The sequence below is a fragment of the Mustelus asterias genome, chromosome 9 (genome assembly GCF_964213995.1).
Source record: "Mustelus asterias chromosome 9, sMusAst1.hap1.1, whole genome shotgun sequence".
NCBI classification, from domain to species: domain Eukaryota; kingdom Metazoa; phylum Chordata; class Chondrichthyes; order Carcharhiniformes; family Triakidae; genus Mustelus; species Mustelus asterias.
In genome coordinates, this window is record NC_135809.1 from 3115498 (window position 1) to 3259676 (window position 144179).

Consider the following 144179-nt stretch of genomic DNA (forward strand, 5'->3'; position numbering starts at 1 on the left):
GTTAGGGAACTTGGGGAAATAAATAGTTATGTCTTGAGAGTGTACATATTACAGAGAAGGAGGTGCTGGAAGTCTTGAAGCGCATCAAGGTAGATCAATCCCCGGGACCTGATGAAGTATATCCCAGGACGTTGTGGGAGGCTAGGGAGGAAATTGCGGTCCCCTAGCCGAGATATTTGAATCATCGATAGTCACGGGTGAGGTGCCTGAAGATTGGAGAGTGGCAAATGTTGTGCCTTTGTTTAAAAAGGGCTGCAGGGAAAAGCCTGGGAACTACAGGCCAGTGAGCCTCACATCTGTGGTGGGTAAATTGTTGGAAGGTATTTTGAGAGACAGGATCTACAGGCATTTAGAGATGCAAGGACTGATTAGGGACAGTCAGCTTGGCTTTGTGAGTGGAAAATCGTGTCTCACAAATTGATTGAGTTTTTTGAAGGGGTAAGCAAGAAGGTAGATGAGGGCAGTGCAGTTGATGTTGTCTACATGGACTTTAGCAAGGCCTTTGACAAGGTACTGCATGGTTGGTTGTTGCATAAGATTAAATCTCATGGGATCCAGGGTGAGGTATCTAATTGGATACAAAATTGGCTTCTTGACAGAAGCCAGAGGGTGGTTGTAGAGAGTTGTTTTTCAAACTGGAGGCCTGTGACCAGCGGTGTGCCTCAGGTATCAGTGCTGGGTCCACTGTTATTTGTCATTTATATTAATGATTTGGATGAGAATATAGGAGGAATATAGGAGAATATAGCATAGTTTGCATTTAAAAGTTGTAGAAAAATAAACATCCTTATGACATAATACTCCCATCTTAGAGAAGAATCATCACAAAAACATTATAAATGATGTATCTGTTTTTTTTCCTATAAAACTAGAGAGTGGAAAGACGGGACAAGCTCTGGAAGCTACACAGCTTTGTATTGGGTTGTTGGAGCCTAATAGGCGAGAGGAACTGCATAGATTGCTGTCCTTCATGGCTGTTGCAGCTGCCCCTGGTGCCTGCAATCTACAGAAACAGGTTACTAACATTTTAAAACTAATTGGAGAACTTTGATGAGAGAAATATGTTTTTAAAATATTTTTTGAATCCATTTCTCAACAAAAGACCAGGACAAGGAAACAATATTTTGACAACACCTTTTATTGATTGCTCATACTTAAGGATCAGGAAAGGAAATGTGCTATGTGATGAAATGTGCAGATACCATACATAAATGACTGTGTTTTCCGAAAACTGTGTGTTTCCTTGGTTCCTGGACCATTCTGTGTGAAAACAGCTTTGTGACAATTCCCAAAAATCGATTTCTAGAACTTGGGCTAAAAAGGAAGAATTTTTATTTAAACCGCGCCTTCCACGAGCCTGGGGCATCCAATACACTTGGAGCTAACAAATGACTATTGTAGGAAATGTGTCAGCCAATTCGTACACAGCAAAATTCCATAAACAATTGGATAAATAACTGGATAATCTGTTTTAGTGATGCTGGTTGAAAGATAAATGTTGATCAAGACACCAAGAACACTCCTCCTTTGTGAAATAATTCCTGCAGGATCTTTTACACCCATCTGATAGACACAAGTTTGTTGAATGTCTCCCCTGAAAGGTGACACCCTTGAAAATACAGCACTCATTGGGAGTGAGAGTCTGGCTTATGTACTGAAGCCCCTGGTTACCAAGAGGAGAGTTTGCATCAAGTTCTTGTGTGCGCACATGTATTTTATATGTATATATGCTTCACTTTGAAATCATAACCCAACCAATCTGCATCATAGTTGCAGTTTTAAATGTTGCAACTTAAAGCTAAAGTTTAATGGATAATGCATCCTAATTTTCAATATCATTTATTCATCAGCAACTGGTAGAGTGAACCAATGGCAGTTAGCCGTGCTATATAAAACTAATTATTTCTGAGTATGAGGTGACTATCAGCACTGCAATATTAAGATGTTGCTTTTATGTAGCAATCTTCAAGCACACAAGTACATTTGAAAGTGTTTTATAAGATGAGTAATTGGTGACATGGCATAGGGTGGATAACATACTTTGGGGGGGAAGGGTTGCCGGGGGGAACACTCATTTCCAAATCTCTTCACTCGGTTTTCCTCACCTTGTTTCTGGGTCTGTTGTAGACTCATTGATAGAGATTGATCACTACAATTGATCAATAACTCCATTATCATCGTGTGATGTGTCCACTCGGATAGTAGAAGGTGAACAAGTGAACCTTGGTTTCTTTTTGTCTCGCAATTCCTACGTTGCTGAGCAAGAAAGGAATATGGTGAAGGCTGAACATACAGAAAGGGGCAGGAGATGATGGTTACAGGGAGAGAAATTTGGGGCAGATGGGGCAGTGGTAGAATAAGCACAGACTGAAGGGGGGTTTTGATTTGAACCTGCAGGTGGAACATTCTTAATGTGGTTTCACGTACATGAGAAAATCTAATTTGTGAGAGATGTGTATAGATTACCACAATTCTAGACCCAAACTCACTGATCATCAATCATGTTTGGTTAGTGCGTTAAAACTGCCCCGTGCAGGTCACCTAAGAAACAAATGTCTTGTGTAGAGGTGCTGGAAAATGCAATCCAGATCCCTTGATTCCCTGTCAGACGGAGAGGGTCTGTTTCCAGCATTACAGAATGCAACCGAGATAAACTGTATAGAAGGGAATTGTACCAATATATTAGATTTTTAAAAAATATAGCGCCTGCTCACCACATACAAAGAACAGTACAGCACAGGAACAGGCCCTTCGGCCCACCAAGTCTGTGCCGACACAGATGCCTCTCTAATCTAATATTTTCTTACCTCTACGTGGTCCAACTCCCTCTATTCCTGCCTATTCATGTATCTATCCAGATGCCTCATGAACATTGTTATAGAATCTGCTTCCACCACCACCTCCGGCAGCACGTTCCAGGCATTCACCACCCTGTGTATGAAAAACTTGCCCCTTCCATCTCTTTTAAACTTTCCCCCTCTCACTTTCAACCTATGACCCAGAGTAATTGACCCTTCGGCCTTGGGAAAAGGACTCTGACTATCCACTCTATCCAAACCTGTCATAATCTTGTAAACCTCTACCCCCCACCCCCCCACCCCATCCTCTGACGCCCCAGTAAAAACAACCCAAGTTTGTTCAACCTTTATTCCTAGTCCATATCCTCCAAACCAGGCAACATCCTGGTTAATCTCTTCTGCACCCTTTCCAGTGCATCAACATGCTTACAGTAGTGTGGTGACCAGAATTGTACATAATATTCCAAATGCGGCCTGACCAAAGTCTTATACAGCTGCAACATTATTTTCTAATTCCTATATTTAATGCCCTCGCTGATGAAGGCCAGCATGCCATACGCCGCCTTGACCACCTTGTCCACTGGACTTGCCACCTTTAGGGAGCTGTGGATCTGCACGCTTAGATCCCTCTATGTTAATATTTCTAAGGGCTCTACTATTTACTGTATACTTGCCTTCTGCAGTAGACCTTCCAATTCGCATCACCTCACATTTGTCCGGGTTAAATTCCATCTGCCATCTTTCGGCCCAGGTCTCCAGCCGATTTATATCCTGCTGTATCCTCTGACAATCCTCCTCACTATCCGCTACTCACCCAATTTTTGTATCATGTGCAAATTTACGAATCAGACCACCTACATTTTCCTCCAAATCATATATACACAAACAATAGAGATCCCAGCACTGATCCTTTTGGAACACCACTTGTCACAGATCTCCAGTTAGAAAAGTACCCTTCCACTGCTGCTACTCTCCTCATTTATAAAAGATGCCATGGCATTATTCGAAGAACAGCAATGGTTCTCCCCACGTCCTGGCCATTATTTATCCCTTAAAAGATATCTCTTGGATAATCTAGCCACCAGCGGATTGCTGTTTTGTGGGAGTTTGCCTTGCCAAAATTGACTACTGGTGTTTTTACTCTGCAACAGTGACTACATTTCCAAAGCTTTTCACTGGATCGAAAGTGCTTTGGGATATCACGATCCTTGGTCTGTAGAAATTCAAGTTTGTTCTTTCTTTCAGTTGTGCATTGCTGCCAGTGCCTTGATGTTGCTGTCTTATGACCATCAGAATTGTACAAACTGTTGTGTGTGAGGCTGTACCAGTGTTCGTCCAGACTCATTGTTGCTGCCAGGCCTTGTGCTTTAACCCTTTGATTTTTGATTTTTTTTGTTGCAGAACACCAACAGGACTGTAATAAGGAGAACTTTCACCAAAGCTATCATACAAAATCAATCTATATCAAAAACGCAAGCCGAGGCACTGGTCATATTCCTAATGGATAACCACACTGATGTTTTCAAGGTACTGTATTGACGAGAAAGGTGGAGGGGTCCATTGAGGAAAGCATTTTATTAGATATTCTCGCTTTCTTTATCTGTTGGTAGTTGCTTGCTCCTTGAAACGTGTGGGACAGTTCTTGTGTGAACATGGCTTGTTGTTTGAAGCCCGGACCCTGCAGAGATTGAAGAAGTTTTTTATGTTGTGACTCCTGAGAATTTCTGTCTTTTCTGAAAGTGGAACGTTGTCAGATTTGCAATAGGGAAAGAGGCCATGTTGATAGCCTCTCCGCTCCAGCATCAGAATGATGCACTCTTCCTCCTGCTCATGTTCCTCAACATCCCTCCTATTTTCTGGTCCTGAATTCTGTATTTTGCAATGCTTTTTTGAACATGACTTAATATAGAACATAGAACATAGAACATTACAGCGCAGAACAGGCCCTTCGGCCCACGATGTTGCACCGACCAGTTAAAAAAAAAAACTGTGACCCTCCAACCTAAACCAATTTCTTTTCGTCCATGAACCTATCTACGGATCTCTTAAACGCCCCCAAACTAGGCGCATTTACTACTGATGCTGGCAGGGCATTCCAATCCCTCACCACCCTCTGGGTAAAGAACCTACCCCTGACATCGGTTCTATAACTACCCCCCCTCAATTTAAAGCCATGCCCCCTCGTGCTGGATTTCTCCATCAGAGGAAAAAGGCTATCACTATCCACCCTATCTAAACCTCTAATCATCTTATATGTTTCAATAAGATCCCCTCTTAGCCGCCGCCTTTCCAGCGAAAACAATCCCAAATCCCTCAGCCTCTCCTCATAGGATCTCCCCTCCATACCAGGCAACATCCTGGTAAACCTCCTCTGCACCCTCTCCAAAGCCTCCACATCCTTCCTGTAATGTGGGGACCAGAACTGCACACAGTACTCCAAGTGCGGCCGCACCAGAGTTGTGTACAGTTGCAACATAACGCTACGACTCCTAAATTCAATCCCCCTACCAATAAACGCCAAGACACCATATGCCTTCTTAACAACCTTATCTACTTGATTCCCAACTTTCAGGGATCTATGCACACATACACCTAGATCCCTCTGCTCCTCCACACTATTCAAAGTCCTCCCGTTAGCCCTATACTCAACACATCTGTTATTCCTACCAAAGTGAATTACCTCACACTTCTCCGCATTAAACTCCATCCGCCACCTCTCGGCCCAACTTTGCAACCTGTCTAAGTCTTCCTGCAAACTACGACACCCTTCCTCACTGTCTACCACACCACCGACTTTGGTGTCATCAGCAAATTTGCTAATCCACCCAACTATACCCTCATCCAGATCATTAATAAATATAAGCAACATTGTTTGACTTGGTTGACTGTTGTAGTCAGAATATCTCTAGCATTGTCTTCTCTCGCCATCTTTGCACTGTTGCCCATAGAATTCCCATAAGGATACAGCCAAATCTTCTTCTGGATAACGCCCCTCATCCACAGATGGATGGTTAGCTTCAACTTGTAGGCTGCTTGGCTCCCAGCTCTCTGTCCTCACCGCCTCCCAAACCCTCCACTGCCTTTTGCTTATTTGAACCTAGTCTTGGATGAAGCACGATTTTCTGTGGTTGATTGTTCTAAGGATGGAAGCTATTCAGCCAGATTTTCCGGGCAGTGGTAATGCTGTGTGCATCGCTGTTGACTACAAAGATGATTGCATCCTTACCTTTCTGCACACTTTCAGATCCCGGCTGGAACGATGTAGCAATCCGGGAGAAAACTGGTGAAGAGGAACACCACAGAGTGCATTCTTCCTTTTTTTTACCACATTGCTATTTTTTCAAGTTTTGTTTTTAAAGTTTCACGTCTTTCAGTGGGATTGGCAGATGGCTGGCTGTGCAAGATGGGAGTGGGTAGTCGGGTTGGTGGTATGGTTAGGGATGTGACAGGATGGGGGGGGGCGTGGGAAGTTGAGTTTGGGGAGTGTGAGGGGGTGGTAGGTGGCTAGGTTGGTCAAGGGGGTGGTTGAGTTGGTATGGATTACTCCTAACTGAGTTACACCAGAAATCCAACTCTGAAACAATTCCACCGTCAGTAACTGGGTAAGTACTATCAATCTAACCAGAATTTCTGACACAGATCAGTGTAAGAGACTCTCGTGGTGGGCTTGGGGTAGTTTAAATTTGCCTATCAGAAATTAAACTTCCCAGGCAATGACAGTGCATGTGTGAGCATCAGAACTTCGTCAGGGTCCCGAAGTGCATCACTGCTTCCAATCCTGCAGGATCTGCCCATTGTCTTCACAGGGCAGGAATGTGGGTTTGATGTAGAAGATCAGCCATAGTCCAGTGGATAAGGCTCGAGAGGCTGTCTGGCTTACTTCTCCTATTTCTTGCAGTGAAAACTGGTGCCCTAAGCACTGATTTCCTTCCCTTCCCAGCCACTGTCTCAGAGTGATACAAACTGTTTGAGGTCTTAATGTTCAATTTGACCCTGAGTTGAGCTTAGAACTGAGTCAGCAAGGCCAATAAACTTCCATCTTAGCCAACATCCTCCATCTCCACCCTGTCCTCAGTCCATTTGTTGCATTTTATCACTTCAAAGTGATTATTCTGAATTTTCTTCTGGGCTGCCCTCCCATCCTCCATCTTCCATCAGCTTTGACTCCAGCAAAACTGTGCTGTTTACCCATTGACCTTACTGACCTTGGCTGCTAGTCACCCAACAACACCAGATTAAAGTTCCAATCTTATTGTTAAAATCACTGTGTGACTTCACCCTTCCCTACCTCTGTAACTTCTTCACGCCCTTCATCTCCATTTGAGCTTTCTGTTTGCCTGACTGTAACTTCTGATGCATTCCCTCTCTCAATTTGCACCCACCCCCAGTTGTAGCTGCAGTCACATAGTTGCATGCAATGAAATTCTCTCCCTAAACTTTTCCCACCTCCCTCTCTCCCACTGCTTTCAGATTTCCTTCATGCTTATCCCACAACGTTTCCTCCTGTGGTTTGTTGGGTGTCCTTATTTCAATTTGTTATGAACCACTTGCAGATGTTTCTCTGTTAAAGGAGTGATGAAAACATGAGTTGTTTTTCTCCATATGAGCAGTAGCTCATTCCATGTGCATGTTCTGTTTTCCTGTATCCCTTTGTTCTGCAAATACTTGAAATTTGCAACATAATAGATTGTTCTAAAGTTGTTTTCTACTTGCAGTTTACAAACCTGGTATACCATAATAAATGAACTAGCTCCTTAAGCTCATATTTTCACATATTAGGGTAGGTATTGAGAATGAAGTGGTTTGTCAGCAGTTTTTAACAGGTTGAATTATATCTTCGCAAAGTACTTAAAACTACTTGTATTTTTGAAGTAGAGACAATGAACGATGAAATATCGATAAGGTTGAGCATGACAATTTAATATTTTGTTCCTCCCCTGTTGTTCAATGAAACAGATCCCTGGTTCTCTGCTTCATATGGTCAGGAAGAAGCTTCTCCTGCTTCAGGAAGAAGGGGACCCTGATGCTTCCACAGGTACTTTGGGCACATTGCTTATTGAAAGCATGCAAATTCTTTGATTCCCTTGGTTCTTTTAGCTACTTTACACTTCACATCTATCTGGAATTATTGTATTGCAGGGATATTTATTTGTTGAATAGATGATGATGAACGATCTAGTTGAAGTCCCAAGTTTAATTCTGTGCTGACAATGCAAAGTTCAAGTTAACACAACTGAGAAGCTTATCCTTGCTTTCTGGTTGTGAGCTGATCTCGTGGAGAGGATGACGAATAAAACCATCTGCAAGTGGAGTGCCTTATCAATATTATTGGATTTGAAAATCTTAGTTCTGTTAATTGTTTTACTCATGGTGCATTTGAGCCTGTTTTACTGGAAGATGCATTTATGTTGCACCTTTTACATCCTCTCGATTTTCCAAAGTGTTTCAAAATCAATTCATGGTTTTATTTTTGAGTGCAGTTGGTTTGTGAGGGACATTCATTTTCCCTGACTACTGCCATGGGATCTTTTACATCCACTGGAGCCAGCATATATGGCCGACTCTTTCATGCTTCATCTGAAAGATGGGACCTCTGGCTGATTGCAGCCTTTGATTGTATGCTGAGGTTGAGGAAAATCTGGTAAAGACAATGACCAATAACTTACAAGCACTGGGGCAGTGTATCTGGGGGAGTACTCCAAAGATGCGCTGGAGGGACCCCCCCCCCCCCTCACACACTGTCCGACAGATGTGCTGGTTAGGGTGCATTGGCCATGCTAAATTCTCCCTCCTGTGTACCTGAACAGGCGCCGGAGTGTGGTGACTGGGGGATTTTCACAGTAACTGCAATGCAGTGTTAATGTAAGCCCACTTATGACATTGGTAAATAAACTTAAAACTTAAACTTTCCCGGATGTTCTTGGGTACAGATTGCATGGCAATTGCCCAGGAAATTCAAGCTTCCTTTGGGAAATTCCCCTGCACTGGGAACCATCTGATGATGTGCTTTCAATCACAAATTTCAGATGATTTTAAGTGTCAAACAGCAATAGTTACCCAGAAAAGTTAGAGTTAAAACCACTTCTAGCTTGTGGGTAACCATGGCACTGACCCACACTAATATTTCCCCCTCCTCCACCAGGAGAGTCCCAACGCCATGACCTGGCACTCTCAACCATTACAGGTTGTTGTGATGTAGGTACATCCACTGTGCCATACGGGAGGGAGTTCCAGGTTTTTGACCCAGTGACAGTGAAGGAATGGCGATATATTTCCAAGTCAGGATGGTGAGTGATTCGGAGAGGAGCTTGCAAATGGTAGTGTTCCCAGGTTTCTGCTGCTCTTGTCCTTCTAGGTGGTAGTGGACATAGGTTTGGAAGGTGCTATGTAAGGAGCCTTGGTGAGTTCCTGCAGTGCATCTTGGAGATGGTACACATGGCTGCTACTGTGTCTTGATGGTGGAGGGAGTGAATGTTTGTGAATGGGGTACCAAAGCAGGCTACTTTGTCCTGGACAAAACTTCAAGTGTTGTTGGAGCTGCATCTATCCAGGCAAGTGGAGAGTATTCCATCACACTCCAGACTTGTGCCTTGTAGATGGTGAACATGCTTTGGAGAGTCAGGAGATGAGTTACTCTCCACAGGATTCCCAGTATCTTACCTTTGTGAGCCGCGGTATTTATATGGCTAGTCCAGTTAAGTTTCTAAACAATGGTAAACCCCAGTTTGCTGATGGTACAGTATAAAATGCTAAGAGTCACTTGAGATTTGTCTGTTTGAAGATCTGGTGGCTAAAGCTGCGAAACACACAGTGGATATGAAAATGAAAGGCTGCGATCACAGCTGGTGCCTTTGATATTTAAAAGGGCGCTGATTGTCTCCTTGATCTTCCAGATATTTTCAAAATTGGGGAAAGAGTACAAAAAAATACTGCAGCATTCCAAAAGAAATAAATGTCGCCAAGATTTGAAAGCAGTTTAAATCGGCACAAGTTCCCCGTGGAAGAAATGGTGCTACAGCAAAGTTCTTTATGGCTTTGAAAAGTGGATTTACTTTACATTTCTTGCCATCTTCTCCAAAAGTACCTGTTCAGTCAAACGAGGTCACCTGCTTGAGTTTTATAGCAAGCATCAGTAACCATCCTTTATATTTCTTTCAGCTATTCCCAGGTTAGGTGCTTTGAGACAATGTCCATATTGAGGTTCCAGACAAATACCAGTTGTGGATAATTGTGGGAATTGAGTAGATTCCAGCGAATTGTCTGCAGTGCCCCTCAGAGTCTTGGAGAAGCTACTGCAGCAAGAATGTTAATTGTCATTTGAACTGATCAGTGGCATGAATTAGTCCCACCAGCGATTACTGTTGAAACAGTTGATCAAAAAGCTTTTCTTTGAGCCTTTTCTTTGAGATAAGCACTAAATCCAGGCTGACACTCTGGTGCAGTATCAAGCATGTTAATGCACCATCTATTTAAAGTGATGTTAAATTCAGACATTGTCTGCTTGTTATGATAGCTCAAGTGGATGCGAAAACTCCCACTGCACAAATAGAACATGAGCAGGTCATTCAGCCACGCAAGACTGCTCTTCAATTAGATCATGGCTGATCTGCGCCTCAGTTCCGTTTACCTGCCTTTGTTCCATATCTCTCAATATTTTTTATCCAACATAAATCTAGTAATCCCAGCTTTGAAATGTTAAACTGACCACCAGCTTTTACAGACTTTTTCAGGCAGAAGGTTGTGTGAAGACATGCTGCCTGATAACATCCCACAACAGTCTGGCTCGAATTTTTCGGTAATGTCCCACCATATTCTGAACTCTTCACCAGAGGAAATAGTTCTCTCTATCAACCATATCAGCTCCAATACCTGTCAGCATGCCTCCCTCAACCATCATTACTAAAGAACAGTTAGAACAATTTCATAGATTAATGATCTCAATCTTGCTGTGTGCAAATTGGCTGTTACATTTGTTTACATAACAAAATGGTGACTTTAAAAAGTAAATCATTAGGTGAAAAATGGGGAGCAAGTATTTGGGATGTCACCAGATGCGATATGAATGAAGTTATCTTTTATGGACTATTCACTATGTAATACTTCCATCCCTGGTGAATATTTTAAATTTTGGCTGTAAATTTTGTGCCAGGTTTTGCATTCTGTCAGCAAATAACGCAAAAGGAGTTTGAAGAGCAGAAAATTAAGACCACCATGGAGCAACTTCAACGATTAGTCCAGGACATCAGTCAAAACGGCAACATTTCTGTAAAAGAGAAAAACAAACTGCTTCAGGAGTTCCAGAAACATCATCCTTCAGTCTTTCTTCAGCACTTCTCAAATATTATTTAGGAGGAGGATATCAGTAAGATTGTTCCTGCATTTCTTTGAAAAACTAACATTTTAAGTAATTTCAGCAATTTAGTGACACTGAACTTGATTGAAAAGAATGACAGCATGCTGCTGGCCATTTAGCACTTTTGACATTAATTGACTGGAATTGTTATAGCTCTAGCTCGTTAGAGGGGTCAGTTTTTGTTCAAAGCGTGCAGGAAGGTTTTTTGACTCAGTATGTAGACAGGCCAACTAGAGGTGAGGCTATATTGGATCTGGTGCTGGGAAATGAGCCAGACCAGGTGCTAGACTTGGAAGTTGGTGTGCATTTTGGTGATAGTGACCACAATTCGGTTACGTTCACCTTAGTGATGGAAAGGGATAGGCATGAACCTCGGGCCAGTGGTTTTAGCTGGGGGAAGGGTAATTATGAGGCTATTAGGAGAGAATTAGGAAACATAGGTTGGACTAGGAGATTACAGGGACTGGGAACGTCCGACATGTGGAGTTTTTTCAAGGAGCAGCTACTGCGAGTCTGTGATAGGTATGTCCCTGTCAGGCAAGGAGGAATTGGTAGGGCTAGGGAACCGTGGTGCACCAAAAAAGTTTCTTTGTTGGTTAAAAAGAAAAAGGAAGCTTATGTTCGGATGAGACGTGAGCACTCGGGTAGTGCACTAGAAAGCTTTAGATTGGCTAAGAGGGAGTTGAAGAGCGAGCTTAGAAGGGCTAAAAGGGGACATGAGAAGACTTTGGCGGATAGGGTTAAAGAGAATCCTAAGGCGTTCTATAGGTATGTCAAGAACAGAAGGTTGGTTAGGGCAAGTTTAGGGCCAGTTATAGATGGCAGAGGGAAGTTATGTGTGGAACCGGAGGAGATTGGTGAAGCATTGAACCAATATTTCTCTTCGGTGTTCACGCAAGGGGACATGAATATAGCTGAGGAGGACACTGGGTTGCAAGGGAGTAGAATAGACAGTATTACAGTTGATAAGGAGGATGTGCAGGATATTCTGGAGGGTCTGAAAATAGATAAATCCCCTGGTCCGGATGGGATTTATCCAAGGATTCTCTGGGAGGCAAGAGAAGTGATTGCAGAGCCTCTGGCTCTGATCTTCAGGTCGTCGTTGGCCTCTGGTATAGTACCAGAAGATTGGAGGTTAGCGAATGTTGTCCCATTGTTTAAGAAGGGGAACAGAGACTTCCCCGGGAATTATAGACCGGTGAGTCTCACTTCTGTTGTCGGCAAGATGTTGGAAAAAATTATAAGGGATAGGATTTATAGTTATTTGGAGAGTAATGAATTGATAGGTGATAGTCAGCATGGTTTTGTGGCAGGTAGGTCGTGCCTTACTAACCTTATTGAGTTTTTTGAGAAAGTGACCAAGGAGGTGGATGGGGGCAAGGCAGTGGACGTGGTATATATGGATTTTAGTAAGGCGTTTGATAAGGTTCACCATGGTAGGCTTCTGCAGAAAATGCAGATGTATGGGATTGGGGGTGATCTAGGAAATTGGATCAGGAATTGGCTAGCGGATAGGAAACAGAGGGTGGTGGTTGATAGTAAATATTCATCATGGAGTGCGGTTACAAGTGGTGTACCTCAGGGATCTGTTTTGGGGCCACTGCTGTTTGTAATATTTATTAATGATCTGGATGAGGGTATAGTTGGGTGGATTAGCAAATTTGCTGATGACACCAAAGTCGGTGGTGTGGTAGACAGTGAGGAAGGGTGTCGTAGTTTGCAGGAAGACTTAGACAGGTTGCAAAGTTGGGCCGAGAGGTGGCGGATGGAGTTTAATGCGGAGAAGTGTGAGGTAATTCACTTTGGTAGGAATAACAGATGTGTTGAGTATAGGGCTAACGGGAGGACTTTGAATAGTGTGGAGGAGCAGAGGGATCTAGGTGTAAGTGTGCATAGATCCCTGAAAGTTGGGAATCAAGTAGATAAGGTTGTTAAGAAGGCATATGGTGTCTTGGCGTTTATTGGTAGGGGGATTGAATTTAGGAGTCGTAGCGTTATGTTGCAACTGTACACAACTCTGGTGCGGCCGCACTTGGAGTACTGTGTGCAGTTCTGGTCCCCACATTACAGGAAGGATGTGGAGGCTTTGGAGAGGGTGCAGAGGAGGTTTACCAGGATGTTGCCTGGTATGGAGGGGAGATCCTATGAGGAGAGGCTGAGGGATTTGGGATTGTTTTCGCTGGAAAGGCGGCGGCTAAGAGGGGATCTTATTGAAACATATAAGATGATTAGAGGTTTAGATAGGGTGGATAGTGATAGCCTTTTTCCTCTGATGGAGAAATCCAGCACGAGGGGGCATGGCTTTAAATTGAGGGGGGGTAGTTATAGAACCGATGTCAGGGGTAGGTTCTTTACCCAGAGGGTGGTGAGGGATTGGAATGCCCTGCCAGCATCAGTAGTAAATGCGCCTAGTTTGGGGGCGTTTAAGAGATCCGTAGATAGGTTCATGGACGAAAAGAAATTGGTTTAGGTTGGAGGGTCACAGTTTTTTTTTAACTGGTCGGTGCAACATCGTGGGCCGAAGGGCCTGTTCTGCGCTGTAATGTTCTATGTTCTATGTAAATTTCTCAATCTTGGCTAATGGTTTTATCTATTTGATTATTATTTAATTTATTTTGCACTGAATGATAGTTATCATATTGTCTACATTGTAACGTTTCCTTTATACTACTGATTTATGTTGCATCCTCAGTATTTCAGTGGGAACAATTGTTTACCTTTTGTTTACTTGAATTGTCTATCAGCTAGCTCTGTTGAGTTGGCATTGCCACCGGGGAGCCTCATCTGGCTGCATTGATTACAGGTAGCATGATTTCTTGTTGGACACAATCAGCTGGTGAGACTCCAGGCCAGAATTGTGAACTCATTGCCCCTCCCACCTGTCAAATGACTCTCCTGTGATCACAGGAATATGAAAGGCATGAGACATTCCAGTGAAGTATGAAGTAGGTATTTATAATGATTGAATGGGCTCCGGTTGGAGCAGGGCCTCCGGGCTCTGCATTTTAGGCAATGTTTTAAACTCCACACCAGGAGACTCAAATGGGATGTGGTCTGTGGAGTGTGGGTCAAGGGCATGAATGCAAAGAGTAGAAATGTGCCTAATTCTTTGGAATTGATGGCCTTCTGGACAGCTCGCATATTATTTGGATTAAATAATTTTAAGTAATGTAACTGAAAAAATGCAAAATGATGCAATAAGGTTGTGGAAAAGGGGATTCCACAAATCCAGAAACTCAGCTACTGTTCTGGGGACCCAGGTTTGAATCCCACCACGGCAGATGGTGGAATTTGAATTTGATAAAAAATATCTGGGATTAAGAATCTACTGATGACCATGAAATCATTGTCGATTGTCGGAAAAACCCATTTGGTTCACTAATGTCCTTTCGGGAAGGAAATCTGCCATCCTTACCTGGTCTGGCTGATATGTGACTCCAGAGCCACAGCAATGTGGTTGACTCTCAACTGCCCTCTGAGGGCAACTAGAGATGGGCAATAAATGCTGGCCAGCCAGGGACGGTCATGTCCCACGAATGAATAAATAAAATAATATTCACACTGGAAAAGGCAGGTTATCTACCATGCAATAAATAAACATTCAGAAATGTGTATTTTTGGTCCAGCAATTATTTTTTTTGAATGATTTTAACTGTTTGGTTTCAGTTAGAGCTTTTTGTCCATTACGTATTGTTGCATTTTGCAGATTTTAAAAGGTGGAAAATTGTTTTGGCTTTAACTATTTTATGTTTGTGACTTGCATTTTTCTCTGCATCATCGTTTCCTTCACTGCCTTTTGCTTTCATTATTTTGATGCACTTTTCTTTTTGGTTCGGTTTTGTCCTTTACTCAGTTCCTGTCTTCCTTTCCTTCACTCCCTGTGTACATGAGGTGTGGTATTTTTGTATACAAAATGGCACATCAGGCTTTATGTACATGAAGATATACCAGAAACATGATTAGTTCAGCTTGATGTGTTTGGTGGTTTTGGGATTTCCATTTTCTTCTGATCCAATCATTTCCTCTGCAGCAGCACATGTAGGTTCCGGCAGAAATTGGCTGCTAGAAGCAAGTCTGAATAAAGGGTAAAAGCTGATTGAATACCTTGTGGCCTCGATTGCATCACCCTGCAGACCCCCTTGTTCTGCAGATCAAGGTTTTTGGAAAAAACTGTTCTACAGCAAGAATGCAAGTTTAACCCAATTTTTTCCAAACTTCATGTTGGTAGATTAATTGTCTGCAAATGAATAAATCCGAGAGCTCATAATTGTAGGTTGTCACTGGAGGACTGTATTTATTGCTGCCCTTTGAGAACTCAACTGTGTAAGTAAAAGATCTTGTGGTGTGCTTTGAAAGAGACAGGCATTGTGTGTCCTGGTCAACGTTCATCCCTCAACCCGAACCACCAAAACCAGATTAACAAACTATTCCTCTTGCTGCGCTTCACTGTGTGCCAAAATGATGGCGTGCTTTTGCTGTGCAGCCACAGTAATATGTGAAATTCACTTAATGCGTATGAGGCTTCGGGACATCCTGAGATGTAATCTGTACGGTGTCGTCCACAGGCCACCATCGAGCATGAAAGATGAAGAACAAATTTGCAAAAAAATTACAGAAGCGCAAGAATTATAGAGTTGCAGGAATGGAGGGCTTTTATTGCCCAAATACTGGCTGGGATAGTGGTCGTGTAAAGGGTGGTGACGAACAAGAGTTCCGAGATTGTGTTCAAGAAAAATTTCTGCAGCAATGTGTCAAGGCCAACAAGAGAAGAGGCAATGCTCAGCCTGATTCTTAGAAGTGAGGTGGGCCAAGTGGATCGAGTGTCAATGTGGGAACATTTCGGGGACAGTGATCATTGTACCAGAAGGTTTAGGCTGCCTGTGGAGAAGGGCAAAGAACGATCTGGAGTAAGAAAAATTAACAGGGTGAAAAACCAACTTCAGTGGGAATAAAAATGGATCTGGGCTGAATTAATTGAAGTCAAAGGTGGCAGGAAAACAGTAGCTGAAGAATGAGTAACCTTCAAAGAGATGAATCAGGCACAGGCAACGGTATATTCCTTTGTAGGGGAAAGGTAGGGCAAACAAATCCAGAGCTCCATCAGGAAAAAGAGGGAGAAATTAAGCTGAAGAAAAAATATTCTTCTGACAGATGTCAGGTACAAAATGCAATTGAGAGCCAGGGTCCAGAACGTTGAAGGGAGGTGAAAAAAATAAGAGAAGCAAAAATGGAGTATGAAAAGGGACTGGCGGGCAACATTAAAGGGAATGCCAAAGGGGCAACACTGTGATTAGCACCACTGCCGGAGGATTGCGGATGTGGTTCCTATTTTCAAGAAGGGGAATAGGGATCACCCAGGAAATTACCGACCGGTGAGTCTAACCTCAGTGGTTGGTAAGCTGTTGGAGAAGATCCTGAGGGTCAAGATTTATGAGCATTTAGAGGGGTTTAGTATGCTCAAGAATACTCAGCATGGCTTTGTCAAAGGCAGATCGTGCCTTACGAGCCTGGTGGAGTTCTTTGAAAATGTGACTAAACACATTGACGAAGGGAAAGCGGTAGATGTGGTTTATATGGATTTTAGCAAGGCGTTCGATAAGGTCCCCCATGCAAGGCTTCTAGAAAAAGTGAGAGGGCATGGGATCCAAGGGGCTGTTGCCCTGTGAATCCAGAACTGGCTTGCCCAAAGGAGGCAGAGAGTGGGTATAGATGGGTCTTTTTCTAAATGGAGGTCGGTCACCAGTGGTGTGCCCCTGTGATCTGTTCTGGGACCCTTGCTTTTTGTCATTTTCATAAATGACCTGGATGAGGAAGTGGAGGGATGGGTTGGTAAGTTTGCCGACGACACGAAGGTTGGTGGGGTTGTGGATAGTCTGGAGGGATGACAGAAGTTACAGAAGGACATAGATAGGATGCAAGATTGGGTGGAGAAGTGGCAGATGGACTTCAACCCAGATAAGTGTGCAGTGGTCCATTTTGGCAGGTCAAATGGGATAAAGGAGTACAATATAAAGGGAAAGACTCTTAGTACTGTAGAGGATCAGAAGGACCTTGGGGTCCGGGTCCATAGGACTCTAAAATCGGCCCCGCAGGTGGAGGAGGTAGTTAAGAAGGCGTATGGTGTGCTGGCCTTTATCAATCGAGGGATTAAGTTCAGGAGTCCGGGGATAATGATGCAGCTATATAAGACCCTCGTCAGACCCCATTTGGTGTACTGTGCTCAGTTCTGGTCGCCTCATTACAGGAAGGATGTGGAAAAGATTGAAAGGGTGCAGAGGAGATTTACAAGGATGTTGCCTGGATTGAGTGGCATGCCTTATGAGGATAGGATGAGGGAGCTCGGTCTTTTCTCCTTGGAGAGGCGTAGGATGAGAGGAGACCTAATCGAGGTGTATAAGATGTTGAGAGGCATAGATCGGGTGGACTCTCAGAGGCTTTTTCCCAGGGTGGAAATGTCTGCTACGAGAGGACACAGGTTTAAGGTGCTGGGGGGTAGGTACAGCGGAGATGTTAGGGGGAAGTTTTTCACACAGAGGGTGGTGGACGAGTGGAATCGGCTGCCGTCAGTGGTGGTGGAGGCAAACTCAATAGGGTCTTTTAAGAGAGTCCTGGATGAGTACATGGGACTTAATAGGATGGAGGGTTATAGGTAGGCCTAAAAGGTAGGGATATGTTCGGCACAACTTGTGGGGCTGAAGGGCCTGTTTTGTGCTGTAGTTTTTCTATGTTCTGCCTCACAGCGCCAGTACCCAGGTTCAATGCTGGCCTTGGGTCACTGTTAGGACATGGAGGTTGTCCCCTTTTTGAGGCGTAATGCTGAATCCCCTAAAGAGGAATACCTCGCCTTGTAATCTGTTACAAATGTGTGCGAAGGTGTGAACTGTTCTTCAGTAACGTTTAGTGGTTAACTCAGAAATACCTGACGCTCACTTTAAAATGAACACTTAACAGTTTACTTAACTAACGGAAGTGTAACTAAACAAGTAACAGACTGAAGATTCTACTGGACTGCTGTTCAAATAAATACAATATCCATTCATTAACAAAAATAATATAATAGATTTCAGTCTCTCAAAAAAATACAACCAAGTTTGTGGCTTTCGGAAACCTTTGGCGTTCTGTTGATTCCTCTGTAAGTTCTTGCTGATTTGTTACCTTTTGCTGGTAAGAAAGTGTTCTCTTAAGATGTATATAAAGCTGGCAGAGTTGAGAACTCTCTCCCTCTTGAGAGGTGGCATTGCTATCTGCTGTTTTTCCCCCTTGCACTGTCTTATACCTGTGATGACCTATCAATTTTCTTCGAATAGGATTAGAACAAAGAACAGACCCTTCGGCCCTCCAAGCCCGCGCTGCTCCCTGGTCCAAACTAGACCATTCTTTTGTCCCACTCCGTTCATGTGGCTATCTAGATGAGTCATAAACGTTCCCAGTGTGTCCGCCTCCACCACCTTGCCCGGCAGCGCATTCCAGGCCCGCACCACCCTCTGTGTAAAATACGTCCTTCTGATATCCATGTTAAACCCCCTCCCCCCACCTTGAACCTATGACCCCTCGTGAACGTCACCACCGACCTGGGAAAAAGCTTCCCACCATTCACCCTATCTATGCCTTTCATAATTTTATACACCTCTATTAGGTCACCCCTCATCCTCCGTCTTTCCAGTGAGAACAACCCCAGTTTACCCAATCTCTCCTCATAACTAAGCCCTTCCGTACCAGGCAGCATCCTGGTAAACCTCCTCTGCACTCTTTCGAAAGCCTCCACTTCTGGTAGTGTGGCGACCAGAACTGGGCGCAGTATTCCAAATGCGGCCGAACCAACGTTCTATACAGCTGCAACATCAGACCCCAACTTTTATACTCTCTGTCCCGTCCTATAAAGGTCTGATCTTGTCAACGCCATCAAATTCAAATGGGAGAGGTTCTTGGTATTGGAGTGTCTGCTTTAAATTGATGGGCTGAATTCAAAAACATTCAAATACCTGAAGCCTGCTGCCTGGCCTTTGATACAAATGTTTTAGTCTGGTCTCTCTTTTCCCCATGCATTTCAAAGCTCCAAACACTGAAACAGTATACTAGCTTTTAAAGGGAGCACATAATGTTTTGTTTCCCACCAGCATTTTTGCACTCTTTACATCTTTCCCAACATCAAGTTCTCAAACTCAACTTCGCAGCAGTTACTGTATGGTTGGAGTTTGCACATTCTCCCAATGTTTGTGTGGATTTCCTCCGGTTGCTCCGGTTTCCTTCCACAGTCCGAAAGACGTGTGGGTTAGGTGCATTGGCCACGCTAAATTCTCCCTCAGTGTACCCGACCAGGCACTGGAATGTGGCGACTAAGGGATTTTCACAGTGATTTCATTGCAGTGTTAACGTAAGCTGACTTGTAACACCAATAAATTAACTAAAAAGTCTTCTGTGGACTTGTAAACCGTACAAGGGTGGCCCTAATTTTTCGTTCTTCCTTCGACTCCAGGGTGGTGGCAGAGGACTGAAGAATTGCAAACATTCCACCGTCCCAGTCCGAAAAGACCAATTTCCTCATACTCTCAGGGCGGTGCAAGGGGGAGAGTGTGAACCCATGTCGAGCCCCCTGGAGCATAGGGTGGTACCTGGACCATTTATTGGTACCTGGACGATGGGGGGGCGGGGTCTCGACCTTCCTGTACCTGTAGCCCCGCCCCTTGAGGGCAGGTGTGAGCGGAAGCGGAAGTGAGGTAGTGGGGTGGGGGCTGGGCAGTGTGATGGCGGAGGGGCTGTGAGCTCGCCGGGGATTCAGTCTCTGACTCCGGCAGGGAGGGCCGCGCGGGCCCGGAATCTCAGCCGCTCACTGACAATCCAACCGCCCGGAGGGCTCAGGTAAGACCGCTTGACTGTCTAACCGGCGGCGGGGCTGGGCCGGGGCCTAGGCCCGAGGGGGAGGCCGGGCCCGGTTCGAGAGAGAGGGGCAGGCAGGCAGGCGGAGCCGGGAGCGGGGCTGTCAGGGGTAAGCAGGGTGGACACTGTGACAGAGACTGAGCCAGGGGCTGAGTCACAGGGAGCTGGCACTGTGAGTACTGAGACTGGGCTCTGAGAGAGACACATCCACTTGGATCTGGGAGCCAGCATTGACAATACAGACTGGGGGGAAGTCTGTGTGGAATAGGGTCTGTGGGGGACAGAATGAGAGCCCAGGGAGTGGGGCCAAAGACCTGGAACTGGGAGGTTATCAGCTGTGGCTCAGTGGACAGCACTCTCATCTCTTTTTTTCTAAACTCCTATGTGTACATTGGCCCTACTTGCTCAACCTTTCCTCACAAGACAATTCCCTTTGATTTGATTTATTATTGTCACACGTATTAGTGTACAGTGAAAAGTATTGTTTCTTGCATGCTATTGAGACAGAGCATATCGTTCATTGAGAAGGGAAGGAGAGAGTGCAGAATGTAGTGTTACAGTCATAGCTAGGGTGTAGAGAAAGATCAACTGAATGCAAGGTAGGTCCATTCAAAAGTGTCTTTATTATCTATGTGAGGTGGATGCCATAGCTTCAAGTCCCACTTCAGAATTTTGTACCTATTTTCCAAGCACACTTGGAATATGCTTGGTACTGCACCATCAAAGATACTGTCTTTCTGATGGTGTCACGAATTAAACAGGGGCCCTTGTTTCTACCCTCTTGGGTGGAAGTAAAAGAAACCATAGCACTATTTTGAAGAACTGAAGGGTGATTCTCCTTTCTGGGAATTTTATTTTTATCTCTCATCCAACATCATTGGGGCGGCGCAGTGGTTAGCACTGCTGCCTCACAGCACCAGGGACCCGGGTTCAATTCCGGCCTTGGGTCACTGTGCAGAGTTTGCACGTTCTTCCTGTGTCTGCGTGGGTTTCCTCCGGGTGCTCTGGTTTCCTCCCACAGTCCAAAGATGTGCAGGTTAGGTTGATTGGCCATGCTAAATTGACCCAAGTGTTCGGGGGATGAGCAGGGTAAATGTGTGGGGTTACAGGAATAGGGCCTGAGTGGGATTGTGGTCGGTGCAGACTCGATGGGCCGAATGGCTGCCTCCTACACTGTAGGGGATCTATGATGATCATTAAAGCAGATGACCTGTTTGCAGTTTCTGGGAGCTTGCTGTGTGCAAATTGGCTGCATTGTCACAGTGACTACATTTCAAAAGTACTTCATTGGCTGTAGAGTGTTTTGGGATGTTCAGAGGTGAAGGTATTATATAAAATGCAAGGTTTTTTTGTTGGGTTCTGAGATTTAGGATGAAGTTCAACATCTGACACTAATGTCCAGGGAAGGAGAAATCTATCACCTGAGCAGATATGTTTTCATTTGGCTGTAGCATCTGTGGCTAAATAAGGAAGTCAATGATAATAAATTGAGAGAAGCACCAACAAGCTGCAAAGATCAGGGGTAGGCCGTAGAATTGGACAGACTTTAAGAACTAGCAAAGAATCACTAAAAAGATAATAGAATCAAAAAACAGATTGCGAGAAAGATAGCTAATATAAAAACAGGTCGTGAGAGTTTCTCCAGGAAAAGAGTAATTAAAGCTGGCGTTGGTCCTCTGGAAAGTGATCCTGGAAATGGATGGAAAACGAAGAAAGGCACTCAATGTGTATTTTGTGTCTTTCGTCACAGTACAAGTCTTAGAAAACTTCCCAAAGATAATAAATCAAGAGGTGAACTCAAAACAATCACCATTTCCAGGGGAAAGATGGTAAGAAAAATATTAGACCTGAAGGCTGACAACTCCCCAGGGCCAGATGTCCTGCATCCTAAGATCTTGAAAGAAGTGGAAGCACAGATAGTCGATACATTGGTTATAATCTTCCAAAATTTCTTGCATTCTGGAAGAGTGCCAGTGGATTGAATGACAAATAGACAGTGGAGGCTGAGTCTTTAATTTTATTTATGGCTGAGTTAGATAGATTTTAGTTCAACAAGGGAATTAATGTTTGTGGGGCAGACAGGAATGTGGAACTGAACCAACATCCACATCAGCCATGATCTTATTGAAGGGCTGAATGGCCTACTCCTGCTCTTAAGTTCTATGTCCCAATGGGAGGTGGAGGACAGAGATACAGATTTGGTTTTCATTGTGAAGGCGCTATTTGCCTCATTTGTGATGCATTGCGGTATTTGATTTGCATCATGTTTTAGTTTGACATGACGGAAATAAAGACTGCTTCTTCAACAAGTGTTTTAACAACTCCAATTTTAAATTATTAAATGATAAAAGTTCTAAATTGGCAGTTGATTAAATTCTATATGCATCAGGCGCAAAAGGCTTGTTTCGTTAACCTGAATAATTTAAACATACATGGCTTAATAGTTTATCTCCAAAGAAACAGAGCTAACACCTCAGGTCAGGATAACATCAGAATGAAAGATCATTCAGATATTGATGGCTCCTTCTGTTTCTCTTCATGGATGCTGCCTGGCCTGCTCAGTATTTCCAGCATCTGTGGTATTTTGCTTCTGTTTCATTGTTTATTTGTTATTGTATCCCTCAAAATACATGTCACGTCAAAGGTAATGCAGCAGCAGGTTGGGATGTAAATTAAAGGGAAATCCTGCATAAAAACGACATGCATAGTTCTGTCAAGAAATGGCAATATACTGAATTTCACTCCCTTTTTGTGAATGAACACCACAGAATTGAATTATCGATTTATCAAATACTCAGGTCAGAGAATATTTTGGTCGGAGAATTGTTTATTTTGTTTTTAAAAGTTTCTGTCGAGCAGATTGAGACATCAGACTTTATCACAAATGCAAAATAACTAATTTTATGCTGCTTCCTGCAGCATAAAACTGACAAGGCACCTTCAATGGCAGTGCAACTCCCCAATTGAACAATTATTCTCCAACCTCAAACTATGATGAGTCAGTAATTACATTTTATGGCGTAAGACCTTCCAGAGGAACCTCCAACAAGGTCTTTGTTGCCAGAGAAAAAAATGTCGAGAACAACACCAGGAACTTTTCGTTATATTCACCCATCTGACCAAATAGATTCCAAGATGGCGCCGGAGCGAGGTGACTTCTTGCAAGCTGTGCCCAGCATACCTTCTAATTCTTTTACTCTCGTTCTATGCTTCGAACTACATTCTGCACTCTCTCCTTTCCTTCTCTATGAACGGTATGTTTTGTCTGTATAGCGCGCAAGAAACAATACTTTTCACTGTTAATACATGTGACAATAATAAATCAAATCAAATACTCAGTAAATTGTGAGGCTCTGTGAATTGTGCTCCAAGGATTTGGATGACCTTTGGTCACCTCGTTACAGGAAGGATGTAAATAAGGTTGAAAGAGTGCAGAGAAGGTTCACAAGGATGTTGCCGGGACTTGAGGAGCTGAGTTACAGAGAGAGATTGAATAGGTTGGGACTTTAAGAACAAAGAACAATACAGCACAGGAACAGGCCCTCCAAGCCCGCGCCGCTCCCTGGTCCAAACTAGACCATTCTTTTGTATCCCTCCATTCCCACTCCATTCATGTGGCTATCTAGATAAGTCTTAAACGTTCCCAGTGTGTCCGCCTCCACCACCTTGCCCGGCAGCGCATTCCAGGCCCCCACCACCCTCTGTGTAAAATACGTCCTTCTGATATCCGTGTTAAACCTCCCCCCCACTCACCTTGAACCTATGACCCCTCGTGAACGTCACCACCGACCTGGGAAAAAGCTTCTCACCGTTCACCCTATCTATGCCTTTCATAATTTTATACACCTCTATTAGGTCACCCCTCATCCTCCGTCTTTCCAGTGAGAACAACCCCAGTTTACCCAATCTCTCCTCATAACTAAGCCCTTCCATACCAGGCAACATCCTGGTAAACCTCCTCTGCACTCTCTCTAAAGCCTCCATGTCCTTCTGGTAGTGTGGCGACCAGAACTGGGCGCAGTATTCCAAATGCGGCCAAACCAACGTTCTATACAACTGCAACATCAGACCCCAACTTTTATACTCTATGCCCCGTCCTATAAAGGCAAGCATGCCATATGCCTTCTTCACCACCTTCTCCACCTGTGACGTCACCTTCAAGGATCTGTGGACTTGCACACCCAGGTCCCTCTGCGTATCTACACCCTTTATGGTTCTGCCATTTATCGTATAGCTCCCCCCTACGTTAGTTCTACCAAAATGCATCACTTCGCATTCATCTGGATTGAACTCCATCTGCCATTTCTTTGCCCAAATTTCCAGCCTATCTATATCCTTCTGTAGCCTCTGACAATGTTCCTCACTATCTGCAAGTCCAGCCATTTTCGTGTCGTCCGCAAACTTACTGATCACCCCAGTTACACCTTCTTCCAGATCGTTTATATAAATCACAAACAGCAGAGGTCCCAATACAGAGCCCTGCAGAACACCACTAGTCACAGGCATCCAGCCGGAAAAAGACCTTTCCACTACCACCCTCTGTCTTCTGTGACCAAGCCAGTTCTCCACCCATCTAGCCACCTCCCCCTTTATCCCATGAGATCCAACCTTTTGCACCAACCTACCATGAGGGACTTTGTCAACCGCTTTACTAAAGTCCATATAGACGACATCCACGGCCCTTCCCTCGTCAACCATCCTAGTCACTTCTTCAAAAAACTCCACCAGGTTAGTGAGGCATGACCTCCCTCTCACAAAACCATGCTGACGATCGTTAATGAGTTTATTCCTTTCTAAATGCGCATACATCCTATCTCTAAGAATCCTCTCCAACTACTTCCCTGGAAGCGTAGAAGATTGAGGGGAGATTTGATAGAGGTGTATAAGATTTTGATGCGTAAAGATAGAGTGAATGCAAGCAGGCTTTTTCCACTGAGGCTAGGGGAGAAAAAAACCAGAGGGCATGGGTTAAGGGTGAAAGGAGAAAAGTTTAAAGGGAATATTAGGGGGGGGCTTCTTCACGCAGAGAGTGGTGGGAGTGTGGAATGAGCTGGCGGATAAAGTGGTAAATGCTTTTAACATTTAAGAAAAACTTGGACAGGTTCATGGATGAGAGGGGTGTGGAGGGATATGGTCCAAGTGCAGGTCAGAGGGATTAGTTTGGCACAGACAAGAAGGGCCAAAAGGCCTGTTTCTGAGCTGTAATTTTCCATTGTTCTCAAACTACTTCACAATATGACCGAAACTATCTTGAGTGGAAGATCTGAAACATTGTCATCAAAATCTGCACCGAGGTCAAGTAAGGTTGTGTGAGAGTCCCCGTTCTATTTTATAATCTCCCTGACATCCAAGATCAACACCCTCTGGTGTCGATATATAATTAGTTATATATATAATAGTTTTCCCAGAATGCCTGGATCTACTGCAGTTCACGTACCACTGCAACAGGTCCACAGCTGACGCCATCTCCCTGGCCTTCCACTCAACCTTGGAACCCCTAGATAACAAAGACACCTTTGTCAGACTCCTCTTTATCGATTACAGCTCAACCTTCAACACCACTATTCTTACGAAACTCATCTCCAAACTCCATGACCTGGGGCTCGGCTCCTCCCTCTGCGACTGGATCCTCAATTTCCGAACCCACAGACCGCAATCAGTAAGGATAGGCAACAACACCTCCACGATCATTCTCAACACCGGTGCCCCACAAGGCTGTGTCCTCAGCACCCTATTATACTCCTTATACACCTATGACTGTGTGGCTAAATTCCACTCCAACTCGATTTTCAAGTTTGTTGATGACCCCACCATAGTGGGTTAGATTTCAAACAATGATGGGACGGAGTACAGGAAAGAGATTGAGGAACTGATGTAACGACAATCTCTCCCTCAATGTCAACAGAACGAAGGAGATAGTCATCCATTTCAGGAAGTGTCGAGGAGAACATGCTCCTGTCTATGGGGACAAAATAGAAATGGTCGAGAGCTTCAAGGTTTTAGGTGTCCAGATCACCAACAACCTGTCCTGGTATCCCATACTGACAACATAGTTGAGAAAGCCCACCAACGTCTCTAGGTTTTCATGAGAACAAGGACATTTGGCATGTCTGCTACTACTCTCCCCAACCTTTATAGATGCACCATAGAAAGCATTTTTTCTGGTTGTATCACAGTTTGGCATGGCTCCTGCTCTGCCCAAGACCGCACAAAACTACGAAGGGTCGTGAACGAAGCCCAATCCATCATTCAAACCAGCCTCCTGTCCATTGACACTGCCTACACTTCCCGCTGCCTCAGAAAAGCAGCCAGCATAATTAAGGACCCTACACACCCCGGTCATACTCTCTTCACCACCTTCCGTCGGGAAAAAGATACAAAAGTCTGAGGTCACGTGCCAACCGACTCAAGAACAGCTTCTTTCCTGCTGCTGTCAGACTTTTCATAGAAACCCTACAGTGCAGAAGGAGGCCATTCGGCCCATTGAGTCTGCACTGACCACAATCCCACCCAGGCCCTACCCCCACATATTTACCCGCTAATCCCTCTAATCTACGCATCTCAGGACTCTAAGGGGCAATTTTTAACCTGGCCAATCAACCTAATCCACACATCTTTGGACTGTGGGAGGACACTGGAGCACCCGGAGGGAACCCACGCAGACACGAGGAGAATGTGAAAACTCCACACAGACAGTGACCCAAGCCGGGAATCGAACCCAGGTCCCTGGAGCTGTGAAGCAGCAGTGCTAACCACTGTGCTACCGTGCCGCCATGGACCTACCTCGCCTTAAGTTGATCTTTCTTTCCACCCTTGCTATGGCCGTAACACTACGTTCTGCACTCTCTCCTTCTCTATGTATGGCATGCTTTGTCTGTATAGCGTGCAAGAAACAATGCTTTTCACTGTATACTAATACATGTGACAATAAATCAAATCAAACATTTATGGCTGGGATAGACAGATTTTTTGTCTCTGAATCAAGGGATATGAGGAAGCGGGATTGAAACCCAATATCAGCCATAATCACATTGAGAGGCTGAGCAGAATGGGAGAGCCATGTGGTCTGTTCCTGCTCCTATTTCTTGATCTCTTCAATCCTGCGTACAAGAAACTCAGCCTGTCCTTGAATGTTGCCAAAACAAATGTCACATCAGCCCACACCTAGACAGTCAAATATCCCATCTCTCATGTTGAAGAGAGACTCTAGATTACGTTGAGCGTTTCCCATACCTTTGTAACCACCTATCTCAAAAGGCTACTAATAATGAGCGGATCCAACACTGGATCAGCCGTGTCAGCTTAGCCTTCAGCAAGCTACAGCGACGAGTGTTTGTCCAAGTCGACCACAGCCCGAGTGTGCAGAGCAGTACAGAGTGTGTTGTCACTACACTCATATATTACAATGAAACCTGGGCCATGTATCAGTGGCACATAAGAGTGGAGAGAAATTCCATCAACAATGTTTCCACCACATTGTCTGGATTGACTGGTAGGACCATCAAACAAATGCTAGTCATTCTTGAAACCAATTCCACAAGCATTGGGGAAAACACCTGCACAATCAACTTGAATGGACTGTGTCCAAATGGCTGAAAGCATCTTCTCTGCTTGGAGCTGTTTTCTCAACTCTCAGATGGTCAACATTCCAGGGGAGGACCAAGAAAACATTTCAGAGAGGCATTCAAGCTCTCCTTCAAGCATGCCAATGGACGTTGACTGGAAAAGTGTGCTACCAATCGTTCAAATTGGCAACTTATCCATCAAGCCACATCACACTTGAGTACAAATTTCTTCACGATGAGGCAGTGTAACAGCAGAGAAGGAAAGTCAGGGAAGCCAGTCCTGTGTTCTGGGTGCCACGACATTGAGGGATATCCTGCCCCATGTGTCCCAAGATCTGTGGGTTGAGAATCAGGATGTTCAGCCACACGAAGACCCATGGCAGAAACTCATGACCCTGAGTCAATGTCGTCCTTGACTTGAGGGACAACCACTGATGATCAGAATGTGGAATCTGCTCCTTCAGAAAGTGGTTGGAGTTTGTAGCATTGATACATTTAAGGGGAAATTAGTTAAACACTTCCAAAGAAAGGAATAGAAGGATATGCTGGTATAGTGAGATGAAGAGAGATAGAGTGTGTGGAGTATCAACACCCAACATTGACCAGCTGAATTGAATGGCCTGTTTCTGTGCTGTAGACTGAATCTAACAGCTGAGGATGAAATAAATCTGTAATTGGGTTAGAACAGTACAGCACAGAACAGGCCCTTCGGCCCACGGTGTTGTGCCGAGCTTTATCTGAAACCAGTTGCTCACGTAGAAGTGGGCGGGAGAGCTTCTTAGAACAGCATGTTCTAGAGTCAACCAAGGGCAGGCTATACTGGACCTGCTACATGCAGCGAGATGGGATTATTTGATAACCTTCGAGTGAAGGCACTGCTCGGGAGAAGCCATCATACTATGATTGAATTTTACATGCTCTTCGAGGGAGAGAAAATTGCATCCAAAACTAGTATTTTAAACTTAAATAATGGTAATTACGAGTGCATGAAAGCAGACCTAGCTGGAGTGAACTGGCCAATATGCTTAAGGGATAGGTCAATAGATGTTCAGTGGCAGATATTTCAGAATATGTAGAATAGATACATTCCAATGAGAGAAAAATTTCAAGGGGAGGGCCTATCATCTGTGGTTAACTAAAAAAAAATCAAAGACACTGTTAAACTTAAAGAAAAAGCATCCATTTGCGTACCGACAAGTGGCAGCCCAGGAGATTGGGTGGAATAAATGAACATCCAAGAATAACAAAGATTGAGCAGGAGGGAAAAGCTAGAATCCAAGAGAAAACTAGCTAGAATATAAAGACTGATCGTAAGAGTTTTAAAAATTAATTCATGGGACATGGGCGTCGCTGGCTGGCCAGCATTCATTGCCCATCCCTAGTCCTCCTTGAGAAGGTGGTGGTGAGCTGCCTTCTTGAATTGTTGCAGTCCATCTTCTGTAGGTTGACCCACAATGTCGTTAGGGAGGAAATTCCAGGACTTGACCCAGTGCCAGTGAAGGAACAGCGATATATTTCCAAGCCAGGATGGTGAGTGACTTGGAGGGAAACTTGCAGGTGGTGGCGTTCCCATGTATCTGCTGCCTTTGTCCTTCTGGACTTCAGCTTCGGGTCTTGAAAGAAGTAGCTAATGTGATAGTTGATGCATTGGTTTTAATTTTTCAAACATTCATAGATTCGGGGAAGGTTCCATTAAATTGGAAGATGGCAAATATAACTCCTTTATTCAAAACATGAGGGAGACAGAAAGCAGAAACTACAGGCCAATGTTTAACTAATTTATTGGAGTTTGTTTGAAGGAGTCATGTGTGTGGTAAATGAAGGGGAACTGGTGGATGTCCTGTATGGATGTGCTGGGATTGAGGAGGGGAGGGGGTGGTTTACTTCCAAGGTTAGGTTGGAGCAGCTGCAGCTTTTCACCTTGGAGCTGGGGAAGTTTGATAGAGGTGTACAAGAATAGAGAAGGGGGACAAATAAAAGCTGTTTCTGTTAAGCGGTACAAGGGTGAGATGAACTTTTTACACAGCAGGATGACCTGGACCTTGGTGCCTGTGAGGGTGTTGGAGGCAGAGACAATGATTTTGAAAGGAAATTGGATGGATAATTTAAGGAAATAAACTTGCAGGGCTACGGGGACTGAGCAGGCGTGTGGGACTGACTGGACTACTCTGGAGAGCGAGCGTAGACTCGATTAGCCAAGTAGCAGCCTCCTTGCAGTAAATGACTCTGTGGCTCAGCAAACCTGCAGAGTAAAAGACAGAGATTTAGATAATCAAACACTTCCTCATACTGAATTGCTGCTGGAGTTAGAGATGTATCATTCATGCAGTGCAATCAGTTAGCAGCTGAGGCTAGCTTCTGACCTTTGGATTTTGATGGTATTCACGGGGAAAAGGAAATCACTCAAATCTTTTTGAACATCAAGTTCTTTGTGCCCAATTCTCTAAAGGGTTTTAAAAAGGTTGTGTGTTCTGCAGTCAGGTCTGTCCTTTTATCCCAGTCTTGCATTGTAGATTCTGCAGTGTCTTTTTAAAGAAATAATGGTATTTGCGACCAAATAAACCTGTTGGACTTTAACCTGGTGTTGTGAGACTTCTTACTGTTTTTAAAGAAAGGCAGAGCTTGTGTTAACATAGCATCCTTTTTGAGCTCGGGCCATCTGACAATCAATGCAGTATGATTGTGTTGTATAATTCACTGTTTTCATGAAGGAAAGCTCACCAATCAATCTGCACACAGCAAACTCCTATAAACTGCAACAGCATTGAAAAATATCAGCTTCGGTGAAGCTTGAGGAATGTATATTGGTCAGCAAACCAGCCAACCCTCTGGTTCAGTTCTGTGGGAGCTTTTCCATGTATCCGAGAAAGCAGAGCATAGAATGAGGCCATTTGGCCTGTTGTATCCATGCCTGTTCTCTGCAGTAGCAACTGTGTTAGTCCCACTTGCCTGCCTTTTCCCCATAATCCTGCTAATCCTTTTCCTCCAGGTGATTATCTAATTCACTTTTGAGTTTGATTGTATCTGCCTTCTCTCAGGCAATTCATTCCAGATCCTAATCAGTCACTGGGTGTAAAAGCTTTTTCTCATGTTCTGTTTGATTCTTGTACCAATCGCCTTTAATTGGCATCCTCTTGTTCTTGACCCCCTGCCAGTGGGAATAGTTTCTCTCTATCTACTCTGTCCAGACCCTCATAATTCTGAGCACCTCCATTAAATCTCATCTCAGCTTTCTGTTCTTGAAGGAAAACAACCCCAGCAACTTGTTCAGGAAGGGGAATCTGGCATTTCTGCCTCGTCTGACTAACACTGTACACCTGACCTAACAAGGTAGGTTTTTTTTAAACAGTACAGCATAGGAACAGGCCCTGTGGCCCATCAACCCTGTGCCGATCATGTTGTCCAATCTAGATCAACCGCCTGTGTCCCTCTATTCCCTGCCTGTTCATGTGGCTATCCAGATAAGTCTTAAATTCGCTAGATGCCAACCACCTCACTTGGCAGTGCATTCCTGGCCCACACCACACCCTGTGTAAAAAGAAACTTCCCCTGTGCATCTTCACTGAACCTTTCCCCCCTTACCTTGAACTTGTGCTCCCTTTGTAATTGTCATTTCTGCCCTGGGAAAATGCTTCCAACTGTTCACCCTATCCATACCCCTCATAATTTTATAAACTTCTATCAGGTCACCTTTCAGTCTCCGTCTTTCCAGGGAGAACAGTCCCAGGTTATTCAATCTCTCCTCGTAGTGAATAACCTCCATACCAGGCAACATCCTGGTAAACCTTTTCTGTACTTCTAAAAGCCTCCACATCCTTCTGGTAGTGTGGCGATCAGAATTGGACACCGTATTCCAAATGTTATACAACTGTAACATAATTTGCCAACTTTTGTACTCGATGTCCTGTCCGATGAAGGCAAGCGTGCCATATGCTTTCTTCACCATCTTTTCCACCTGTGCTGCCACTTTTAAGGATCTGTGGACCTGGACTCCCAGACCTGTGTGTCTGTGCTCCGGATTGTTATGTCATTTATTTTATAGCTCCTGCCTGATTGGACCTCCAAAATGCATCACCTCGCATTTGTCCGGATTAAATTCCATCTGCCATTTCTCTGCCAATTTTCCAGCCTATCCGTATCCTGCTGTATTCTCTGACAATCTTCATCACTATCCGCAACTCCAGCAATCTTAGTATCATCCGCAAACTTGCTAATCAGACCAGCTATGTTTTCTTCCAAGTCATTTATATATATTAAAAACAACTTGGTTGTAAAAGGAATTCCTAAATGAAGCTTACCAGACCCCTCTGAGTATCCAGGGATTGGTATTAAATGCAATGTTGCCAAAGGCATCTCCACAGCTAAGAAAATATATGGAGGTTTCTTTTTACTAATTTCCTCTTCATACCTTATTTCTGCAGGTCGGCTGTTCACCTGAAACCATGGAGTCCATGCTTAATAAGTTGAAGAGTACTGTTACTAAGGTAACAGCAGATGTTACCAGTGCAGTGATGGGAAACCCTGTTACAAGGGAGTTTGAAGTTGGGCGCCACATAGCTAGTGGTGGGCCAGCAATGGCCTGGAAGATCTTCCACGGTGTAAAGAAGTCAACCAAGCAGGTAATGTCTGTAATGTTTTCTCTAATGCGAATGTGAATTATTTTTCGAACAAAATGAGATAAAGCCAGACTGAATAATTTCTCCATTGAAAGGGGATTTCTATTTTGTTGTTGTACAAATGACCTTAGTTGCTTGGTAGTACAGAACTTGTCTTTTTTTCAGCAATACACATCTCAAAGCTTTTTGTCTTGCAGTCATCAGGACATTTGCAAGAATACCTAATGTGAAGGGAACAACAATGTATATTTCATGGGAAAAGAGTGTTGATTGGTTTGTAAGTGGACTCTGGTAGAGGCGTTGCAAAGGAGAATGTAGCAGTAACAATGGGGCGCAAGCCATTTGCTCATGGTGGAAGCTTAGTGCTTCACATCCATCCTGTGAGATAATGACTACCCTGATCAATTCATTGCTTGCGCTGTATCGCGCTTGCTCTGTATCGTGCAAACTCATGAATGGGTCCAAGGCCGCCGCCACTTTGGGTTCTGAAAAGTGCCCAGTCTACCTCCGATAACCCTGGAAAGGCCAGGTATCTCAAACAATTGAGCAACAGCTGAAGCTAGCTATTTCACATTGCGACTATGCAGTCACAACACAAGTGGTATTCTCCACTTACAGGATTCTGCTGTTAAGCCAAGATGACGTTCTGCATATCACACAAATGAGTAATGTGATATGTGAATTTCAGTGCCAGGGTGATGCTGGGTATGTAGGTCGTATATCACACAGACTGGTGAGGATCATGTATCCCTTCTGTTGTTCGCAACAGGCAGACTACTGACTATACCCAACCCAACCAGCATGTGTTTGCAAAACTCAAAACACAGTGTCCAGCATTAGATGTGATTTCATGATTGGACAACATTTGCTAAACAATCCTGAGTATGCTAAGAATTACACTGACAACCAATGTAGGATTATCAGTTGGATTTGCAGTGCGGTACATTTGCATGTGCTAGAAGCTACATATATACATAGAGCCCTGTTCTTTGGCAGAAAGAAACATGTATTGTGCCTGTTTCAGCTAAACAGAATAGCCGCTAGCCATTTTCTGGGTTATTACTCAGGGCAATGCCTTGACCAAAGTCAACCTGTCTGGTTTGAATTTGAAGCAAAACCTTGGGCAGTTAACTGTCATTTATAAGTTAACCGGTGCATTTGTCATGGCAATGCCTCTTGCAGAGTCCATTTGTCAACCAATCGGCACACTATTCTTATGAATTGTTCCGTTCATGTTTAAGTTTATTTATTAGTGCCACAAGTAGGCTTGCATGAACACTGCAATGAAGTTACTATGAAAATCCCCTAGTCGCCACACTCCAGCGCCTGTTTGGGTACACTGAGGGAGAATTTGGCATGGCCAATGCACCTAACCAGCATGTCTTTCGGACCGTGGGAGGAAACGGGAGCACCCGGAGAAAACCTATGCAGACACAGGGAGAATGTGCAGACTCCGCACAGACAGTGACTCAAGCTGGGAATCGATATTCTTGTGAATTGTCTTGATGAGTGCAAGATTTTCAGAGTCCACAGTATTTTGCTTTTGTCTGAAGTCAGTGTGGATTGGCTGAAGTGTCACTTAGTTAGGTGTTGACGTTGTATGCTTTGTAAAATGAGCATGTGTGGATTGCATGCTGCTTTAATCGGTAACTTCAAATAGGAATGAAAATGGGGAGAGGGGTAAAATGGACCGCTGTCGTCTGATCACCCATTCCACATAATCTCTCACAGTCTGGGTTTACCCAACCTGTCTGAAAATGATTTTAAATTTGTTTCTGAGCAGGTTGTTTTACACTCTGCACAGCATGGTAGTGAGTCTTAAAATAGAACATCGTGTTCAGCCACAGAACCTGGGTATGTTTCTGATGACGTGAAAAAGCTTCCTTTTACATTTTGCCAATATGTGAAGTTCTCCTTCGTCGATCACTCGCTAACGAGTATGATTGTCCACCGAAGAAACTCTGTGTTATTAGACATGGGTTCTGTGGGTCTCAAAGACATGCTGGTTGGGTACATTGGCTGTGCTAAATTCTCCCTCAGTGTACCTGAACAGGCGCTGGAGTGTGGTGACTAGGGGATTTTCACTAACTTCATTGTAGTGTTAATGTAGGCCTACTTGTGACACTCATAAATAAATGGGTCCTTGCATGGCTGATGAGCTACATCTTCGACCGCACACATGGCAGGTGTTTCCGGGAGGTGGGTTTGATCCTTGGACTCTGGATCACTGGGATTCCTTTCTCTGGCTCCTTTCCCAGGCCTCCTCCTTGTTGTTGATTGTCTTCGAAGAATTGTGTCCCTTCAATCTGTGATAGTCAGGATGTTCCTCCAAGCTGGTCTCGTCTAAGCAAGAGTCTCCCAAGTTAATGTCCATGTTGCATTTCTTGAGTTAAGCCTTCAGGCTGTCTTTGAAGCGCTTCCTTTATCCTCTTCTTGGTTGGGAACTTTCCTTGAGCTGGGCGAAGAAGATTTGCTTTGGCATTTGGGACTCTGACATCCTAAGGACATGGCCAGCCCAGCGGAGTTGGTTTCAGATCAGGCCTCGATGCTAGTGCTGTCGGCTCTTCCAGGAACGCTGATGTTAACACGCCTGTCCTCCCAGCTGATGCAGAGAATCCATCTCAGACGGGGTTGATGGTACCTCTCCAGGTGGTGTGTACACATCGTCCAAGCTTCTGATCGGCATGGAAGAGTTGGGAGAATGACTGCCTTGTACATCGAGGATTGTGTGTTCGCATAAATTTTGCGGTTGTCAAAGACTCTTGTCCTTAGGGGCGGTATGGTGGCACAGTGGTTAGCACTGCTGTCTCACAGCACCAGGGACCTGGATTCGATTCCCAGCTTGGGCCACTGTCTGTGCGGACTCTGCACATTCTCCCCAAGGCTGCGTGGGTTTCCTTCCACAGTCCAAAAGACATGCTGGTTAGGTGCATTGGCCGTGCTGAATTCTCCCTCAGTGTACCCGAACAGGCGCCAGAGTGTGACGACTAGGGGACTTTCACTGCAACTTCAGTGCAGTGTTAATGTAAGCCTTACTTGTGACACTAATAAATAAACTTTAAAACCATAGGCGTCCGAAGGCAGAGCTTGTGAATTGGATACCGTGTTGCATCTTTGCATTTATGTCCACTTTCGATGAGAGGTGACTTCCCAGGAAGGAGAAATATTCCAGGTTTTGGGAGGATTATTCCGTGGATCCTGATGGAGAGAGAGACTGGATCTTGCCCTGGGGTGGATTGATAAAGAACTCGAATGTTCTTGAGGTTGAGGCTGAGACCGATTATTCTTCTCCTGTGAAGGTGTCAAGCACGGCTTGGAGATTGTCTTCAGAGAGAGCAGAGATGGCGATGTCACCCACATGCAGGAGTTCCACGAGTGATGGCAGTGTCGGTTCGTCCTTGGGTTTCAACCGGTTGAGATTGAAAAGTTTTCCATCCATCTTCTAGTCAATGTCCACTCCATTGGGAAGCTTGTTCCTCACAAGTTGAAGGAGGTGACGGTGAAGATAGAGAAAAGGATGGAGACGATGACACATCCTCGCTTGACTCCAATCTTGACCTCAGATATTCCTGTCGGTGAGGACTGTCACTGATCTCTTGTCATGGCGGAGTCGGAGGATGTTGATGAATTTCTCTGGACAGCCGGCCTTTGACTACTATGATTGTATCACAGTTTAGGAGTTCTTCGAAGTTTTCTGTCCATTGAGTTTTCTCTGTCTCTCGAGATTCCATCCTTACTCCACACTGGTTTGAGGCCCAGGTTGTGGGTGCACATATTGCCTTGGTAACACTGAAGAAGACTCAAGTGTTGGGTTTGTTGGCGAAGAGTTAACAGCTGCTGAGCTTTCCCAGTCCACCATTGGTTCTTGATTTTTCTAGATCTTTATTGTACTTTTGCCTTGCTGGTTATGCCATTTTGCCAGGTGCGAAGAGCTTTACTCTTCTTGCCGATGAGCTGTTGGATGGATGTGGTCATTCTCGTCAAGCCAGTCTTGCTGATTTCTGGTGTTGTGGCCAATGTTTTCTTCACAACTTGAGATGATGACTTTCTTCAGCTCTTTCCAGTTTCCCTCCACTCCATTAGAATGAACACTTTGGAGATTTTGGAAAAGGAATTGTTGGAAGTCCAGTAGCATGCTAGGCTCTTGAATCAGCTCAATGTTGACCTTATTTTTTGAGCTGATTCTTCTTCTGCTGCTGCTTCTGGTGGAGTTTGATGGGCATAGAGGATGAGGCGGTGGCTTGACCAGCAGTTATCAGCATTGGTCATGGCTTTGGTGCTGAGAGCATCCTTTTAGTCTTGGATTGGGCAATGAAGAAGTCGATCATATCCCAGTGATTTGATCGTGGATGTCTCCAGAGTCTCTTGAATTTGTTTTTTTGGCAGAACAGTGTGTCTGTGATGACAAGTTGGATATTCTGCACATCTGGTGAGTAGGAGAATCCTGTTGCAGTTACAATTCCCCACTCCGTGCTTTCTGATGGTTCCTTTCCAGAATTGGGAGTCCTTTCCAATCCTGGTGTTGAAGTCCCCCAGGAGGATGATCCTATTTTCCTTGGGGATGTTGGAGAGTATGGTGTCCGGGATGAAGCAGAAGCTTTCTTTGGACTCATCGTTGGCATCAATGATTGGGGTGTCGGCACCCATGACCGTTGCCTGCTGGCTCTTGGCAAGCTGTAGACGGGGGGTCATGAGATGTTTTGTTGATGCCAACTGGGAGGTCTAAGAGTCGATTCATGAGTTTGTTCTTGATGGCGAATCCAATTCCATGCGTCCTAGGTTGATCGCCGAGTTTTCCTCTCTGGATTAAGTGTAACTATCATCATCTTCCCTCAGCTGCCCTTCGGGTCTCTTGCAGGTCAGTGATTTGAATGTTGAAGTGCCTGAGTTCACAGGCAACAGGGCCGTTCTCCGGTCGATTGCTTTGCTCATTATCCATGAGGGTTCGTACATTACAGGTTTCAAGATTGAGTTTAATGTTGATTTTCTGACCACAGGTAGATGAGTCTGCTGGATGTGGGTTTACAGCCAGATTGGAAACGGTTGTTGTGATGAGGATCTTGTGATTCTGCAAAGGGATACAGATAGATTGGGCGGCTGGGCGAAAACCTGGCAAATGGAGTTTAATGTGGGGAAGTGTGAGGCCATGCACTTGGTAGGAGGAATGAAAAAGCAGATTATTATCTAAATGGAGAGATTGCAGGTGAGTGAAGAACAGAGGGATCTGGGTGTTCACGTGCATGAATCTCGAAAGCTAGCAAGCAGCTCCAATACGAGTTAAGAAAACAAATGGCATTATTGCAGAAGGGTTGGAGTTTAAACATAGGAAGGTTTTGTTGCAATTGTACTTGATGTTGGTGAGGCCTCACCTGGAACACTGTGTACAGTTTTGGTCTCCATACCTAATAAAGGATATGCTAACATTGGAAGCAGTCCAACGGAGATTCACCAGGCTAATCCCTGGAATGAGAGGGTTGTCCTATCAAGAAAGACTAATTAGTCTGGCTCTGTATTCCTTGGAGTTTACAAGAGTGAGGGGTGACCTTATTCGTACATATAAGATCCTGAGAGGGCTTAACAGGGTAGATGGTGAGATGTTTTCATGAGTGGGAGAGTCTTGAACAAGGAGACATAGCTGATGTGATTAGAAATTTCTTCTCGCAGAGGGTGGTGAATCCCTGGAATTCTGTGCCCCAAAGGGTGGTGGAGATTGGATTATTCAAAGTATTTAAAATGGAGGTGGATAAATATTTGATTGATTGAGGAATAGTGGATGACGGGGAAATGGCACAGAGAAGGAGCTGAGGCTGGCATAGATCAGCCATGATCGTATTGAATGGCTGGCAGTCTTGAAGGGTATGGTGGTCACCGCTTCTATTTCTTGTGTGTTCTTGTGGAACAGACTATTTTTGGGGCACCTTTTCTAGCCCTTTCCCAGCAGAGTGGATCTTGAAAACGGCTGCTCAGTCATGAAAAAAGCAGTCGGAAAGTTCTGCTGTTCCTATTCCAAGAGTGAGACGACTGAATCAAATTCCACCACCTACATGCTGGTCTGAAGCTAGGAACGTGTAGATCTCATGGTCCCGTCACCTCCCGCTGATTGCTGCAGGGATTGTCTGTGCGGGGGTGTATTGGTTTCCTCTCTGAAGACACCTGGTGCAGGACATCTTTGAACATGGGAATGCCTTTGCACATCAGCAGACACGGTCCTTGGCAGAGGGTACGTCCAATTCCAGTGGCAAGGGATCCTTGATGACTGGAGATTTCCCTACTGTTGCAACTTTCATCCACCATCGCAGCCGTTGATACCATAGGGTCATCTTCTACCTCATCCACTGTTGAGGACTTGTTTTGGATTGCACTTTTTTCCAGGGTGACCCTGCCAGGAATTTTAGCTTTTGATAGCATTGCTCTCGGGATTAACGGAGCGTTGAGGCCTCTCCACCACAGGGCAAGATGGCAATCCAAAGAAAGGAATATATTAAGTATGGATTATGGAAGTGCACTATCTGTATGCTGGCCTCTTTCTGACTTTGCAACACTGACTATAGTTAATCGCTGGTAATGTGTTTGAAAGGCCTGAGGCCTGCCTCGATGTTGTTGATTTACCTCAGAACCTCTAACTTCTAAAATAAATCCCAGTCCAAAGGTCTAGTTGTACAAATGCCCTCGACATATTGAATACTGCTAATTCATGACAATTAATATTTAATAGTTTTAGTTACTATACAACATGGCAAAAACATGTTGATTTTTGAATTGATGCCAGTGGAAATTCTCTTGTACAACTGGCCATCATTCATGTCCAGCATTCCTTGAATATTTTCACTTTTTGTAAACCTTTTTTTAAATTAAAAGAACACCGCCACATTGTCCCTTGTATCCTGGCTGATACTTACCCCTCAACTCGCATCCAAAAGTCAGATTCCCTGGTCAATATCACAATGCTGTTTGTGGAAGCTTGCAGAGAGGAGATGTACTGCCCTGTTTCCTTCAGTACAAAGTGACTACACTTCACAAGTATTTCACTGGCCATGAAGTACTTTGCAATCACAAAAGATACATTGCATATCGAACATTTTAATTTTCAAGTATTTATCCAATATCATTTCAAAAGACTATGTCATCTTTGCCTTGATAGTCAACTGTGTTTAAACTGTTTTATTTATCCTTGCCCTCTTGTATGAAGAGATTTCTTCTAGCTTCCCCCATTTTGATAATCCTCAGCTGGTGCTTGTTGTTACCGATTCAACCAACCAAAAAAGAATCACCTTTCATGATTTGCCCTCAAACTATTCATAATTTTAAAAATCATCATTAGACCTCCACCCATTTCTCCTCGTTGCCAGGGCAGCACGGTGGCACAGTGGTTAGCACTGCTGCCTCAGTGCCAGGGACCCGGGTTCAATTCCTGGCTTGGGTCACTGTCTATGTGGGGTTTGCACATTCTCCCCGTGTCTGCATGGGTTTCCTCCGGGTGCTCCGCTTTCCTTCCACATTCTGAAAGATGTGCCGGTTAGGTGCATTGGCCACACTAAAATTTTCCCTCACTGTATCCGAACAGGCGCTGGAGTGTGGTGACTAGGGGATTTTCACCGTAACTCCATTGCAGTGTTAATGTAAATCAATTTGTGTTTAATCTCCCCATTGTTCCTGGGATTACTGCAGTCAGTCTGCGCTTTCCAGTGGCCCCAGTATTATTCTAATGAGGTGCTCTGAAGTTCACACTGTTTTCTTACTTTAGTCTAAAGTTGAGTGTGTATCAAGTATCATTCCTTGTTTTTACATCTATTGCCCTTAAAAGTTGTATGTTTTTAGTTGACAGTTTTTACTTAGTTGTGTTCATCCTTCCCGAGCTATCTTATCATGAATTTCTGAAATGTATGTTTTGTCTATCTGGATGGGGAATGGCTGTTAGGTGCGTGGGTCACTTTTGTTCCGTTAAAACAGGTTATTTGAGGCTCCCTGTTGAGAATGTAATCATCAGCATTCTGCAGGACCCATGAGAATTAATTAGTGCTTCTGAGGGTGTCCTTAATTGTGCTCCAAGCATGACTGGCTTCAGTCCACAGAGTTGCCTTCTGGTATATTTTCATTGTTGTTATAAGAACATAAGAAATAGGAGCAGGAGTAGGCCATCTAGCCCCTCGAGCCTGCCCCGCCATTCAATAAGATCATGGCTGATCTGAAGTGGATCAGTTCCACTTACCCGCCTGATCCCTATAACCCCTAATTCCCTTACCGATCAGGAATCCATCTATCCGTGACTTAAACATATTCAACGAGGTAGCCTCCACCACTTCAGTGGGCAGAGAATTCCAGAGATTCACCACCCTCTGAGAGAAGAAGTTCCTCCTCAACTCTGTCCTAAACTGTGACCCCCCTTTATTTTGAGGCTGTGCCCTCTAGTTCTAGTTTCCTTTCTAAGTGGAAAGAATCTCTCCATCTCTACCCGATTCAGCCCCTTCATTATCTTGTAGGTCTCTATAAGATCCCCCCTCAGCCTTCTAAATTCCAACGAATACAAACCCAATCTGCTCAGTCTCTCCTCATAATCAACACCCCTCATCTCTGGTATCAACCTGGTGAACCTTCTCTGCACTCCCTCCAAGGCCAATATATCCTTCCGCAAATAAGGGGACCAGTACTGCACGCAGTATTCCAGCTGCGGCCTCACCAATGCCCTGTACTGATGCAGCAAGACATCTCTGCTTTTATATTCTATCCCCCTTGCGATATAGGCCAACATCCCATTTGCTTTCTTGATCACCTGTTGCACCTGCAGACTGGGTTTTTGCGTCTCATGCACAAGGACCCCCAGGTCCCTCTGCACAGCAGCATGTTGTAATTTCTTTCCATTTAGATAATAATCCAATTTGCTATTATTTCTTCCAAAGTGAATAACCTCGCATTTGTTAACGTTATACTCCATCTGCCAGATCCTCGCCCACTCACTCAGCCTGTCCAAATCTCTCTGCAGACCTTCTACGCCCTCCACACGATTCACTTTTCCACTTATCTTTGTGTCGTCTGCAAACTTTGTTACCCTACACTCAGTCCCCTCCTCCAGATCATCTATATAAATGGTAAATAGTTGAGGCCCCAGTACCGATCGCTGCGGCACGCCACTAGTTACCATCTGCCAACCAGAAAAGCACCCATTTATTTCGACTCTCTGCTTCCTGTCGGATCGCCAATCACCAATCCACGCTAACACCCTACCCCCAACTCCATGTGACCGTGTTATGCTGCGATTCTCCATCAATGATGGTTTTGGTGCCAAGGTTTTCAGTCAGACACAAATATATCAAAGAACTCTAACCCATCTCGTAGCAGTGTTGTTGGTGACACTTTGCTTTTGAAATCTCTGCTGAACAAAGTATGTTAATAAAACCTGCCTTGGTGCTGCAACAGCAACAACTTGCATTTTATGTCGTGCATTTAACAAAAAAAAAGAACCTGAAAGCAGTTCTTAGGAGCAATTATCAAACCAAATTTGACAGTCAGATAACAGGAAAGATTAGAACGTGACCAAAAGCTTGGTCAAAGTAGCAGATTTTAGAGTGCCAAAAGGAGGTAGGGGTCGGAGAAGTTTAGGGAGCGATTTGCAGATCTTTGAGCTTCAGCAGCTTTTAGAAAATTTCACAAGATGTGGGTGTTAACTTAACTAGAATTTGTTGCCCATCCCTAATTGCCCTTGAGAAGGTGCGTTCTTGAACCACTGCAGTCCATGTGGTGTAGGTACTGTGGAGTTTTGTGAGGGAGGGAGTTCCAGGATTTTGACCCAGTGACTGTGAAAGAACGGTGATATATTTCCATGTCAGGATGGTGAGTGGCTTGGAGGAAGACTTGGTGTTCCCAGATACATGCTGCCTTGTCCTTGTAGATGGCAACGGTCATGGGTTTGGAAGATGCTGTTGAAAGGCCTGAAGGCGTGGCTGCTGATGGTGCAACCGGCATCGGAGCCCTGAAGCGATTGTCGAGGGTTGTAAATGGATAGATCTTGAATCAGAACACTAAGATGTGCTGCTGCATTCGATGAAGCAACACCAATAGATATAAACCATTTCAATTCTCCAGCATCAATCCAGGCTTAGTCTTCCTATTTTCTTTTTCAGGAAGTGGCTGTATTTGTTTTTGACAAAAAGTTAATTGAGAAGTACCAAAAATTTGAGAAGGACCACATTCTTGATTCACTCAAAAAAGGTGCACAGCAGCTAACCAGACTGAGACATCCACGCTTACTGACTGTGCAACATCCATTAGAGGAGTCCAGGTAAAGGAATTCCCATATTGTTTACTTTTCATGACCATCAACGAAGGTTAACCTGTTTTTTAAACTGATGTTTCTTTGTGGGTAAACTGTCTGAATTATTTTTTTACAGAGACTGTTTAGCCTTTTGTACGGAGCCCATCTTTGCCAGTTTAGCCAATGTCCTTGGTTGTTATGACCACCTACCGTCTCCTGTACCCACGGAAATTAAAGAACACAAACTTTATGATGTGGAAATCAAATACGGTCTGCTGCAGGTGAATTTATTGGATATTCAGATTTCTGTGGTGTTTGACGGGTGTACTGTGTGCCTCCCTCAGTCCACTGTCTTAGCTGGCTGGACTTTTTCCAGTTCTCAACTATATTAATCTTTGGAGCTTTGCAGTTTTATAAAATGCATGAGGTTCCAGGATTCAATGTCCACAGACTAAAAGCTGGTATTTCTCAGCTCTTTAATTCCCTTTCACAGTGCTGGTCACTTGCAGGTCTGTCATGGAACCGCCTTCATTAGTAGTTTCAACGGTGCCAGCCTATTGGTTAAAGAAAAACAATGCCAACTTTCACACCCCAAAAATATTTCATAACCAATGATTCAACTTTTCAAGTGCATGAATTGTTGTTCGGGCAAATGTGGCAGCCATTTTGCACAAGGAGCCCCACAAACAGCAAATGAATGACATAACATTCATGGCACTTAAACAGGCCATTCGGCCCAGTTGGACTGTGCTGGTGATCCTCAGAATCTACAGTGCAGAAGGAGGCCATTCAGCCCATTAAGCCTGCACCGACAACAATCTCACCCAGGTCCTATCCCCTAAACCCACCTCCTCACACTCTAATTCATCTCATCTTTTCAGCAAAATGTACTCCTTTCTCCTTCATGACCATATCTAGCATCCTTTTATATGAACAGTGAATCTGTTTCTTGGCATGTTGGTTAAGGGAGAAATGTTGATCAGAACATTTGGTGACTGTTTACTGTTCTTTTTCAAATAACAGAATCTATTACTTCCACCTGGGCAGGCAGATTAGGCATTGGTCTAATGTGTGGTTCAAAAAGGCAGCTCCTCAGTAGTGCACTCGCGTTTCGATCTAGATTACACTCTTAAAACTCTGGATGGGGACTTCGTGTTCAGAGATAGGAGTGTTATCACTGACCAAAGGCTGACACTATCGGGAAATGTTAATTGACATATCAACAATCAACACCGAAATGCCACACGGTGTTCCTTTTACATTGCTGAGAAGAGAGGCATGTTGCTGAAACCTTTCATCTTGCAGTTATAGAATCCCTACAGTGCAGAAGGAGGCCATTTTGCCCATCAAGTCTGCACCAACTCTCCAACAGAATATCTTGCCCAGGCCCTTTTTCCTCTTCCTATCCCTGTAACCCTACACACTTACCATGGCCAATCCCCCTAATCTACAGATCTTAGGACACTAAGTGTAAATTTACCCTGGCTAATCCACCTAACCCTGCATATCTTTGGACTGTGGGAGGAAACTGGAGCACCCGGGAAGAACATGCAAACTCCATCCAGTCGCCCAAGGCCAGAATTGGACTTGTGTCCCTGGCGCTGTTAGGCAGCAGTGTTAACCACTGTGCTACTATGCTGTCTACGGAATTAGGTAATAGGAAAAAAAAGGAGAAATAAATAATCGGGACAATCACAAGAATACCAAACTTCAAACAATAACAACAATTTATACTGACAAAAAGGGTACTGATTGGTTGACAAGTTGACTGATCAGCTGAGGCCTTTCCAGGAAGAAAGGAACCTTCCAGGTTCCTGGGTAATTCAAAAAAGACACCAGACTCAAAGATATTGATTTTGTTTGCAGAGGGTGGGTCCCTCCTGTGGTAGAGTTGTTGTGATTATGTGAAATTTGGCATTCTTGTGTTTGCCCTGATGAGTGCAAGATGAAAAGCTTTGGCAACATGTCCCTTTTCATCAATATTTAACTTCCTGTAGTACAAACTGACTGTTTATCAAAAAATAAAATGGTGTTATGTCTAAGCAGGACAACCGTTAAATTGCAACACCTCATCAATCATTCTGACTGAGATATAACCCCTGTACAATGTTTCAGCCAGTGCATTAGACCTATCCACTCTGCTCTGACATAACAACAGTAGAATTATATTCAAAAAACAGTCCAAAAAAGGCAAGAATCAACAAATAATAAAGCATAAGAGGACAGCTATTATTTTTCTCAAGGACAATTAAAGATAGGAAATAACAGCGATGCATCCATGTCACGAACAAATAATAAAAAGGAAGCCATTCATCCGATTGTGCCATTTTTATGCGGTACATTTCACCTCTTCCAAACATCCCAAATTGCTTCACAATTCATTATTGCAGGGTGCAGTCGCTGTTCAATAAGCAAATGTAACAGTAAGACCCAGCATTTGAAGTGAATGACCAGTTGAATTATTTTTGATGATGTTGGCTGAGGGAGGAGTGTGAGTCAGAACACCAAAGGTAAAATTCTGCTGTTTATTGAATAGCATCATGGAATCATCGCAATCACCAACATTGATAGACTTGGCTTAACATTTCACCCATATCATGTGGTCGGATCCTGAAGCGAAAGCCCGATGGATCAACAAATGCATGTTCTATTTGGAGCAGATTGACAGCTGCTGTATAAATATTTAAAAAAAACTACAGCAATAACCGAAGGGATATAAAAGATTCATAATTGATGAAAAAGATGAACAGCAAAAGCTAAATCAATGCAACACTTCTCATTTTATAGATTACTTTTAAAAGTTGAGCTTGTTGTTTGGTAAAAAGAAACATTAAAACACATGCAGCAAGATCAAGTTCTACGGATATTGAGGTACTGGAGTTTATAAAAGATGGATGAAAATAAGAACTGAACATGACTACTTATTGTGATCCAATCATCCCCCTGAACGCCTCTGATTCCCTGAGTCAGATTGCGTCGGCCTAAATTTCCTGACCAGGATGCCAGGTGCTCTCAGGCTGTGCTTTGGTTACTCTCTGTATGACAGCATAACTATGTTACAGCATTGTCATGAGCAGCATGGCTGCATTACATAGAACATAGAACAGTACAGCACAGAACAGGCCCTTCGGCCCACGATGTTGTGCCGAGCTTTATCTGAAACCAAGATCAAGCTATCCCACTCCCTATCATCCTGGTGTGCTCCATGTGCCTGTCCAATAACCGCTTAAATGTTTCTAAAGCATTATATGAAGTTTAAAGTTAAAGTTTATTTATTAGTCACAATTAGGCTTACGTTCACGCTGCAATGAAGTTACTGTGAAAATCCCCTATTGCCACACTCCGGCGCCTGTTTGGGTACACTGAGGGAGAATTTAACATAGCCAATGCACCAAACCAGCACGTCTTTCAGACTGTGGGAGGGAACCGGAGCACCCAGAGGAAACCCACGCAGACATGGGGAGAATGTGCAAACTCCACACAGACAATGACCCAAGCTGGGAATTGAACCCAGGTCCCTGGCGCTGTGAGGCAGCAGTGCTAACCACCGTGCCGGCCCATACGTATGGGGCGGCATTGATAATGTAGATGAATTTGCTGTGAATTTAATGAAGAAGATAGCTTTGAAAGCTGTATTTTGGTGGTTCAGATGGGTGACGAAGATCCCACGGCACGAACAAAATCTTGCCTTTATGTAGTGCCATCACAAAAGTATTTTACAGCAAATTAAGTGCCGTTTGAAGTGTAGGTGCGATTGTAACGTAGGAAACACTGCAGCTAGTTTACACACAGTAAGCTCCCATAAACAACAACTAAAAGAAAACAGATCATCCTATTCTAGAGATATTGGTTGAGGGATCGATATTTGCCAAGACACTGGGCAGAACTCTCCTACTCCTCTTCCGAGTAGTGCTGTGAGGATCTTTTACATCGGCTGGAGAGAGCAGTTACGATCTCCATTTAATGATTTTGTCCAAAAATGGCACCTCTAACAATGCAGCACTTGCTCAGTATTGCCTGCCGTGTCAGCTTTAATATTGTACTCGAGGTCTGGAGTGGACTCTGTGTTCGTGCGTGCATCTGTCCTTCGCCATTGCTGAAAGATTAGCTGAGGCTCTAAATGATCTTTATGTATTACATCAGAGCACTTAGTTTAAAAGAGAAGCAGCTGCTCAGTCTAGACTGGGTTTCTCTTGGGGCCTCCCTACAGCAGCATTTATACTTAAATTAACACCACTAAAAGATACGTTGGACTCGAGTTTCCAGCATTTTGTATTTTTATTTTAGATTTCCAGCATCTATAATAGTTTGCTATTTAAATTGGCCATTTATCAAATTGATGTTTTTGGGACCTTGCTGTGAGCAGATGGGTTACTTTGTCCGTCGACAAAACAGTGACTGCCTTTGCAACTAATCAATCGGCTGTGAGGCACTTTGGGATGTCCCAAGTTCAGGAAAGGTGTTTTAGAAATGCAAATGGGCGGTGCGGTGGTTAGCACTGCTGCCTCACAGCGCCAGGAGCCCAGGTTCGATTCCCAGCTTAGGTCACTATCTGTGTGGAGTTTGCGCGTTCTCCCCGTGTCTGTGTGGGTTTCCTCCGGGTGCTCCAGTTTCCTCCCACAATCTGAAAGACATGATGGTTCGGTGCATTGACCCGAACAGGCGCTGGAGTGTGGCAACTAGGGGGATTTCACAGTAACTTCATTGCAGTGTTAATGTAAGCCTTACTTGTGACTAATAAATAAATAAACTTTACTTTAAATTCTTTCTTCTGTCTTACTCAATTCTTCATATTTAGGGATTTACAATAAATGCTGGCCTAGCCAGCCAAGTCCACATCCCTTGAACAAATTAAAAAAAGCTTGTGGTCCAGTGCACTGTGCCAGCTCCCAATATCAATCTCAGAAGACTTCTTCATCATATTTCTCTCTGATGTTCACCCTGTTGTTGTAAGTCATCCCAAAATCTCGCCTGATTATTTTGTCAGGAAGTTTGTGTTCCCCCACCACCCCCGGTCGCCTCTTTGCCATACGCCTGCACTTCCAATCTATCAGCACTTAATGTCGCAAATGAGAAGGTGCACAACCTTAATTTAATTTAAACCATTTTAAAACTGCACTGTGGAACACAGTAATGTCACGATCCTTTAATCTGCAGGTTTGCGAAGCCCTGTCCTTTTTACACAGCGGTGTGAAAATGATTCATGGGAACCTGACGCCAGAGAACATCATTCTGAATAAAAGTGGCGCCTGGAAAATCATGGGTTTTGACTTTTGCATCTCTTCGTCTAATCCCTCTGAACAGGAGGTAAGGACAATTGAGTATTCAACTTGCTGTTTCACTTCTATTTATAATTCCAGCAGGATGTTATTAAAATAGTCTGTTATCTCCTGAACTAAAATAGAGCCCTCAACATGAATTCTCTTGGTAATAAATGAACTGCAAAGTCCTCATTGATTCTGACGATCATAAGCTAAATAGTTTTTTTTTCCTGTCTCATACTCTGTTCATGTTACGGATTTTTAAAAGATTTGTACGATGCTTTTGAAGAGAGAATTTCTTTCTGGTCATGTTGTAGCTTTTTAAATATTTGTTTCTGCGTGGTGAGTGCTAGTGGCAATGCTACATTTATTGCCCCACTCCCGAGTTGGTGCTGAATGCACCACTACAGAGGGCATTTTAGAGTCAACCTAACATTGTGTGGCTGGAGTCAACTGTCAGCCAGGCCAAGAAACAGCAGCTTCCCTTCTCCAAAAGGCATTCGTGAATCACTTGGGCTTTTAGGACAATTTGGGCTTTTAGGACAATTTGGGCTTTTAGGACAATTTGGGCTTTTAGGACAATTTGGCCGTTCTGATTCAACCCATCAATTTCAACATTTGTTAATGTGGGATTTGAACTGATGATCCCTGGGTTGTGAGATGAATGCAATGACCATGAGACTAGCATACTTTGACCAGCTCTTGTCCATCTTGCTTGGTTGTAGTAACCTGGCTCTGAAATGTAGCTTGCAGGCAACATGGGAGTGGAGGCTAATGCCAGCTGTGTAGGATATGTGTGTGTGAGCAGGGGAGGGATGGGGGCAGGGCTCAGAGAGAGTCCTGTGCAGGATGGGAGCAGGGCTCAGAGAGAGTCCTGTGCGGGATGGGAGCAGGGCTCAGAGAGAGTCCTGTGAGGGATGGGAGCAGGGCTCAGAGAGAGTCCTGTGAGGGGTGGGAGCAGGGCTCAGAGAGAGTCCTGTGCAGGATGGGAGCAGGGCTCAGAGAGAGTCCTGTGAGGGATGTGGGTCCAGACATAAGTGTAAAGCATGTAGGCTGGGAGTTGTGTTCTGAAGGATTGGGATTCGGGTGGAGTGGATGTGTAAGGGATATGGGCAGGTTTATTGTGAGGCTGCAGCTCTGTGCTCCTGCTTCAATCAGGAGATCATGTTGTTCTCTCCATCCCTTCCATCTTTCCCAACTGATTCAATCAAGCTCCCCAAGTCTTTAATCAATATAAATTCTAGTACTAACTGTAGCTGAGGAGTGTGAGTGATCTCAGCAAATGGACTTTGGTCACTGTAGCTGGTTAGTGTATATGGTAAATAAACTATTTTGTTTGTTTCCTGGATCGATGTTACATGGAGGCTACGGTACAGCGGGATGAAGCAGAGCACTTTAAAACAATCCAACTTCCTGAACTCCCAGTTATTGTGAATCCATAAAATAGGTGATATTAGGTCACAAATTCCAAGAAATAGTTCCAATGATGATTAAGAAGCAGTGGTATATAATCGAGGTTAGGATGAAATGTGACAATTTGTCAGTGTGTCAGTTCCTGTCCTGCTTGATGGCAGATTCTCACAAAGTAACAATATTGAACTGCTGCACTGCGTGCTGCGGACAGGATAAACTGCAGCCGCAGCGCTTCAGCGATGGAGGACATGCTATTGCATCCAATAGCAAGAGCACAAAACAAGCAAACTACTTGGCCCTAAATAGTATTAAACCTGTTAATTATTGCAGCTATGCCCGTTTAAGTGAGGTGACGGGTTATCCATCGCATTCCTAACTTAAGTTTAAGTTTATTTATTAGTATCTCAAGTAGGCTTACATTAACACTGAAATGAGGTTACTGTGAAAATCCCTGTTCGGGTACACTGAGGGAGAATTTGGCATGGCCAATGCACCTAACCAGCACGTCTTTCGGACTGTGGGAGGAAACCGGAGCATCTGGAGGAAACCCACACAGACACTGGACATGCAGACTCCACGCAGACAGTGACCCAAGCCAAGAATCGAACCCAGGTCCCTGGCGCTGTGAGGCAGCAGTGCTAACCACTGTGTCACCATGCCTTGGAGCTAGTGTAGACACAGATACATTTAGGGGTCAGGTGTAAGCTACTCATTCTAGATTACCCAGCTTCTGTCCTGTTCTTGTAGTCAGTGTTATGCCTGGTCCAGTTCAACTTTTTAAAATTCACTCATGGAATGTGGCAAGGCCAGCATGTATTGTCCATCTTTAATTGCCTTTCAGCTTTCACAAAGGAGAAGGATGTGGTGGATCGTGAGTGTAGAAAGGAGGATGTTGACATTCTTGGACATGTTGCGATAAAAAGGGAGGAGATATTGGAGTTTTTGAAAAACCTGAAGGTGGACAAGTCTCCAGGGCCAGATAGGGTTTATCCCAGCATACTGAGAGACAAAGGAAGAAATTGCTGAGGCCTTGGCCAAAATCTTTGTATCCTCTTTAGCTACAGGCGACGTACCAGAGGATTGGAGAGTAGCTAACGTTGTTCCTCTGTTGAAGAAGGGCAGAAGAAACAATCCGGGAAATTACAGGCCTGTGAGCCTTACATCAGTGGTGGGGAAATTATTGGAGAAGATTCTTAGGGACAGGATATACTCACATTTGGAAGAGCATAGGTTTTTCAGCGATTGACAGCATGGTTTGTGAAGGGAAGGCAATCTCACAAACTTGATTGAGTTCTTTGATGAAATGACAAGAAAAATTGACCAGAGCAGTGCAGTGGATGTTGTATGCATGGACTTTAGTAAAGCCTTCGATAAGCTTCCTCATGGCAGGCTGATATAGAAGGTGAAGTTGTATGGGATCCGAGGTGAGCTGGTAAGATGGATACAAAACTGGCATGAGCATAGAAAGCAGAAAGTAGTGGAAGGGTACTTTTCCAATTGGAGGTCTGTGACAGGCCGTGTTCCACAAAGATCAGTGCTGGGGCCTCTGTTGTTTGTAATATATATAAATAATTTGTGGAAAATGTAGGTGGTCTGATTAGTTAATTTGCAGATGATACAAAAATTGGGTGAGTAGCAGATAGTGAGGAGGATTGCCAGAGGATACAGCAGGATATAAATCAGCTGGAGACCTGGGCCGAAAGATGGCAGATGGAATTTAACCCGGACAAATGTGAGGTGATGCGATTTGGATGGTCTACTGCAGAAGGCAAGTATACAGTAAATGGTAGAGCCCTTAGAAATATTTACATACAGAGGGATCTAGGCGTGCAGATCCACAGTTCCCTGAAGGCGGCAACTTAGATGGACAAGGTGGTCAGGAAGGCGTATGGCATGCTGGCCTTCATCAGTCGGGGTGTATATGAATTGGAAAATCATGTTGCAGCTGTATAAGACTTTGGTTAGGCCGCATTTGGAGTATTGTGTACAATTCTGGTCGCCACACTACCGGAAGGATGTCGATGCCTTGGAAAGGGTGCAGAAGAGATTTACCAGGATGTTGCCTGGTTTGAAGGATATGGACTATGAGGGAAGGTTGAACAAACTTGGATTGTTTTCATTGGAGCGTCGGAGGATGGGGAAACCTGATAGAGGTTTACAAGATTATGACAGGTTTGGATAGAGTGGATAGTCAGAGTCCTTTTCCCCAGGCCGAAGGGTCAATTACTCAGGGGTATAGGTTGAAAGTGAGAGGGGGAAAGTTTAAAAGAGATGGAAGGGACAAGTTTTTCACACACGGGGTGGTGAATGCCTGGAACGCGCTGCCGGAGGAGGTGGTGGAAGCAGATTCTATAACAACGTTCATGAGGCATCTGGATGGATACATGAATAGGCGGGAATAGAGGGATATGGACCACGTAGAGGCAAGGAAATATTAGATGAGAGAGGCATCTGTGTTGGCACAGACTTGGTGGGCCGAAGGGCCTGTTCCTGTGCTGTACTGTTATTTGTTCAGTGATACCCACAAAACCTTGATGGTGAGGAGCTTGATGTGGTTGTGTTGGAAGGTCAGGGGCAGGTGATTGGTAGTCTTGTTGGAGATGGGCATTCTCTTACCAGTCACCAATCCAAGCCTGAATATTGCCCAGGTCCTGCTGTAGGTTTGTAGTGTCTGCTTTATTATTGGAGGAATTATGAATAATTACACCTGATGAAAGGAGGTCCATGAGGTAGCTGCAGTCTAAAAAATCATCAATGGAGGCCACACTTTGCTGTGCTGTTTCATACAGCAAAACAGTCATGAATTGCAACATGACGTGGTGAGTTTACATGCGGTGAGTTTAATGTGCTTTGGATGAACAGGTAACTTTGAGCCTTGGCTTCCCAAGCTCTCCACACTGGGGACTTCTTGTCTCATGTTCTGGAGATAGTACAGAGGAGGTTCACAAGAATGTTGCCAGAGCTAGAAAAGTGTAGCTATGAGGAGAGATTGGATAGGTTGGGGTTATTTTCCTTGGGACAAAGAAGGTTGAGGGGTGACTTGATAGAGGTGTATAAAATTATGAGGGGAAGAGACAGAGTGGGCAGGATAAAATTGTTTCCCTTAGTGGAGAATTTTTGAACCAGGGACTATAGGTAATTGGCGGTAGGTGCAGAGGGGACGTGAGGAAGAACTTTTTTACGCAGAAAGGAAGTGGGTGTTTGATATTCGCTGCCTGAGTTGGTGGTGGAGGCAGAGACCCTAAACTCTTTTTTTTAAAGTACCAGGATCTGCACTTTAAGTGCTGTAAGCTACAAGGCAATGGGCTGGGCACAAGAAGGTGGGATTAGAAAGAGCATCTGGGTGTCGTGAGACTGGCATGGACAAGATGGGCCGAATGGCCTCCCTCTGTGCTGTAACTTTTCCCTGGTTCTCTGCATTGTCTGTTGGAGACAAGCTGATAGAGATGGATTGCTCTGCTTAGTTAGCACCTCCATTATTGTTGAATCTCTCACGTTAGGATGTGAGAAGTTGAATTATTTTACTATCAGTTACGATGTCCCTGGATTTACTGAGATGTTATGTGAATGGACCCCTATGTTCTACCAACACAGGCACTTTAAAAATGAAATTTCAAAGCCCTTGAACTTCATGAAACCCTTGATTAAAAGAACAGCTACTTAGACAGGAAGCTCAATCATACTCTGCATACTGACCCTTCCTTTCAACCTTGGTAATAACAAAAGGATATATTCAGATGAAGGAAGTCTTGTCCCTAACTCAGTCATCCTGTCAGAGAACCCAAGAGTTCCATCATCTCAACATCTAACTTCCTCCAGAATGCTTCCACCCCTCTAACCAGTGATCATTCCAGGTGTTGACTACCATTCTGTGATAAATGTATTCTTGTATATCAGTCCCAAGCTTATCTTCTACCAATTTGTCTTCCTTTCGTGAAGTCATGTTTTAAATAGCATTTAATTTAACTGAGAGTTTGAAAATTTTGTGACATGCAGTCACGACAGGACCAAATCTATCACATGATTCAGATGACATTTATGCCGTTTGATTGTAGGCTTTGTGAATGGCTTAATTTTAGTAGAAAAATGGAGATTCCACTTCATCTTGTGGCAAAATCATTTTTCTCAACTGCATTATTCTCCCCTCCATGAATTGGTACGATCTTTTTACTCCTGGAGCTTTTTCCTTTCTTGATTTGTTTGGACCACTTTTCTTATCCTAAATTAGAGCTAAATTATTTTATTGGAAGCTACTAAGTTCCTGGTGTGTTCTCCCCTCACCGGGCTCCCACTCTGGGCTCTGATGAAGGAGCAATATTTATAAGCAGGCTCCTGTGGTTATGCTGTTGATTTGTAAATAAATTTTGTGCATGCTTCATCTCTGACACATCTTATGACATCGGCTGCATTTCGTTTATGACAAAATCTGAACTGAGCAAGACAACTGACTGCCTCCCCTCAAAAGTTTAGTGAGTTGTGCATTGTAATAGGGCTGCAAAAGGGTAGCACAGTACGGACTGAGCATGTCATCTTGCCCCATGGGTGGACTGTAAAACGGATTTCGCAAAATGGTGATTCTTCAGAGGCAATCGGTGCGAAATAATGTGTACAAAGTGGAGATTCTAATTAATGTAATTCACCCCCTCATCTTTGAACCTTATGATGAAGCCAGGAATGATAAACATTGGTTATGAGGCAAGACTTTAGACATTGGGTCTCTTTCCTCTGGAGACGAAAGGGTAAGTGGAAATTTAATAGAAATTGTCTACGGAGCACGGTAGGTTTTGATAGGGTCAGTAGAACTAGACAGATTTTTTTCATGGTGGGAGTCAGTGATGATTTATAACTGTATTAAGAAAGTCATCTTTACACAGGCTATTTATCGAGTGTGGCATGTTTTGCTTGTCAGGGAGGAGTTGATAAACTTTCGAATCAAAGGAGGTTGTAGGTCAATGAGGAGTGAGCAGGTCAAAAGGGATTTGTTTTGGATTGCTCTCGCAATGGCTCTTCTTTGCAGCAAACGTTGGTGGTCCTACGCCTCAGGAACTACCCTGGCAAAACCATACTGTCTTGTTACGTAGCTCCCATGTGAGGATAACTACTGCCCAGTACCTCCACTACTCAGCATAACGGAGACCAGGAAAGGATGGAACTGGTTGTCAAACCCGCGCCTAGTACTTCACAATGTCTTGCTGCCTCTTTACTGCCATCCGTGCATCCAGTCATGTGGAGTGTAAATGCTACATTTAATTTTTCTGTTTTTTTCATTTGAATTGGAAAGGAGACAACTTTTCAATGATCAGAAAATTAAGTCGGGACCATCACCATCACTTAGAAAAGCAAATAGATAAAGAGACAACAGAATTGACAGTTGATTTTTCCCTGTTGGATAGATTGCATTTAACAAAATAACACAAGGACATTTATCAGATAGTTTGACACTAAAGTGTATAAGGAAATATTAGGCAGGTGACAAAAGACTTTGTCAAAGAGCGTGCTTCAAAGGGTTTACTTAAAGGAGGAGAGACAGGAGAGGTTTTTGGAGGAAACTCCAGATCTTCGGGTCTGGGAAAGCCAATGGTGGAGCAAAGAAAATCAGGGACACAGGAGACCCAAATAAGAGAAGAGCAGAGATCTTGGAAAGTTGTAGGGCTGGAGATGAATACTGAAAGGAGATGAATACTTGTGGGGGAGACTAGAAGTCAGAGATACCCTTTAAAGATAAGGCATTTAAGAAAGAGATAAGGGGGAAATATTTTCTCTTACGACGGGGGGGTGAGTCTCTTGGGACTCTCTTCCACAGAGAGTAATGACTGATAAGGGAGTCAAAGGGTAGGGAGGTACTCACTAGAGTTACATCCGCAATAAGATCAACCATAATCTTATCAAATGGCTCGAGGGGCCAAATGGCATCCTCCTGCTTCTTAGTTTGTGTGTTCCCCTGCAGGAGGCTGCAGAGAAGAGGAGAGGTCAGACTGTAGAGAGATTTGTACACAAGGTTAAGAATTTTAAAAATCAGGCATTGCTGGATTTGAAGGAATGTAGGTACAGGGTTTTAATTATGTGACTTTATTTTGAAGAACTTTGTTTTTAGAAATTAAATTTAATTAAGTCAATCAATATTTTGCTTGTGCTCTCTCTAGCTTACATTTAGTTGCAAGGAATGGGACCCAAATCTTCCTTCTTTGAGCCTCCCTAACCCCGAGTACATCGCTCCAGAGTACATCCTGTCCGTGAGTTGTGACCTGGCCAGTGATATGTACTCATTAGGAGGTGTCATGTTTGCTGTGTTTAACCATGGCAAGCCTATCTTCGAGGTCAACAAGCAAGATATTTTCAAGAGTTTCAGCAGACAACTGGATCAGGTAACATTCTGCTCAGCCTGTCCCCCACCGCTGCCAAATCCCTGCACCATAGCCCTGAACCCCAGTCTAAGATAACATCAGACTTACCTCTGACTCCCTTGATTGCTAACCACCCACCTTCCCTTTGTGGTTCCTTTTCTAGCTGATGTTGCAGCGACCCCATCCTCAAAACGAACAGCTCGACCCCTTGTGTCTTTGCAAGCTATTGCTTCATCTCCAACTTGCCCTTTATCGTTGAATTGTTAGTCTCCAAACCTAGGCATATCTTTCCCACAACCCCAATGCTTGAATCTCTCCCCTGCCACATTCCTGAACTATCCCTCATCATTCACTAATCGTGTCCTTAGTGAATGTGTCTTCAATATACACTCCTCCCCCATCTTGCTCTCGCTTACCAACACCACACCAACCTTCACCAACATTTCTCTTTCATAGTCCAGATCTGTGGAATTGACCTCCTTTGGTTCTTTTATGTGCCCAATTATAATTAAGAGTATCTTTAGCAACAGGTAGTGTTCTGTTACCACACTCTTTCCTTTGGAGTAACACAAAGATATGTCCTTGGCCCGAACTCTTTAATGGGATCAGTCCCTTGATTTTGTTTCACCATTCAGTTAGAGTGCAGCTGGTATCTGCCTCAATTATTTTACTCGCTTTTGTTCCATGTCCCCATGTTCACTTAACCAACAAAAATCTTATGAAAGTAAGCAAAATACTGCGGTGCTAGAATCTGAAACAAGAACACAGAGTTTTTCCAGCATTCTATCAGGAGAGAAACAGAGTTAACCTTTCGAGTTGTAGACCTTTTGTCAAAAATCTTATCAATTTCCAGCTCAAATTTCATTTCACTCCCAGTAATGTGGGGAAGGGAGGTCCAAATTTCTTCCCAAATGGCCTCGCTCTAATTTAAAGATTATAGAATCCTCTCCAACACCTCAGTTGTATTCCTCCTTTTAAATTTTCCATTAAAAACTAGCTCCTGTTATCATCTCCTTTGGTCTTGTGCTGATTTTCACACCTCTTGTATGAGGTCCTTTGAGTTGTCTCTTTAGGTTAAAGGCGCTGTATAAATACAACTTTGATTAAGGTTTAAACTATGAGTGCCTTTCAATTTTTGCAGCTCACCCGTTTAGGCCCCAACATACTGCATAAAGTTCCTGAAGAGGTTCGGGAGCACATGAAGTTGTTGCTCAACGTAACTCCCAATGTCAGACCTGACGCTGACCAGCTGAGTAAGGTAAGCGAACAGGCAGCAGACACGAGCATGAAATCATGTTTCTTTTAATTGTCATTCTTCAGCATGTTACCGATCAGTTGTCTTTTTCTATTCAGCGCAGACGTCAGAATATTCTCAGTTGTGGACCTACTTTAGAAAAGTAATCATTGTTGTAATGTCGGAAAACACAGCAAACCGTTTGCAAACAGCGCGCTCCCACAAATAATAAATGATGAGATAACCTGGTTTAGTGATGTTTGGCTGAGCTATAGAAGTTGACTCCCATGCTCTTCCAAATATTGCCATGGGTTCTTTTAGGTCGACTACACATGTCTGACAGTGCAGTATATCCTCAGTACTGCCCCCCTGACAGTGCAGTGTATCCTTGGTTCTGCCCTTTGACAGTGCAGCGTACCTTCAGTATTGCCCCTCTGACATTGTAGTATTGCCTCACTCCTTTCCCCTCCCGACCGTGCAGCGTGCCCTTGGTCACACCCGCCCCCCCCCCCCCCCCCCGACAGTGCAGCTGAAAGTTAAAAGTTAAAGTTTATTTATAGTCGCAGATAAGGCTTACATTAACACTGCAATGAAGTTACTGTGAAATTCCCCTAGTCGCCACACTCTGGCACCTGTTCGGGTCAATGCACCCAACCAGTGCGTCTTTCAGACTGTGGGAGGAACCTGTCCGGAGCACCCGGAGGAAGCCCACGCAGACATGGGGAGAACGTGTAAACTCCACGCAGACAGTGACCCAAGTCGGGAAGCGAACCCGGGTCCTTGGTGCTGTGAGGCAGTAGTGCTAACCACTGTGCCACCGTGCCGGTCCTTAGTCCTGCCACTTCAGTCTTGCAGCTCGTACAGAATTCCTTCCTTTCTGATGAATTCTCTGCACTTTTTCAGATTCCCTTTTTTGATGATGTCGGCGCCATGACTCTGCAGTATTTTGACTCACTATTTCAGCGAGACAATCTCCAGAAATCGCAGTTTTACAAAGGTCTGCCAAAAATTTTGGCAAAGCTTCCGAAGGTATGATTAGTCCAACAGTAACTTGATATGGTTGACAATGAAACATGTGCTCAACACGGGGTGCTGCAAATCATGGGGGTGCCATTCTGCCCCATGAGATTTCCTGCTTCTCACATCTGATCTGATAATGACAAATTATCATTTTTTTAAAATGTAGAAATATTTGGAATTTAAAATACAAATAGAAAATGCAAATTTCTGAGGGGAACACAGTCAGAACTGAAAGATGTACAAGTCGATTCTAAGGGCGAACATAGAACAAATAGCAAGACAAATGGGAAAAAAGCCACAAGAAACTCCAGTCACGAGGGAAATTAGGAATAACTGCTTCACAAAGTCAAATATTTAAAGAGGGCTGGGCAAGTTGACGTGGTTAAGATAAAGGGATCCTTGGCTTTATAAATAGAGGCAGAGAGTGCAAAAGTAAATACGTTATGGTAAACGTTCATAAATCACTGGTTAGGCCTCAGCTGCAAGATTGTGCACCAATCTGGACATGTTGTCTACATGGACTTTAGCAAGGCCTTTGACAAGGTACCGCATGGTAGGTTGTTGCATAAAGTTAAATGTCACGGGATCCAGGGGAGGTATCTAAATGGATACAGAATTGGCTTCTTGACAGAAGCCAGAGGGTGGTTGTAGAGAGTTTTTTTTCGAACTGGAGGCCCGTGACCAGCGGTGTGCTTCAGGTATCAGTGCTGGGCCCACTGTTATTTGTCATTTATATTAATGATTTGGATGAGAATATAGGGGGCATGGTTAGTAAGTTTGCAGATGACACCAAGATTGGTGGCATGGTGGACAGTGAGGAAGGTTATCTCCAATTGCAGCAGGATCTTGATCAATTGGGCCAGTGGGCTGACGAATGGCAGATGGAGTTTAATTTGGACAAATGCGAGGTGATGCATTTTGGTAGATTGAACCAGGGCAGGACTTACTCAGTTAATGGTAGGGAGTTGGGGAGAGTTACAGAACAAAGAGATCTAGGGGTACATGTTCATAGCTCCTTGAAAGTGGAGTCACAGGTGGACAGAGTGGTGAAGGCGGCATTCGGCATGCTTGGTTTCATGAGTCAGAACATTGAATACAGGAGTTGGGACGTCTTGTTGAAGTTGTACAAGACATTGGTAAGGCCACACTTGGAATACTGTGTGCAATTCTGGTCACCCTATTATAGAAAGGATATTATTAAACTAGAAAGAGTGCAGAAAAGACTTAGTAGGATGCTACCGGGACTTGATGGATTGAGTTATAAGGAGAGGCTGAATCGACTGGGACTTTTTTCTCTGCAGCGTAGGAGGCTGAGTGGTGACCTTATAGAGGTCTATAAAATAATGAGGGGCATAGATCAGCTAGATAGTCAATATCTTTTCCCAAAGGCAGGGGAGTCTAAAACCAAAGGGCACAGGTTTAAGGTGAGAGGGAAGAGATACAAAAGATTCCAGAGGGGCAATTTTTTCACAGAGGGTGGTGAGTGTCTGGAACAAGCTGCCAGAGGTAGTTGTAGAGGCCGGTACAATTTTTGTCTTTTAAAAAGCATTTAGATAGTTACATGGGTATGATGGGTATAGAGGGATATGGGCCAAATGTGGGCAATTGGGATTAGTTTAGGGGTTTAAAAAAAAGGGCGGCATGGACAAGTTGGGACAAAGGGCTTGTTTCCATGCTGTAAACCTCTATGAGTCTCTGACACTTGAGGAGGAACGTCAGGAACTTGGAGAAGATGCACAGGAAATGACAAGAATAATACCCGCGATGAGGGACTGCAGGTGAGAGGAGAATAGAAAAACTGGGATTCTCCTTAGAGAAGAGAAGCTGAAGGGAAGAGTTCATAAGAGGTATTGGAAATTATGAATGTTTTCAATGAGATTAAGAAAAGCTGCTTCCAGGGGGAGGAATATTGGTAACCAGAGACAAGTTACAGATCATCGGCAGAAGAATCCAGGGGATTTTTTTTTACATGGTGATTTATAATGACCTGGAATGTGCTGCCTGAATGTTTGGTGAAAGCAGACACAGTAATAATTTTGATAAAGGAATAGGATATATATTTTCACTTAACAAATTTGCAATTCCATGGGGAAAGAGCAGGTTGAGCACGGATAATTGGACAACTCTTTCAAAGAGTAAATCCAGGCATGATGGGCCGAATGGGCCTTTCCGATTTTAAGCTCGATTGAGATACTGGATAAATGCCACCCCAGAGTCAGTGAAAACATATTCAAAACACAGAAGAATATGCAAAGTAGTGTAGAAAGATATGAGATCTTAATGGAATTGCCAGAAGCAAATGCAAGTCTGCCAGCCGCAAAATGTGAGTAACCAGTCGAGGTCAAACCCTGGGTGCAGGCAACTTCCATCTCACCATAACTACAGACCAAAGAGTGATTTTAAGGTTGACTATTGTATAGCTTTCATGCTCTGACCATTAAGAAGATATTGCTACTTACATCCTTTTGAAAGCAAATTGCCCACTAACCAAATTTATATCGATTTTTACCTGTCTGTCCTACTAACTGCATAATTGAAAATACCTGTGTTAAATTATAACTCTTTAAAATGTAGAATAATAGAATGGCTACAGCGCGGATGGAGGCCGTTCAGCTCAGGAACATTCCAGTTCTCTACAAGAGCAGTTCGGCTGCTCTCAATTCCCTGCCTTTTCCCCTTACTCTGCAAATGATTTCCCTGCACAATTAGTCAGATTCCACGCACACAGCCAGTGCATTCCAGTCCTACCCACTTGTTACATAAAGTTCTTCACTTCACCTTTGGTTCTTTTGCCAATCCCCTTTAGTTTATATTGCCTCTCATTCTTCTTACCAAAATCTAACACTTCATACTTTTCTCCATAAATTTCTTCTGTCACATATCAACTCATCCCATTTCACCAGCCTTTCTGTTATCTTGAAGTTGATGACTTTCTTCTCTCAGGTCACTGTAGTTCCAAGTTTTGTGTCCTCTTTAAATTGGAAGTTGTGTTCTCTGCACGCAGTCATCAATATCATGGAGTCATAAACGTTTACAGCATGGAAACAGGCCCTTCGGCCCAACTTGTCCATGCCGCCCTTTTTTCAATCCCTAAGCTAGCCCTAGTTGCCCGCATTTGGCCCATATCCCTCTATACCCATCTTACCCATGTAACTGTCTAAATGCTTTTTAAAAGACGAAATTGTACCCGCCTCTACTACTACCTCTGGCAGCTTGTTCCAGACACTCATCATCCTCTGTGTGAAAAAAATTGCCCCTCTGGACCCTTTTGTATCTCTCCCCTTTAACCTATGCCCTCTAGTTTTAGACTCCCCTACCTTTGGGAAAAGATATTGACAGTCTAGTTGATCTATGCCCCTCATTATTTTATAGACCTCTACAAGATCACACCTAAGTCTCCGAAGCTCCAGGAAAAAAAAGTCCCAGACTATCCAGCCTCTCCTTATAACTCAAACAAATATTTGTCAAGAAAAGCAAATGTTCAAGAACTAAACCATTAGAAACCTTCCCCCAGTTCAAAAGATAAATATTCACCATTCCTCTCTATTTTCTGTCACTCAATCTATTCCCTATCCATGTTGCCACGATTCCTTTCATGCCACAGGCTTACCAGCAAAGCTGAAACCCAGCATGTGCTACTTGTCTTTTGGAAGTATTTGATTTTGAAATTCTCCTGAAGTAATATAGTGTTTTTTAAAAAAAACTTCCACAGATTCAACTTTTTGAAAGAGTGAATGCAGTTTTAAAGGTGTTTGTCATTATTTCTTTGGAAAGTAAATCGCTGAATGTGCTAAAGGAGTGGTAAATGTGGTTCTGGGGGGCGCAGATACACAAACCACTTAAGTTGATGACACAAACGAATAAGGCTATAAAAAAAGCAAGGCCAGCATTAGGTTTCATTTCTAGAGGGATAGAATTGAAAAGCAAATAATCATGTTAAATTTGTGGAACCTTGGAGTCCGACTTTACAAGAAAAATGTAGAGGCAATGCAGAAGGTGCAAAAAAAGATTTACTAGAATGACAACTGAGAAGTTATACTTTTCAGGAAAGATTGAACAGGCTGGAGCTCTTATTCTAGAAAAGAGAAAGCAAGCGGCATGGTGGCACAGTGGTTAGCACTGCTGTCTCACAGCGCCAGGGACCTGGGTTCGACTCCTGGCTTGGGTTACTGTCTGTGCAGAGTCTGCATGTTCTCCCCGTGTCTGCGTGAGTTTCCTCCGGGTGTTCTGGGTTCCTCCCACAGTCTGAAAGACGTCCTAGTTAGGTGCAGTGACACAACAGGCGCCGGAGTGTGGCGACTCGGGGAATTTCACAGTAGCTTCATTGCAGTGTTAATGGAAGCCTACTTGTGACAAATAAATAAACCTTTTTAGGGGTTGACCTGATGGAGGTGTTTAAGGTTATCAAGAGATTTGATCGGTTAGATGTCAAGTTATTTCCACTTATGGGGGTACCAAAACTCGGGGCTATAAATATAAGATAGTCACTAGAGCATAGGCTTAAGGGGAGAGATACAAAAGTGTCCAGAGGGGCAATTTTTTCACACACAGGGTTGTGAGTGTCTGGAACAAGCTGCCAGAGGTAGTAGTAGAGGCGGGTACAATTTTGTCCTTTAAAAAGCATTTAGATAGTTACATGGGTACGATGGGTATAGAGGGATATGGGCCAAATGCAGGCAATTGGGATTAGCTTAGGGGTTTTAAAAAAAAAAGGGTGGCATGGACAAGTTGGGCCGAAGGGCCTGTTTCCATGCTGTAAACCTCTGACTAATAAATCCATAAGGAAATTGAGGAGTAATTTATTATCCCAAACAGAAGTTCCACTGTGGAGCTCAGTACCACTTGGGGTAACTGAGCATGGATGCATTTGAAGCCTAAATGTTAGGTAATCACATGAGGGAGAAAGGAATAGAAGTGAATGTTGATGGGGTTCACGGTCAGTGAATCAGTTAATTTGGTTCTTGCTATAATTTACCAACAAGACTGACCAGTATTTGAATGAGGGGAGCATTTATCAATCTGTCCCATAGACAGTGTGTTTCCCTGTATTCTGAGGCCGAGTGTCACTTGTATTAACCTCTTCCTGCTCCTTTCTGATTTCAGCGGGTTGTAGTACAGCGCATTCTGCCATACTTGACCTCTGAGTTTGTGAACCCAGACATGGTGCCCTTTGTCCTACCCAATGTCCTCCTCATTGTTGAAGAATGTACCAAAGAAGAGTACGTCAAGCTAATTCTCCCAGACCTTGTTCCAGTTTTCCGACTCCAGGAACCCATTCAGGTATGGAAAATCAAGGCCGGGAAAGCCTCAAAGCATTGCACAACTGTGTTTTTTCTGTTTTAAGTATGTAAGTGGTTTGACATCAGCCAGCCAGCTGAAGAATCAAGAGGAATTGTCATCAATTTTCCCTCACAATCACTGGTGGGTGGGTGTGCTTGATGGGACTTCATTCGGTGATGTGCACAATACACAGACAGCTGATATAAAAGCAAAATACTGCGGATGCTGGAATCTGAAACAAAAACAGAAAGTACTGGAAAATCTCAGCAGGTCTGACAGCATCTGTGGAGAGAGAGTAGAGCCAAAGTTTTGAGTTTAGGTGAATCTTCGTCAGAGCTAAGAGCAAAGAGAATCAGCAGAGCTTTATACTGTGAGGGTCGGGGGGGGAATTGGACAGAGGATACAGAAGGCTGAGAAGGTGCTAAAGGTGTTCATTAAGTGATCAGAATGCATGAATGGCAGAACAGAGGTACGGATGGTTGAGGGACTGCCTGAGGAATGTGGCAGTTCCTTTGAAAGTGTGGCGGGGGTGGGGGTGTAAGAAGGAGAGCTGGAATGGAGAATTGGAAAATTGGAAGAGAGAAAGAAGGATGATAAAATGGATGAATGAGATGAAACAAATGAAATAAAATAAATGGAAATGGGGTGAAGGTGGAGGAGAGAGTTGATGCTCTGAAGATGTTGAACTCCATGTTCAGTCCAGAAGGTGCAGACTCGAAATGTTAGCTCTATTCTCTCTCCGCAGATGCTGTCAGACCTGTTGAGATTTTCCAGCATTTTCTGTCCCAGTCAGCTGATGCTGCTAATTGATTTTGGATTAAAGCCAGCTTCTCATCCGTCCCTCTGAGACCGAATTGTAGTGTAACCTTGCTGCTGCATACTGACTGATATTGCTTATAGCGAGAGTTTGCTGTGTGTCGCTCTGTTTGGAATTTCTACTGTGACGGATTGTTTTTATATGATTTGTGTTGTGCTTATTTAAAAACCTTTGTGATGCGCTCTCCTGTGTGTTTGTAAATTCCGCACTTCATTCCAAGTGAGTAAGTTATCCTTTTGCTTTTCATGCTTCAGGCTAGCAACATGGTGAGTTTGATGTACATCGTTACATATATAAAGAGAAAGCAGGAGCGCAGTGTTGGCTGATGCATTTTTAACAGGATTTCTGTCAATCTTTATTTTTGTGCACTTCACTAGGACATGTGCAGAAGCATCTGGCACATCGTTTGACTTGCTTTATCCTTGACATATTTTTGTGGTTTCTATAGGTTTTACTGATATTCTTGCAGAAGATGGATTTACTGTTAACTAAAACTCCACCAGAGGATATAAAGAACACGGTATTACCCATGATTTACAGGGCCCTAGAAGCACCATCAATTCAGATTCAGGTATGGTCTTATTGAAGGGTATGCTGGCACAAGGTATAAAGTGCGGCAATTGCCACGTGCATAGTTAATGCATTTTCAAAAATCTGAATCATAAAGAACAGGAGCCCATTCGGCCCATCATGTCAGTGACAGCTCATAGCTAACCAATTGGCCTCATCTGCCAGAGCTCTGCAACATTTTCCTTTTCAAAGTTACTATTAAAACTGCTTGCACCACTTTTCAGGCACTGAATTCTAAATTATTACAACTTTCTGCATTAAAAAGAAGTCTCCTAATCTCTCTGTACTATTTTAACCTACGCTGTTTTAATTTGGTGTAAATCTAGACTGTACACCATGGTTCACCATGGTAGGCTTCTGCAGAAAATGCAGATGTATGGGATTGGGGGTGATCTAGGAAATTGGATCAGGAATTGGCTAGCGGATAGGAAACAGAGGGTGGTGGTTGATAGTAAATATTCATCATGGAGTGCGGTTACAAGTGGTGTACCTCAGGGATCTGTTTTGGGGCCACTGCTGTTTGTAATATTTATTAATGATCTGGATGAGGGTATAGTTGGGTGGATTAGCAAATTTGCTGATGACACCAAAGTCGGTGGTGTGGTAGACAGTGAGGAAGGGTGTCGTAGTTTGCAGGAAGACTTAGACAGGTTGCAAAGTTGGGCCGAGAGGTGGCGGATGGAGTTTAATGCGGAGAAGTGTGAGGTAATTCACTTTGGTAGGAATAACAGATGTGTTGAGTATAGGGCTAACGGGAGGACTTTGAATAGTGTGGAGGAGCAGAGGGATCTAGGTGTATGTGTGCATAGATCCCTGAAAGTTGGGAATCAAGTAGATAAGGTTGTTAAGAAGGCATATGGTGTCTTGGCGTTTATTGGTAGGGGGATTGAATTTAGGAGTCGTAGCGTTATGTTGCAACTGTACACAACTCTGGTGCGGCCGCACTTGGAGTACTGTGTGCAGTTCTGGTCCCCACATTACAGGAAGGATGTGGAGGCTTTGGAGAGGGTGCAGAGGAGGTTTACCAGGATGTTGCCTGGTATGGAGGGGAGATCCTATGAGGAGAGGCTGAGGGATTTGGGATTGTTTTCGCTGGAAAGGCGGCGGCTAAGAGGGGATCTTATTGAAACATATAAGATGATTAGAGGTTTAGATAGGGTGGATAGTGATAGCCTTTTTCCTCTGATGGAGAAATCCAGCACGAGGGGGCATGGCTTTAAATTGAGGGGGGGTAGTTATAGAACCGATGTCAGGGGTAGGTTCTTTACCCAGAGGGTGGTGAGGGATTGGAATGCCCTGCCAGCATCAGTAGTAAATGCGCCTAGTTTGGGGGCGTTTAAGAGATCCGTAGATAGGTTCATGGACGAAAAGAAATTGGTTTAGGTTGGAGGGTCACAGTTTTTTGTTTTTTTTTTAACTGGTCGGTGCAACATCGTGGGCCGAAGGGCCTGTTCTGCGCTGTTATGTTCTATGTTCTATGTTCTAAAGTGCAGACAGGCAGCCTGCTGTCAAAGCCAAACGTTGTGTGTCAAGATGCATAGAAAGCCAAAAAAAACCAAGAAGCTGATGTTGTCTTTGTTAGGCTGCAGCTCAGCGAGTGTATGAAAGTACTGGATAAGCACAGAAATAAAAGTAAAGAGCTGGGAAGACTCAGCAAGCCTGGCAGCATCTGTAGAGAGAGAAACAGTTGATGTTTCACATCCAACATGATTCTTCATCAGAACTCATTTCGAGCAGAATTCTGAAGACGTGTCATATTTAACTCAAAGCATTAACTCTGTTTCTCTCTCCTCAGATGCTGCCAGGCCGGCTGAGGTTTTACAGCATCTCCTGTTTTTAAATCTGATCTCTCCAGCCTCTGCAGTATTTTGCTTTAATCTCACTGGATGAGTACAGGGCAGGTTTAGATTGCCAGGGATGAGAGGTTACAGTTATGCTGAGAGGTTTTTGGCATTTTCCACTGGACCTCACAAATTTAAATTGCAGAGATCTTTTGAGATTGCCAGAATATATGAGTCGTAACAGATGAGGAAAAACCAGCTGGTTCACTCATCCTGTATCACACAATCCCTGCCATTGATATCATAACTACCTCTGCCACTCCATTCAAGGCCATGGGATGTCCTGGGAGAGGCCGGATAAAATAGCTAGTCGAAAATCTGGAAAATTCCTCCCTCGCCATCTTAAATAATTGAGGGAATCACCCTGGTTAATATCATGCAGATACGGTAACGTTGCCATAACCCCAGATGATCATAGATTGGCGGCTGACTGGTAGTGATTTAACCTGAGGGTCAGCATGCCTCAGGCAAGGGGCAAAGTTGAGAAGGAGGGGCCTTCATTAATAACCTCAGCCGGTGCGGGAATTGAACCCACGCTGTTGGCATCGTTCTGCATCACTAACCAGCTATCCAGCCAACTGAGCTAAACCTTGGGGTTTCAGTTTAATGTATCATCAGGCAGGTGTGTAGTCTAGAGATATGCTGCCACTGAAGATAATATACGGAATCTGATTAATGGGTCACCCAATTAAGACCGAGGTGAAGAGGAATTTCTGCTCTGAGGGTAGCCAATCTGCGGAATTCTTTACCGCATAGGGCTGTAGAGGTTGGGTCGTTAACAATGTTCCAGGCTGAGATGGACAGATTTTTAATGAGTAAGGGAATCAAGGGTTATAGGGATAAGACGGGAAAGTGGAGTTGAGGCTTATCAGATCAGATCAACCATAATCTCATTGAATGGTGGAGCAGACATGAGGGACCAAATGGCCTACTTGTGCTACTTGTCTTTTGGTCTACAGACTCCACTTCAATAAGAGTCAAGGCAGACGCTTCCCAGGGTCAAAAGGTCAATTATTCAGGAGCATAGGTTGGAAGTGAGATGGGCAAAGTTTTTAAAAGAGATGCAAGGGACAAGCTTTTCACACAGAGGGTGGTGAATGCCTGGAATGTGCCACCGGAGGAGGTGGTGGAAGCAGATTCTATAACGACGTTCAAGAGGCATCTGGATAGATGCATGAATAGGCCGGGAATAGAGGGATATGGACCACATAGACGCAAGAAAATATTAGATTAGAGAGGCATCTGTGTCGGCACAGTCTTGGTGGGCCGAAGGGCCTGCTCCTGTGCTGCATTGTTCTCTGAAGCAGAGATTGCTGTGATGACTGTGAATATATGCTGAGTTATCTTCTTTGCCTTTTAGGAACTCTGCCTCAACATTATTCCTACGTTTGCAAATTTAGTAGATTATCCATCCATGAAGAATGCTTTGATACCCCGCATTAAGAGTGCCAGTTTGCAGACCTCCTCCCTTGCAGTAAGTGAATTTGTATTCTTACAGTCACTCTCACTTTGATAAATAACTTTACTGTGAAACTCCTGCAGTTTCTCCAGTGGAGTGAAGCTTGATGTGCCTCAACTTGACTTGGAACTATGAAATTTGTACTTGTAAAGTGTCTTTCACAATTTCAGAGTGTCCCAAAACACTTCATATCCAATAAAATACTTCTGAAGTGTCAGAAATGCAATCGCCAAGTTGTGCATAACAAACTCCTTAAACCAGTACTGTGATAATGATCAGAGCATTTTCTGAAGTGGTTTTGGTTGAGTGGTAACTATTGGCAATGCCACGAGGCAGAGCTCACTTACTCTTCAAACATAGTGCCAGGGTATCTCTTGCATCCACCTGAGAAATCAGGTGGGTCTTGGTTTAACTTCTCATCCTGCGCCTCTGACAATGGAGCACTCCCTCAGTACTGTTTTGGAGTGTCGGCTGAGGTATTTTTGTGATCAAGTCTTTGGAGTGGGACTTGAACCCACAATCTTTATATTTGGAGACAAGTGTGCGACCCACTAAACCACAAGTGATAGAAAATTAATGAACTTTATCTTCTGACTCAGTATTGGTTGGTAATGCAATCCAATTTTCTGCTTTGACTATAATTTAGGGCCGATCAACATTTAGAAGCTTCTGTGAGTCCTTTCTATATACAATGGCGATAGCTTGATACCATTTTGCTGATCCCTGGATTAGGATAAGGCAGAGCGATACTTGCAAGCTACAGTACGTTTTGTTCAACAAATGCTGTCATGAAATTTCCTGATTAAAGGTTACAAAACAGAAGCAACATTTAAGGATGGTCACCAATTTGTTTATGCCCCTTTTTCTCCTTTTTTTGCTTACTCCTGGAGATATTGCAGGGGCGAGTGCAAGTTGGTTGGTGAGCCCATATGGTCCTAATTTGCCAATGACCATTGACAAACTACTTGGCATCATAGCTGCTGTGTGCAATATGTACACATGCCCTCAATTCCAGCATGAGTTCGCTGTCAAAGATCAGGAGCTGGAACCCTGGCTGTCTTCCTCTACATTCCTCCTCTGCTCACATCACAGCTGGTTTTGTGCCAGTCACAACCTTATTCACTGCCACCCAGCATTTGTCACTTGAATCTTCAGCCTAAGCTTGAACCTGAGACCTCTTTGTTCTCAGCAGCTCACCTGCTCACTGGGATAAGCTTGGCCAACTTATAACTAGACAGTTGTAACTGTTTAGCTTCTCTGCAGTCTGTTAATCTGTTGAGTTACCTTGACTTTTATTCTGTTTTCAATCTCTACAGGTGCGTGTAAATTCACTGGTTTGCCTGGGCAAGCTCCTGGAGTACCTGGACAAGTGGTTTGTCCTGGATGAGATCCTTCCTTTCCTGCAGCAGATTCCATCCCGGGAGCCTGCAGTTCTCATGGGAATTTTAGGTGAGACTGTTTGAAGCGATTTATGTTGCAGTGTTTCTAAAATTTAATTTGTTAATTTCAGTTGTCTTGAGTAACAACCACTGTAACTATCTCGTATTTAGTGCCCTTAACATGGTAAAACATCCCAGGGCCCTTCACAAGAGTGTTATCACAAATGGCTTGTGAGGCCCTCGGAGATACAGCAATGTGACCCACAAAGTTAAAAGGCTTGGCTACCCTTTAGCTGTTCATCTCCAGGATGTGTTATTGAATCAAACCCAGAATGATGGAATGAATGTCCTATCTCTGTTGCCTCAGCCCTTGCTTTCCATTGTACAGTAATTAATTATATTGAAGCAGTGTCGGATGTTTGAGAGATGTATAGAGTCATAGAGGTTTACAGCATGGAAACAGGCCCTTCAGCCCAACTTGTCCATGCTGCCCTTTTTTTTAAACCCCTAAGCTAATCCCAATTGCCTGCATTTGGCCCATATCCCTCTATACGCATTGTACCCATGTAATTGTCCAAATGCTTTTTAAAAGACAAAATTGTACCTGCCTCTACTACTACCTCTGGCAGCTTGTTCCAGACACTCACCACCCTCTGTGCGAACAAATTGTCCCTTGGGACACTTCTGCATCTCTCCCCTCTCACCTTAAATCTATGCCCTCTAGTTTTAGACTCCCCTACCTTTGGGAAAAGATATTGACTGTCTGGCTGATCTGTGCCCCTCGTTATTCTATTGACCTCTATAAGATCACCCCTCAGCCTCCTACGCTGCAGAGAAAAAAGTCCCAGTCTAACCAGCCTCTCCTTATAACTCAATCCATCAAGTCCCGGTAGCATCCTAGTACATCTTTTCTGCACTCTTTCTAGTTTAATAATATCCTTTCTATAATAGGGTGACCAAAATTGCACACAGTATTCCAAGTGTGGCCTTACCAATGTCTTGTACAACTTCAACAAGACGTCCCAACTCCTGTATTCAATGTTCTGACCGATGAAACCAAGCATGCCAAATTCCTTCTTCACCACTCTGTCTACCTGTGACTCCACTTTCAAGGAGCTATGAACATGTACCCCTAGATCTCTTTGTTCTGTAGCTCTCCCCAACGCCCTACCATTAACTGAGTAAGTCCTGCCCTGGTTCAATCTACCAAAATGCATCACCTCGCATTTGTTTAAATTAAGCTCCATCTGCCATTCGTCAGCCCACTGGCCCAATTGATCAAGATCCCATTGCAATTGGAGATAACTTTCTTCACTGTCCACTATGCCACCAATCTTGGTATCATCTGCAAACTTACTAACCATGCCTCCTATATTCTCATCCAAATCATTAATATAAATGACAAATAACAGTGGCCCCAGCACTGATCCCTGAGGTCACAGGCCTCCAGTTTGAAAAACAACTCTCAACAACCACCCTCTGGCTTCTGTCAAGAAGCCAATTTTGTATCCATTTAGATACCTCACCCTGGATCCCGTGAGATTTAACCTTATGCAACAACCTACCATGCGGTACCTTGTCAAAGGCCTTGCTGAAGTCCATGTAGACAACATCAACTGCACTGCCCTCATCTACCTTCTTGGTTACCCCTTCTAAAAACTCATTCAAATTTGTGAGACATGATTTTCCACTCACAGAGCCATGCTGACTGTCCCTAATCAGTCCTTGCATCTCTAAATGCCTGTAGATCCTGTCTCTCAAAATACCTTCCAACAATTTACTCACCACAGATGTGAGGTTCACTGGCCTGTAGTTCCCATGCTTTTCCCTGCAGCCCTTTTTAACCAAAGACACAACATTTGCCACTCTCCAATCTTTAGGCACCTCACCCGTGATTATTGATGATTCAAATATCTCGGTTAGGAGACCCACAATTTCCTTCCTAGTCTCCCACAATGTCCTGGGATATACTTCATCAGGTCCCGGGATTTATCTACCTTGATGTGCTTTAAGACTTCTAGCACCTCCTTGTCTGTCATATGTACACTCCTCAAGACATTGCTATTTATTTCCCCAAGTTCCCTAACATCCATGCTTTTCTCAACAGTAAATACTGATGAGAAATATTAATTTCGGATCTCACCCATCTCTTGTGGATCTGCCCATCGATGTCCTCGTTGATCCTTAAAAGACCATACTCTCTCCCTTGTTACTCTTTTGCCCTTTATGTATTTGTAGAAGCTCTTTGGATTCTCCTTTTGCCTTATCTGCCAAAACAATCTCGTGTCCCCTTTTTGCCCTCCTGATTTCTCTCTCAACTCTACTCCTACATCCCCTATACTCTTCAAGGGATTCACTTGATCCCAGCTGCCTATGCATGTCATGTGCTTCTTTATTCTTCTTGACCAGGGCCTCAATATCCCCAGTCATCCAGGGTTCCCTACTTCCACCAGCCTTGCCCTTCACTCTAAGAGGAATGTGTTTTCCCTGAACCCTGGTTAACACACTTTTGAAAGCGTGCCACTTACCAGACGTCCCTTTGCCTTCCACAGACTCCCCCAATTAACATTTGAAAGTTCCTGCCTGATACCATCAAAATTGGCCTTGCCCCAATTTAGAATTTTAACTTTTGGGCCAGATCTATCATTCTCCAGAGCTATCTTAAAACTAATGGAATTATGGTCACTGGTCCCAAAGTGATCCCTCACTAACACTTCTGTCACCTGCCCTTCCTTATTTCCCAAGAAATCTCAATTTTCATTCTCTTTTACTTTCATTCCTTTATTCTCCTGCCTGCTCCAGTGAATAATTTTTGCTGCTTCTAATTGGCACTGGGCAAACGTATTTTGTTTTTAAACTGCTATTTCTGATCTTTCTGCTCCCAGAAGGCTCCTGCAAGTTAAATTTTGGGGGATATTTCTTGCTGCAGGTTTTGCCAGCAAGTAAGAAAGAATATTTGGCAGTGATTTTTCACAAATGTTTTTATTGGCTTTTGTTTCTTCAGGTATCTACAAATGTACATTCAGCCACAAAAAGTTGGGCATTACCAAAGAGCAATTGGCTTCAAAAGTCCTACCACACCTCATACCCCTCAGCATTGACAGCAACCTGAATCTGAACCAGGTCAGACCACCTCCACTGCCCCTACTGTATTCTTGAAATGATCTAGGATATAGATAGGCTGCAACATTGGGCGGAGAAATGGCAGATGGAATTTAATCCAGATAAATGCGAAGTGATGCATTTCGGTAGATCTAATGTAAGGGGGAGCTATACAATAAATGGCAGAACCACCAGGAGTATAGACACACAGAGGGACCTGGGTGTGCAAGTCCACAGGTGGAGAGGGTGGTCAAGAAGGCATATGGCATGCTTGCCTTTATTGGATGGGGCATAGAATATAAAAGTTGGCATATGATGTTGCAGCTGTATAGAACAATGGTTAGGCCACATTTGGAATACTGCGTCCAGTTCTGGTCGCCACACTACCAGAAGGACGTGGAGGCTTTGGAGAGAGTGCAGAGAAGGTTTACCAGGATGTTGCCTGGTATGGAGGGTCTTAGCTATGAGGAGAGATTGGGTAAACTGGGGTTGTTCTCCCTGGAAAGACGGAGGATGAGGGGCGACCTAATAGAGGTGTACAAAATTATGAAGGGCATAGATAGGGTGAACAGTGGGAAGCTTTTTCCCAGGTCGGAGGTGATGAACACAAGGGGTCACAGGTTCAAGGTGAGGGGGGCAAGATTCAACACAGATGTCAGGGGGACGTATTTTACACAGAGGGTGGTGGGGGCCTGGAATGCACTGCCAAGCAAGGTGATTGAGGCGGACACGCTGGGATCGTTTAAGACTTATCTAGATAGCCACATGAACAGACTGGGAAAAGAGGGATACAAACGAATGGTCTAGTTGGGCACATGAGCGGCACAGGCTTGGAGGCCCGAAGGGCCTGTTCCTGTGCTGTTTTGTTCTTTGTTCTTTGATTCCGTATTCTCCAGCTTGCTGCTCTTTTTCAGAATTAGCAAGTTGCAGCTATTCCCTTTCCCAAAAAAAATGATGTATTTCAGAATGTCCATATCTTTAGCCCAATCATGCAGTACTTGGATTGTGTCACACCTTTGACATTTGAAATCTGTAAGTGCAGATGGGGGTTGGAGGATAGTGTTGGCAGGGGCAGGGGGAGTTTATTTGTGTGTGCAGCTTCTAACTATCTGTGCATCACTCAGTGCTGCCTGGCCCCTGGGAATCAACATAAATCTTCCGCTAGCAATAACGCTCTGGAAAGAAATGTCTCCCCTGGGACCTTTGTTAAAAAAAAAATTAAATCCTTTGATTATGGATGCCAAGTCTCTCCAATAAAATAGCAACAAAATACCACAAATGGACACTTTGGCCACATTAAGAAGCCTTGAAGCAATGTGTCAAGCTGTGCTTAACTTATCTTGCAAACTGGCTATCAAAGTTTTTCATCTTCCACTCATCAGGACAGCTCCGCAAGGTAAACCCAGCAGTAAAGCGGAGCAACAATTCACACTGAGTATGAAGAGAGTGCCAATTGGTTGGCAGTCTGAGTGGTAGAGGCGTTGCCATGGAGAATGCAGCAGAGAACTGTTAACTGCTAAGCTTTTGTTTCAAATTCAAGCCAGGCAGGTCGACTCTGGTCAAGGTATTTCCATGAGGAAAGAACCACAGAATGGCTGTCCCCAAGTTTAGTTGGAAAAGATGTCATGTCCAGACATGCTCGTTCTGTCTGCAAAGAACAGGGCCCTGCGTGTGAATACATGTGGGCTTCTTGTATGTGTAAGAATGTCAAACTGCAGGTCCAACTGATGATCTTAAATTGGTTTTCAGCATAATTCTTAGCACGATGGTGATGGCTCTACAGTTGCACTTCACTCTTCTGTGATGTCCTCGCTCCTCTCTGGCTTTGAGCTTGCATTAGAGCTCGACAGGGCTTCCTGTTGCTCGGCCCTTGCCCACTTCATGGTGGCATTTGTAAGTGAGAAAAGAGAGAGCAAGTGACACCTTCAGCTGCCTCCAGCATGGAGGTGGCCTTGACCCTGAGGTTTCTTTGATATGCATAGATCCTTACTAGTTGGAGGGTGTTTGCAAATCTCCATCTGCAGTGGCCTGGTTCTGCTCCATCCCTGCCAGCTGGGGATGACCGTTCATCGATCTCTCTCACTTCCTTCAAGTGTGGCCGATCTGAAGTTTAAAGTTTTAAAGTTTATTCATTAATCTCACAAGTAGGCTTACGTTAACACTGCAATGAAGTTGCTGTGAAAATGTTCTCCGGTCTTCGCCCTCTCACTGGTCATATGGCCCAACTTCGTCTGCTCAAAGAGAACATAGATGGGTCGATGGAAATTGTATTTAACATCCATTTTCACATCGCAATTTCATGTTTCTCCTAGTCTGAGAGATAACTCGCTGGATTTTTTGACGTGTTAGGGATGTATTGCGGTTTGTCCAGAAAGCTTCAGGGCCACCACCTCCATCCAGATGTTGGGATAAGGCTCAGAGAGAGGCACGCCATTTGCAGAGCTTGTTGGTGTCAAAAATGCTTGAATTCCTGCCCCCCTCCCTTGCCCCACTTCCCAACCTCTATCCATCCTTCCAGACAGGATGTAGGCTCTTTCTGCATGGAAAGGTGAGGGCGGCAGAGTGGCACTGCTGTGGGCCTATGAGGCATGAGCATATGGTGTTGCCGCTGAGTTCCATTTCCCCCCCGGACCATTCATTGTGGTTAGTGTGAGTCACTGAGGATTCACTTACCCTGGTGGCGCGGATAAGGTTGTTCATTGTCTTCTGGCATTCGAGCACTAACCTTTCCTGGAGGTCCCAGGCACTGACTGCAGCAGCAACCTGCTCCTGTGCAGGGTTGGTTTGCCTCTTCCCATCAGCTGGGTGTAAAACACTCCTCCTGTCCTCCACCTGGGTGAGGTGGGTGCCCAGGGATGAGTCACTAAACTTTGGGGCCTGAGATCCCTGTCCCCCTTCTTGCCATATGGATTGACCTTGTTAGTAAGGATGTCTTTTAATATGGCGCCTGGTTATGACGGCACATCATCTAGTCTGACCCACTGTAAGAGATATTCCTGACTTCATATGCACAAATTCCTGTGGCCTACATGGCAGGAAATGCTCCCTTTCCGCACCCCCATCATGGACTGTGCCCCAAAAGGGAAAACCCTGCCCTATGTTTTGAGTTTCCTCAGGGCAATGCCTTGACCAATCAGAGTTGACCTGCCCGGTTTGTTTTGAAACCAAAGCTTGGCAGTTAACTGTTCTCTGGTGCATTCTCCATTTCAGTGCCTCTGGTGATTACAGTCCATTTGCCAACCAATCAGCACACTCTTCTCATGTTGTATAAATTGTGGCTCTCTTTACTGTTGGTTTGTCTTGTATATCTGTTCTGCTGAGTGCAAGATGAAAAGCTTCAACAGCATTTTTTTTCCGGCGTTCTTGAAGTTCTCCATTCCTAAAGGACTCATCTTGCAAATCTTAAATGTAGGCATGCAGCCATCAAGGACTGTAAACCATGTGTTACTAAGGATAGAATAAGAATTCTATTTGTAGCCCGTACATTATGTAGGTAGCCGGGACTCCAGAACGTTTAACTGGGCTTTGTTTGCATCCCGGTGAAGATGTACCTCACCAGGAGAGGGTCGCCCTCCTCGCCATCTCACTCTGCCTTGTTTCAAAGCTGTTGGGCCCTGCCTGTTAATTTATGATGTAATTACCTCACATTGGTGCAGTGTTGCTTGACACCAACACTGCTGTTATGTAAATACAGCTGAGCATATAAAAAGGCAAAACAATCCATTTTTCTCATGTTTGCATAACTTAGCTTGGTGACGATCATTTTCACAGAGAATTTTTATACCTCACACTAAAGACACAATCTCCTTCCTGGATGAGGACTTCAGAAAAAGGGATTGAGGTTCATATAGTTTTATTTTTGCTCTCCATGTTCTTTAGAGTATGTTTCTGTGGGGGATCTGGCTGTACTGGACCTCAGCCTGAGACAGCTGATAGCACTGGTGCCTATTCTCCAACCTGTTTCCCATGGTCAGCGCAGGATTGATGATTTTCAAAACTATTTCTCTTCATATAATTTCCAAAAATCACCTCAAGCTTCTCTCTTTTTAATATAGTTTAACTCCTTCATGGGCGTAATCAAGGAAATGTTAAGTAAGTTGGAGGCTGAGCACAAGACCAAACTGGAACAGCTACACCACATGCAAGAACAACAGAGGTAATGAGTGCTCGCAATGTGCTTTGTGTTCAGTGTGCCAGCCTGCAGTCTGCTTGTGCCACAGAGGCACATGGACTACTCGTGAGCTTCTAGGACTCTTGAGATAAAGAGGGAGAGAGAGAGAGAGAGAAAGTTAAGTCAAGTGAAAACAGCAAATCTCTTTTTTCAGCGATCGTGTCTGTCCAAATTTAACTGTGCTGCAGTTCTTGTATCCCACATTTGGCAATAAAGGTAACTGGAGAAATTGCAGTGTTGAGTTTCAGAATTTGTTGACCAGTTTTTCCATAGCAAGTACTTGGGGAAGAAAATGGTTAATTTTAAATGTTATTTTTAAAAAATGGTATGTGTTCTCACAAATTACGAGAAAGATGGTCACTGAGGCAGCCGTTGGTTACGTGCTAAGTTTTGTTGGTTTCCCCAGATTCCTAAATAAGTAATTCATTAACCTGCATTGGCAGCTTGTTCTATATTTTGGGATGTCGCTGGCCCCCTTTGGCTGTGAACCCAATGACTTCAAAAGAACACAGTGTTAGACATGGGGACAAGGAAATAGCTTCAGAAAAAGCTACAAACTCAACCAGACTTTGAACAGAGTGTTGAGAGAGATTTAGCATGTTAGAGGGGAGCTAAGAGGTTATTTTGATTCAGGTGAATATGGTGACCAGAGGCACAGTGGAGTGTGTGGGTAACGATTCAAACATCAGCTTCAGATCAGAAGGGTGTTATGCTAAATACAGTGACATCTCAGGAAATAAGGCACACTCCTGAAAGCATGACGGATCACTTATTGCTTTTGAGGAAATATTTAAAGCAAGACCTCAACTTGTAGTAGACTGCATTTGAGACAATTTTCTACTAACACCACTTGTAGTAAAATGATTTAATTTAACAGTCATTAATCTGACTGCTCTCAAAATATTTTTGTCTTTTTTACATCAGATACAATGTATGAACACTATTACACTATTTCATGAACTGAACACAGTTTTTACCTATCCTGTCCTTTCACCATCATGACAACCCCGTACCAACTGCATTCACCACATTTTTTCCTCGCTGACCCGCAATGTCTCCATAGAATCTGAAACAGAAGATTCTCTTCATGTTGAAATCTCTTCTGTAATCGAGTAAATAAGGAAAAACTGTTTCCACTGACCTGAGAGTCAGTCACCAGAAGTCACAGATTTAAATGGTTAAAGTATCAGAGGGGAGATGAGACACTATGGAGCAAGCCATGATCTCGAATGCACTATCTGGAAGGGTGGTGGATCAGTGTAATTTTCAGAAAGGAATTAAATATATACTTGAAAAAGAAGATTGTGCAGGGTTAATGAGGAAAGAACAGGTGAGTGGGACCAACTGGATTACTCTGATAAAAGAGCTGACCCAGGAATAACAGGCCTAATGATTTTCATCTTGTCTTTTTTTTGTAAAGTAAAGCTAATTTAAAAAGAAAACTGCTCAGTGGTAGATATAAACTACAACCGGACAAACAAAAGGTTCTCATCCACGCTCTGGGATTTGAACCCTCTGTTTATTATTGGAGCTAATACTTATCTTTCAAGCAGCATGGCTATAACAGGTTATCTGGTCGTTATCTCATTGCTATTTCTGAAGCTTGCTGTGTGCATATTTTCTACATTACAGCAGTAACTACAATTCAAAGTTATTCCATTGAATGTGAAGTACTTTGGCACCCTCTGAGAGGTGCTATATAAAGGCAAGTTCGTTCTTTTTTAGGCCAATACAACAGTGATGTTCTGTCTCTTTTTCAGAAGTTTGGATCTACCTGGCCAGTTCAGTAAAGTTGCTGAATCAAAGGAAAACACAGACAGTCAGGTATGGTACAAGTTCCTGAGTGTAAGCTGTTGAGAAATGCACAGCTTAAGAAAATGGTCAGCAGGCACTGGGTGATGAGTGACCAGTTCTTGGTGCGAGTTTGGTTATGGGCAGCAGAATTTTGGACGCACAGGAAAGTTTTTAATGGAGGTTCTGAGCTTCAGGCACATAGTGTCATCGAGGTTTACAGCGTGGTAACAGGCCCTTTGGCCCAACTTGTCCATGCCACCCTTTTTTTAAAACCCCAAAGTTAGTCCCAATTGCCCGCATTTGGCCCATATCCCTCTATACCCATCTTACCCATGTAACTGTCTAAACGCTTTTTAACAGACAAGATTGTACCCGCCTCTACTGCTCCCTCTGGCAGCTTGTTCTAGACACTCACCACCCCGTGTGTGAAAAGATTGCTCCTTGGGACACTTTTGTGTATCTCCCCTCTCATCTTAAACCCATGCCCTCTAGTTTTAGACTCCCCTACCTTTGGGAAAAGATATTGACTATCTAGTGGATCTGTGCCCCTCATTATTTTACAGACCTCCATAAGATCACCCCTCATCCTTCTGCACTCCAGAGAAAAAAGTCCCATCTATCCAGCCTCTCCTTATAACTCAATCCATCAAGTCCCGGTAGCATTCTAGTAAATCATTTCTGCACTCTTTCTAGTTTAATAATATTCTTTCTATAATAGGATGACCAGAACTGTACACAGTATTCCAAGTGTGGCCTTACCAATGTCTTGTACAACTTCAACAAGACGTTCCAACTCCTGTATTCAATGTTCTGACCAACGAAACCAAGAATGCTGAATGCTGCCTTCACCACTCTGTCCACCTGTGATTCCACTTTCAAGGAGCTGTGAACCTGTACCCCTAGATCTCTTTGTTGTATAACTCTCCCCTTTGAAGTCCTTAAACTTGAAATTGTGATTGAATAAATGCAGGGTCAAACATGTCCTATTTGTTGTTTCAATTGTACCCTACTGTTTGGTATATTCCCAGCGCCTTCAGTATCTCCTCCTTCCACATCCTTCACTATCTTCTGCAAATCTCCTTTGCCTCCAACTATCTTGGGCAAAGATTTCAAGCCCTCAGAGCTTTTTGAGAACTATCTCGTGAGGATGAATCTGTGGCTGTCAGAGCAGCAGGTAACAACCCATACAATATTTGAGCAAAGGTAGGTATTCGAACCTAGAGGAAAAGCTGCAGTGGGCCAGGGAGTTCAGCAGACAGGAGAGTTACCGTTAACCCTCCTTTTGTCTTGTGTCCATGATAATTTCTCCTAGCTCCCACCTATTCCTGACCTTCTATTCTGTGCCACCTCTCTCAAATGATTTCTCCCCCTCTCTAATTCTGAAGAAGTCATACGGATTTGAACCGCCAACTCTGTTTCTCTCTCCACAGATGCTGCCCAATTTGCTGAGTTTTTCCAGCATTTCCTGTTTCTATTTCAGAATTAGCCACGATGTAACAGTGACTGCCTCTTGTTCCTAAGATCGTTGTGTTGCACATAATGCACTCAGAAGAACTCTGTCCTTTGTAGTCCTTAAACTTTAAATTGTGATTGGATAAATGTAGGGTCAAGTTTATCAAAAATTGTTTTGTCAGAGATCTTTGAAGACTGGAAAATGCTTGTCAGTTTTAGTGCACAGTTCAGAATTACCACATGTTTAAAGTAAACTTGACAATTTTTTGATGTCTGCAATATGAAACTGTACCTCATTTTTAATCGAACTTCCAGTAGAAATATTCCCAAAGTTGATTCAACCGTAACAATGAAAAGAGAGTTGGATAGAGGGAAATAATTTACAAGGTTATGGGGACAGAGGAGGGGACCAGGATCAGTTAGGTCACTCAACCAATGGGCCAGCATAGGTGTGATGGGCTGAATGGCATCTTGCTTTGTACCATTCAGTAACAGTATGATGGGTGAAAGTTATCCTTTTAGCTATGATGTGGAGTTGCCGACGTTGGACTGGGGTGGGCACGGTAAGAAGTCTCTCAACACCAGGTTAAAGTCCAACAGGTTTATTTGGAATCACGGGCTTTTGGAGCGCTCCGAAAACTCATGATTCCAAATAAACCTGTTAACCGTTAATCTGGTGTTGTGAGACTTGTTAATATCCTTTTAGCTGTGGGACCTGGCTTTCGTATTACATTGCCTTTTTATCATTTAAAAAAAAATACTCATGAAACTAACCATAAACTCCCATTTATCATGTCCTCCAGAATTATTCTGTCAGTCCACCTTCATCAATGTAGAGATTTACAACCTCACTTGCTGCATCGAGTATTCTTTGTTTTACTTTCTCGGTTTACAAAGGACTTTTTCCAGTCTTGGCAATTATGCAGCAAAAAGATCTGAGCATCTTAAATAGAGGATGGATGAGGGGAAGAGATCAGAATCCATGCGTTGATGATACGGCCTTTGTATATGAGAGCCCTGGTACAGCTGGAAACTGATTAAATTTACCAGCGAATGTGTGCTTGCGTTGGGAAACCTGAAAAGAATGAAGGGGGTCAGTTAAAATATTTTTAACAAAAAGCTGGAATGTTTTACTGCAAGTAGCCACAGGCTGTCATTTAAGGAGAATTGTGTAAAAATACATCTAAACTGGGAGGTATTAGGAGAGGGCAGGAAAATGGGATTAGAATCACAAGTGCCTGTTCAACTAGCCCGGCACAGGTGCAGTGCACCAAAAGGTCACCACCTCTGCTGTAGCTCCTAGGATTCTGAAACTTGAATGGCTTGAGACGGGTTTGTGGAAATTCTTTGTCTGGACCAGTTGTGTGCCTACCCCATCTGTGCTTTAATTGATGGTTCTATACTGTTTAATTGTGATTTGTACTGTTGTCTTGCTAAATAGATTGACAAGATCTTCACCAGTTTTGGAGTGGATGTAAGTGCAGGAGCTAATAGGAAAGAGAATGGATCGGCCCCCAATTCACAGAAGCAGGTCAAGGTAAGATGTACTTTAAACCAAGCATTAGTCCTGATTTTACCATTCCGTGTGGCCTGGCTCAATGGGCTGGATTTCCTCAGTTGGTTACTGTTCAAGTCGGCCTCGATACTCCATTGAAAACCCGGAGGTGGCTGTGGGTGGACATCAGTTACAATCCGCCAAGAGGCGACCTATTAAGAAGCCCATCTAATTAAAGATGGGTGACAGACAAGGGGAGTGGGAGGCCCCAATAGGAGGGCTGAGAACGATCTCCAAATGGATGCCTCCCCAGGGGAGTTTGGTACCGCATGGTTGGGAAATGTGAGAGCGTACCAACATGGATTCACTGTTTGCCTTATGCAGATGTTAAAATAATGAGGGTCACAGCTGGTTGGACAGGGAACCCCCCCACAAGTCTGGTTTTGGCCGTAGCAGCCTTTTGCGTCAGTGTCTTTTTTTCAGCTTTGGACTCTCCAGCTCTGAGGGAAGCCCCCTCCAAAGAACAACAAAGAACAATACAGCACAGGAACAGGCCCTTCGGCCCTCCAAGCCCGCGCCGCTCCCTGGTCCAAACTAGATCATTCTTTTGTATCCCTCCATTCTCACTCCATTCATGTGGCTATCGAGGTAAATCTTAAACGTTCCCAGTGTATCCGCCTCCACCACCTTGCCCGGCAGCGCACTCCAGGCCCCCACCACCCTCTGTGTAAAATACGTCCTTCTGATATCCATGTTAAACCTACCCCCCTCACCTTGAACCTATGACCCCTCATGAACGTCACCACCGTTCACCCAATCTATGCCTTTCATAATTTTATACACCTCTATTAGGTCACCCCTCATCCTCCGTCTTTCCAGTGAGAACAACCCCAGTTTACCCAATCTCTCCTCATAACTAAGCCCTTCCATACCAGGCAACATCCTGGTAAACCTCATCTGCACTCTCTCTAAAGCCTCCACGTCCTTCTGGTAGTGTGGCGACCAGAACTGGGCGCAGTATTCCAAATGCGGCCGAACCAACGTTCTATACAACTGCAACATCAGACCCCAACTTTTATACTCTATGCCCCGTCCTGTAAAGGCAAGCATGCCATATGCCTTATTCACTACCTTCTCCACCTGTGTCGTCACCTTCAAGGATCTGTGGACTTGCACACCCAGGTCCCTCTGCGTATCTACAACCTTAATGGTTCTGCCATTTATCGTATAGCTCCCCCCTACGTTAGTTCTACCAAAATGCATCACTTCGCATTTATCAGGATTGAACTCCATCTGCCATTTCTTTGCCCAAATTTCCAGCCTATCTATATCCTTCTGTTGCCTCTGACAAAGTTCCTCACTATCTGCAAGTCCAGCCATTTTCGTGTCGTCCGCAAACTTACTGATCACCCCAGTTACACCTTCTTCCAGATCGTTTATATAAATCACAAACAGCAGAGGTCCCAATACAGAGCCCTGCGGAACACCACTAGTCACAGGCATCCAGCCGGAAAAAGACCCTTCCAATACCACCCTCTGTCTTCTGTGACCAAGCCAGTTCTTCACCCATCTAGCCACCTCCCCCTTTATCCCATGAAATCCAACCTTTTGCACTAACCTACCATGAGGGACTTTGTCAAACACTTTACTGAAGTCCATATAGACGACATCCACGGCCCTTCCCTCGTCAACCATTCTAGTCACTTCTTCAAAAAACTCCTCCAGGTTAGCGAGGCATGACCTCCCTCTCACAAAACCATGCTGACTATCGTTAATGAGTTTATTCCTTTCTAAATGCGCATACATCCTATCTCTAAGAATCCTCTCCAGCAACTTCCCGACCACGGACGTCAAGTTCACCGGCCTATAATTTCCCGGGTTATCCTTCCTACCCTTCTTAAATAACGGGACCACATTAGCTATCCTCCAATCCTCTGGGACCTCACCTGTGTCCAGTGACGAGACAAAGATTTGCATCAGAGGCCCAGCGATTTCATCTCTCGTCTCCCTGAGCAGCCTGGGATAGATTCCATCAGGCCCTGGGGATTTGTCAGTCTTTATATTCCCTAAAAAGCCTAACACTTCCTCCCTTGTAATGGAGATTTTCTCTAACGGGTCAACACTCCCCTCTGAGACACTCCCAGTCAACACATCCCTCTCCTTTGTAAATACCGACGCAAAGTATTCATTTAGGATCTCCCCTACTTCTTTGGGCTCTAAGCATAATTCCCCACTTTTGTCCCTGAGAGGTCCGATTTTTTTCCCTGACAACCCTTTTGTTCCTAACGTATGAATAAAATGCCTTGGGATTCTCCTTAATCCTGTCTGCCAAGAACATTTTGTGACCCCTTTTTTGCCCTTCTAATTCCTCCAGTCTTAATACCAGGAGCTGTAACTAGAGGGTTCCTCGGATGGGTGGAGGGGGGAAGGAGGGGTGGCTTTTTGGTAGTATAATTGGTTGTTAATCTATTCGGAACTTCCAACATTCTTACTTGCAAGCCCACCCTGGGACGTTTCCCTGGAGAAGTGCAGTGTCAGGACATACGGAAGAACATCGGACTTGAAAGCAGGAACAGACCATTCCGCCCTTCGAGCCTGCTCCGCCATTCAGTAAAATCATGGCTGATCGAATTGAGGTCTCAACTCCACTTTCCTGTCTGCCCCCATAACCCCTGACTCACTGTCTTTGACAATAATTAATCTAACTGAGCCTTGACCTAAAGACCCAGCCATCACTACCTTCTGGGAAGAGAATTTCACACAATAATAACTCTGTGGCAGAAAACATTTCTCCTCATCTCTGCCTTAAAATAGAGATCCCTTATTCTTATACTGTCCCCGTGTTGTAATTTACCCCACAAAAGGAAACATCCAGTGTCAATGCCATCAAGTCCCAGGAGGATATTTTATATTGTAGGGAGCTGTCTCAGAATGGCTCTCTGCTGTTTTCTTCAGTCCCCATCTCCGCACAGTCAACTGAGGAAATTCAGTCCACAGTGTCATGGTATTAACTGTGGCTCTATGCGGAGCATCCTCTCAGGTCCCACTTCAGACTCTGAGCTCACAGTGTCAGGGTCTGGTGCTGTCACTGCCACTGTCTTACAGATGTGCCACTGACTGAGGGCCTCCAATGGCCCCCTCAGGCAGGTACAGAGGATCCATGGTACTATTTTGCAGAGCTGGGGTATTCTCCCCAGTGTCCTGACCAATTTTAACCCTGAAACAGGACCACTATATACAGATTAGCTGGCCATTTATCAAAGATTGCTGTTTGTGGGATCTTACTGTGCAGCAATATGGTTGCTGCGGTTCCTGCAGCATTGACTACACTTCAATAAAGTGCTTCACTGGCTGTCCAGGTCATCATGAAAGGTGCTTTTTGAATGCAAGCTGCCTTTCTGTCCTCGGCTGCCTGCCCGCGATCTCTGCCATTGTTACCTTTTGTAGACTCTAAGGGAGGAAGGAGAAAGGTTGTTTTGGAAGGATCCTCACGAATGCTTTCTCCGTGCCTCATGATGACGACTGAAACAGTGGTGGCTTCTTCCTCCTTGATCTCCTATTAATATTCCCAGCCCATGTACATTCCCATTATCTTGTTCTTCAAAGAAATTTACATTCATTCCTCACGTACGAGTGTCTGGGTGAGACTCCGAAAGGAAATGGGGAGCTGGGATATTTGCGGGTTCTGATGTAGTCCAATTTAAAAGTGGTCGGGCAAAGTGATTGAAGCAATGTGGAATTAAAGATGGTTTCTAAGGTTTTTATAAATAAGGGCATAACACAAACTTAGAGGTAATAGTGAAACTGTACAAATCAGTGGTTAGGACTGAGCTGGAATATTGTGGTCGGTGTTTTGGACATTTCCAGGAAGAATGTCCAGGCAATGGAGAGGGGACAGGATTGATTCAGTAAGGTCGTACCAAAGGTTTAAATGTGAGGATTGATTGGAGAAACTTGGGGCTGTTTCTCTCAGAACAACGTTGTGAGGATGGAATGAACATGAGTGGTTTCGTTCAGGGAAATAGAGAAGAAAAACTATTTCCACCGGTCACCGAAAAGGACAAAAAGAGAGCTTGGAGAATTTCTTTTGATGCAGAGGGTTGCTAGGAGATGGCATGCTCAACCAGAGACAGAATCCATGATAGCTTCAAAAGCTGTAGGCCTAAGGGGAAGGAGCAGGGATCTAATTGGAGAGCTCTGTCAGAGAGTCAGAACAGCTTTGTGAACTGAAGAGACTCCTGTGATGTGTGATTCTTTGAAAAAGAAAGTGGATAAAAATAATTTGAAACACAATTTTCTGAAGGGTGTTCGGGCAGTATTGTTCTTTCAGGTGCCCAGCATGGGCCTGGTGATCTGAACAGCTTCCTCCTGTGCTGTCAAATTATACCATTTTGTTAAATAATTTTCTTCTGCATCCAGGCTCCTCTCACAATGGAAGAAAAACAGCGACTGGCCAAAGAGCAGGAACAGGTTCAGAAACTTCGAAACCAGCAGCCCCTTGCCCCAAAGGCTGTTAAAGTTTCAGCCCCTGGCAAGCAGGTACATCTTTGTGAAGCTGTCAACTCTCGGAAGCATGTCGACAGCCCCATTATTCACTTTATTATCCAATTATAAAATACGTTTTATATTCTGTAATCTATGAATATCAAACTGGGTAAAACTGCCTTGGACACCGGTTGCTATTTTGAAATGATTTCCACTGGTAAGATTTTGAACACATCTTCCCTTTTCTTTTTTCTCTGTTCACAGACCAAAGATTTGACGAGTAGTTTATTAGAAAACATGTCCTCCATGAACTCCCTTTCCATGAATGCATCCAAGCCTGGTCCTGTGCAGTCTGTCTCCTCGAGTGGGTTCTCCTCACCTTCCCCAGTCAACACTAATATGGGGTTCAGTGGTTCCAGCACTAGCCTGAATTCTTTGGGAAGCATGAGCAATGGCATGGGGTTCAACACTTCCATGGCGTTCCAACCTACGTACGGCAACAGCATGGCCATGGCTGGCACGGGGCAAAACTTCTATGGAAGCCGAAGTACCACGGGAATCAGCAGAGTGCCCATGTCATCGGCAACCAACCTGCCAACCTTCTCTAGCATGGGCACACTGGGCCAGCCCGGGCCTGGACCCATTTCACAGCCGGGCAAAGCTGTAGACCTCACTGCTTTGGACAACCTGCTGGGCCCTCAGAAGAACAGTAGGGTCACCTTGAACCAGATGGCCCAGCCAGTGCAGAAGCCACCAGCAGCTCAGAACCAGTGGCTGAAGCAGTTTGTCCCGGCCCAAGGCTCGTCAGCCACAAACAATCCAATGGGAGGAGCTCAGCCCGGTGTGATGGGGCAGCCCAGCTTCACCATGACCTCACTACAGGCCAACCCATTCATGTCACCCCAGGACTTCACACAGCCGAGCTTGCCAACGAACTCTGTGCAGCCCAGCAGCTCTGCTAACAACGACCTGAAAGACCTGTTTGGCTAGTGTTTATCCCTTCCTTTATCGCAGACCTTTTGGAAGCGGGTCGCTACCAATTAAACATGTTTCAGTTCCATTTGGGTACCTTGTGCTTTTATACAGAAGTTGGTTCCTGTTCCATTTTTGCTGCTGTGAAATCCACACGGCCTTACACAGTAAAAGCCACACAATGCCTCAAAAAGTAGCAGTTCCCCACGTGTCGTAAGTGGTCTTAGGTAGTGCAAGTTGTCATTTTGGCAGTTTTTTGCTGAGAGAAGAATGTCCACTTTATACTTCCAAGCCGTGCTCTGTTTTAGTTCCATTTGGTAAGCTTTCTGTCTGGGACCAGTTCTGCAGCCTTAATGAATGTACAGCAATATTAGGCAAAGCAATTTTAATTTATTCTACATGTTGCTCCAGTTCTTGTACAGAAGTGGCTCTGGGGGTTCACTTTGCCACCTTAGCTCCTAACAGACAAACCAAAATCACCATGAGGGGAAAGTCAGATGACTTGCAGTGAAGCCCATTCTCTCCATTTCTTTATTGTTATGCAATAAATAAATGTGGCCTATCAGATGAAGACACTTTTTTCCAAACTGGCTGAGCCGCATGTTAAACCCCTTGTAAAATGCTCACTGCCATTCTGTACCTCAGGGATATAGAAGTGGGCAGTCCAAAGTAATTGAACATATCAACATTCCTGTTAATCCTAGTTTCCAGGCACCTGAGTGTCTTCTGAAATTGTCCTTAGGTTATTTTTAGATATTCTGTTTGATTGTAATGGTTTGGTGAAGATGAAATATATTGTGCACATATTTTGTGCATTGGTTACTTCCTGTCTCTGTCTAACTGTAAGTTTGTGATGAATTCTGTGATAGTTTGTTCAAAGATGCTTTGTCCTGGCATGGCAATATTGTACATCTTTGCTGAATACTGCAGGTATTTAAAGAAAAAATAGAACATAGATATTCTTGTACCAAATTACAGATCAGTTGAAATGTGCAGTATCCAGCAATAATAAATCGATTTGTACTGGAACAAAGAAATAACTGGTATTGTTTTGGCACTTAGAAAGTGAAGATACCAGATTGGGGAAAAAGAAGCTTCTTACAATGTTTAACATTAAAAAGGAAAAAATGAGTCTGCATTGTGTATGTGTATGCCTGCATGCAGCTTTTCCATAGTGGAAGAGGTGAGGGAATTACATTGGTGCAGTGATCCCCATATTCTCTAGTGGCGGAGGAAGGGGTGTCGGTGTGTAACCTGAAGCTTACAAACATATTCATGTCTGAAATACAACAAGTGTAACTTGAAGGCAATGATCCATCCCTGCTGTAAATCATCAGTCATCAATTCCCCACACAGCAATTTTGCGCAGAATGGATTATGATTTGATAAGTTGATTATATTTAGGCTTCATCCTGATTTTCGATATCATTGACTGACTGACTCAGGAAGTTGAGAGTTGGGCAAGTCCCATTCCAGAGACTTGAGCACCAGATCCAAACTGACGCTCCCTGTTTTAGTATTCAGACAGTGCTGGATTGGCTGACTTGTCATTTCTCAGATTAGATGTTAAATTGAAGGCCCGTTACCCCCTCAGGTGGATGTAGAAAACCCCAAGGCTGCGGTATTGAAGAAAAGCAGGGGAGTTTCCACCTGGTAACATTCAGCAACATCATTAAAACTGCTCATCATTCCATTGCTGCTTTTGAAATCTTGCTATGTGCAAATTGTTGCATGTTCCACAAGGAGTGACTTCAGTAAGAGTACATCATTGGCTCTAAAGCACAGTTTCACATCCTGAAGTTGTGAAAGGTGCTGTATCTGATTTTGGTGTCAGTACCCAATCTGGAATAGGCAATCTAGTTCAGTTGCTCTGAAGTAAAGACAACCCCTTTCTCTGGATTTGCGTTATAATCTTTTCCTGGTGTTGAGAAGCAGAAGCTGCTAGATCTCCACCTGGTTCCATCTTGTTTGACTTTCTACCTTCCTGCCATGAAGACATTGATCAGTTTGGCTTGAAGCCTTGATTGGACGAGCTACGTATGTGATCTGTACATGGAGGGAATGGAATTGACAAGTCAAACTACCCTATTGAACTGTAAATATTTGTGTTGACCTGCTCGATAATTACTGAGAGGAGCCGATAGCCATTCTGCAGTAATATGTTTCAATATGTGATGTATTACCTGGTCTGAATTTAACCTGGGAGCCCTTCCTCTCAGTATCACTTTACTGTTTTTTTTAAAGGTTGGATTAATTGTTGATAATATGCTGAATTCACAACCAAACGGGCTAAGAATGACCAAATGTGATTGTATTTACAAAATTTATTCAGAAAAGTGACTGTAGCAGTGAAGCAATGGTGATGGAAGTTGTCCCCAAATAGGAGATACCATTTCGCCCCTTAACCTTGTTCCACCATTCAATGGGATCCTGGCTTATCAGCAACCTAACTCCATATACCTAATTTGTTCCATTACCCTTAATATCAATCTATCAATCGAAAACAAATTCTATCATTAGTTGCCATTTGTGAAAGTGTTCAAAATTTCTGTTACTGTTTGTTTATAAAGGTTATTTATTTATTTAGTCACAAGTAAGGCTTACGTTAACACTGCAATGAAGTTACTGTGAAATTCCCCTAGTCACCACACTCACGGTGCCTGTTTGGGTTAATGCACCTAACCAATACATAGAAACATAGAAGATAGTAGGGAGGCCATTTGGCCCTTCGAGCCTGCTCCGCCATTCATCACGATCATGGCTGATCATCCAACTCAATAACCTAATCCTGCTTTTCCCCCGTAACCTTTGATCCCATTTGACCCTAGTGCTATATCCAGCCACCTCTTGAATACATTCAATATTTTGGCATCAACCACTTCCTGTGGTAATGAATTCCACAGGCTCACCACTCTTTGGCTGCTCACCACTCACCTCCGTCCTAAATGGTCTACCCTGAATCCTCAGACTGACCCCCGGTTCTGGACTCTCCCACCATCGGGAACATCCTCCCTGCACCTACCCTGTCTAGTCCTGTTAGAATTTTATAAGTCTCTATGAGATCCCACCTCAGTCATCTGCAAAAATAATCCTAACCCAGTCAATCTCTCCTCATACATCCGACCCGCCTTCCCCAGAATCAGCCTAGTAAACCTTCGCTGCACTCCCTCGAGAGCAAGAACATCCTTCCTCCAAAAAGGAGACCAAAATTGCACACAATACTCTAGGTGTGGCCTCACCAAGGCCCTGTATAATTGCAACAACACATCCCTGCTCCTGTACTCGAATCCTCTCGCAATGAAGGCCAACATGCTATTTGCCGCCTTTACCGCCTGCTGCACCTGCATGATTACCTTCAGTGACTGGTGCACAAGGACTCCCAGGTCCCGCTGCACACTCCCCTCTCCCAATGTTCAGCCATTCAGTTAGTAATCGGCCGCCTTGTTTTTGCTTCCAAAGTGAATAACCTCACATTTATGCAAATTATACTGCATTTGCCATTGATTAGCCCACTCACCCAACCTATCCAGATCATTCTGAAGGATCTCTGCATCCTCATCACAGTTCACCCTCCCATCCAATCTGGTATCTTTCAGACTGTGGGAGGAAACCGGAGCACCTGGAGGAAACCCACGCAGACACGGGGAGAATGTGCAAACTCCACGCACACACTGACCCAAGCCAGGAATCGAACCAGGGTCCCTGGCACTGTGAGCTAGCAGTGCTGTTGTGTTGAACTGTTTCCTAATTTCAGTCCTGAAAGGTCTGAATCTAACTTACACCACATCCCCTAGTTCTAGACTCCACAAATAGCAGAAATAACCTCTATGTACCATATTAGATCCGCTTAAAATCTTGAAAACTTTAATCAGATCACCCATAACCATTTAACCTCGAGACAACACAAACCTGGGTCATGTAATCTCTTATAATTTAACTTCTGGAGTCCAGATCTCATATTTTGGCTTTGAATAAAGGTCCTCACCCAAAATGGAGTAGAAATTGGGCAAGTCAAGGCACTGGTTTGGATTCGGGAACAGAGATCCTCTCGTGGGATGGTCCACATATGACTAATAGAAAATAGCTTGTGTCAAAATTCAAATACAACTAGGCCAGAATCTCTCGTGCCTTCTGGACTGATCTTACTCCATTCAGTGAAACAGCATATTAATAATGGTGTATGTTTCCTGCTGACTCGTGTAGAAACATGGTAACAGGCAATGTTCCCTTTAAACTGCATGGGGTGTGCATTGCGTAGTGATCCAGTAATGCAATACACAGACTGCACACAACCAGTGTTCCATTTAAGATGAGCCCACGTGAGGGCTACTGAGCAACCTTAAATAGACCACAATGTGCAAGGTAACAGGCTGTGCGTAACAGGAAATATTGACAAGAGAAGTAGGCATTTCAGCCCCTTATTGTGCCTTGCAGAATGGAGCTAATCTTACCCACCTTGGTTGCAAATCGCTTAAGGGCACAGCTGATGGTAAATGTCGAGTTGTTCAGATCCCAGAAACTTGAAACAACTACCCTCAACTGCATTTTTTGCAATTTGGTACGATGTGAGGAAAGGTGTCCTAGACTTTTAGTGATGATATTAAATTAAATCTTTATTCAGAAATAGGAAAAAAAATAATGAACTAGAAGTACACTTATCTAAGAAAATGCTATACACAGTATCACTAATTTAACAGCTTCAAACAATCTCAACTACCTTCACAGCTAAGTCTCCCCTAACTGTTCCACAACACCGTACAGATTTTAAAACTGTTTTTTTTTTTTAATCCAGTAAATGTTACCACACCATACAGTTATGTCTCTTTAAGGTTGCTTCTGAGATAAATCAACAGCTTCAAATCAAGCTTTTTCACACATATTTCTTGTTGGGAGTTAAACAACGATTCTTGCTGGTGACTGAAGTCTCAAAAAAAACCCCACAGCTGTCTGCACAGATTTCAATATCTCCTTACATTTGTTTATTTCCCTTTGATTTCTTTCCCTTATCGTAGAATCCTTAGTGTGAAAGGAGGCCATTCGGCCCATTGAATTTGCACCGACAACAATCCCACTCGGGCCCTATCCCCGTTACCCCACGTATTTACCCTGCTAATCTCCCTGAGACTAAAGTGCCAACCCACCCTAATCCTGCACATCTTTGGATTGTGGGAGGAAGCCGGAGCACCTGGAGGAAACCCACGCAGACATGGGGAGAATGTGCAAACTCTGCAGACAGTGACCCAAGGCCTAAAATTGAACCTGGGTCCCTGACGCTGAGGCAGCAGTGCTAACCACTGTGCCGCACCTGATTATGTGATCTAACCTGATTATCTGAACTACCCTCCCCCAGGCTTTAATTACCATCATCTCTTGATTTTAGCTTTTAGAGTTTAAAAGTAAACTCTTTCTATTCATCTCCTGTGACATCTCAACATCACATCTTGTATCCTTTCCTTTGAATCATTAACAGCTTTTTCATGTTCTTTTCCCCTGTCACTAACTTGCCTTAGGTAAACATCTGCTTACAGGGTTGTTAAGTTCATCAACATAGTTCCATTCACATTGTCACTCTGCCCCTGTCTTAATTATCTCGCGTTTTCCCACAGTTTAAAATATATAACCAGAACATTACTAGTGGAAAATATTCCAACTTTTTACTTTCCCTGGTATTTTCATGACACCTATTTTTTTTATAATACACATCATGCCCAATAAAAATCTAGCAATCTCGGTCCTGAAAGATGCACTTAACCTCCAACATCCACAGCGTTTTGGGAGGACAGAGCTCCAGGTGTCTACTACTCTGTATGAAGATGTGCTTCATGGTTTCAATCCTTATTTGATCTAATTTAAGATTGTACCATTTTTGATTTGCAATTCCTTACCAGAGAGAATACTTTCTCTGGAACTACACAATTGAGGTCTTTTTATTGTTTTAATGGGTGTGAAATGCGGGCATATCCAACATTCATACACCAGGAGTTAGGGGTTTTGGTGTATTAACAAATTAATTCCTTCTCTCCAGAATAATTGTATATTCAACATGGGAAATATTGCCTCTACTATTGTTCCTCTTGATCCTTCCATTCCTTTTCCACCTTGAGAAACTGCTTGATTTTTCTTTCTCGTAACGGTAAAACATACAACTTATCAAAATGTCACAAGGATTAATTATTGCGCTACATTAAATGTGCATTGAAAAAACATTCTTGGGATGTGGGTATCACTGGTGCTCATTGCCCATGAGAAGGTTGTGGTGAGCCTTTCCATTTATTGTGGTTTGACAGTTGAGCAGGGTCTGATGGACATGGAGACGTTCTCTGTTCCTCTTCAGCTTATTCAACAGACAGACTGCTGACGGTTCAGAACTCCCTCAGTCCTGCACTGACATACCTCAAGCTCATCTACTGAAATTGGAGGGTTGTGATCTGAGGTCGCTACCTGATAATTCATGAACTTCTTGTGTACACAATCCTTCATTTGGTTCCCAGGTTTCCATTCGTCCTGCCAACACCATGTTTTGATTGGAACACAGCTCTTAACCCCCACTTTGCTTTCTCGTTTAGACTTCTGATTTTTCTTCAAAGACGACGTACTTGTCTAACTTTCTTGGTTGTCAAGTTGGTCTGTGTCATGGCTGCAACAGATAACGTGGGGCAGAGAGTTTAATTTCATTTGGAACAGAACTGCAGCTAGTGAATGTTTTTGCTCCGGTTTTGATGGAGATGTGGTTTACCTGAGAAATCCAAACTGTACACAAATGGTCCAGTAGTAAACGTCATGGAACCCTGTGGATTCATCTGATAACTTCTTTCAATGTCCTGACTCAGGACTGACTTGCGGACTCCAGGCTGTGTGAAGATGTCATGTACAGTTACTGTTACAGTACTTCAACATTTGCAGAACACAATACAAGGAGCAGTAAACTATTTGAGTGGGTGCAGAGGAGATTTACTAGAATAGTACAAGGAATCAGGGACTTCAGTTATGGGGGAGACTGGAGAAGCTGGGATTGTTTGCTTTTGAACAGAGAAGGTTAAGGGGAAAATTATAATAGACTAAATAATTGGCTGGAATTGTTTTAAATTGGCCAGAAGGTTGATCAGGTGAGTGTCTGGAGACAATTGTCTGGAGACAATACACATCTTTTTAGCCTGTCTTGATGCTCTCTCCACTCCCATTGTTTTGTTTCTTAAAGACTGGATTAGTTGTAAGTATTCGCATTCCAACCATTATTCATGTAAATTGAGTCTGTGTCTTTATAAGTTCTGTTTGTGAACAGAATTCCCACTCACCTGAAGAAGGGGCTCAGAGCCTCGAAAGCTTGTGTGGCTTTTGCTACCAAATAAACCTGTTGGACTTTAACCTGGTGTTGTTAAACTTCTTACTGTGTTTACCCCAGTCCAACGCCGGCATCTCCACATCAGAAGGTTGATAACCAGAGGACACCGATTAAAGATAAAATAATGAAGGGCATAGATCAGCTAGATAGTCAATATCTTTTCCCAAAGGTAGGGGAGTCTAAAATAGGGGGCATAAGTTTAAGGTGAGAGGGGAGAAATACAAAAGGGTCCAGAGGGGCAATTTTTTCAATCAGGGTGATCGAGTGTCTGGAACAAGCTGCCAGAGGAGTAGTAGAGGCGGGTACAATTTTGTCTTTTAAAAAGCATTTGGACAGTTACATGGGTAAGATGCGTATAGAGGGATATGGGCCAAATGCGGGCAATTGGGACTAGCTTAGGGGTTTTAAAACAAAAGGGTGGCATGGACAAGTTGGGTCGAAGGGCCTGTTTCCATGCTGTAAACCCCTATGACTCTGAGATAACCAGCAGTAAGGTGAGAGTTTGTTTAGAATTGAGAGCTGGAGTGTGCTGTCAGAAAGGGCAGTGAAAGCAGCTTTCAAAAGGAAATCGGATGAATATTTGCAAAAGAAAATGACTGTCGTGTTATAAGAGTAAGCAGAGTGTGGAAGTAACTGGATAGATCTTTCAAATAGCTGACAAACCCTTCCCCTGATAATTTTTGTTCTTGTGTTGTAGATAAGATTGGCAAGAGAGTATTTGGCCATTAAATAATTGTTCTGTACACAGACACACACAGTCACCCGAGGCCGGAATTGAACCCAGGTCTCTGGCGCTGTGAGTCATGTGCACTGTGTCACCATGCCACTAGAGAAAAGTCATGCCCTCTGGCGAGGTCATAGGTTTTAAAACATTGGCAAAAGATGAGGAGAAATGTTTTCACTCAGAGTTGTCAGGGTCTGAAGCACTCGACCTGAAAAGATGTTGGAAGCTGATTCCATAAATAATTTAAAAAGAGACTGTAGGTGCTTGAGGAAATGACGGGAACAAAAAGTGGGGATGTAAGACTAAGATAAAGGCAAATTATTCCAGATGCTGGAATCTGAAACAAAAGCAGAAAATGCTAGAGAAATTCAGCAGGTCTGACAGCATCTGTGGAAAAGTTTCTCTAGTGGCTAAGCACACTTACAAAGAACCAGCCCAGTCACACTGGGCTGAAAGGTTGCCTTCTGCACTAAGTTTCTATGATTTGTTTGAGACATTATCTTTTGGGTTCATGTTTAAGCAACTGAGCTTGAATTCCATAATGATGCTTTTTTGTTGCACGATTCCCTTTTCCCCCACCAGAGGGTAGCATTCTCCATGTTCCGGCTCATTTTTGATCAACAAGGGGAGTTAAATGTCACGAGCGACAGGCAGGAAAGTGGAGTTAACAGATCAGTCTTGCCCTCATTGAATGATGGCGCAGGTTTGTGGGGCCGAATGGCCTACTTCTGCTCCTATTTCTCATGTTCTCATTTCCTTTCAAATTAAAAACAACAAATAAACTACAAACAATAGATACTTTAAATAACAGAATAACTGGAAATACACAGCATGTCTGTTGGGACATGGAAAAGGCAGAATGAGGTTGTGACTTTTCTGGTTTGGTCCTTTCATATGGGGGGAGAGGGGAGGGGGGATCCGTCTATTGAGTTGGATGATCAGCCATGATCATAATAAATGGCGGAGCAGACTCGAAGGGCTGAGTGGCCTCCTCCTATTTTCTGTGTTTCATTGTGTGCACTGTGAAAATGAGGGCAGCACAGTGGTTTAGCACTGCGGCCTCACAGTGCCAGAGATCCAGATTCGATTCCCGGCTTGGGTCACTGTCTATGCAGAGTCTGCACGTTCTCCCCGTGTCTGTGTGGGTTTCCTCCGGGTGCTCCGGTTTCCTCCCCGAAAGACATGCTGGTTAGGTGCATTGACCATGTTAAATTCTCCCTCAGTGTACCCGAACAGGGGCAGAGTGTGGCGACTCGGGGATTTTCAGTAACTTCATTGCAGTGTTAATGTAAGCCCACTTGTGACAATAATAAATAAACTTTAAACTTTATGAATCATGTCCACCAGACATCCTAAATCTCACTTTACAGATAATGAAGTATTTTAGAATTCACCATAGGCCCAGATGACCGTAGGCTGTGACTGGTGGTGATTTAACCTGAGGCCTCTTGGAAGTGTAGTCACTGTTGTAACATTAAAAAGGTGACAGTGAATTTCTATCCAGTAAGATGACACAGACAACAAAGTGATTGTGTCCAGGTGATGTGTTTTAATGATGTTGATTGAGGCACAGATACCCGGGCATTGCGGCTACTCCCTGCTCTTATTCAGATATTGGCCATGGGATTGGGTGGCATGTTGGCACAGTGGTTAGCACTGCTGCCTCACAGCTCCAGTGACCCCGGTTCGATTCCCAGGCTTGGGTCACTGTCTATGTGGAGTTTGCACGTTCTCCCTGTGTCCACGTGGGTTTCCTCGGGTGCTCCGGTTTCCTCCCACAGTCCAAAGATGTGCAGGTTAGGTTGATTGGCCATGCTAAATTGCCCATAGTGTCCCGGGATGCGTAGGTTAGAGGGATTAACGGGGTAAATCTGTGGGGATGCGGGGATAGGGCCTGGTCAGTGCAGACTCGATGGGCCAAATGGCTGCCTCCTGCACTGTAGGGTTTCTATGATTCTATCTTCAGGCCAACAAGGCTTCTGCTTAACTTCTCTGGTGAAGTACAGCAGCTCTGTCTGGGGAATACACAAGAAGCTCCCTTAATTCTCACCCCCAGTAACAGCGCAGGGTAATGCAGCTTGCAATCTGTGATGTATTCAGTGGCCACTTTGAACACTTGAAGGTCAAGTGGAGCTAACTCTACAGCTAGACTTCAAATAGAAAATCTAACAAACCTGTGAGTACTCCTTCCACAGCCCAAAGTCATCCATGAACTGCCACACTCTCTTTACAGCGCTTCTGTGAAATAGAAGGAAATAAAATGTCGTTATTTTGCAATTTTCATGACCTCAGGATGTTCCAACATGCTTTACAACATTTGAAATGTAGTTACTGTTGTAATGTTGAAAATGTGGCAGCAGCCCATTTGCACACAGCAAGATCCCACAATGTGATAATGACCAGCTAATCTGTTTTTATGATGTTGATTGAGGGATAACATTGGCCGGGACACTGGAGATAACTCTGTCTGCTTTGATTCTTGGGATCTTTTATCTACACCCGAGAGAGACCTCAGTTTAACATCTCATCCCAATACACAGCACCTCAGACAGTGCAGCACCTCCTCAGTAATGCACTGCAACATCAAGGTAGATATTATCTCAGTTAATACATGACTGAAGATTATTGGAATGTCTTCTTAAGGGGACAGTCTGCCTGACGGACCAGGACCTTAATGTGATGTGTGGGTTTCCCCTGGGTTCCTCCCACACTCCAAAGATGTGGGGGTTTGGTGGATTGGCCATGCTAAATTGCCCCTTAGTGTCAGGGGGACCAGCTAGGGTAAATGCATGGGGTTATGGGGATAGGGCCTGGGTGGGATTGTGGTCGGTGCAGTCGATGGGCCGAATGGCCTCCTTCTGCACTGTTGGGATTCTATGAACCAGTTTTGCCAGTGTTGGTTTCAGAAGCTGAAGTGAATGACCCTGCAGTCCTGTCAGTTAACCCAACAAGGTAAATTGGTTATTAGAATTCCCATCAATTAAAGCACAGAAGAAGCTGAATGGCCTCTTCCTTTTCCAATCATTGTTTAATCGTACTCAGCTCCTGATCTCTGACATTGCTTTCTCTTCACCTGCCTCTGAATCCTCACCCACCAAACTCCCCCTCCTCAATCAAAGGAAAATACAGATGCTCGAGATCGGAAATAAAAAGTGTGTTGGCGGCACCTAAACCGAGTTAATGTTTCGAATCTGTATGAATCTTCTTTGGATTTTTTTAAATAATAAAAAGTGTTTTCTCTGCTTAAGCTGGCAGCATGCTAATGCTTCAGAATGTTTTTATTGGTAAACAGCAACAGAAATGGATCAGTAATTGGGCAAGATCTGGTAAGTATAGAAATCTGTTTAAAAATGCAGATTGATGTCACAAAATAACAGCTGATTTATCAAAGCTGTCCGTCAGGCTCTGAGAGAAAGGCCTGGAGGAGTATCTCAATTGGACACCGAATTCCACACACTGACAGACCCACCTCCCCATCAACTGTTCCAGAGTCAGAAATTAGACTCAAAACGTTAACTCTATTTTTCTTTCTGTGACACTGCCAGACCTGCTGGGGTATTCCAGCACTTTCTGTCCCCGTCTGCAATGATCACCTGAAGAAGGGGCTTGCAGCTCCGAAAGCTTGTGTGGCTTTTGCTACCAAATAAACCTGTTGGACTTTAACCTGGTGGTGTTAAACTTCTTACTGTGTTTACCCCAGTCCAACGCCGGCAACTCCACATCCCGTCTGCAATGATCAGGGAAGCCATACAAAGACTTTAAAAAGTTGGACAAATCCAACCTAGGGTCAACTATCCTAGGGTCCTACTAGGTGTCTTAGGGTCAACCATCTTTAGGTGTTTCAACAATGACCTTCCTTCCATCATAAGGTGGGATGTTCACTGATGATTGCACAATGTTCAGCACCATTCGTGACTCCTCAGATACTGAAGCAGTCCATGTCCAAATGCAGCAAGACCTGGACAATATCCAGGCTTGAGCTGATAAATGGTAAATAACATTCATACCACACAAGTGCCAGACAATGACCATCTCCAACAACAGAGAACCTAACCATTGCCCATTGACAGTGTTATTCCCTATGCTGAATCTCCCACTATCAACATACTGGGCGGTAACCATTGACCAGAAACTGTACTGGATCAGCCATATAAATACTGTGGCTTCCAGAGCAGGTCAGAGGCTGGGAATCCTATAATAAGTCACTCACCTCCTGACTCCGAAAGTCTGTCCACCATCTACAAGGCACAAGTCAGGAGTGGGATGGAATACTCTCCACTTGCCTGGATGAGTGCAGCTCCAACAACACTCGAAGTTTAATACCATCCAGGACAAAGGAATCCACTTGATTGGCACCCCATCCACCAATTTAAACATTCACTCCCTCCACCAGTGATACATGAGGATCCTCGATAAAAGGGTTACTGTAGAGTAAATAAACCCCCTCTGAGTTACAATGTCTTGTATAAACTACTTCAGCTTTGGAATTACAGTTAGTATGAGTCCCTCAAACGCCTCACTGTAGCCTGTCCATTGTTCTACATTCCCCGCCCCCCTCCCATCAGAAGCAATGGAGAGAATATTGTACATCAATGAGGGTACAGCTTGGACTGATTACATTTCACACCAATATTCACAGTCAACATTCCAGTTGCATTTGCAGTACAAACACACACTCCACACACTTACCCACTCACTCCCCCGAGGCTGGGAGTTACCAAACGCCTGACCGCTCGCTTGGTGCCAATTGAAAGATTGGTCTGTGTCATGGCTGCAAAAATTGAAAAGCATGGTCAGTGCTCTTGTGATCAGAGTTATTTGTTCATGTGGAAGATTAACACCAACACAAACTGACTGAGTTGAATGACCTGTCTCCCTAAGACTTTTGACGGTCTGGGCATGGGGTGGCACGTGGCACAGTGATTAGCACTGCTGCCTCACCGTGCCAGAGACCTGGTTTCGATCCCAGCCTTGGGTGACTATGTGGAGTTTGCACGTTCTCCCCATGTCTGTGTGGGTTTCCTCCGGGTGCTCCGGTTTCCTCCCACATTCCAAAGATGTGCGGGTTAAGTGGATTGGCCATGATAATTTGCCCCTTAGTGTCCCGAGATGGGTTGATTAATGGGGTAAATACATGGCGTTACGGGGATAAGGCCTGGATAAGATGGTGTGTCGGAGAATCAGTGCAGACTGGACAGGCTGAATGGCCTTCTGCACTGTAAGGATTCTATGGACATGGCGGCCTGCGGTGAGGCGATTGTGCTGAACTCTCACCGTGAAGGAAGCTGCGCTGACCGATCCAACCAGATCGGTGTGAGGGATTTCACTTTCTCCACGTAAACTTCATTCTGCCATCCATCGATTGATGTCATCAAACAGGCTAAGCAGCCAATCACAGTGAAGAATTCCCACACCCAACCAGAAAGTAACAAACGGTTTTATAAAAATAATTTTACAGAAAGTAAAATAAAGATTGGGACAAACGCATGGGATTATGATGGAAGCTGAAATAGCACGGACAAAAACTTTGACAACTTTTATGAAGTTGTTGGAATATTTTTCATTGATTGGAAAAATTTGGTATTCAGGAAATATAAGGTTTGTTTTTCAGGGCCAGAGAGGTTGTTCATGAGGAATTAGCACAATGTCTTAAAAACCCAATTACATCTCATTGGACAAGGCATAACCTTTTCAAGGGTTGTCGAACTGAGATGAATAGTGCAAACAGTGAAAACTCAAGTTAATTTCAAGTTGTTTCTGAATGGAAGGCTGTGACAAGTGGTGTACCTCAGGGATCAGTGCTGGGACCTTTGCTGTTTGTAATATATACAAATGATTTGGAGGAAAATGTAATTGGATTGATTAGTAAGTTTGTGGACCACACAAAGGTTGGTGGATTTGCGGATAGCGATGAGGACCATCAGCAGGATACAGATCAGTTGGAGACTTGGGCGGAGAGGTGGCAGATGGAGTTTAATCCGGACAAGTGTGAGGTAATGCATTTTGGAAGGTCTAATACAGGTAGGAAATATACAGTAAATGGCAGAACCCTTAAGAGTATTGATAGGCAAAGGGATCTGGGTGTACAGGTACACAGGTCACTGAAAGTGGCAATGCAGGTGGAGAAGGTAGTCAAGAAGGCATATGGCATGCTTGCCTTCATCGGCCAGGGCATTGAGTTTAAAAATTGGCAAGTCATGTTGCAGCTTTAGCGAGCCTTAGTTAGGCCGCACTTAGAATATAGTGTTCAATTCTGGTCGCCACACTACCAGAAGGATGTGGAGGCTTTGGAGAAGGTACAGAAAAGATTTACCAGGATGTTGCCTGGTATGGAGGGCATTAGCTATGAGAAGAGGTTGGAGAAACTTGGTTTGTTCTCACAGGAGCGACGGAGGTTGAGGGGAGACCTGATAGAAGTCTACAAGATTATGAGAGGCATGGACAGAGTGGATAGTCAGAAGCTTTTTCCAGGGTGCAAGAGTCAATTACTAGAGGGCACAGGTTTAAGGTGCGAGGGGCAAGGTTTAAAGGAGATGTACGAGGCAGATTTTTTACACAGAGAGTAGTGGGTGCCTGGAACTCGTTGCCGGGGGAGGTAGTGGAAGCGGATACGGTAGTGACTTTTAAGAGGCATCTTGACAAGTACATGAATAGGATGGGAATAGAGGGATATGGTCCCCGGAAGGGTAGGGGGTTTTAGTTAAGTCGCGCAGCATGGTCGGTGCAGGCTTGGAGGGCCGAAGGGCCTGTTCCTGTGCTGTAATTTTCTTTGTTCTTTATTCTTAATTCAGTGATTTCCACCTGAATGAGTGAGGTATAGAATCCTACAGTGCAGAAGGAGGCCATTCAGCCCATCGAGTCTGCACTGACCACAATCCCACTCAGTCCCTATCCCCATAACCCCATGCATTTACTCTGACTAGTCCCTCTGACACTAAGGGACAATTTAGCATGGCCAATCCGCTTATCCCGCACATCTTTGGACTGCAGGAGGAAACCGGAGCACCCGGAGGAAACCCACACAGACACGGGGAGAATTTGCAAACTCCACACAGACAGTGACCCAAGCCGGGAATCAAACCCGGGTCTCTGGTGCTGTGAGGCAGCAGTGCTAACCACTGTGTCACCGTGCTGCCCCGGGTCCCTGGCGCTGTGAGGCAGCAGTGCTAACCACTGTGCCACCGTGCCGCCCCGGGTCCCTGGCGCTGTGAGGCAGCAGTGCTAACCACTGTGCCACCGTGCTGCCCCGGGTCCCTGGCGCTGTGAGGCAGCAGTGCTAACCACTGTGCCACCGTGCTGCCCCGGGTCCCTGGCGCTGTGAGGCAGCAGTGCTAACCACTGTGCCACCGTGCTGCCCTGGGTCCCTGGCGCTGTGAGGCAGCAGTGCCGCCCTGGGTCCCTGGCGCTGTGAGGCAGCAGTGCTAACCACTGTGCCACCGTGCTGCCCTGGGTCCCTGGCGCTGTGAGGCAGCAGTGCCGCCCCGGGTCCCTGGCGCTGTGAGGCAGCAGTGCTAACCACTGTGCCACCGTGCTGCCCCGGGTCCCTGGCGCTGTGAGGCAGCAGTGCTAACCATTGTGCCACCGTGCCGTGGAAGTACTTCAACATCGCACCTCATGGAAGAGTGGGAAATCACTGACAGAAACTTCTGGATTTCTGTGTTTAACTTTGTCTGGGTGGATGCTGGATGCCGCTGTCAATTTCGGGGCCAAATACATATTTGGTTTGTTGATGTCCTGTTACATTAATTGACAGAAACACTCGCATGAAACGTGAAACATCAGATCAAAGACTGGGGAAGCTGGGATTGTCCTTATAGCAGAAAAGGTTCAGGGGAGATTTACTGGGGTTGTTCAAAAACATGAAGGGTTTGGATGGAATAAAGAAAATCATTGACAGCAGGGTCAGTCTCCTCAGAACACTTATTCAGGATAATTAACTTCAGAAGCAGAGAGGAGTTTGAAATGTGCTGCGAACAGGGTGGTGGAAGCAGATTCACAGGTAACTTTTAAAAAGGAATGGATAAATACTGGATAGGGGAAAAAGAAAATCGGGGAAGAGTTGGTCTTTAGTGAAAGGGTGGGATGTTGGGCTAACTACATAGTTTATTCATAGATACACGATACGTTGACTATACGACTATCTGTATTACTCGATTTGAGACCAGATGAATCGATGCAACATTCTACCTGAGAAATCCAGTTTGTATTGAAAGCGGCCAGCAGCGAATTGTAGAGATCCTTGGGGATTCAGCTGATAACTTTGCTCAATATCCTGACCATTGAGTGAGCAAATCCCACCTTCACCCTGTAGAATTTAAACAAGACACCAGAATAATCATCCACATTTCCGTCAGGTGTGAGCTCACTGAGTCGTACACTCTCATCTGGGCCCAAAGATTGTGGTTCAAGTCCCACTCCAGCAACTTGGGAATGAAAGTACAGATTGACACCCCAGTGCAGTACTGAGGGAGTGCCGCACTGTCAGAGGGTCAGTGCTGAGGGAGTGCCGCACTGTCAGAGGGTCAGTGCTGAGGGAGTGCCGCACTGTCAGAGGGTCAGTACTGAGGGAGTGCCGCACTGTCAGAGGGTCAGTACTGAGGGAGTGCCGCACTGTCAGAGAGTCAGTGCTGAGGGAGTGCCGCACTGTCAGAGGGTCAGTGCTGAGGGAGTGCCGCACTGTCAGAGGGTCAGTGCTGAGGGAGTGCCGCACTGTCAGAGGGTCAGTGCTGAGGGAGTGCCGCACTGTCAGAGGGTCAGTGCTGAGGGAGTGCCGCACTGTCAGAGGGTCAGTACTGAGGGAGTGCCGCACTGTCAGAGGGTCAGTGCTGAGGGAGTGCCGCACTGTCAGAGGGTCAGTACTGAGGGAGTGCCGCACTGTCAGAGGGTCAGTACTGAGGGAGTGCCGCACTGTCAGAGGGTCAGTGCTGAGGGAGTGCCGCACTGTCAGAGGGTCAGTGCTGAGGGAGTGCCGCACTGTCAGAGGGTCAGTGCTGAGGGAGTGCCGCACTGTCAGAGGGTCAGTTCTGAGGGAGTGCCACACTGTCAGAGGGTCAGTACTGAGGGAGTGCCGCACTGTCAGAGGGTCAGTGCTGAGGGAGTGCCGCACTGTCAGAGGGTCAGTACTGAGGGAGTGTCACACTGTCAGAGGGTCAGTACTGAGGGAGTGCCCCACTGTCAGAGGGTCAGTGCTGAGGGAGTGCCGCACTGTCAGAGGGTCAGTGCTGAGGGAGTGCCGCACTGTCAGAGGGTCAGTACTGAGGGAGTGCCGCACTGTCAGAGGGTCAGTACTGAGGGAGTGTCACACTGTCAGAGGGTCAGTACTGAGGGAGTGCTGCACTGTCAGAGGGTCAGTACTGAGGGAGTGCCGCACTGTCAGAGGGTCAGTACTGAGGGAGTGCCGCACTGTCAGAGGGTCAGTACTGAGGGAGTGCCGCACTGTCAGAGGGTCAGTACTGAGGGAGTGCCGCACTGTCAGAGGGTCAGTACTGAGGGAGTGCCGCACTGTCAGAGGGTCAGTGCTGAGGGAGTGCCGCACTGTCAGAGGGTCAGTACTGAGGGAGTGCCGCACTGTCAGAGGGTCAGTACTGAGGGAGTGCCGCACTGTCAGAGGGTCAGTACTGAGGGAGTGCCGCACTGTCAGAGGGTCAGTACTGAGGGAGTGCCGCACTGTCAGAGGGTCAGTACTGAGGGAGTGCCGCACTGTCAGAGGGTCAGTACTGAGGGAGTGCCGCACTGTCAGAGGGTCAGTGCTGAGGGAGTGCCGCACTGTCAGAGGGTCAGTGCTGAGGGAGTGCCGCACTGTCAGAGGGTCAGTACTGAGGGAGTGCCGCACTGTCAGAGGGTCAGTACTGAGGGAGTGCCGCACTGTCAGAGGGTCAGTACTGAGGGAGTGCCGCACTGTCAGAGGGTCAGTACTGAGGGAGTGCCGCACTGTCAGAGGGTCAGTGCTGAGGGAGTGCCGCACTGGCAGAGGGTCAGTGCTGAGGGAGTGCCGCACTGTCAGACAGTCAGTACTGAGGGAGTGCCGCACTGTCAGAGGGTCAGTGCTGAGGGAGTGCCGCACTGTCAGAGAGTCAGTACTGAGGGAGTGCCGCACTGTCAGAGGGTCAGTGCTGAGGGAGTGCCGCACTGTCAGAGAGTCAGTACTGAGGGAGTGCCGCACTGTCAGAGGGTCAGTGCTGAGGGAGTGCTGCACTGTCAGAGAGTCAGTACTGAGGGAGTGCCGCACTGTCAGAGGGTCAGTGCTGAGGGAGTGCCGCACTGTCAGAGAGTCAGTACTGAGGGAGTGCCACACTGTCAGAGGGTCAGTGCTGAGGGAGTGCCGCACTGTCAGAGGGTCAGTAGTGAGGGAGTGCCGCACTGTCAGAGAGTCAGCACTGAGGGAGTGCCGCACTGTCAGAGTGTCAGTACTGAGGGAGTGCCGCACTGTCAGAGAGTCAGTACTGAGGGAGTGCCGCACTATCAGAGGGTCAGTACTGAGGGAGTGCCGCACTGTCAGAGGGTCAGTACTGAGGGAGTGCCGCACTGTCAGAGGGTCAGTGCTGAGGGAGTGCTGCACTGTCAGAAGGTCAGTGCTGAAGGAGTGCCGCACTGTCAGAGGGTCAGTGCTGAGGGAGTGCCGCACTGTCAGAGGGTCAGTGCTGAGGGAGTGCTGCACTGTCAGAAGGTCAGTACTGAGGGAGTGCCACACTGTCAGAGGGTCAGCGCTGAGGGAGTGCCGCACTGTCAGAAGGTCAGTGCTGAGGGAGTGCCGCACTGTCAGAGGGTCAGTACTGAGGGAGTGCCGCACTGTCAGAGGGTCAGTACTGAGGGAGTGCCGCACTGTCAGAGGGTCAGTGCTGAGGGAGTGCTGCACTGTTGTAGATGCTGTCTTTTGGTTGAGACATTGCCTGCCCTCCTGGTGGAATGGCTCGAATTGAAAGCTGAACGGGGATATCACACCAGTTTCCTGGGGCCGATACGCATTCTTGAATCAACATCACAAAGAGCAGATGATCACTGCTGCCTGTGGAAATTTGCTTGTGCAAATTGGCTCCCACATTTCCAACGTTACAACAGCAACCAAACATTAAATGTTGCTCATTTCCTGTACAGCATTTTGCGAAGTCTGGTGGTCTTGTAAAGGGTTAGAAAAATGTAAACCCTTCTTGACCTTGTGAAGGGGGCAGCAGGCAGTGGCTGGATTGGGTGGGTAGATGTAAGACTCACTTATCTGCCCAGACGCCTCCGGGAGTTTCCTGGCCTCGTTTAATGGTGTGGAGATGGGACAGATTTTCAGCAAGATGATAGTTCAGCCAGTCTACGTTTCCATATCTGAGGCTGAACCAATCTCCTCCCAGGGAAGGATATTATTAAACTAGAAAGAATGCAGAAAAGATTTACTGGGATGCTACCGGGACTTGATGGATTGAGTTATAAGGAGAGGCTGGAGTGTAGGAGGCTGAGGGGTGATGTTATAGAGGTCTATAAAATAATGAGGAGCACAGATCAGCTAGATAGTCAATATCTTTTCCCAAAGGTAGGGGAGTCTAAAACTAGAGGGCATAGGTTTAAGGTGAGGGGGAGAGATACAAAAGGGTCCAGAGGGGCAATCTTTTCACAGAGGGTGGTGAGTGTCTGGAACGAGCTGCCAGAGGTAGTAGTAGAGGCGGGTACAATTTTGTCTTTTAAAAAGCATTTAGACAGTTACATGGGTACGATGGGTATAGAGGGATATGGGCCAAATGTGGGCAATTGGGATTAGTTTAGGGGTTTAAAAAAAATGGCAGCATGGACAAGTTGGGCCGAAGGGCCTGTTTCCATGCTGTAAACCTCTGTGACTCAGTGACACAGTGAAGTTCCAGGATCCTGGTTTTTTTAATGCTGGATCTGAATCTCCAGATTTGGGCACACGGCCAGATGATGCAAACACCTACCCGGCTCCTGTAATCCAACCAATAGTCATCATCGCCTCTGAACTGCCAAATACAACCGGTGCCGGCGACGGGTGGTGGAGATAGAGTCAGGTTGGCATCCAAAACGCTGCAGATTCCAAAATCAACAGGACATACTTTTTAAATTTTAAAGTTAGTGCCTTTCCTTCTCATTACCCTCCTTCCTCTTTCTCCCACCCTTAAAAATCCACTGGATCAAAAGACAACTCTGGCAGACGATACAGGCAAGCAACCCAAAAAGGGAGAAGATTTGCATTTATATAGCACCTTTCACGTCCCCACGAGGTCTCAAAGGGCTTCACAGCCAGTGATGTTTTCCTCAAGTGTGGTCACTACTGGAACGTTGGAAATGTGGCAGTCAGTTTACACACAGCAAGATCCCATAAACAGCAATGTGATACCGACCTATCAGCTTTGTTTAATTTTCGGATGAGGGATAAATATTGACCAGGACACTGCCCAAACTCTCCATGTGCGAATAGCGGCTTTGGGATCTTTCAAGTCCACCTCGAAGGGCGGAGAGGGATTTGGCATCTCTGGCGCACCAGCACTCCCCTGGTACAGCGCTGCTCCGGGAGTTCCGTCAATGCTGACCGTTAACATTTGCCACCAGGTGTCAACATCATTTTAACAATGACTTTTCCTTGAAGTTTTCCTGTCTCAGAGGGTATCGCTCGATCGGGACTTGTCCACGCTGCCTGTCACTTACTGTCTATCCCTCTGCCCCTTGATGTCAAATATTTTTGACTTCATCCAGAATAACCCCCTGCACTGCCGGACCCCCCCTCCTTGCACTGCCCCACTCCCTCACCCTCCGCCTCCTCCCACCCTTCGCCCAACTCCCCCAACCCAAAGTCTCCCAGTTCACGCCCCGTTCATGTCTCTCTCACTTTCAGCATGTAATCCAGGCTGATGCTCCAATGCAGTCCTTCAAGAGGTGGCACCTGTCAGATGCTATTGGTGGGATCTTGCTGTGCTCACATTGGTTAATGTTTATGCCTAAACCATAACAGCAGCTACACTTAAAAAAGGTCAACCATGAACTGTAACATGTAACCCTTTCTTTCAATAATTTAATTCAAATTGAGGGGATCCTTTTGAAACTGTTACAGTTCCTGGCCGTGTACTGGTCTTTGACTCTGACGGAGGAATGGCCTTTTCTCCAGGATTGAATATTTCCATGGATTTATCCCGAGGATAGAGTGGTTTCTCTGAAGCTATGGATGCTGGGTAATGATCTCTCCATTTTCCTGAATGTTTTACAGTAAGCACAATAACCATTTTGAAAATAAGGAGATGTACAAATTGGTAAAAAATATTTTTTTATTCATTTGTGGGACATGGGTGTCGCTGGCTGGCCAGCATTTATTATCCATCCCTAGTTGCCCTTGAGAAGATGATAGTGAGCTGCCTTTTTAAACTTCTGCAGTCCATGTTAAAACTGACAGAGTGTATTGTTGTCCAGGGATAAAGCCATCCGATTTTTAAAAATTCTCATCTCGTTTTCAAATTCCTCTGAGGCTCCCACTTGACCTCCAACTTGATCTCTGGAACTTTCTACAGCCCTGGTGCCCCCTGGGAGGTCCGCACTGCTTCAATTCCGGCCTCTTGAGCATCCCCAATTTTAATCATTCTCCAATTGGTGGCTGTGCTTTCAACTGCCTGAGCCCCAAGTTCTGGAATCTCCTCCCTAAAACTCTCCAACTCTTCCCCCTTTAAAACACTCCTTAAAACCAACTACTTCCTGTTAACTTTTTGATCTCTCTACTATCTAATGTATTACCCTAATATCGTCCGAATATGTGGCTCAGTGTGGCATCTTGTTTAATATTTGCTTCTGTGAAGCGCCTCGAGATGTTTTATTACATCAAAGGCGCTATATAAATGCAAGTTGCTGTTTCAGAATAAATCGTTTCAACATTCCATGACTGCTCAGATTAAAAAAAAGGGAATTTTTATCTTTGAAGCTGCACTAACCTGTTTGCGTTCTGACTCTCTGGAGTAAACCGTGACCTCCTCCTGACCTTTCTCGTCATACCCGTTTGAACATTAGTCTGAATCATTGCTAAGAGAGTGGAGGAGGAAAGAGAAATACCTGTTGTATTGACAGACCAGACAGGCACGGGCTGTACACACTGTTCCACATGAATTGTACTAAACAATCTTCATACCTGGGAAATTAATAGTGTAACTTGAATTTCCGACTTGAAACCGATAGATACTTTGAGGCGCCGTCTGAAACTGGTGTTCTAAATCAGAACTTGTAACTGTTGATGTTTTGCGGCCAGTGCCCTTGGAAAAAGAAACAGATGTTTTAGCAGAATTGGATTTCAGTGAACATTTGTTACGGTAGCACAATGGTTAGCACTGCTGCTTCACAGCTCCAGGGACCTGGGTTCGATTCCCGGCTTGGGTCACTGTCTGTGTGGAGTTTGCACATTCTCCTCGTGGCTGCGTGGGTTTCCTCCGGGTGCTCCGGTTTCCTCCCACAGTCCAAAGATGTGCGGGTTAGGTTGATTGGCCATGCTAAAATTGCCCTTAGTGTCCTGGGATGTGTAGGTTAGAGGGATTAGTGGGTGGATATGGGGATAGGGCCTGGGTGGGATTGTGGTCGGTGCAGACTCGATGGGCCGAATGGCCTCTTTCTGTGCTGTAGGGTTTCTAAGATTTCTTTCTTCTTCTAAGATTTGTGATTGGATTTTACAACCACCTCAGAACCCGTCAAATCTGAATGGAAGCAAGACTCCGCAATCCCAATGGACTGCCTTAGGAGAAGGATTTCTGTAAGGATGTGATCAGACTCAACGGGGTTGGTTTAGCTCACTTGGCTGGGCAGCTGGTTCATGCTGCAGAGCGATGCCAACAGTGTGGGTTCAATTCCTGTACCGACTGAGGTTATTCATGAAGACCCCGCCTTCTCAACCTTGCCCCTTGTCTGAGGTGTGGTGACCCTCAGGTCAAATCACCACCAGTTAGCTCTCCTCCTCAAAGGGTTGAGCAGCTGTGGTCATCTGGGACTACGGCGACTTTACTGACCAGACTCAAGAGGCTACAGAGGAGATTTACAAAGGTGTTGTCAGGGTGGAGAATTTTAACAATAAGAAGCTTTTACATAGGCCAGAGTTGTCTGTAATCTTACCTGAACTCCATACTCTCTCCAGAAATGATCATCCAGAAAATACCAGCTGTATTCACTCATTTCTTGAGCCTGTGGGAATTCCAGCCTTTGCAGTTTGAAACTGTTCCCAACAATCTCCATCTTGTCAAAGTCGAGATGGATTGTTCTGCAGATGAACAGGAAGACAAAAGTATGTCTGGAGTTAGAACAGTCGGTATTCACTGATACAGCACAAAAGGAGGCCATTTGGCCCATCACTTCTGTACCAGTTCTTTGAAAGAGCAGTTGTCCTCAGTCCCACATCCTCCACTTTTTATCCTCAAGCCTGTCCATTATCATCCAACTCCCTCGTTAGGGACCAGATCAGAAACCCCAGAGTATATTGTAAAGTCAGACTAGAACCCAACAAATTTCTATTTTGGCATTAATGTGAGAATAAGATGTTTCACTCCAGGCGCGATTCTACTGACAAACAAGGGAGCTTTTATCAAAACAAACTTCCTTTAACAACACACTTTAACTAAAACAAATGAATTAGCTTAACCTTTAACAATTGAACAATACTTCAACATGACAAGATGCAAATGTTAACTGCTAACCTATCACTGAGTTCCGATCAAGCAATATTCCTCTTATAGACTTAAACCCCCTCTTTAATATTAGTTGGCAAAACACAGGCATACATGCTGCAGTAACTGAGGTTACCAGTCCTAGAGCTTTCAGAACAGCTCTGGAGAGACAGAGAGACACCTGTTTCTTCTGGCAGCCACAGCAACAACCGCTTGATTTAAAAAAAAAGAAACTGAAAACACTACAGGCGAGATTCTCCGGCCTCCCAGTCGCGTGTTTCCCGCCGGTGGAAGGTGGTGTATTGTTTGCTAGCAGCAGGATTCTCTGGTCCCACCACTGTCAATGGGAATTCCCATTGATGTCACCTCACGCTGGGAGGAAACTCGCGAGTGGGGGAGCGCTGCTAGCGGGTCTGGAGAATTCCGGCCTATTTCTTTCCTGCAAGCTTAGCTCCTCCCATTAAGCACATGGTTCTGTCCCTGTCAATCAACCTAATCAAAATTCAACACTGCAACCCCCGGGAGAGACCCAAGTAAACACAAATGCATTAGCTCTGCTTAAAACAAACACTCCATGTATAAAATGAGTATTTATCCTGTTCTCCCAACTACCAATTTAAAGGTTTTCTTAGACCAATTGGCACTTTGCAAAACAGATCTGAATTCTAAACACACCCCTTACAGGAAACGTGACACACATACATTTCTTAAAGGCACAGTATCATCACACCCCGGACATTCTCTCTTCCACCTTCTTCTGTCGGGAAAAAGATACAAAAGTCTGAGGTCACGTACCAACTAACTCAAGAACAGCTTCTTCCCTGCTGCTGTCAGACTTTTGAATGGACCTACCTTGCATTAAGTTGATCTTTCTCTACACCCTAGCTATGACTGTAACACTACATTCTGCACTCTCTCCTTTCCTTGCTTTGTTCTGTATAGCGCGCAAAAAACAATATTTTTCACTGTGTCCCAATACATGTGACAATAAATCAAACCAAATCGAAAATTCCACCACCTTTCCAGTTAGAAAGTTCCAGATCTTTACAACTCTCAGACTATTGGAATTTCTCCCGAGAGACCAATGAGTTTAAACCCAGGGCCCCTGTTTATTGCTGCACTCACCCAGGGAAAAGCCTCTGGGTCGCACTTACCCATACTGAGCAGTGTGGAGGTATATTCCTTCCGCTGTTGGCAATGTGTACTGTGCTTCAATGATCTCATCGTGGGCTACATCCAACCATTGGTCCCCACTGTGAATCTGCCACTGGAAGGCTTTCACACCCAGACTGCTCTCTGCAGCTATCAAAGTAATAAGAAAAAGAATAACTTACTTATACTTACAAGGCATCTCTCATACTTCACATTGTCTCAAATGTTTTATTACCAAGCTTTGTAACATTGGAATTGCTTCAGGCAATTTGAGTACAGCACTGTTGTAATGACAAGATAATATTATTATTGATCTTGGATTTACTGTGGGATAAATATTGATGAGGGAACCAAACTCACCTGGTCTGCTTCAAAATGCACCATGGGATTGTTTTTCTTCCAGTGGAGATGGTTTAATGTCTTATCCAGAAGGTAGCCCTACAACAATCCCTCAGTACAGCACTGGTGTGTTAGGCTGAAATTTGTACTCAAGACTTCGATTGACTTTCTAGTTCAAAGGCAAATGTGCTGATAACTGAGCCACATTTGACACAATCTGCATTGCTGTCGAGATAGTCATTGGGTTGTAACTTCTGAGCTCCAGGGTGTCTTGGCTGGCAGGGGGGAAGCAGAACCCCAAAGACACCCCCTGAGCCGGGAACTGTACCCCTCTGTTCAGGGTGTTCCCAGGTAAGGTTTGTACAGCAATTGCCCTGCATTGGGAAACAGCTGAAAATGTGATTTTAATCACAAACTTCAGATGGTTCTGATTGAGAATAATTACCAAGAAAAAGTTAGAAGAGTTAGAACCTCTTCTAGATTCTGGGGAACTATTGTGCAGAGCTACACCGACTTTCCCCAACTCCCAGTGTTCTCTCCTGTACCCCACCCCCACCACCCTCCCTCAATCATCCTCCCCCCACCCCCCCACCAACTACTTTTGCCCCCAATGGGACTGCCACCTGCCCCCAAATTCCCAGGGGGCACCCCCCCACTCCCCAACTTCCCCTCCCCCTAGGGACCCACACCTCCCTCCCACACCTGACTTCCCCAAGCCCCCGAACAATCTCCTCACCCCCAGTCTTGGCCTTATCTGACCTGACACTCCTTTCCCGACTGGCAGATACCATCTCACCCCAATTACCCATCACCCCCCCCACCCCCCCCCCCCCCCCACACCCCCCACCCCACCTCCTGAATGGTTAACACGGTCAAGTTGCCATTTTGTACTAACACTGGGCTCAGGAAGTTATTTTGCATTCTCTATTTTATAATCATTCACATGTTTTAATCTAGAATTACTGTATAATTAGTATACAGCCAGAAGCAGATGATTACCTTGCTGTACAGCTGAAGAATAAGTCATTAATCAAGTAGTTACTAAGGCTTAATTTAATTTAGATAAATGCGAGATGATGCATTTTGGTCGATCGAACCAGGGCAGGACTTACTCAGTTAATAGTAGGGTGTTGGGGAGAGTTATAGAACAAAGAGATCTAGGGGTGTTGGGGAGAGTTATAGAACAAAGAGATCTAGGGGTACAGTTTAATAGCTCTTTGAAAGTGGAGTCACAGGTGGACAGAGTGGTGAAGAAGGCATTCGGCATGCTTGATTTCATTGGTCAGAACATTGAATACAAGAGTTGTGATCTCTTGTTGAGGTTGTACAAGACATTGGGAAGGCCACACTTGGAATACTGTGTACAGTTCTGGTCACCCTATTATAGAAAGGAAATTAAACTAGGAAGAGTGCAGAAAAGATTTACTAGGATGCTACCGGGACATGATGGATTGAGTTATAAGGAGAGGCTGGATAGACTGGTACTTTTTTCTCTGGAGTAAAGGAGGCTGAGGGGTGATCTTATAGAGGTCTATAAAATAATGAGGGGCACAGATCAGCTAGATACTCAATATCTTTTCCCAAAGGTAGGAGAGTCTAAAACTAGAGGGCATAGGTTTAAGGTGAGAGGGGAGAGATACAAAAGTGTCCAGAGGGGCAATTTCTTCACACAGAGGGTGGTGAGTGTCTGGAACAAACTGCCAGACGTAGTAGTAGAGGTGGGTACAATTCTGTCTTTTAAAAAGCGTTTAGACAGTTACATGAATAAGATGGGTATAGAGGGATATGGGCCAAATGCGGGCAATTGGGACTAGCTTAGGGGTTAACAAAAGGGGTGGCATGGACAGGTTGGGCCGAAGGGCCTGTTTCCATGCTGTAAACCTCTATGATTCTATGGCTGGCTAATATTCTTATGTTTAAAGTTCACATTTTGCTTTGGGCGCTGTCTGGGGGACAGAGAGCACTCGCGCACTGTCCTTGCCTGTCTAGGGCAGGTGATAATAGAATAAATAATATCTTGACCAAATTCAGGTAAAGAAATATCATGAACTGTTTCATTGTTTAACTTCATGAACGTAAGTGGTTAACTCCAATAAAATTAACCCAGTAACAGCAATGACAAACTGGCCGATGACAGCAGGCGTGATTTGCAATGATGTAATGCTCAAGGGTTAAGAAGTGGCTTTAGAGAGGCAGCTTGTTGCTGGGAATTGAACTGTATTTCTGGTGGTTACTGCTCCCTGGGTCGGGGGCGGGGGGGGTGGGGGTGTGGGGGTGTGGGTGATGGCGGGGGTTCTGCAAATCTCTGTCAGTTTGGAAACCTGTGGAAGGTTCACACTTCTACCTGGGATCATCGTCCAATTGCGCTTGTGAAAGTTGATCATGTATCTCATAAATATACCTTTCTCTTTTAAATAAACTTTGATATTATTTGTTAATTCAGAGTCCTGCCTTACCTAATGGCCAAAGCCTCTTTTGAACTAAAACATTTTCGAGGGTCACTTTGGAACTGAATAATTTGGTTCATGCAACAAAATTAAACTGAGTCTAATTTTGAGTTACAAATCTCTGTAAAACTGCCAGTCCTATTACTCCTCTCTATCGCAGGGTCCCCACTGTTCGCACTGGAGCTAGACCAATGACCCAGATATCATGAGTACAATGTCACCCTCATGTTGTGAAATAATTCAATAATTGCTGTAAACTAAAAGGTGGCAATAAGAAAAATGAGGCAAGTTGCTAATTGTTGTAAAAACATCAACTAGTTCTCAAATGTCTTTCAGTGAAGGGAATCTGTCAGCCTGACTAAGCCTGAGCTTCTCCTGGCAATATAACAAGGTAGGCTAGATCCTCTGGAGTAGGTCAACCCCCGAGAGCAACAACAACTCATTTCCATTGATATTGTGCCTTTATTGTGGTTAAACATTTCAAGCGCGTGATTATCAAACTAAATTTGACACCAAGCCACAATGAGGAAAGCTTGGTCAAAGAGATGCTTTGAAGGAGTCTCCTAGAGGTGCTTAGAGAAAGTAAAAGAGATGGAGATATGCGGACAGGGGGTGGTTTTTCTGAAGCTTAGGCCCCAGGCAGCTGAAGAACAGACACCAATGACGGAGTGAAGAATTGGGGCGCCCAAGAGGTCAGAATTCAAAGGTTGCGCAATCCAGGAGAGTTGTTGTGCTGGAGAAGATGACAGGGATAGGGAGGGATGGGGTGAGGCCTTCCAATTACAGGCCCAGCTGAAAGCTGCATCACAAAGATCTTGGGAATCAAAAGGGTGGACAAGAGTACCCATCGTCCCATCCACCCCCCCACCCCTCAGAGCTTCCCATCCACCCTCTTAACCACGCACCCATCCTCCCAAACACCCCCTCCACCCCACCCCACCCTCTGGCAGGTGGTTGGGAATCACTCCCATAGTGCTGGATGTTATAGTGTGAAGCTGGATTGGAATTGTGCCGTTTGGGGATTGCAGCCGGAGTGAGAGTGTCTCCCGCACGGAGCTGCACAACTCACCGAACTCGGTCGGTTCTTGAAGCATTTTTTTGTGTTGACTCAGATTCTTGTGAATTGACAAATCTGAAAACAACTCAATCCTCCTGTTCCAGGGACTGGGAACTAAAACCTGCAGCTGTGAATCTGATGAATAGTTCCCATCCAAAATGTGAATTCACAAATTTCACAGTTTTGTCCAAAGCTATTTCACAGATAGCATGACCCTGACCTTTGACCTGTCCTCTCTTTTGCTTCCTAGGTCATTCTACAGGGCCTTTTTTCCATGATTTGGAAGAAGGTGTAACTGGTGTTATCAGCAAGTTTGCGGATGACACGAAGATGGCTGGACTTGTGGATAGCGATGAGCATTGTCGGGCAATACAGCAGGATATAGATAGGCTGGAAAATTGTGCGGAGAGGTTGCAGATGGAATTTAATCCAGATAAATGCGAAGTGATGCATTTTGGAAGAAATAATGTAGGGGGGAGTTATACAATAAATGGCAGAGCCATCAAGAGTATAGAAACACAGAGGGACCTAGGTGTGCAAGTCCACAAATCCTTGAAGGTGGCAACACAGGTGGAGAAGGTGATGAAGAAGGCATATGGTATGCTTGCCTTTATAGGATGGGGTATAGAGTATAAAAGCTGGAGTCTGATGATGCAGCTGTATAGAATGCTGGTTAGGCCACATTTGGAGTACTGCGTCCAGTTCTGGTCGCCGCACTACCAGAAGGACGTGGAGGCGTTAGAGAGAGTGCAGAGAAGTTTTACCAGGATGTTGCCTGGTATGGAGGGTCTTAGCTATGAGGAGAGATTGGGTAAACTGGGGTTGTTCTCCCTGGAAAGACGGAGAATGAGAGGAGATCAATTAGAGGTGTACAAGATTATGAAGGGGATAGATAGGGTGAACAGTGGGAAGCTTTTTCCCAGATCAGAAGTGACGATCACGAGGGGTCACAGGCTCAAGGTGAGAGGGGCGAAGTATAACTCAGATATTAGAGGGATGTTTTTTACACAGAGAGTGGTGGGGGCCTGGAATGCGCTGCCAAGTAGGGTGGAGGCAGACACGCTGACATCGTTTAAGACTTACCTGGATAGTCACATGAGCAGCCTGGGAATGGAGGGATACAAACGATTGGTCTAGTTGGACCAAGGAGCGGCACAGGCTTGGAGGGCCGAAGGGCCTGTTTCCTGTGCTGTACTGTTCTTTGTTCGTTTTCTTCCTGTTTCGAATCAGGATTCGCCAGGGGTGAGTTTGGTCTTTGGTCCAAGCCTGAAACCTGTGATAGTGAAATTCAGCCTGTCCTAAACCCGCCAACTTTTCCTTTCCACTTCCTGACACTCTTCCCCAAGTCTCAAACTCTTTATCCTGCCACCCCCTCCCCTAGAAAAACCCAATGCCAACTATATACCTACAACATGTTGCATTTATATAGTACCTTTAACATGGTAAAATCTAAAAAATTAAATGTGCTCGTTAATTTTCAAAACTATGAGTGTTCTGGAGAGTGTAGATAGGGAGAAACTTTAGCTATTGGTGAGAAATAGAAGGCACAGATTTACGGTGATTGGCAAAAGAACCAAAGGCAACATGAGGAAAAACAATGTTTTCCACAGCGAGAGGTTAGGACCCAGGCTGGAATTTTACTGCCCTGCCAGCCATTGGAATTGGAGCGGGTGAGGGGTGGACATTGGAAAGGTCCTTAACCTGGGGCGGGATTTTACGGTTTCAGGATGAACAAGGCCGTAAAACCCCACCCGCAGTGTCTGAGAGGGTGCAGTGGAGGCAGATTCAATCGTGGCCTTAAAAGGTGAATTGGATAAACACCTGAAGATGAAAATAAATGTGGGGTTTCAGAGAAGGTGCAGGGAAGTGGAACTAGTTAAATTACTTCCACAAAGATCAGGCACAGACTCGATGGGCTGAATGGCCTCCTTGTGTGCCACAAATGTTCTATGATTCCCTGTCACAAGGCGTTTCACTGGAATCAAACAAAACTTAACAGCCAATCACAGAAGGAAATATTAGCAGAGGTGACGATGAGTTTGGTGAATGTTTTTAAAGAGGTTTTTAAAGAATTCCAAAGCTGAAGGTTTCAACAGCTAATGGCACCAGCCCCAATTCCCCACAGCCCCCCAATGCTTGTTGACCTGGGGGCACGGTGGCACAGTGATTAGCACTGCTGCCTCACAGCACCAGGGAACCAGGTTTAATTCTGGCCTTGGGTGGAGTTTGCATGTTCTCCCCATGTCTACATGGGTTTCTCTGGGTGCTCTGGTTTCCCTCCACAGATGTGGAGATGCCGGAGTTGGACTGGGGTGAACACAGTAAGAAGTCTCACAACACCAGGTTAAAGTCCAACAGGTTTATTTGGTAGCAAATACCATAAGCTTTCGGAGCGCTGCTCCTTCGTCAGATGGAGTGGAAATGTGCTCTCAAACAGTGCACAGAGACACAAAATCAAGTTACAGAATACTGATTAGAATGCGAATCCCTAAAGCCAGCCAGGTCTTAAAGGTACAGACAATGTGGGTGAATAGGGGAATTGTCTGTACCTTTGTCTGTACCTTTGTCTGTACCTTTAAGACCTGGCTGGCTGTAGGGATTCGCATTCTAATCAGTATTCTGTAACTTGATGTTGTGTCTCTGTGCCCTGTTTGAGAGCACATTTCCACTCCATCTGACAAAGGAGCAGCGCTCCGAAAGCTAATGGTATTTGCTACCAAATAAACCTGTTGGACTTTAACCTGGTGTTGTGAGACTTCTTACTGTGTTCCCTCCACAGTCCAAAGATGTGTGGGTTAGGTGGATTGGCTATGCTAAATTCTCCCTCAGTGTCCCAAGCTGTTCGGTGGATTGGCCGTGGTTAATGCTCAGGGTTTGTCTAAGATTATCTTTCGGAGGGTTGGTGCAGACTCGATGGGCTGAATGGCCTCCCTCTGCACTTTAGGGATTCTATGGATTAACCCATTATCCTCCTCCAGGTACCGTGACCACAGACTCCCATTGGATTATGTTGGGAAGTGTTGCAATTGCTTGCTGAGGCTTTCTGCAGTGAGGCTGACCCACTCTCACCCCCAGTGTCTGAAAGGCGTGTTGATTCTGGTGCATTGACCCAAACAGGTGCCGGAGTGTGGGGACTAGGGGAATTTCACAGTAACTTCATTGCAGTGTTAATGTAAGCCTTACTTGTATCTAATAAATAAACTTTATTTTAATGTCTGGTTAAACAATGGACGCACCTCCCGTGCTCACCAAGTCCTGAAGTGGGACCTGAACTCAGAGCTGGCCCAGAGACAGAGATACCTGGTGTTAGACTTCTTACAGAGACAGAGAGCCAACCTAATTCACCACCGGACCTCCCTCCCCCAGGGTCCTGTTTCAGCAAAGCGGGGTCAGACCGTAAGGAACAAGCTGAGAGCAGGAAAGGCCGGATTACTGGGAACTCCAGCGAGAGGGGGCTTGTTGCCGAAGGTTTGGGAGACATCTCATTTCCTGCATTATAATTCGATGGCGATAGATTTGGCACATCTCAAACCGAGCACCGCTTACATGTTGCTCTAACAATCCCAAATTCACCCAATGTTCTCCTTACCTTCTGAGCTAAAGTAATGTTCCATCAGGGGTCTCCAGGAATTGCCAAGAGTTCTGACCAAGAGACGAGTCTTCCCGGTTCCAAGTTACTTTCACTTTCCTATTCCCCGCTTCCTGAGATCAGTTTCATTTCTGCTCACAGCTCCTTGGGGCGGGTTAAAGGGTTGGCTGCTCCTGAACTCACTGGGACTCTTGCTGAACGCACAATTTGCACAGTCTTTGGAGACGGTGGCATTCTTCCACGGAAAACCCAGTGAGCTGTTGCTGAGTCGATCAGAGTGAAATGAATGATGTTATTGAAAGACGTCTTCCTTCCTGAGTTTTGTCACGGGAATTCCCCTTCACCCACACGGAGACTTAGGGGGGAATGTTACCATTTTGAGTCTAAGTGCCGGATCTGGGCGTCAAACAGACCAACGCCTGGAATCCTCTTTCCAGCGCGCCCATACACGTTTTGCCGGCTGCGGTCCGATCCGCGCTGTGCGCGGGGCTTAGCGCTGCCGGAACGATTGGAGCTCTGAACTGCGCATACGCAGTTCAAAAGAAATCTGACAGCGCATCCGGGCACGAAAAAAAAAAGCAGAAAGTGGAGAGAGCGGCTCTCTGACATTCATCCTCTGGTCCGGGGCGGAGGGGGCGTGACCGATCGTCCCCTGGGGAGTCGGGGGGGGGGAGAGGGGGTGTGACTGATCGTCCCCTGGGGAGAGGGGGTGTGACCGATCATCCACAGGGGGGGAGAGGGGGTGTGACCGATCATCCCCTGGGGGGGGGGGGTGGGGACGAGAGGGGGTGGGGACGAGAGGGGGTGTGACCGATCATCCCCTGGGGGGTGGGGGGGGGGAGTGGGGGGGGGGGGGGATGGGAGGGGAGGGGGTGTGACATCTCATCCTCTGGTCGGGGGAGGTTTCGCTGCGTATCTGCGGCCGATCCCTCCTGGCACCATCACTGGTTCACTACCAGCCACAGCCATCTCTCCCGCTCTCTCTGCGTGGCTTTCCTCCGGTCTTCTGGTTTCCTCCCACAGTCCAAAGATGTGATAGTTAGGTGCATTGGCCATGCTAAATTCTTCCTCAGTGTACCCGAACAGGCGCCGGAGTGTGGCGACGAGGGGATTTTCACAGTAACTTCATTGCAGTATTTTTTTGATTTATTATTGTCACATGTATTAACATACAGTAAAAATAATGTAAACCTACTTGCGACTAATAAATAAACTTTACTTTTAAATTCAATAGGGAATTTCAGGAGGGACATTTTCACCCAGAGAGTGGTGAGAATGTGGAACTCATTCCCACAGAGAGTGATTGAAGTGAATAAAATGGATACAGTTAAGAGGGTGCTGGATAAACACGAGAGAGGAATAACAGGAGAGTGTGTGTTGATGGAGAGGTGGTTTGGGGCTGAGAGGATGCTCGTATGAACCATGGACCATGAAAACAGAGATAACCAAGAGGACAATTAGTTGAACAAATGCTCAGGAAAAATTCCTCTCCAATCTGCTCAGGTAATGGAGACCAGTCCCGGAGTTTACACAGAACAAGTATTGACAGAATTACGCAATGCCAACTTTGGTGATAGATCCACGTGTGCACTCAGGCCGAGTTTCTGTTGGATTACTGGCTCAGCTTACTGAGTAAGTGCAGCCTCTGAGGAAATTCATGATATGATGAATCTTTTATTCGAGGTATTTCGCTGCCACCGCAAGCACAGTGGGCCAAATGGCCTCCTCGTTCGATGTCATCCAAGATAAGAAGAAATTGGATGACTATTTGAGAAGTAGAAATACGAAACAACATGGGGATAGGGTAGTTCCTGTTGGAGAGCTAGCAGCAACACAGTGTCGGGCTGATTGGCCTCTCTGCTGTTTATCTATGACATTACAGGCTTGGTCAATGAAATAAACATTAAACTTGACAGATGGATCTAACGGGGACTGTCAGATTTCGGGGTGGGAATTCCTAAGAATTTTTAATTGCAGTTTGGCAGCATTTTGCAAATATGTCAAGTGGGTCAGTAACCAGAGAAACAGGGTTTAAAATCATTGCCAAAAAATAGAGGGTAAATAGGAGGGAATGTTTTTACACAGTGTTAAGATTTGGAAGGCTCTACTTGCAAGAATAGTGAAGCAGATTCCAGAAGAACGTCCAAAAGGCAACAGGACATTGTAAGGGGCTAATTTACAGGATACGGGAGCTGATACAGGTAGGTTGGGCTGAATGGCCTGTTTCTGTGCTGTAATGTTTTATGATGCTGTGTATTACAGACAGAGGTACAAGAACAACAACACAATTTCATTTCAAGTTTATTCAGATACAAAACACCAACATTGCACAAAAAGATGAGGACTAATTTAATATAAAAGTCAGCGATTACATTCCTGATATCATTACCTATCTCTTAAACCTTTGATGCTAATGTATATTTTTGCTTTGAGTGACCTATAGGCCATCCCACCATTCACCCCACAACAGTCTCAGGCTAATAACATTGGGTTAGAATAGGATTATGGTTATATCACTGGGCTAATAATCCAAAGGTTTAGATTAATAGTTTAGCTCTAATCTCCCTTTGGCAGTTTGAGAAACTGAATATAGTTCAAAACATCTGGGAATGACCAGGAGGTTTTGAGGTTATTGTTAAAACACAGCTGGTCCATCAATGTCCTTTAGAGATGGAAAGTTGCTGGCTTTGTGGATATTTAAACCACCGATACTCCAGGGAGTTCATAGAGAGTGAGGCTCGCAATCCAATCTCTGGACAGACAGCAGCTCGACTATCACTCAATTTTAACCCGTCAATAAATGCTAATCTAAGTTTACTCTGCATGCAACTCTTTCCTTTATCATGGACTGTTGTAAACACTGCACTCAATAATAACTTTACATTTTTATATGATACCTTTAATATTGCCGAAAGTTCTAGGGAGCTTCACAGAGGCACAATCAGATGAGAATTGACCAGATAAGGAAACACTGGGACATGAGGCCAATAGCTTAGTCAAAAAGATAAGTCTTAAGAAGTGTCCTAAACAGAAGATAAAGGAATTGTATCTCAAGAACTCCTTCAAGGATTCCCCATTGTGTTTGAAAGCCAATCTGTACTTCCTGGAAGTGTAGTTAGTGCTTTAATGCCAGAAATGCGACAGTAAACTTGTACAAGTGTTTCTATTTCAAAGCTGTGTTGCTTGCAGGATAAACAGTGGACAGGAAATCAGAGACGTTTCCTGATTTTGTTTGAAATAGAGGCATGGTGTTTTTTATCCCGACCCCAAAATTTCCCAGCTAGATTTTTTTATAATTTTTTAAAACATGTTTCTTATTGCACAAGTCAAGGAAGGCAGTGCCAAAAATAATCAGCAAATACATGGCTATTGTCCATTATTCAGATTACAACACAGACACGATGAGTATCGGTAGAGAAGTTTGACTGTTACTCAAAGCTGCATCATCAATTATTGTCGCAGCTTTTCCACACTAGATTGATACAGGCACCTGTTTATTTGGCAGCTTACAGTAACAGGGAAATCCGGCGAACACTGCGCGTTGCACCAGTCGACAGATTAGTCTGCATCATGGCTGAAAGATTAAAACAAAATCATTAAAGCATTCAAACTGGATCATAAACTTTAAAATTCAAACTGAAATGAACATTTGTGCCACACAAATAACAGGCAGTGACAATCTCCGAAAAGGGAGGATCTAACCAACGCTCCTTGACATTTGATAATATTACCACGGCTGATCCCCGGCTTTCAACATCCTGGGGGGGCTTACCATTGACCAGAAACTGAACTGGACCAGCCGCAGAAATACTGTGGCTACCAGAGCAAGTCAGAGGCTGGGGATTCTGTGGTGAGTAACTCACTTTGATTTGATTTGAGTTGATTTGGTTTGATTTATTATTGTCACATATATTAACAATACAGTGAAAAATATTGTTTTTTGCGCACTATACAGACAAAACATACCGTTCATAGAGAAGGAAACGAGAGAGTGCAGAATGTAGTGTTACAGTCATAGCAAAGGTGTAGAGAAAGATCAATTTAATGCAAGGTAAATCCATTCAAAAGTCTGACAGCAGCAGGGAAGAAGCTGTTCTTGAGTCGGTTGGTACGTGACCTCAGACTTTTGTATTTTTTTCCCCGAGGGAAGAAGGTGGGAGAGAGAATGTCCAGGGTGCGTGGGATCCTTTCTCCCTTACTTCCTTACTCCCCAAAGCCTGTCCATCATCTACAAGGCACAAGCCAGGAGTGTGATGGAAAACTCTCCACTTATCTGAATGGGTGCAACTCCAACAACACTCAAGAAGCTTGACACCATCCAGGACAAAGCAGCCTGCTTGATTGGAATCACATCCACAAACATTCAAACCCTCCACCACCAAGACATAGTGACTGCCATGTGGTTTAAGTTCATTTTCACCAACTTCCACAGAAATAAAAATCAGGAAGATGTGAAAGGGATGATTTATTTATCATCTGATCTACATTGTGGATAAAGATCCAACCTTCTGAGATTGAAGTTTTTGAAATTGATAAGAAGCAACTCACATATTACAGAGAAGGAGGTGCTGGACGTCTTAAAGCACATCAAGGTAGATAAAGCCCGACACCTGATGAGGTATATCCCAGGACGTTGTGGGAGGCTAGGGAGGAAATTGCGGGTCCCCTAGCCGAGATATTTGAATCATCGATAGTCACGGGTGAGGTGCCTGAAGATTGGAGAGTGGCAAATGTTGTGCCTTTGTTTAAAAAGGGCTGCAGGGAAAAGTCTAGGAAATACAGGCCAGTGAGCCTCACATCTGTGGTGGGTAAGTTGTTGGAAGGTATTTTGAGAGACAGGATTTACAGGCATTTAGAAATGCAAGGACTGATTGGGGACAGTCAGCATGGTTTTGTGAGTGGAAAATCATGTCTCACAAATTTGATTGAGTTTTTTGAAGGGGTAACCAAGAAGGTAGATGAGGGCAGTGCAGTTGATGTTGTCTACATGGACCTTAGCAAGGCCTTTGACAAGGTACCGCATGGTAGGTTGTTGCATAAAGTTAAATCTCACGGGATCCAGGGTGAGGTATCTAAATGGATACAAAATTGGCTTCTTGACAGAAGCCAGAGGGTCGTTGTAGAGAGTTGTTTTTCAAACTGGAGATCTGTGACCAGCGGTGTGCCTAAGGGATCAGTGCTGGGTCCACTGTTATTTGTCATTTATATTAATGATTTGGATGAGAATATAGGAGGCATGGTTAGTAAGTTTGCAGATGACACCAAGATTGGTGGCATAGTGGACAGTGAAGAGAGTTATCTCCAATTGCAATGGGATCTTGATCAATTGGGCCAGTGGGCTGATGAATGGCAGATGGAGTTTAATTTAGACAAATGCGAGGTGATGCATTTTAGTAGATTGAACCAGGGCAGGACTTATTCAGTTAATGGTAGGGCGTTGGGAAGAGTTACAGAACAAAGAGATCTAGGAGTACATGTTCATAGCTCCTTGAAAGTGGAGTCACAGGTGGACAGAGTGGTGAAGAAGGTATTCGGCATGCTTGGTTTCATCGGTGAGAACACTGAATACTGGAGTTGGGACGTCTTGTTGAAGTTTTATGAAACATTGGTAAGGCCACACTTGGAATACTGTGTGCAATTCTGGTCACCCTATTATAGAAAGGATATTATTAAACTAGAAAGAGTGCAGAAAAGATTTACTAGGATACTACTGGGACTTGATGGATTGAGTTATAAGGAGAGGCTGAATAGACTGGGACTTTTTTCTCTGGAGCGTAGGAGGCTGAGGGGTGACCTTATAGAGGTCTATAAAATAATGTGGGGCATAGACAAGGTAGGTAGTCAATATCTTTTCCCAAAGATAGGGGAGTCTAAAACTAGAGGGCATAGGTTTAAGGTGAGAGGGGAGAGATACAAATGTGTCCAGAGGGGCAATGTTTTCACACAGAGGATGGTGAGTGGCTGGAACAAGCTGCCAGAGGTAGTAGTAGAGGCGGGTACAATTTTATATTTTAAAAAGCATTTAGATAGTTACATGGGTACGATGGGTATAGAGGGATATGGGCCAAATGCGGGCAATTGGGATTAGCTTAGGGGTTTTAAAAAAAAGGGCGGCATGGACAAATTGGGCCAAAGAGCCTGTTTCCGTGCTGTAAATCTCTATGACTCTATGATTCTATAACTCAAACAAGATATTAGTTATGCGGTTACATTTCTTATTTCAGACTTTGAAATGACTAGAAAGATTTTTATTCAAATCAGTGAGGGAATTCATGCAGGCTGGCAGAATGCTGTAGTTCTGAGGTCAATATGTTTTTTTCCCTTCTCCGTCATGTGGGTGTCACTGGATAGGTCAACATTTGTATTGCCCGTCCCTTGAGAAAACTGAACTGGACCAGCCTTATAAATACTGTGGCTACCAGAGCAGGTTGAAGGCTAGGAATCCTGCAGAGAGTAACTCACCTTCTGACTCTCCAAAGACTCTACAAGGCACAAGTCAGGAGTGTGATGGAATACTCCCCACTTGCCTGGATGGCTGCAGCTCCAACAACACTCAAGAAACTTGACGCCATTCAAGACAAGGCGGCTCCGCTTGATTGCTTCCACAAACATTCAAACCCTCCACCACCAACGAACAGTGGCAGACATGTGTCCCATCTACAAGATACACTGCAAGAACTCATCAATGTTCCTTAAGCAGCACCTTTCAAACCCATGTCCTCTACCATCTCGAAGGACAAGAGCAGCAGATACTTGGGAATACTACTGTTTGCAAGTTCCCTCCCAAGCCATTCACCATCTTATCTTGGAAATATATCGCCGTTCCTTCAATGTCCCTGGGTCAAAATCCTGGAACTCCCACCCTAACAGCACAGTGGATGTACCTACACCTTAGACTGCAGCGGTTTAAGGAGGCAGCTCATGATCACTTTTTGAACAGCAATTAAGGATGGGCAATAAATGTTGGTTGAGCCAGAGATGCCCAGATCCCGTAAATTAATTATAAAACAAATGGAGGTTACATCATGGAAACATCATTGAGTTGAAGCGTTTGGGACACCCAAGACCACTCACCCGGGAAGTCTAGTTCGAATTTCTCATTATTAACAAAGAAGGTCATGCAGCCCGATTGGTTCTGCAAATATTCAGATTCAATCTCCTCACTGGTCACTGAGCATTCGGTGTTTGTTCCTCCCTGTCAGATATCGGGAAAGTCAGAAAACATGCAACATTAAAAAGTCCTTTGGCTGCCACGATCTTTATGTTATTAATGTTGTGCAAGATTGGCCCATCTTGCTTAACCTGCTCTGCTTCATTCTGGTTAGCTAGCCAATCAGTTCCTCCCACTTCCAAAAACTCTCAAAATATCCACCTGGTCTGGTCAGACGCCTAAATGTAAATGTTTGGGGAGGGTACAGGCTACTTCCCATATCATTGGTCAGTTAGTCATTGGCTATTATTGGTGGATTTGGTTGCGTCTCAGTGAGATTCAGTTCTGAGAAACAGCTATCGTTTGTCAACCACCAGAGTGGACAAACTCATGGTGACTAATTCTCCAAGCACAGGAGGCCACACCATCACCTGTACACATCAAGAAAACATGGGCACTTTGTGTCAATTTACAGCCCGTATGGCTCACAATGTTGGAGGGTGTGATGAGGGGCGGGGTGGGGGGGGGGGGGAGGGCTCGCTGGGAGGACTGAGATTCAGCCTGTGGGTGAGGACTATTGGATATTTTCCCAGTCCCTGGTTGAACCTGTACATCACCAGCTTTGGCTGACATATCACATTCCAATGGCGCCAAATATACACTGAGCAGCTGAGAAATCTGTAGGGCAAGGCCTTTGCACATTCTCACTATGGATGGGTTCCTGTTAGACAAGGGAATATTAGGGGTGGATTGGAATGTGGAATTTGAAACACAAACAGGTCAGCCATGAATGGCAGAGCAGGTTCGAGGGACTGAATGGCCTCCTTAGAAACATAGAAAAACTACAGCACAAAACAGGCCCTTCGGCCCCACAAGTTGTGCCGAACATATCCCTACCTTCTGCTCCCAGTTAGTATGTTTTGTATGAGTGAATCTGTAGACTACGTTTCAGCTCTTTTTAATTATAAGTTTCATAAAACACAAACTTTGATCACAGAACAGTTAAGGATCAACAAGGTCATCTATGTGCGGATCCACAAGAGATGGGTGAGATCTGTAATGGAAAATTTTAACATAAAGAATAAAGCAGACCACAGGTCAGGGAGAGGGAGGTCGTGCCTTACAAATTTGGTGGAGTTTTTTGAGGAAGTGACAAAAACGGTTGATGAAGGAAGGGCCGTGGATGTCGTCTATATGGATTTCAGTAAGGCATTTGACAAAGTCCCACATGGCAGGTTGGTTAAGAAGGTTAAGGCTCATGGGATACAAGGAGAAGTGGCTAGATGGGTGGAGAACTGGCTTGGCCATAGGAGACAGAGGGTAGTGGTCGAAGGGTCTTTTTCCGGTTGGAGGTCTGTGACCAGTGGTGTTCCGCAGGGCTCTGTACTGGGGCCTCTGCTATTTGTGATATATATAAATGATTTGGAAGAAGGTGTAACTGGTGTAATCAGCAAGTTTGCGGATGACACGAAGATGGCTGGAATTGCGGATAGCGAAGAGCATTGTTGGGCAATACAGCAGGATATAGATAGGCTGGAAAATTGGGCGGAGAGGTGGCAGATGGAATTTAATCCGGATAAATGCGAAGTGATGCACTTTGGAAGAAATAATGTAGGGAGGAGTTATACAATAAATGGCAGAGTCATCAGGAGTATAGAAACACAGAGGGACCTAGGTGTGCAAGTCCACAAATGCTTGAAGGTGGCAATACAGGTGGAGAAGGTGGTGAAGAAGGCATATGGTATGCTTGCCTTTATAGGACGGGGTATAGAGTATAAAAGCTGGAGTCTGATGATGCAGCTGTATAGAACGTTGGTTAGGCCGCATTTGGAGTACTGCGTCCAGTTCTGGTCGCCGCACTACCAGAAGGACGTGGAGGCATTGGAGAGAGTGCAGAGAAGGTTTACCAGGATGTTGCCTGGTATGGAGGGTCTTAGCTATGAGGAGAGATTGGGTAGACTGGGGTTGTTCTCCTTGGAAAGACGGAGAATGAGGGGAGATCTAATAGAGGTGTACAAGATTATGAAGGATATAGATAGAGTGAACAGTGGGAAGCTTTTTCCCAGGTCGGAGGTGACGATCACGAGGGGTCACGGGCTCAAGCTGAGAGGGGCGAAGTATAACTCAGACATCAGAGGGACGTTTTTTACACAGAGGGTGGTGGGGGCCTGGAATGCGCTGCCAAGTAGGGTGGTGGAGGCAGGCACGCTGACATCGTTTAAGACTTACCTGGATAGTCACATGAGCAGCCTGGGAATGGAGGGATACAAACGATTGGTCTAGTTGGACCAAGGAGCGGCACAGGCTTGGAGGGCCGAAGGGCCTGTTTCCTGTGCTGTACTGTTCTTTGTTCTTTGTTCTTTGTCAGGATGGCCAAGCTTGGGCTAGTTCAATAAGGAGGAACTAAAATGATTAAAACTCAAGGTTGAGCAGCTGCACAAGGGGGCAGTTGAGAAACTGCAGAAGCGAGGAGACTGATTAAAACTGGCTGAATGAGGAAGATAAGGAAAATACAGCAAAGGAAGAAAAACAACTCCCTAATACGGAATGAAAAAGTACTGATATTGTATTAGCCTGTGTGTCTGTGTAGCCAGGCCAGTAGAATAGGTATAAAGACTGTCGTTTGCTGTACTCGGGCGCGCCTTCCCCCCACTCGCTCAAGTGGCAGGAGGAACGCGACCTCTGCAGAGTGAAATAAACATTGTTCCTATCCATGACTGACTGTCTCTGAATCCTATTTTTCCACCACAGATCCTAAATGAATATTTCTCATCAGTATTTACTGTTGAGAAAAGCATGGATGTTAGGGAACTTGGGGAAATAAATAGTGATGTCCTGAGGAGTGTACATATTACAGAGAAGGAGGTGCTGGAAGTCTTAAAGCGCATCACGGGTGAGGTGCCTGAAGATTGGAGAGTGGCAAATGTTGTACCTTTGTTTAAAAAGGGCTGCAGGGAAAAGCCTGGGAACCACCGGCCAGTGAGCCTCACATCTGTGGTGGGTAAATTGTTGGAAGGTATTTTGAGAGACAGGATCTACAGGCATTTAGAGATGCAAGGACTGATTAGGGACAGTCAGCATGGCTTTGTGAGTGGAAAATCGTGTCTCACAAATTGATTGAGTTTTTTGAAGGGATAAGCAAGAAGGTAGATGAGGGCAGTGCAGTTGATGTTGTCTACATGGACTTTAGCAAGGCCTTTGACAAGGTACTGCATGGTAGGTTGTTGCATAAAGTTAAATCTCACGGGATCCAGGGTGAGGTATCTAAATGGATACAAAATTGGCTTCTTGACAGAATGTGGAGATGCCGGCGTTGGACTGGGGTAAGCACAGTAAGAAGTCTCACAACACCAGGTTAAAGTCCAACAGGTTTATTTGGTAGCAAATACCATAAGCTTTCGGAGCGCTGCCCCTTCGTCAGATGGAGTGGATATCTGTTCTCCAACAGTGCACAGACACAGAAATCAAGTTACAGAATACTAATTAGAATGCAAATCGCTACAGCCAGCCAGGTCTTAAAGGTACAGATAATGTGGGTGGAGGGAGCATTCAACACAGGTTAAAGAGATGTGTATTGTCTCCAGACAGAACAGCTAGTGAGATTCTGCAAGATCAGGGGGAAAGCTGTGGGGGTTACTGATAATGTGACATAAATCCAACATCCCGGTTTAGGCCATCCTCATGTGTGCGGAACTTGGCTATCAGTTTCTGCTCAGCGACTCTGCGCTGTCGTGTGTCGTGAAGGCCGCCTTGGAGAACGCTTACCTGAAGATCCAAGGCTGAATGCAAGGCTGAGCAGAAACTGATAGCCAAGTTCCGCACACATGAGGACGGCCTAAACCGGGATGTTGGATTTATGTCACATTATCAATAACCCCCACAGCTTTCCCCTTGATCTTGCAGAATCTCACTAGCTGTTCTGTCTGGAGACAATACTCATCTCTTTAACCTGTGTTGAATGCTCCCTCCACCCACATTATCTGTACCTTTAAGACCTGGCTGGCTGTAGAGATTTGCATTCTAATTAGTATTCTGTAACTTGATTTCTGTGTCTGTGCACTGTTGGAGAACAGATATCCACTCCATCTGACGAAGGGGCAGCGCTCCGAAGGCTTATGGTATTTGCTACCAAATAAACCTGTTGGACTTTAACCTGGTGTTGTGAGACTTCTTACTGTTCTTGACAGAAGCCAGAGGGTGGTTGTAGAGAGTTGTTTTTCAAACTGGAGGCCTGTGACTAGTGGTGTGCACAGTAAGAAGTTTAACAACACCAGGTTAAAGTCCAACAGGTTTATTTGGTAGCAAAAGCCACACAAGCTTTTGGAGCTCCAAGCCCCTTCTTCAGGTGAGTGGGAATTCTGTTCACAAACAGGGCATATAAAGACACAAACTCAATTTACATGAATAATGGTTGGAATGCGAATACTTACAGCTAATCAAGTCTTTAAGATACAAACAATGTGAGTGGAGAGAGCATCAAGACAGGCTAAAGAGATGTGTATTGTCTCCAGACAGGACAGCCAGTGAAACTCTGCAGGTCCAGGCAGGCTGTGGGGATTACAAATAGTGTGACATGAACCCAATATCCCGGTTGAGGCCGTCCTCGTGTGTGCGGAACTTGGCTATCAGTTTCTGCTCAGCGACTCTGCGCTGTCGTGTGTCGTGAAGGCCGCCTTGGAGAACGCTTACCCGAATATCAGAGGCCGAATGCCCGTGACCGCTGAAGTGCTCCCCAACAGGAAGAGAACAGTCTTGCCTGGTGATTGTCGAGCGGTGTTCATTCATCCTGTGATATTCATCCTCTGATATTCGGGTAAGCGTTCTCCAAGGCGGCCTTCACGACACACGACGGCGCAGAGTCGCTGAGCAGAAACTGATAGCCAAGTTCCGCACATATGAGGACGGCCTCAACCGGGATATTGGGTTCATGTCACACTATTTGTAATCCCACAGCCTGCCTGGACCTGCAGAGTTTCACTGGCTGTCTTGTCTGGCGACAATACACATCTCTTTAGCCTGTCTTGAAGCTCTCTCCACTCACATTGTTTGTATCTTAAAGACTTGATTAGCTGTAAGTATTCGCATTCCAACCATTATTCATGTAAATTGAGTTTGTGTCTTTATATGCCCTGTTTGTGAACAGAATTCCCACTCACCCGAAGAAGGGGCTTGGAGCTCCGAAAGCTTGTGTGGCTTTTGTTACCAAATAAACCTGTTGGACTTTAACCTGGTGTTGTTAGACTTCTTACTGTGTTTACCCCAGTCCAACGCCGGCATCTCCACATCATGACCAGTGGTGTGCCTCAGGGATCAGTGCTGGGCCCACTGTTATTTGTCATTTATATTAATGAATTGGATGAGAATTTAGGGGGCATGGTTAGTAAGTTTGCAGATGACACCAAGATTGGCGGCATAGTGGACAGTGAAGAACGTTATCTCCAATTGCAACGGGATCTTAACCAATTGGGCCAGTGGGCTGACGAATGGCAGATGGAGTTTAATTTAGACAAATGCGAGGTGATGCATTTTGGTAGATTAAACCAGGGCAGGACTTACTCAGTTAATGGTAGGGCATTGGGGAGAGTTACAGAACAAAGAGATCTAGAGGTATATGTTCATAGCTCCTTGAAAGTGGAGTCACAGGTGGAGCGAGTGGTGAAAAAGGCATTCGGCATGCTTGGTTTCATCAGTCAGAACATTGAATACAGGAGTTGGAGCCTCTTGTTGAAGTTGTACAAGACATTGGTAAGGCCACACTTGGAATACTGTGTGCAATTCTGGTCACCCTATTATAGAAAGGATATTATTAAACTAGAAAGAGTGCAGAAAAGATTTACTAGGATACTACTGGGACTTGATGGATTGAGTTATAAGGAGAGGCTGAATAGACTGGGACATTTTTCTCTGGAGCGTAGGAGGCTGAGGGGTGACCTTATAGAGGTCTATAAAATAATGAGGGGCATAGATAAGGTAGATAGTCAATATCTTTTCCCAAAGGTTGGGGATCTAAAACTAGAGGGCATAGGTTTAAGGTGAGAGGGGAGAGATACAAATGTGTCCAGAGGGGCAATATGTTCACACAGAGGGTGGTGAGAGTCTGGAACAAGCTGCTAGAGATAGTAGTAGAGGTGGGTACAATTTTATCTTTTAAAGAGCATTTAGATAGTTACATGGGTACGATGGGTATAGAGGGATATGGGCCAAATGCGGGCAATTGGGATTAGCTTTGGGGTTTTAAAAAAAAAGGGCGGCATGGACAAGTTGGGCCATGCTGTAAACCTCTATGACTCTATGAATAGTACCTTACCCGTTTTTTGTAGTCATACCAGTTGTCATGGTTTCCCGAAAACTGCCACCTGTATTGCTGGCGTTGCCCAGAGAAGTTCAAACGAGTCATTGAGTCCGAAAGACTAAACATAACACAGCAAAAAAACGCAGAGTTTAGAATACTGCCAGCGATGGACATCCCCAATAAAAATCAGAAAATAAATCCCACCTTAAACTAGTGAAGAAAGAGCCAGCATTGACACACAGGCCTGTGGAACATTGCAAAGGCCTGCGGCCTGGCTGGACTTGACTAAGTCAAGATGAAGATTTAGAACTCACCGTATTGAGGAGAGGGAAAGGAAAGCAATGGAGATCAGCGAGTACAAGTTGAGGAGGGTATTCTGAAGGTCTAAGGGTTCCTGGACTTTATAATTAGAGTCAGCAAATACAAAACCAAGCAAACTATGCTCAATTTTTAAAAAAGAAATTCTGGTTTGGTCTCAGCTGAATTATTGTGTTCAAACCTTGGCACTGTATTTTAGGAAGGATGTCTTTCGGGCCCCCTAAAGAAGATGCCAGGATATTTACTGGAATGGTGCCAAGAATGAGGCATGTCAGTTATGTGCCTCACCTGGAGAAACTGACATTGGTGTTTCTTCTGTGACGTTAGTGTCCCTTTTGAGAGATGTTTTTTTTAAAAAATCATGATCTCTGCAGCTCACAGTCTTAGGTGATGTCATTCTGGGAGGAGAAAACTGTGAAACTGAAAGTGAAATTCCTGTCACCTGAGCTGCCCAGTTTGTGAGGTGGAGTGTTCAAAGCATCAAGTCCCTCTTCCTCCCTGTTTGTTTTCTTTGGAAATTCTGTTGGTTAGCTGAAAACAAGATCTTGCTTCCCTGAAGGGTGGCCGTTTGCTGTTTTTGGGACTGGGCCAGAGTCTCTCAAATGTCTTGGAAACCTGTCCGGTTTTCAGACTGCTCTGAGTCACAGGAATATTTGACTGCAACCTCATAAGGAAAATATTCGATCCCAGTATCAAGTGAGCATTGGTCTGTGCTAAACCTGTGAGGAGGGTTTCTGTTGTCTATGGGTTTTGGTTTTAATTGGAACACATCAGAAATATTCATTAAGGGTTATACATTATAGCGGCTGTTTTGTTTCTGGTTTATAATTGATAAAAGTTCTTGCTAATTTTCTTACTATACATGTTAACTATATTCTTAAATAAAATTTGTTTGATAAATGCTCCCTATTGGGTCATTTGAATCACACCTGAAAAACATCTCATGCTTATCCCAGCCAAATTCAAGATTCAAAACTTATGATTCAGGCAGGCTCCATAAAACACTTTGTGGAGTTTCTGACCTGAACCATAACACTTCAAACAGGCAGGTCAAGAGGAAATTTAATGGAGCTATTCACAATTATGAGGCGCCATGGTAAGAATAAATACGGAGAAATTGTTTCCGGGGCAGAAGGGTCATTAACCAGATGTCACAAATTTAATCTGATTGACTAAAGAACTCAGCCAGTTGTGATCTGGAATGAATTGTCTGAAAGTGGAGTGGAAGCAGGTTCCATTGGAACTTTCCACTGAATCAGAGAATGGTTACAACATATGAGGAGGCCATTTGGCCCCTCACGCCTATGCTGGTTCTCCAGAGGAGCAATTTACTCAGTGTCATTCTCCCAGTAATCCTGCACATTCTTCCTTTTCAGACAATAATCCAATTCCCTCTTGAAAGCCTCGATTCAACCTGCCTCCACCACACTCTCGGACAGCACCTTCCACATCCTAACCACTCGCTGCGTGAAACAGTTTCTCCCTATCTCCTCTGTCCACACCCCTCAGGATTTTGAGCAGCTCTCTCAATTCTCCTCTCAACATTCTCTTCTCTGAGAAAAACAGTCCTAACTTCTCCAATCTATGTAACTGAAGCTCCTCAACCCTGAATAGTTTCCACACTGCCTCTAATGCCTTCACATCCTTTCTAAACTGTGCTGCTCAGGATGCAATATTCCAGGTGAAACTGAACCAGTGTTTTATATAAGGTCAACATAACCACCTCACACAATAACAGAAATCAAGGCTACAAAGAGGACACCAAAGAGACCATTCCATTTTAAACTGGTTAAGATAAAGCCAAAACAAAAATGGAAAGAGGAGGGAAGTAGCATGTCTCTGGTTGTTTGACGAGATAGTCAGTATCAGCATAATGTTCTGAATGGCCACCTCCTGTGCTGAACCATCCTGAGATTTGATGACTAAATGGCGGGAAGGTTCAATGAGTGGGAGAGAATGTGGCTGCTGGAACTCGGACGATTTGAGAATTTATGATACTAAAACAGACCGTGCAACACAACACGTCCATGCAGTGTTTATGCTGCACATAAGATCCCCGTAAGAAGTCTCACAACATCAGGTTAAAGTCCAACAGGTTTATTTGGAACTATGAGCTTTCGGAGCACCGCTTCTTTATCAGGCGAGTCCTGATGAAGGAGCAGTGCTCTGAAAGCTCGTGATTCCAAATAAACCTGTTGGACTTTAACCTGGTGTGGTGAGACTACTCACTGTGTCTACCCCAGTCCAATGCCAGCGTCTCCACATCATGATCTCCATCACACACTGTCAACCCCATCCGCATTTTACACAGAATGGGTTTTGGGAGGTTCGTGAGTGTTGGGGAAGAGATCTTCACAAGACATAGAATCCCTGCAGTACAGAAGGAGGCCATTCAGCCCATAGAGTCTGCACCAACTCTCCAACAGAGCATTTTACCCAGGCCCTTTCCTGTAACCTCATGCATTTACCCTGCTAAGTCCCCTAACCTACACATCTTGGGACACTAGTGGGCAATTTAGCATGGCCAATCCACCTAACCAGCACACCTTTGGATTGTGGGAGGAAACCCACATAGACAAGGGGAGAACATGCAAACTCCACACAAACAGTGATCCAAGGCTGGAATCGAACCCGGGTCCCTGGTGCTGTGAGGCAGCAGTGCTAACCACTGTGCCACCGCGCTGTCTCATATGAGTGAAGGTTTTCATTTTGGTGGGGATGAGGTGAGCAGTGTTGCTGGGGGTGGAAATGGCAGGTAGGGATGGGGGGAGGGGGAGGTGGTTCTTGTTTCTTTAAGGGGCAGATGTTACTGAACATTGGAGGGCAGGTCTGGAGATTGGGGGAGGGGGGGTGGTGGATATGGCAAAAGGAAGGTGGCAGAGATTTTGACCGTTGCAGAATGGAATTGCTTGAATTCTTTTCCCAGCAGAAAGTCGGAAAAGGTTTGTCTCATTCTCAGCTGTGGATTGGTGGAGAGCACCTCCTGCCTCAGATTCAGCGAGCCACGGTTTTAAGTCTCATTCCACACAGCTGAGCACGTAATCCAGGTTAATACTCTGAGTGTGAGTACCGAGGGAGTGCTGCATTGTCAGAGGTGTAAGTGGAGGCCCGTCCTGCCCTCTCAAGTGGAAGGACAAGATCTCACAGCCACAATTGTAAAGAAGAGCAAAGGAGTTCTCCCCAAAACCCTGACTCAATGTTTATCCCTCAATCACCTTCAGCAGAATGGATGGTCATGTTCGTATGTCTCTATGCTGTGTGCAGACTGCCTCACTTCCTAATAATAGTGGATTCATTACACAGCTATTTGGTTGGTTATGGTGCACTTTGGAATGTCGAGGTATTTAAATTCAAGCGTTTCGTTTCTCAATGTTCTCTCATGCTGCTAACCTGCATTCAGCCCTCATTGTTTGTAACTTCGGTCTGCGTTTGAGTCTTCTCTTTGTCCCAGACACCAAGTTGATCTGCATCATACCTAGAGAGAGACAAGAAAATTGTTTCTCAGGAAACCGGAAGAGAAAGCTGATTAAATATAAGTCTAAAGTTTATTTATTAGTGCCACAAGTAGGCCTACATTAACACTGCAATGAAGTTATTGTGAAAATCCCCTAGTCGCCACACTCTGGCACCTGTTCAGGTCAATACACCTAACCAGCGCGTCTTCTGGACTGTGGGAGGAAACCAGAGCATCTGGAGGAAACCCACACAGACTTGGGGAGAATGATCATAGAATCATAGATCATAGAAACCCTACAGTGCAGAAGGAGGCCATTCGGCCCATCGAGTCTGCACCGACCACAATCCCACCCAGGCCCTATCCCCACATATTTACCCGCTAATCCCTCTAACCTACGCATCCCAGGACTCTAAGGGGCAACCTTTTTTTAAAACCTGGCCAATCAACCTAACCCGCACATCTTTGGACTGTGGGAGGAAACCGGAGCACCCGGAGGAAACCCACGCAGACACGGGGAGAATGTGCAAACTCCACACAGACAGTGACCCGAGCATCGAACCCGGGACCCTGGAGCTGTGAAGCAGCAGTGCTAACCACTGTGCTACCGTGCCGCCCCAATGCGCAGATTCCACACAGTGTCCCAAGCCGGAATCGAACCCGGGTCCCTGGCGCCATGAGGCAGCAGTGCTAGCCACTTGGCACAATGATTAGTCCCAGAACCATAGGCATTGGCTGTCCCCCCAAAGAATTGGAGACCATCTCTGACCAATCATCTGGCACAGGCTTGTCACTGCTTCCCTTGAGAGGCCCCCAGCATTGGCCCCCAGTCATGTCCAGGTAGTTTGATCACTGCCGGTACACCCTGGCACGGGTGGCGCAGTGGTTAGCACTGCTGCCTCACAGCGCCAGGGACCCGGGTTCAATTCCAGCCCTAGGTCACTGTCTGTGTGGAGTTTGCACATTCTCCCCGTGTCTGCGTGGGTTTCCTCCCGGTGCTTCGGTTTCCTCCCACTGTGCAAAGATGTGTGGGTTAGGTGGATTGGCCATGCTAAATTGCCCCTTAGTGTCAGGGGGACTAACTAGGGTAAATGTATGGGGTTATGGGGATAGCGGCTGGGTGGGAATGTGGTCGGTGCAGACTTGATGAGCCGAATGGCCTCCTTCTGCACTGCAGGGATTCTATAAAATGTCCATTGGCATCTGAGTGTTGGTATCTTCTGAGGGCAGTCTGCCTGCCCTCTCTGCTGGCCCTGATCATTCTGTGCCTGAACCTCTTCCCAAGAGGCTGCCAGCGACCATCAGGCCTCCTCAATCTTTGTCCCCTCAGAAGAGGTGCTCCCTGCCAATTAGACAATACAACAGGTCGGCTAATGGGGCATGATCCCCGCAGAAAGAGTGACAGGCAGACCCAAACCTCCAGTGCCAGAGAACAGAAATGTCCTGTGAGTTCCATAGAGTGATGAATATAACATGGAAAAGACTCCAGAACACCACCTCAGCTTGTTCCTAGAAACGCTGAACCCCTCAGCCAGTGTTTGCAGCTGCCCCATTTGTCCCTCGTATGAAAACAGATCAATGTGGTCAATCTGCCCGCCTGGGTCACCCCATGACGAGCTTCAGTCACATGGCAACTTTCAATTATCGTCACTTGGGTTTTAAACTCCCTCAACTGCCTCCGTTATTGTCAGTCTCACCAGCTTTTACAGATGCGCCATAGAAAGCATTCTTTCTGGTTGTATCACAGCTTGGTCTGGCTCCTACTCTGCCCAAGACTGTAAGGAACTATGAAGGGTCATGAACAAAATCCAGTCCATCACTCAAACCAGTCTCCCATCCATTGATTCTGTCTATACTTCCTGCTGCCTCGGAAAAGCAGCCGGCATAATCAAGGATCCCATGCACCCCGGACATTCTCTATTCCACCTTCTTCAGTCAGGAAAAAGGTCTGAAGTCACGTACCAACCGACTCAAGCTTCTGCCCTGCTGCCGTCAGAGTTTTGAATGGACTTACCTTGCATTAAGTTGATCTTTCTCTACACCCTAGCTATGACTGTAACACTACATTCTGCACTCTCTGCTTTCCTTCTCTGTGAACGGTATGCTTTGTCTGTACAGCGTGCGAGAAACAATACTTTTCACTGTCTCCCAGTACATGTGACAATAATAAATCAAACCAAACTCAGAGAATCAGTGGATGTACTGCCAGCCACATCTGTGCCCACCGACCGAGATATTCCACCCAGGATGCCACGTCAGACATCACTCGCAAATTAATGGTCTCCAGGGTTGGGTGCGCGCTCTCCCAGTCAGTGTAAAAATTCTACCTCATATGATTGTATGTCAACATGTTACTGAACTCAATAACTTGAAGTGGGAGAGCACTTAAAACTTTCCATGTAGAACTTTACTGTCCCCATGTGATATCAAATATGCCAGTGAGTCTAAACAGCCCACTAACTTTATCAATGCACATTTGGAAATCCTGCATGGACCTTTCCATTTAGGTTGAAAGCATTAACAATATATCTATCAGGCAGAGCTTCATAGAACTTACTGCGGAAGCAGATCTTGTAGGATTTGTGATTGAATGTAATCGGGATGGATCTACGTCTGTCTCCTTGATATTGACTTTCAATATCAGCGCTTCTGATGGTCTTACCCTGTTAATGAAGAGGCATTGATTAATTACACTCATTAACGGCAAAGGCATCAGCTCTGACGATCACCAATTAGGTGCAGCCCAGTACAACATTAAGAAGATGAAGGATGGGAGGAGGCCATTCAGCCCTTTGAATATGTTTTGGCATTTAACAAAATGATAAAAGCAAAATACTGAGGATGCTGAAAATCTGAAATAAATACAGAAAACACTGGATAAACTCAGCAAGTCCGGCAGCATCTGTGGAAAGAGAAACAGAGAAAATGTTTCGCTCTAAATGACCCTTTTACAGAACTGGCATTTAACCATCGCTGACCTGAAGCTGAACCCTTTGTTCCTAAATACCCTTCCCAACAGAAATCCATCGGTCTAGTCTTGAAAAGATCATTTCAACCCACAGCGTTCACAGCTTTTCTTTTGGTTGGGAGTGAGGGTGAGTGGGGGGTGGGGGGTGGGTTTAGGGGGTGGGGGGGGGGGGGTGAGTGACGAGGGGTAAAGGCAGGAGACCGAATTCCAGCCTTTAATTATTCTTTGTGTGAAGAGGTGCTTCTGGGTTTTTGCTATTGAACAGCCTGGCTCTAACTTGGTGCTGTCACTGAGCAAGGTTGGACAGAGTGAATGGAAGGCAATGGAGGCAATTGGCAGGAAGCTCCAGGGTAAAGGGTCTAGACAGCCCAGCCAATGAAAATGGATGATGCAAAGAACAGTAGAATATGGGGGAAAAATGATCTCCAACAGAAAGCGTTGGCAAAACTTTCCGATGCCGGCTCCAGGGGACATTACCGAGCGGCACATAGTGTGAAGGAATTGCAGCTGTATGCTCCTGTTAACAATAGCTGTTGAATCTTTATAGTAAGTCTGTGCTGAGCAATCCAGTACTACATAATCAAATGAACCAAACCCAAGATTAGTTTACTGGTCCTGTGAGAGATTGATTGTATAAAGCAAACACAGAAATACAGCAGAGAGGACTTAGTTTGGGATAGGACGCAGGCGAAATTGCTGTTAGACTTGGTGTTTGTATTGGGTCCATCAAAGGAGGGCCAGAGAGTGTTGGAGAAGCTGAGGTTGGGAGAGACCAACAAACGGATGAGGGTTTCAATCATGGTTGGGTGATTTCAAAGTTAAACATGATTCTGTACTTGGCACGAGGGAAAGCTGTTCTCTTACCTTTGCTGAAAACTTTTTCCATTTGTGCTTACAGCGATAATACCAAAGCCATTCATCCTTCTCTGCGGAGTTAGCAAAGGTCTTACGCTGAACTTGGAGATCCTTTCCACGGACTTGCATCTTATTGAAATCTATTGCGATCATACTGAAAAGTACAGAATATTCATTGAAGGTAAGCACTGTACAGTACATTGGCTAACTTCCCCTGTGGGTGGAATTCATGCCCTCCCTCATGGCAAGCTTGGAGGTGGGCATTTAAATATGCGGGAGGGTGGCAGGTGGCGACCCCACCACCTTCTCCCTGATCAAGGGAACCAGTATTGAGAAGGGGGGGAGGCCTAAGAGCCAATCCCTTCCCCTACAACCTGACCACGTGAAACCCCGCATACCAACATTCATGCCCGCCTGTGTCCTAAGCCTTGTGTACATGTACCACCAACAGCAGCCACCGCTTTCCTGGGGTCCTTGATCCAGTGGAAAACCTGATGGATAAGATCTCCATTGCCTCCATTAAATATCACCCAGCAAATTCCAGCTCAGCCCCATACAGTGAGGCAATGCACAGTTGTCTCTTTTAAATCTCACTCGTGCCAATAGGAAGATGGTGCCAAGGAAAGGCCTTTCCTTTGGAGAGATGTATTAAGGCACAAACCCCACTGGTATCTAATTAACTGCTCCTTTTCAGCTGGGGAGGGATCCAGGAGGGGAAAGAAGACTTTCTCCTCAAATAAATAAACAGTTCATGAGCTATCCAATGTCCAATCCCATGACCCTGCTCTTTCCCATTCACCCTGTGATTTTTTTCCTTTGAGTTTTTATCCAATTCCTTTTCGGAAGTTACCTTTTGAATCTATGGGTGAGATTTTCCGGCTGCACTCATCCCAAATGGGAAATTCCCACCCAAAGTCAACGGACCTTTGCATGGTCCTGTCCAGCTCACTAATATTCCCGTGGTGGGTGGGATAGGAAAATTCCTCCCTATGTCTCTATCAATCTGCTCCCACTGCCTTTCTGATAATGCATTCCCCATCTCAAGAAACTTTATTTCACTCAAATTGTTATGTGTTGCCGCAGGTTCCTTTGGCATTAATTTATTAATATCCCCTTCATTGTTTATCTTTTATCAATCCATCCATGAATGAAAAAAAAATCTAGATGACCATGAAACCATTGCCGATTGTCAGAAAAACCCATCTGGTTCACTAATATCCTTTAGGGAAGGAAATCTGCTGCCCTTACCTGGTCTGGCCTACATGTGACTCCAGAGCCACAGCAATGCGGTTGACTCTCAACTGCCCTCAGACATGGCCTTGCAAGCCACTCAGTTCAAGGGCAACTAGGGATGGGCAATAAATGCTGGCCCAGCCAGCGACACCCATGTCCCATTAATAAATACAAAAAAAATCCATGTGTAAACAATTTCATGCTATTGGTTATTGGTCATCACCAAGAATGGAAGTAATACAATTGACAGCATACCTTCCTGAGATTGGTCAACAATTTCTCATCTACTTTTCTTCATGGAAATGGAATTTTGTCCTTTATTGCTCGAGGGATGGAGTTTAAAAACAGCGAGGTTATGTTGCAGCTGTATAAGGTGCCGGTGAGGCCACACCTGGAGTACTGTGTACAGTTTTGGTCTCTTTACTTGAGAAAGGATATACTGGCACTGGAGGGGGTGCAGAGGAAATTCAGATCCTGGGTTGATTCCGGAGTTGAGAGGGTTGGCTTATGACGAGAGACTGAGTAGACTGGGGCTATACTCATTGGAATTCAGAACATAGAATCATAGAATCCCTACAGTACAGAAAGAGGCCATTCGGCCCATCGAGTCTGCACCGACCACAATCCCACCCAGGCCCTACCTCCGTATCCCTACATATTTACCCACTAATCCCTCTAACCTACGCATCTCAGGACACTAAGGGCAATTTTAGCATGGCCAATCAACCTAACCTGCACATCTTTGGACTGTGGGAGGAAACCGGAGCACCCGGAGGAAACCCACGCAAACACGAGGAGAATGTGCAAACTCCACACAGACAGTGACCCAAGCCGGGAATTGAACCCAGGTCCCTGGAGCTGTGAAGCAGCAGTTCTAACCACTGTGCTACTGTGCCGCCCAAATGAGGGGAAGATCTTATAGAAACACATAAAATTATAAAGGGAATAGATACAATAGAAGCAGGGAAGGTTTCCACTGGCGGGTGAAACTAGAACTAGGGGGCATGGCCTCAAAATAAGGGGGAGCAGATTTAGGACTGAGTTGAGGAGGAACTTCTTCACCCAAAGGGTTGTGAATCTGTGTAATTCCCAGCCCAGTGAAATACCCAGCTGGTTGACCCACCACTATTCATCAATTATTCTATCTTTGAATAGTTCTGCCTAGGTTATTGTGGCCAATTCCTGGTTCATCTCTTCAAAAATAACCTTACTTGGATGTAAACTATGATTTGTGAATCACCCTTCTCCCTGTCAAACCCAGTTTCAAATTCTATCCCATGATGGTCACAGTTACATTATTGAGTAAATCTTTGAAGGCATGTTGTCTTTTTGGTTGAAGAATATATTATTACAAAAAATCATTCCAAATACATTCAAAACATCACTGGCTCAAGTGGTTCTTCTTCCCCGAGTCTATGTAAAAATTAAAGTGTAACCACTCAGTTTTCGCAACAAGATTCCCTACTATCCATGTTTCTGGATTCATGTTTCACCCACTACTTTATCACTGCAATCGGGAACGAGACCAAAGTCTTGCATCCTTTCCTTTGTGACATGAACAGCCTTTGCCTGAATGTTATCCAGAAAATACCCTCACTTCTGACCTATGAGTGGCACAGTGGTTAGCACTGCTGTCTCACAGTGCCAAGGACCTGAGTTCGATTCCTGGCTCTGGTCACTGTCTGTGTGGAGTTTGCACGTTCTCCCCGTGTCTGCGTGGGTTTCCTCCGAGTGCTCCGGTTTCCTCCCACAGACTGAAAGACGTGCTGGTTAGGATGCATTGGCCGTGCTAAATTCTCCCTCAGTGTACCCGAACAGGCGCCGGAGTGTGGCAACTGGGGAATTTTCACAGTAACTTCATTGCAGTGTTAATGTAAGCCTCCATGTGACACTAATAAATAAACTCTAATCTTTTAAACTTATGATTGAGACAAACGCCAGATTTTCCCGGCCATTCCCAGCGACGGGATCTGCCGGTCCTGCCTACCAGCAGTGGCGGGTGCGAACAATGGGAAACCCCGTTGGCAGCAGCAGGACAGGAAGATCCTGCCACCAGGCAATGGCGGGCCACCTCCACCGCCACCAAACACGCTGTGGGGCGCACCCGGAAAATCCCACCCAAGGTCTTTGATGAAGCCACTGAAGATAGTTGGATCTTGGCCAAGTCACATACACACGGATGTCTAATTTAGTGACTGTTCCTGAATTACAATTTACTCCCTCACACCCTCACTGTCAGCTTTGATAAACTGCAGCAAGTTTTAGCCACTCACCCATATTTTGAGTTGTAAAGTTTGATGCCTTTTGTCTCAGGCATTGAGTACTGGGCCTCGATTATGTGGTCGCATTTGATGTCATTCCATCCTTTCCTATCCTTAATCTGCCATTGGTAATGCTTCCCTGCAGGCTGCCTCTTTGTTCCTGTGGATTTTGAAAAGAATAATTCAGAGAAGAAAAACATGAATAATAAAAAATATTTCACATTTCCACAACTTGCCAGTTATAGAGTGACCCATACAAATGGGATGATCACCTGCTGATGTCATTCTCCATCCCCCAGTCTTCCTCCTCCCCCTGCCCCCCGCCATGTCCCAGTGTAACTCAGCAGAAACTGGAACAACAGCATCTCGCCTCTCAAAAAGACACTTCACCACTGGAGTCATTTTTCATAAACTTCAGATCAGAACCATTCTTTGGACCCAGTTTTTGTTTACATAATAAGGAAAGGTTTGGAACTGTACAGCAGGTCGGGCAGAGATGTGGAGAATGCTTTTCCTTTGAACTGAGGCCCAACCAGAGATTTCCCCGACCGTTCTGATAGGACAATGAGATGTCGAGGGATTGGTTGGCAGTATTGTTCCCTGGTACACCTCACCACACATTAACTTTGCCTTGTTCCATTTTCCTGTTTATCACTGAATCTCTCTGACTTCACTTCCCATCACAGATTTTCCTTTCCGCTCATTCTTATCTTTCTCCTTTCCTGATCTGCACTCGCTAAAAATAATTTCAACAACTTTTATTGATATAGCACCTTTAACATAATAAAGTATCCAAAGGCATTGCACAGGAACATTATAAAAAAACATTGT

The 144179-nt window shown here is 44.8% G+C and overlaps 3 protein-coding genes across 3 annotated transcripts in view; 2 read left to right on the plus strand and 1 right to left on the minus strand.

Moving 5' to 3' along the window:
- The window catches only part of depdc4 (DEP domain containing 4), a 34402-nt gene extending 23144 nt beyond the window's left edge, over positions 1-11258 (plus strand). Inside the window, exons 6-9 of the mRNA XM_078221089.1 lie at positions 873-1015; positions 4200-4325; positions 7755-7833; positions 10948-11258. Coding sequence (XP_078077215.1) covers positions 873-1015; positions 4200-4325; positions 7755-7833; positions 10948-11147 — 548 coding nt within the window. The 3' untranslated portion in view covers positions 11148-11258. The remainder of the gene's footprint in view (positions 1-872; positions 1016-4199; positions 4326-7754; positions 7834-10947) is intronic.
- Positions 11259-19862: 8604 nt separating this feature from the next.
- scyl2 (SCY1 like pseudokinase 2) lies at positions 19863-87683 on the plus strand. The gene is made up of 18 exons (XM_078219519.1): positions 19863-20010; positions 32015-32212; positions 42328-42485; positions 42595-42739; positions 47616-47765; positions 55276-55497; positions 56618-56734; positions 57614-57739; positions 62834-63010; positions 64276-64398; positions 67599-67712; positions 69014-69146; positions 72081-72199; positions 76234-76334; positions 78110-78173; positions 81037-81132; positions 85510-85629; positions 85840-87683. The coding sequence occupies exons 2-18, from the start codon at positions 32036-32038 to the stop codon at positions 86563-86565; spliced, it is 2868 nt and encodes a 955-aa protein (XP_078075645.1). The 5' UTR covers positions 19863-20010; positions 32015-32035; the 3' UTR covers positions 86566-87683.
- A 3457-nt stretch (positions 87684-91140) lies between these two features.
- The window catches only part of LOC144499037 (uncharacterized), a 78312-nt gene continuing 25273 nt past the window's right edge, over positions 91141-144179 (minus strand). The window contains exons 9-26 of the mRNA XM_078221090.1: positions 143361-143508; positions 139864-140008; positions 138589-138694; positions 135968-136052; positions 132275-132377; positions 125892-126012; positions 122328-122391; positions 118818-118903; positions 111388-111535; positions 109686-109830; positions 108718-108838; positions 108524-108611; positions 106529-106634; positions 102801-102918; positions 99303-99384; positions 96788-96851; positions 93284-93398; positions 91141-93184 (exon numbers count right to left, since the gene is read on the minus strand). Coding sequence (XP_078077216.1) covers positions 93129-93184; positions 93284-93398; positions 96788-96851; positions 99303-99384; positions 102801-102918; positions 106529-106634; positions 108524-108611; positions 108718-108838; positions 109686-109830; positions 111388-111535; positions 118818-118903; positions 122328-122391; positions 125892-126012; positions 132275-132377; positions 135968-136052; positions 138589-138694; positions 139864-140008; positions 143361-143508 — 1901 coding nt within the window. The 3' untranslated portion in view covers positions 91141-93128. The remainder of the gene's footprint in view (positions 93185-93283; positions 93399-96787; positions 96852-99302; positions 99385-102800; positions 102919-106528; positions 106635-108523; positions 108612-108717; positions 108839-109685; positions 109831-111387; positions 111536-118817; positions 118904-122327; positions 122392-125891; positions 126013-132274; positions 132378-135967; positions 136053-138588; positions 138695-139863; positions 140009-143360; positions 143509-144179) is intronic.

Coding starts and splice junctions, on each gene's coding strand:
- scyl2 (XM_078219519.1), top strand. CDS start 32,036: ATGGAGTCCATGCTTAATAAGTTGAAGAGTACTGTTACTAAGGTAACA. Junction 42,740..47,615: donor TCAAATACGGTCTGCTGCAG/GTGAATTTATTG, acceptor TTTAATCTGCAG/GTTTGCGAAGCCCTGTCCTT. Junction 47,766..55,275: donor CTAATCCCTCTGAACAGGAG/GTAAGGACAATT, acceptor TGCTCTCTCTAG/CTTACATTTAGTTGCAAGGA.